The 144,179-nt window shown below is 45.9% G+C and overlaps 1 protein-coding gene across 1 annotated transcript; it reads right to left on the bottom strand.

Moving 5' to 3' along the window:
- Positions 1-18,260: 18,260 nt before the first annotated feature.
- Positions 18,261-96,350, bottom strand: LOC141074882 (uncharacterized). The gene is made up of 8 exons (XM_073562191.1): positions 96,228-96,350; positions 95,815-95,919; positions 78,644-78,733; positions 51,660-51,993; positions 39,353-39,633; positions 26,871-27,037; positions 22,935-23,020; positions 18,261-18,788 (listed from the first exon to the last, which is right to left on the bottom strand). Exons 1-8 carry the CDS (start codon positions 96,280-96,282, stop codon positions 18,599-18,601), a joined length of 1,308 nt encoding a protein of 435 aa, XP_073418292.1. The 5' UTR covers positions 96,283-96,350; the 3' UTR covers positions 18,261-18,598.
- Between the last annotated feature and the right edge of the window lie 47,829 nt (positions 96,351-144,179).

The following is a 144,179-nucleotide window of genomic DNA, read 5'->3' on the forward strand; positions in this document are numbered from 1 at the left end:
GATTATCACAGCTGACACCCGGCACAATGTGTCAGGGGCGGTCACGGACTGCCCTCGACACGTTAACCCCATGCACACCGCGATCAAACATGATCGCGGTGTACCGGGGGTTAAAGGGAAGCATCGGCAGGGAGGGGGCTCCCTCCGTGCTTCCCTGAGCCCCCCACGGCAGCGCAATGTGCAGCGCTGTTGCGGGGGGCTCCTTTCCTGCAGGCCCCCGAATTCAAGATGGCGACGGGGGCCTTCGGGGGCCTGCAGGAAGCTGGCTTCCTCAGTGCCTGCAAAGCGCAGGCATGAGGAAGCCTTCTGCAGTAGGGCCTGTGACAGATAACTGATCTGTCACAGTGATCTGTGATGTGACAGATCAGCGATCTGTCACAGGACAGTGATGTCCCACCTGGGACTATTTAATAAAGTTAAAAAAAAATAAAAAAAATGTTAAAATAATTTAAAAAAAATTGCCAAATAAATTAGAAAAAAAAAATATTCCCCCAAATAAATCCATTTTTTGGAAATAAAAAAAAAAAAAACAATAAAAGTACACATATTAGGTATCGCCGCGTCCGTAACGACCCGCCCTATAAAACTGTCCCATTAGTTAACCCCTTTAGTGAACCCCTTAAAAAATAAAAATAAAAAAAGAAGCAAAAAATAATGATTTATTATCATACCGCCAAACAAAAAGTGCAATAACGCGCAATCAAAAAGACGCATATAAATATCCATGGTACCGCTGAAAACATCATCTTGTCCCGCAAAAAACGAGCTGCCACACAGCATCATCAGCGAAAAAATAAAAAAGTTATAGCTCGCAGAATAAAGCGATGCAAAAATAATTATTTTTTTTTATGAAATAGTTTTCATTGCATAAAACCGACAAAACATAAAAAAACGACCTAAATGAGGTATCGCTGTAACCGTACTGACCCGAAGAATAAAACCGCTTTATCAATTTTATCGCACGCGGAACGGTGTAAACGCACCCCCCAAAAGAAATTCATGAAACGCTGGTTTTCGTTCATTCTGCGTCCCAAAAATCGGAATAAAAAGCGATCAAAAAATGTCACGTGACCGAAAATGGTACCAATAAAAACGTCAACTCGTCCCGCAAAAAATAAGACCTCATATGACTCGGTGGGTCAAAATACGGAAAAATTATAGCTCTCAATATGTGGTGATGCAAAAACTATTTTTACAATAAAAAGCGTCTTTTAGCGTGCGACAGCCGCCAAACATAAAAACCGCCATAAATAGTAAATCAAACCCCCCGTTATCACCCACTTAGTTAGGGAAAAATAATAAAACTAAAAAAAAAGTATTTATCTCCATTTTTCCATTACGGTTAGGGTTAGGGCTAGGGTTAGGGCTAGGGTTAGGGTTAGGGTAGGGTTAGGGCTAGGGTTAGGGTTAGGGCTGAGATTAGGGTTAGGGGTGTGTTGGGGTTTAGGGTTGGAGTTAGAATTGGGGGTTTCCACTGTTTGGGCACATCAGGGGCTCTCCAAATGCAACATGGCGTCTGATCTCAATTCCAGCCAATTCTGAGTTGAAAAAGTCAAATGGTGCTCCTTCCCTTCCAAGCTCTGCCATGCGCCCAAACAGTGTTTTACCCTCACATGTAGGGTATCAGCCTACTCAGGACAAATTGCAAAACAATTTTTGGGTCCAATTTCTCCTGTTACCCTTAGGAAAATAAAAAATTGGGGGCAAAATATCATTTTTGTGGAAAAAAATGATTTTTTTATTTTCACGTCCGAGCGTTATAAACTTCTGTGAAGCACTTGGGGGTTCAAAGTGATCACCACACATCTAGATAAGTTCCGTGGGGGGTCTAGTGTCCAAAATGGGGTCACTTGTGGGGAGTTTCAATAGTTTAGGTACATCAGGGGCTCTCCAAATGCACATGACACCCGCAGACCATTCCATCAAAGTCTGCATTCCAAAACGTCACTGCTTCCGAGCCCCGACGTGTGTCCATACAGTAGTTTCCTCCCACATATGGGGTGTCAGCGTACTCAGGACAAATTGGACAACAACTTTTGGGGTCCAATTTCTCCTGTTACCCTTGGGAAAATGAAAAAATTGGGGACTAATTGATCATGTTTGTGGAAAAAATACGATTTTTTTATTTTCATGCCCGGGCATTATAAACTTCTGTGAAGCCCTTGGGGGTTCAAAGTGCTCAACACACATCTAGATAAGTTCCTTAGGGGGTCTCGTTTCCAAAATGGGGTCATTTGTGGGGGTTTCCACTGTTTAGGTACATTAGGGGCTCTCCAAAGGCAACATGACACCCGCAGACCATTCCATCAAAGTCTGCATTCCAAAACGTCACTACTTCCCTTCCGAGCCCCGACGTGTGTCCATACAGTAGTTTTCTCCCACATATGGGGTGTCAGCGTACTCAGGACAAATTGGACAACAACTTTTGGGGTCCAATTTCTCCTGGTACCCTTGGGAAAATTAAAAAATGGTGACTAAAAGATCATGTTTGTGGAAAAAATACGAATTTTTTATTTTCACGCCCGGGCGTTATAAACTTCTGTGAAGCACTGGGGGGTTCAAAGTGCTCACCACACATCTAGATAAGTTCCTTGAGGGGGTCTAGTTTACAAAATGGTGTCATTTGTGGGGGGTTTCCACTGTTTAGGTACATCAGGGGTTTTCCAATCGCAACATGGTGTCCGATCTCAATTCCAGCCAAAAACGTCAAATGGCGCTGCTTCCCTTCCGAGCTCTGCCATGCGCCCAAATAGTGGTTTACCCCCACATGTGGGGTATCAGCGTACTCAGGACAAATTGCACAATAACTTTTAGGTTCCATTTACCCTTGGAAAAATAAGAATTGAGGGTGAAAAGATCATTTTTGTGGAAAAAATATGATTTTTTTAATTGTACGGCTTTATGTTATAAACTTCTGTGAAGCCCATGGGGGTTCAAAGTTCTCACCACACATCTAGATAAGTTCCTTAGGGGGTCTAGTTTCCAAAATGGTGTCATTTGTGGGGGGTTTCCACTGTTTTGGTACATCAGGAGTATTCCAAACGCGACATGGTGTCCGATCTCAATTCCAGCCAAAAACGTCAAATGGCGCTGCTTCCCTTCCGAGCTCTGCCATGCGCCCAAATAGTGGTTTACCCCCACATGTGGGGTTTTAGCGTACTCAGGACAAATTGCACAATAACTTTTAGGGTCCTGTTACCCTTGGGAAAATAAAAATTGGGGTGAAAAGATCATTTTTGTGGAAAAAATATGATTTTTTAATTGTACCGCTGTACGTTATAAACTTCTGTAAAGCCCTTGTGGGTTAAAAGTTCTCACCACATATCTAGATAAGTTCCTTGGGGGGTCTAGTTTCCAAAATGGGGTCACTTGTAGGGGGTTTCCACTGTTTAGGTACATCAGGGACTCTCCAAACGTGACATGGCGTCCAATCTGAATTCCAGCCAATTTTGCATTGAAAAAGTCAAGCGGCGCTCCTTCCATTCTGAGCTCTGCCATGCGCCGAAACAGTGGTTCCCCCCCACATATCAGGTATCAGCGTACTCAGGACAAATTGCACAATAAATTTTGCAGTCCAATTTCTCCTGTTACCCTTGGTAAAATAAAAAAAATTGAACCTGAATTATTTTTTTTATGAAAAAAAGTTAAATGTTCATTTTTTTTTAAATATTCAAAAAAATTCCTGTGATGCACCTAAAGGGTTAATAAACTTCTTGAATGTGGTTTTGAGCACCTTAAGGGGTGCAGTTTTTAGAATGGTGTCACTTTTGGGTATTTTCTATCATATAGACCCCTCAAAGTGGCTTCAAATGTGATGTGGTCCTAAAAATAAAATGGTGTTGCAAAAATGAGAAATCGCTGGTCAACTTTTAACCCTTATAACTTCCTAACAAAAAAAAATTTTGGTTCCAAAATTGTGCTGATGTAAAGTAAACATGTGGGAAATGTTACTTATCAAGTTTATTGTGTGCCGTATCTCTGTAATTTAAGGGCATAAAAATTCAAATTTGGAAAATTGCGACATTTTCAAAATTTTTGCCAAATTTCCGTTTTTCTCACAAATAAACGCAAGTTATTTGAATGAAATTTTACCACTAACATGAAGTACAATATGTTACGAGAAAACAATGTCAGAATCACCGGGATCCATGGAAATGTTCCAGAGTTATTACCTCATAAAGGGACAGTGGTCAGAATTGTAAAAATTGGCCCGGTCATGAACATGCAAACCACCCTTGGGGGTGAAGGGGTTAATTGCATGACGCTAATTGCCTTGTATGTCTCGGGCTGACGGTGACAGCGCATGCGCCGCTCTGCTTTATACACCGGAATTTGTGCACTATAAATAGACCTTAACTGAGTCATTACCATCCCCCTGACGAAGGAGCTTTTCCGAAACGCGCGTCGGGGCGCGTTCTATTGGCACACCGCTTCTACCACTGTCCTGTCATTTGGCTTTCCAGGTAATATACCACGCTATATTGTGCTGCATGATTTTGGCCAACATCTTGTCGTATAAGTGCTTCATTACCCATTGTTACACATGATACGTCTGTGCTTAATGTGGCCCATGTAATTTACACAGCACTATTCAGTATGCGGGTTGTTTTGTCCTTGGTTTTGGCCCATTTATACTACATAGCGCTCTATATGGTACTTTTTCAGTGGCCTCTCATATAGCCATTATATGGTGCACATTAGTTATTAATTATACAAGTGCATCACTAATTAAGGTACATTTTTTATATAGTGTATCTTTATTGTTAGCTATGTAAATTCCACACAGCGCTATTGTACTTTTTCAGTATTTTCCACGTGAGTTCAGCATTTATTATTATTTTTTGCTCATATTTTTTGCATTCATTTTTTCACTATTTTGAGTGTTTTCACTTCAGTTTTTTAACATATATATATATATTTTCTCACTGCAATTTTTGTATTATTCACCAACATTTGTTTCACACATATACGCACACACATTTTTTATTAGTGATTATCACAATTTTATTGGTTTAGTGATCTGTATTTGATTATTCCTCCATTTTATTTATTATTTTTCATCACTTCACCATTTATTGGACTCACTACTTCACGTTTTTTTGCTGCTTTACATGGGGACTATTATATAGGCCTAATCTGAACAATTTTTGTCTGTACAGTGGTGAAATTATCATAAGTATGGATACTCGATAATTAATAAATTGTGCGTTTTTTTGCCTATTTATATGTTTTTATATATATCTTTTTATTGCTGTTGTTGTTGTCTGGCCAAAATTTACAATAAAGGCTTATTTTATTATACACATTTTTGTTTTTATTTTAGTTTTTTATATACCAATGTCCATTAATCCTGGTTCTTTTCTACATCATGAGTTAGTTTTTCTCCTTATGTATACTGGATGGTCTGCCATCCACTTTTGAAAGAAACACATCGGTCACTTATTATATTATATTTTGTTGTATATTATTGATTCATTGTATATTGCTGTTGTTTCTTTTTTCCTCTTTAATGCTCCTCTGGGAAATCGGTGGCACTAGAGTTCTAGTCCTCTTCCTCTCTGAAGAGACAATCTGCATTTAAGTGGTATAGAATTGTACTCGGATTTCACAAAAATATTTACTCATTTCAGCATTTTGCTGAATTGCAGAAGGCTGACAAAAGGTTAAAAAACCCTTCATATCTCTCCGGCTACTTCCGTTGCTCACTAACCACTGTTCGGACCTCCACACTTCTTCTTTCACTCTGCATCTAAGGTGTTGCTACAATGAGTCACTAGATAGCAGAAAGAAGGAATGAGGGTAACTTTAATTGAAGACCTATGAGTAGTGGTATATAATATTTGGGATGTATGGACACAGTATAAAAACATGGGTGTAACGACAGGGCCCGTGCGGAAGGAGTGCCCTCCAGCTCATAGTTCAACTGTATGTCCAAGCACCGCAGTGCACGCCGCTCGCCAATCAAAGGCTGCCAGCTGACATTGGGGAGTCCATTACAGGCTGCACGTGGCACTGATGTCATGCGCTGCCCGTCGCTTACACGCTGACATCAGCTACAGGCTTCAGAAGAGGACATCATGTGGTTTGACAGTGGAGGAAGGCAAGAATTGTTTCTTTTTTATGCCTTAAACCCTTAACGACCACCGATACACCTTTTAACGGCGGTAATTAAGGATACTAAAACAACAGCGCCGTTAATTAACGGCGCTGTGGAGAAAGTACATAGCGCCCCCCAGTGTCGGATTTTCTCCGGGGTCTCGGCTGCCAGGGGTAGCCGAGACCCCAGAGAACATGAATCGGTCGGTTTTTACCGACCACGCTTTTGCGATCGCCGTTATTAACCCTATAATGGCGACCGCAAAAAAAAAAGCCGCGATTATGCATTAAATTTCTCTTTCCTCTGAGGTGATCGCACATCAGAGGAGAGAGAAATAGGGTCCCCGATCCCCCCCGGTACCTCTCCGTGGTCCTCACTTTCCTCCCGGTGGTCACGCGTCCCGCCAGCGTCCTCCGATGGGTGCTGCCATCTTGAAAATGGTGGGCGCATGCGCAGTGTGCCCTCCAGGAATCTGCCGGCTCCGGCTAGCAGATTCCAGTCATTATTTTGATCACTATGATAAACGATCATAGTGATCAAAATAAAAAAAATAGTACATAACCCCCCCGTTTATCACCCTCTTATATAGGCAAACATAATGAAATAAAGAAAACATTTTTTTTTCAGTTTTCCATTAGGGTTAGGGTTAGGGTTGGGCTAGGGTTAGGGTTGGGCTAGGGTTTGGGTTGGGCTAGGGTTAGGGTTGGGCTAGGGTTAGGGTCAGGGCTAGGGTTAGGGCTCGGGTTAGGGCTAGGGTTAGAATTAGGGTTAGGGCGAACTAGGATTAGGGTTAGAATTAGGATTAGGGTTGGGATTAGGGTTATGGTTGGGATTAGGGTTAGGGGTGTGTTGGGGTTAGGATTGGAGCAAGAATTGAGGGGTTTCCACTATTTATCAACTTTGGGGGTCTAAAAATTGGGGTCGAAAAAATCACTTTTGTGGAAATAAAAAAGACTTTTTATTTTCACAGCTCTGCGTTTATAAACTTCTGTGAAGCCCTCGGGGGTTCAAAGTGGTCACCACACAAACTCTCATCATGTGATGTTTCCTAAGATCCTGCACTGTCTGGTTCTGTGATCATCTCGTCATGTCTGAAACCCTGATCATGTGACTGCGCTCTGTGATCCTGGAGCATCTGAACTAGGAAGTTTGCCCCTGGTCCTGACCGGAAGAGGAGGTGCTAGGCCCTATATTAGACCGCGCCTTCCTGTGCTCAGGGCCTGAGTATTGTGTGGTGTCCCTGCATGGCTGCTTGGTCTGTGGGGAACTCCCTCTATTCTGTGCCCCTGCACTCTGCTCTGTCGTGCATCTCTGCACACGCTCCGTGCTCGTACTCCGTCTCTTGTCCCGTGCCTTGTCTTATGTTTGTCCGTTGTGCCGTGTTCGTCCTTGTCCTGCTTGGACTTGTAGTCCTTCTGTTATTCTCCGCCTTGCCTGTTTTCGCTAAGCCTTGTTCCGTACCTTGCCTTGCTCTGCCTTGTTCCTCCCTATGGTCTCAGTCTTTGCTTGCTCTGCCTCGCTCTCTCCTATGGTGCTCTGTAGTGCTCCCTGGCACACGCACCATTCCTCCTCTCCTTCCGTTTGTGCTCTTTTCCATGTCTAGTCCCAAGGCTCTGCCTTGGCCTGGCTCTGGGCTTCGGCCTATGCTCCGCTGCTAGACTCTTTCCTATTATGCTCTCTTGCACGTTTCTAGGCTAATCCCAAGGTTCTCCCTTGGCCCGGCTCTGGGCTTCGGCCTACGCTCCGCTGCTAGCTCTGTTCTTGCTCTGACCTGATTCCGTGTTTCTGCCTATGCTTCCGTTCCTGGTTCTGTACTCTGTCTAAGCTCTGCCTGGTTTCTTGTCTTGTCTTCCCTTGCTGCTTCGTATGCTCTTTGCATGCGCCGGGCCTTCCTAGCCTCCTGTTTGTGCCTCAGCCGTGCCCGCCTGCTTGTGCATCAGCCGTGCTCGTCGGTCAGTGACAGCTGTGTCGCCTGCCATGCCTCAGTCGGGTTTGCTGGAGTCTTGCCCGTCTGTCAGTGCCGCAGCCCGATCAGCTAGCCAGTGCCCCAGCCGTGCCCTCTGTGCTCCCTTGCACTTCACGCTGTTTCCTCACTTTGCTCTGCGTGCTCTCTAAAGCACGTGCAGGCCCTCGCCTGCCCATGGCATACCTCCCTGTGCTTCGGTAAAAGTACGCGCAGGCTTTGCCATGTCCCCTGTTGTGCCCTTTTGCACGCACAGGCCCTAACCCTGTCCTGGAACCCTGACCCTGATGTGCCTCTCTGCACACGCAGGACTCTGCCTCGCCTGACCCTGGCGTGCCCCTTTGCACGCGCAGGACTCTGTCTAGTATCTTGTGCCTTGGCGTGTCTCTACACACGCACTCTGTCTTACCTTGTGCTTTGGCGTGCCTCCAAGCACGCACCCTGCCTTGAACCCTGGCGTGTCTCCAAGCACACATCCTGCCTTGAACCCTGGCGTGTCTCCAAGCACGCACCCTGCCTTGAACCCTGGCGTGTCTCCAAGCATGCACCCTGCCTTGAACCCTGGCGTGGCTCCATGCACGCACCTTGCCTTGAACCTTGGCTTGCCTGCCGGATTCCCAAAACCTGCCGACCGTTGCCAGAGGTCCGGAACCAGATGACTGCGGACTGATGTCCGGAGCTGATGTCCGCAGCCTGATGCCTGGACCCTGTCGGTCGTTGACAGTAGTCCGGAGTCCGATGCCATCGCACCCCGTCTTGGATCCTGGCATGTCCTAGCACGCATCCCTTCTAGGAACTCTTGTGTGATCCCTATCACGTATCCTGTCCTGGACCCTGGTATGTTTTCGTGCACGTACTGTGCCTGGAACATTTGGCGTGCCCTTGCACGCATCCTGCCGTGTTTCACTGTGTGTGCCCTGCACCTGATTCCCTGTTATGCCTTGCACCTGAATAAAGTGTGAATCCACGTTTGAGGAAGAAACTGTCTGACTTTGCTTTATGTTTGGTATCCTGTCCGTCCTGTTGTCAGACACTTAATAGTGTCCCCTGAGCCGGCCGTCTGGTCCAGCTGCCGTGGTGGCTCACCCCCTTGGTCTTGCCCCTGACACTCCCTATACAGGGGGTGGGTTCTCACTAGGTCAGCTCGCCCTAGGTGGGTGGGTGCCACGGCCCAGAGGGTCCACTCTAAAAAGGAAGATGGGCTCAGCAGAAGTCGAGTCCGTCACAATTCCAAAATGGCACTCCTTCCCTTCCAAGCTCTCCCATGCACCCAAACAGTGGTTCCCCCCCACATATGGGGTATCAGCGTACTCAGGACAAATCGCACAATAACTGTGGGGGTATGATTTCTCCTGTTACCCTTGTAAAAATAAAGATTTGGGGGCGAAAAGATCATTTTTGTGGAAAAAAAATGGATTTCTTATTTTCACGGCTCTACGTTATAAACTTCTGTGAAGCACTTGAAGGTTCTAAGTGCTCACCACACATCTAGATAAGTTCCTTAATGAGTCTAGTTTCCAAAATGGGGTCACTTGTTGGAGGTTTCCACTGTTTAGGCTCATCAGGGGCTCTCTGAACGCAACATGGCATCCGATCTCAATTCCAGCCAATTCTGCGTTGAAAAAGTCAAACGGCGCTCCATCCCTTGTGAGCTCTGCCATGTGCTGAAAAAGTGGTTTACCCCCACATATTGGGTATTGGCGTATTCAGGAGAAATTGTACACCAAATTTTGCGGTTGATTTTCTCTTTTAATACTTGTGAAAATAAAAAAAATTGGTTCTGAAGTAAATTTTTTGCAAAAAAAAGTTAAATGTTAATTTTTTTCCTTCCACATTGCTTTAGTTCCTGTGAAGCACTTAAAGGGTTAATAAACTTCTTGAATGTGGTTTTGAGCACCTTGCGGGGTCTAGTTTTTAGAATGGTGCCACTTTTGGGTATTTTCTGTCATGTACACCCCTCAAAATGACTTTAAATATGATGTGGTCCCTAAAAAAAATGGTTTTGTAAATTTTGCTGTAAAAATGAGAAATCGCTGGTCAACTTTTAACCCTTATAACTTCCTAACGAAAAAAAATTTTGCTTCCAAAATTGTGCTGATGTAAAGTAGACATGTGGGAAATGTTATTTATTAAGAAATTTGTGTGACATATCTCTCTGATTTAAGGGCATAAAAATTTAAAGTTTTAAAATTGCAAAATTTTCAAAATTTTTGCCATATTTCCATTTTTTTCATAAATAAACACAAGACTTATCGAAGAAATTTTATCACTATCATGAAGTACAATATGTCATGAAAAAACATTCTCAGAATCAGCGGGATCCATTAAAGTGTTCCAGAGTTATAACCTCATAAAGGGACAGTGGTCAGAATTGTAAAAATTGGCCCGGTCATGAACATGCAAACCACCCTTGGGGGTGAAGGGGTTAATTGCATGACGCTAATTGCCTTGTATGTCTCGGGCTGACGGTGACAGCGCATGCGCCGCTCTGCTTTATACACCGGAATTTGTGCACTATAAATAGACCTTAACTGAGTCATTACCATCCCCCTGACGAAGGAGCTTTTCCGAAACGCGCGTCGGGGCGCGTTCTATTGGCACACCGCTTCTACCACTGTCCTGTCATTTGGCTTTCCAGGTAATATACCACGCTATATTGTGCTGCATGATTTTGGCCAACATCTTGTCGTATAAGTGCTTCATTACCCATTGTTACACATGATACGTCTGTGCTTAATGTGGCCCATGTAATTTACACAGCACTATTCAGTATGCGGGTTGTTTTGTCCTTGGTTTTGGCCCATTTATACTACATAGCGCTCTATATGGTACTTTTTCAGTGGCCTCTCATATAGCCATTATATGGTGCACATTAGTTATTAATTATACAAGTGCATCACTAATTAAGGTACATTTTTTATATAGTGTATCTTTATTGTTAGCTATGTAAATTCCACACAGCGCTATTGTACTTTTTCAGTATTTTCCACGTGAGTTCAGCATTTATTATTATTTTTTGCTCATATTTTTTGCATTCATTTTTTCACTATTTTGAGTGTTTTCACTTCAGTTTTTTAACATATATATATATTTTCTCACTGCAATTTTTGTATTATTCACCAACATTTGTTTCACACATATACGCACACACATTTTTTATTAGTGATTATCACAATTTTACTGGTTTAGTGATCTGTATTTGATTATTCCTCCATTTTATTTATTATTTTTCGTCACTTCACCATTTATTGGACTCACTACTTCACGTTTTTTTGCTGCTTTACATGGGGACTATTATATAGGCCTAATCTGAACAATTTTTGTCTGTACAGTGGTGAAATTATCATAAGTATGGATACTCGATAATTAATAAATTGTGCGTTTTTTTGCCTATTTATATGTTTTTATATATATCTTTTTATTGCTGTTGTTGTTGTCTGGCCAAAATTTACAATAAAGGCTTATTTTATTATACACATTTTTGTTTTTATTTTAGTTTTTTATATACCAATGTCCATTAATCCTGGTTCTTTTCTACATCATGAGTTAGTTTTTCTCCTTATGTATACTGGATGGTCTGCCATCCACTTTTGAAAGAAACACATCGGTCACTTATTATATTATATTTTGTTGTATATTATTGATTCATTGTATATTGCTGTTGTTTCTTTTTTCCTCTTTAATGCTCCTCTGGGAAATCGGTGGCACTAGAGTTCTAGTCCTCTTCCTCTCTGAAGAGACAATCTGCATTTAAGTGGTATAGAATTGTACTCGGATTTCACAAAAATATTTACTCATTTCAGCATTTTGCTGAATTGCAGAAGGCTGACAAAAGGTTAAAAAACCCTTCATATCTCTCCGGCTACTTCCGTTGCTCACTAACCACTGTTCGGACCTCCACACTTCTTCTTTCACTCTGCATCTCAGGTGTTGCTACAATGAGTCACTAGATAGCAGAAAGAAGGAATGAGGGTAACTTTAATTGAAGACCTATGAGTAGTGGTATATAATATTTGGGATGTATGGACACAGTATAAAAACATGGGTGTAACGACAGGGCCCGTGCGGAAGGAGTGCCCTCCAGCTCATAGTTCAACTGTATGTCCAAGCACCGCAGTGCACGCCGCTCGCCAATCAAAGGCTGCCAGCTGACATTGGGGAGTCCATTACAGGCTGCACGTGACACTGATGTCATGCACTGTCCGTCGCTTACACGCTGACATCAGCTACAGGCTTCAGAAGAGGACATCATGTGGTTCGACAGTGGAGGAAGGCAAGAATTGTTTCTTTTTTATGCCTTAAACCCTTAACGACCACCGATACACCTTTTAACGGCGGTAATTAAGGGTACTAAAACAACAGCGCTGTTAATTAACGGCGCTGTGGAGAAAGTACATAGCGCCCCCCAGTGTCGGATTTTCTCCAGGGTCTCGGCTGCCAGGGGTAGCCAAGACCCCAGAGAACATGAATCGGTTGGTTTTTACCGACCACGCTTTTGCGATCGCCGTTATTAACCCTATAATGGCGACCGCAAAAAAAAAGCCGCGATTATGCATTAAATTTCTCTTTCCTCTGAGGTGATCGCACATCAGAGGAGAGAGAAATAGGGTCCCCGATCCCCCCCGGTACCTCTCCGTGGTCCTCACTTACCTCCCGGTGGTCACGCGTCCCGCCAGCGTCCTCCGATGGGCGCTGCCATCTTGAAAATGGTGGGCGCATGCGCAGTGCGCCCGCCAGGAATCTGCCGGCTCCGGCAGATAAACGATCATAGTGATCAAAATAAAAAAAATAGTACATAACCCCCCCGTTTATCACCCTCTTATATAGGCAAACATAATGAAATAAAGAAAACATTTTTTTTTCAGTTTTCCATTAGGGTTAGGGTTAGGGTTGGGCTAGGGTTAGGGTTGGGCTAGGGTTTGGGTTGGGCTAGGGTTAGGGTTGGGCTAGGGTTAGGGTCAGGGCTAGGGTTAGGGCTCGGGTTAGGGCTAGGGTTAGAATTAGGGTTAGGGCGAACTAGGATTAGGGTTAGAATTAGGATTAGGGTTGGGATTAGGGTTATGGTTGGGATTAGGGTTAGGGGTGTGTTGGGGTTAGGATTGGAGCAAGAATTGAGGGGTTTCCACTATTTATCAACTTTGGTGGTCTAAAAATTGGGGTCTAAAAAATCACTTTTGTGGAAATAAAAAAGACTTTTTATTTTCACGGCTCTACGTTTATAAACTTCTGTGAAGCCCTTGGGGGTTCAAAGTGCTCACCACACATCTAGATAAGTTCCTTAGGGGGTCTAATTTCCAAAATGGTGTCATTTGTGGGGGGTTTCCACTGTTTAGGTACATCAGGGGCTCTGCAAACGCAACATGATGCCCGCAGACCATTCCATCAAAGTCTGCATTCCTGTCATGCTCGCCATGTCTGTTATGTCCGCCATGTCTGTTTTACCTCATGACCCTGGAGCGGTGTGCATGCGCATCTCATGTCTGCTATCCTGCTTGTTCCCTAGAGCAGTGTGCACACTCACCTCATGTCTGCTGAGCTGCAAGATGCCCGTGTTTCTGCTTTGCCTTCTGTGATCTTCGCGTCATGTCTAGAACCCCTGATCATGTGTCTTTCCTAGGATCCTGCACTGTCTGGTTCTGCAATCATCTCGTCATGTCTGAAACCTTGATCATGTGACGTTTCCTAAGATCCTGCACTGTCTGGTTCTGTGATCATCTCGTCATGTCTGAAACCCTGATCATGTGACTGCGCTCTGTGATCCTGGAGCATCTGAACTAGGAAGTTCGCCCCTGGTCCTGACCGGAAGAGGAGGTGCTAGGCCCTATATTAGACCACCCCTTCCTGTGCTCAGGGCCTGAGTATTGTGTGGTGTCCCTGCATGGCTGCTTGGTCTGTGGGGAACTCCCTCTATTTTGTGCCCCTGCACTCTGCTCTGTCGTGCATCTCTGCACACGCTCCGTGCTCGTACTCCGTCTCTTGTCCCGTGCCTTGTCTTATGTTTGTCCGTTGTGCCGTGTTCGTCCTTGTCCTGCTTGGACTTGTAGTCCTTCTGTTATTCTCCGCCTTGCCTGTTTTCGCTATGCCTTGTTCCGTACCTTGCCTTGCTCTGCCTTGTTCCTCCCTATGGTCTCAGTCTTTGCTTGCTCTGCCTCGCTCTCTCCTATGGTGCTCTGTAGTGCTCCCTGGCACACGCACCATTCCTCCTCTCCTTCCGTTTGTGCTCTTTTCCATGTCTAGTCCCAAGGCTCTGCCTTGGACTGGCTCTGGGCTTCGGCCTATGCTCCGCTGCTAGACTCTTTCCTATTATGCTCTCTTGCACGTTTCTAGGCTAGTCCCAAGGTTCTCCCTTGGCCCGGCTCTGGGCTTCGGCCTACGCTCCGCTGCTAGCTCTGTTCTTGCTCTGACCTGATTCCGTGTTTCTGCCTATGCTTCCGTTCCTGGTTCTGTACTCTGTCTAAGCTCTGCCTGGTTTCTTGTCTTGTCTTCCCTTGCTGCTTCGTATGCTCTTTGCATGCGCCGGGCCTTCCTAGCCTCCTGTTTGTGCCTCAGCCGTGCCCGCCTGCTTGTGCATCAGCCGTGCTTGTCGGTCAGTGACAGCTGTGTCGCCTGCCATGCCTCAGACGGGTTTGCTGGAGTCTTGCCCGTCTGTCAGTGCCGCAGCCCGATCAGCTAGCCAGTGCCCCAGCCGTGCCCTCTGTGCTCCCTTGCACTTCACGCTGTTTCCTCACTTTGCTCTGCGTGCTCTCTAAAGCACGTGCAGGCCCTCGCCTGCCCATGGCATACCTCCCTGTGCTTCGGTAAAAGTACGCGCAGGCTTTGCCATGTCCCCTGTTGTGCCCTTTTGCACGCACAGGCCCTAACCCTGTCCTGGAACCCTGACCCTGACGTGCCTCTCTGCACACGCAGGACTCTGCCTCGCCTGACCCTGGCGTGCCCCTTTGCACGCGCAGGACTCTGTCTAGTATCTTGTGCCTTGGTGTGTCTCTACACACGCACTCTGTCTTACCTTGTGCTTTGGCGTGTCTCCAAGCACGCACCCTGCCTTGAACCCTGGCGTGTCTCCAAGCACGCACCCTGCCTTGAACCCTGGCGTGTCTCCAAGCACACATCCTGCCTTGAACCCTGGCGTGTCTCCAAGCACGCACCCTGCCTTGAACCCTGGCGTGTCTCCAAGCATGCACCCTGCCTTGAACCCTGGCGTGGCTCCATGCACGCACCTTGCCTTGAACCTTGGCTTGCCTGCCGGATTCCCGAAACCTGCCGACCGTTGCCAGAGGTCCGGAACCAGATGACTGCGGACTGATGTCCGGAGCTGATGTCCGCAGCCTGATGCCTGGACCCTGTCGGTCGTTGCCAGTAGTCCGGAGTCCGATGCCATCGCACCCCGTCTTGGATCCTGGTGTGTCCTAGCACGCATCCCTTCTAGGAACTCTTGTGTGATCCCTATCACGTATCCTGTCCTGGACCCTGGTATGTTTTCGTGCACGTACTGTGCCTGGAACATTTGGCGTGCCCTTGCACGCATCCTGCCGTGTTTCACTGTGTGTGCCCTGCACCTGATTCCCTGTTATGCCTTGCACCTGAATAAAGTGTGAATCCACGTTTGAGGAAGAAACTGTCTGACTTTGCTTTATGTTTGGTATCCTGTCCGTCCTGTTGTCAGACACTTAATAGTGTCCCCTGAGCCGGCCGTCTGGTCCAGCTGCCGTGGTGGCTCACCCCCTTGGTCTTGCCCCTGACACTCCCTATACAGGGGGTGGGTTCTCACTAGGTCAGCTCGCCCTAGGTGGGTGGGTGCCACGGCCCAGAGGGTCCACTCTAAAAAGGAAGATGGGCTCAGCAGAAGTCGAGTCCGTCACAATTCCAAAATGGCACTCCTTCCCTTCCAAGCTCTCCCATGCACCCAAACAGTGGTTCCCCCCCACATATGGGGTATCAGCGTACTCAGGACAAATCGCACAATAACTGTGGGGGTATGATTTCTCCTGTTACCCTTGTAAAAATAAAGATTTGGGGGCGAAAAGATCATTTTTGTGGAAAAAAAATGGATTTCTTATTTTCACGGCTCTACGTTATAAATTTCTGTGAAGCACTTGAAGGTTCTAAGTGCTCACCACACATCTAGATAAGTTCCTTAATGAGTCTAGTTTCCAAAATGGGGTCACTTGTTGGAGGTTTCCACTGTTTAGGCACATCAGGGGCTCTCCGAACGCAACATGGCATCCGATCTCAATTCCAGCCAATTCTGCGTTGAAAAAGTCAAACGGCGCTCCATCCCTTGTGAGCTCTGCCGTGTGCTGAAAAAGTGGTTTACCCCCACATATTGGGTATCGGCGTATTCAGGAGAAATTGTACACCAAATTTTGTGGTTGATTTTCTCTTTTAATACTTGTGAAAATAAAAAAAATTGGTTCTGAAGTAAATTTTTTGCAAAAAAAAGTTAAATGTTAATTTTTTTCCTTCCACATTGCTTTAGTTCCTGTTAAGCACTTAAAGGGTTAATAAACTTCTTGAATGTGGTTTTGAGCACCTTGCGGGGTCTAGTTTTTAGAATGTTGCCACTTTTGGGTATTTTCTGTCATGTACACCCCTCAAAATGACTTTAAATATGATGTGGTCCCTAAAAAAAATGGTTTTGTAAATTTTGCTGTAAAAATGAGAAATCGCTGGTCAACTTTTAACCCTTATAACTTCCTAACAAAAAAAAATTTTGCTTCCAAAATTGTGCTGATGTAAAGTAGACATGTGGGAAATGTTATTTATTAAGAAATTTGTGTGACATATCTCTCTGATTTAAGGGCATAAAAATTTAAAGTTTTAAAATTGCAAAATTTTCAAAATTTTCGCCATATTTCCATTTTTTTCATAAATAAACACAAGACTTATCGAAGAAATTTTATCACTATCATGAAGTACAATATGTCATGAAAAAACATTCTCAGAATCAGCGGGATCCATTAAAGTGTTCCAGAGTTATAACCTCATAAAGGGACAGTGGTCAGAATTGTAAAAATTGGCCTGGTCATTAAGTTGCAAACTGGCTCTGTCGCTAAGGAGTTAAACAAAAGCAGCAGAATGAAGGACATATATACAAGGTGGGCCCAGGATGGGGAACAGATATACCCAGATTGGCCCAGGAGTGGAACCATGTATACCAGGATGGGTCCTGGAATGGGGTATAGGTATACCAGGATGAGCTTAGGATAGGGGACATACATAAGAGAATGGGGGACATATATACCAAATGGGCACAGGATGGGTGACAGTTGTCATGACGGTCTGGACCAGATGGAAAAGACGTGAAAAGTGAACGATTCCATCAGAAAGAACATCAGCGGTAAGTCATTATCTGTAACTGTGATCTCTTATGTGTTCTGTATGACTGGTATCTACCACTGACCATATGGCGGTAATATCAATGTTGGTCTTTATAAAGATATTAGTCATCTGCTGAGGTTCTCCTACATCCACTATTCGGCCGGGGTCAGACTTGCGAGAAACTCGCACGAATCTCGCATGTCAATACCCGACAGTGCTGTTGGCACTTGGATCGGGCCGTTCAGCTGCATGTATTTCTTTGCAGCTGAACGCTCCAATCCGAGTGCTGGTGGCAGTGTCGGGTATTGCCGTGTGAGATTTGTCCGAGATTCTCACAAGTCTGACCCCGACCTTAGGGTGCGTCACCGAGTTGTAATCAAGGTTACCTGGCGTGGCTAGTTTTGCCCTCCCTGAACAAAAACCCTAGCTACGCCTCTGGTTCCAGTACATTTCACAGTTAATTCTCCAGCATGTCCCCATCAGAACTGAAGGAAGGGGCATTTGCTGGTCCTCAGATGTGGGAGCTTATGAGAGATGATGTGTTTGGAGGAACTCTAATTGATAAGGGATTGAGATCTTGGAAAATCTTCAAGTGGATCTGTGAAAACGTCTTAGGAAGAAAAAATCTCCAGCAAAGGTGCTGAGGAACCGCTAAATGCATCCCAGGGTCCCGGATGTCGCAGGTCTCTGAACATGCACTTTCTGTATTCACATTTACATTTCTTCCCTCACAATCTTGGGGATGTAAGCGATGAACAAGGCGAGCGGTGTCACCAGGACATTACAGAAATGGAGCACCGCTACCAGGAGTGACTCAATGATGGCAGATTGCTGTTGGATGTTATATAGGGACAACCCTGAAAAATCGTATAGACGACAGTCTAATGTCAAGCACTTTAATTTCTGCTCATATTTTGGTTTCTATTTTGCATAAGAAATTATTCTGGGTCAATAAAAGCTGTTCTGAAAGGTGAAGCATATATTCCTGATCTGTAGATTACGGTTTACTTAATGTCGCCAGTATATTTCCTACACCTTATAATAATGATGCTGCTCCATGGAAACTACCGGTATACGTGCTACAGAAAAACTATAGACATTTCTGAAATCAGGACAAAAAGATGATTCAGAAAAGTACAAAGTCGATGATCTGCGATGATTACAGATAATATTTTTGTAGATCTGTGTAATCGATGTGGACCCAACCCAGTATCAGGCGATTACTGCTCCTCATGATTCTCTCCAAAAAGCCTGATCTTCTCGCCCATGCAGCGCAGAACTTCTGTCTTGGAGCTGGACGTCTTGGTCCTCATCTCACAGATCCATGGCAGCGCAGTTCTACAGGACTCCGGTGACAGGAGAGGACCTGCCTTCACACACACCTGAGGACTCCTTACTTGTAAATCTGTTCTGTGTAAAGAAATAAAAAGATAAAGAGAGAAGAAAAACAGTGAAGAGTACAAAATGAGGAGGACCTGGCCTTGGATATTACTCACAGTCATATAAACAGCGGGAGACAGGCGATAAAACTCCCACAGACAGCTGAGGACAGGCATAACCACCCCCACAGACAGCCGAGGACAGGCATAACCACCCCCACAGACAGCCGAGGACAGGCGTAACCACCCCCACAGACAGCCGAGGACAGGTATAACCACCCCCACAGACAGCCGAGGACAGGCATAACCACCCCCACAGACAGCCGAGGACAGGCGTAACCACCCCCACAGACAGCCGAAGACAGGCGTAACCACCCCCACAGACAGCCGAAGACAGGCGTAACCACCGCCACAGACAGCCGAGGACAGGCTTAACCACCCCCACAGACAGCCGAGGACAGGCGTAACCACCCCCACAGACAGCCGAGGACAGGCATAACCACCCCCACAGACAGCCGAGGACAGGCATAACCACCCCCACAGACAGCCGAGGACAGGCGTAACCACCCCCACAGACAGCCGAGGACAGGCGTAACCACCCGGACAGACATCCGAGGACAGGCGTAACCACTCCCACAGACAGCCGAGGACAGGCATAACCACCCCCACAGACAGCCGAGGACAGGCGTAACCACCCCCACAGACAGCCGAGGACAGGCGTAACCACCCCCACAGACAGCCGAGGACAGGCGTAACCACCCTCACAGACAGCCGAGGACAGGCGTAACCATTCCCACAGACAGCCGAGGACAGGCATAACCACCCCCACAGACAGCCGAGGACAGGCGTAACTACCCCCACAGACAGCCGAAGACAGGCGTAACCACCGCCACAGACAGCCGAGGACAGGCGTAACCACCCCCACAGACAGCTGAGGACAGGCATAACCACTCCCACAGACAGCCGAGGACAGGCGTAACCATTCCCACAGACAGCCGAGGACAGGCATAACCACCCCCACAGACAGCCGAGGACCCCAAAGTGCACAACATACGGGTGATGAAACAGCCTCCAGCGCAGTGAGTACTGGAGCGGCGGCAGAAGCTACCCCCCTGGAAGCCATGGTATTACATGAGGAAGGTTCTGCCACTGATCATACAAATCATCAGGATCTGCTGCCGGCAACTCCTGTATAATCCTCCACCAGTAACGTCCCCGATGTGCTCGATGGAGACAAGTCAAGAGATGCTGCCGGCAACTCCTGTATAATCATTCACCAGTAACATCCCCGATGTGCTCGATGGAGACATGGCAAGAGATGCTGCCGGCAACTCCTGTATAATCACCCACCAGTAACGTCCCCGATGTGCTCGATGGAGACAAGTCCAGAGATGCTGCTGGCAGATCCTGTATAATCACCCACCAGTAACGTCCCCGATGTGCTCGATGGAGATAAGTCCAGAGATGCTGCTGGCAGATCCTGTATAATCACCCACCAGTAACGTCCCCGATGTGCTCGATGGAGATAAGTCCAGAGATGCTGCTGGCAGATCCTGTATAATCACCCCCCAGTAACGTCCCCGATGTGCTCGATGGAGATAAGTCCAGAGATGCTGCTGGCAGATCCTGTATAATCACCCCCCAGTAACGTCCCTGATGTGCTCGATGGAGATAAGTACAGAGATGCTGCCGGCATCTCCTGAATAATCACCCACCAGTAACGACCCCAATGTGCTCGATGGAGACAAGTCCGGAGATGCTACAGCGACAGGAGCAGCTTTAGGCCACGCAGATGCTCAATGAAGTATGAGGATAATGCAGCCTGGTGGTGTCATGTGGAAAAATAGCTCTTTGAACACTTTGGAGAAATGGTCACACCATTGGTTCCACCAACAAATCTATGTAACATTGAGCTGGTAGTGATTGGGAATGAAGACTAGAGGGGTCCGGGTTCCAGACATAATGCCTAACTTTGCCAAAATCCTGAGAGTAGGACCAGTGTGATGTTCCCTGGTGGAGGCCTTTACATGGCATTGCCCATATGGTCTCCTTTGCATTGCTGACATGGTCTCCATACCAATCTACATCTATCAATGCACCGAACACAAAAGCCGGATTCATCACCGAAGAACACGAACCTTCTGTACACTATGCCGCCCACACCATAATCCGGGGAACAGGACCGGTGAGATTTTCCCTAATAAAGGTCACCTCAATTTCATCACTCACGTGGTCTCATCAGATTAGAACAATGAGGTGTAGTGATCCATTCTATGCTGCAAGAAAAATTGGACATCACATACCAAGACTAAGGGCTTACTATCTACACAACTATCAGGAGGCATCTGCACGACATTAGGCTACAAGACAAGCAGCTACAGATGTCCACTGACCTCATATTCCCACTCCCAAAAGTTATCATGGTACAGTGCAAGGAACAGTGGAGGCCTGCCTCATCCCCTTACTTGTCTCCATCAAGTACATCAAGGATATAAATAGTCGGTGATTATATAACGGTGGTAGGATCTGATGGATTGCACCCTGACACTCAGAGCTTAAATATATTTGATCACCATGTATGTGATAAAGGTATTACACCCACTGGGGCTTCAGTTAGCTGGGACAAGGTTAACTGTAGTGGCCGGCCCAGTTTGGAAGGGGGAACAGAGTGTTAGCAGCAATTGCAAGGAGTGACAGTCAGAAAGTTTGAGGGCAGCAGTAGAGTAACATAACAGTTCTATGGCTCCTAGGGACAAATTGAGCCTAATATTTGGGGCAGAGGATTGCCACAAATACCCTTCCGTGTTATTCTGTCTATTGGCTTTGGGCAACCTCAAGATGGACTTGGGGTGGCGGAGGCACACTCAGCTTGTGAAGCTACAGGGAAAGATGGACTCAGACTACATGGGGCAGAAGTTATTTCAATTCAGATATACTGCTAGAGGTGAGGAAGATCCCCAGGGGCTAGGAAAGCCAGAGAGGGGTGTATGCCACCTATACCAAGAACCAGGGCTGAAGTTGTATCCTCTACCTGTGGGAAAGATGACAATCGTTTGGGTCTTATCCTTTGCATCTGTTTGTAAAAACTGTACAGACTGTCATTCACAAAATAAAAGTTTGGTTTTTATGAACCAAGTGCCTCCTGGATTAATTGCTGCCCTGGTTCCAGATGAAGGATTCCTGGAGTCAGAAGAGGCCTGCAGGACAGAAGTAAGTGGAAAGCTCCACATACTTAGCAGCACACCAGGGCTGAGACATACCTTGTCGGTAGGATGCTAGAAAAACCCACTGGGGACTGAAGCTCACCCACAACTACCTTGCTTGGGCATCTTACAATTACACAGGAGCTGTTGCCAGCAGTTCCCGATGATTTGTACATTCAGCGGCAGAACCTGCCTTAGATGACCATTAATTATCTCAGTGACAACAACCGAAGGTGGAAGTGCCGGGTTTCTGCACGAGGCTCAGACTCCGGACAGAAGAATCCTGATGATGTGATAATGTTGTTTCTATTTTCCACCAATAACAGACAAGTGAAGTCTCCATCTTGTGATCTCCATCATTCTACCACTTTACATTTTTGGTACTTTAATTTCAGCCTTGAGGAATTCTGGATGGGAGATTTACTGTAGTGTTGAGAGGTGTCTTTTAGTGGCATAGATTTTGGGTCCGGATTTGAGGAACGGCCACAGTGCTGTAAGGGACAAGCCATTCCCATACCTCCTGTTCCAGGCCTTGGAATGGCCTATTTAAGACAGCTCAGCTGCCTCATTCAGGAGCTCTGTCTAGGAGTAGCGGTGGCATTTGGGCCTTTGTGTGGTGGTGAGAAAACCTGTGACTGTTACGTGACCTCTGACAGAGGTTTAGAGCTGGACTTTATTCTTTGTGGGTGAGCCCTGCACCGACTCCTGTGACTACATCATGGACTGTTTATATTCTATTTATCTTTTGTGCCGGAAAGGTTTGAAAGTTTATGTCCTTTGATAAATCTTCCTGTTGCACCACAAGACTTTCACCTGTGTGAACGTTGCCAGCTGCCTGAAAGTGAGCGAATCCCTACAATACACACACACAGTTTCAGATGGGATCTGGATAGTGAGGTAGAGCAATATATGTACAGCATTAGTCTCCAATGTCTCATCCACTACAGTCACGTATGTATCAGGAGATAACTCACTTGATGGTCCCGTCCGGCCATTCCCAGAAGCCGTTATTCTTATATAATCCAATCCAATAATTCCCATCTTTCCTCCTAATTAGCTCCTGAAACAAAGATGTAAGCAAGGGTTAAGGGGAATCACCAGTATCAATGACATTATACTTTGCTTCTATTCAGCATTTTCAGTACCTCTGCTTGCCATTTGTGAATAAGTGCACTCTTCCATTCAGAGGCCAAGAACCTGTTCTTAGCCGAGAAGTAGATCCAATTGTGTCTAGTGTAGACAAGGCTCTGTGAGGTGTCCACAGACTGACTCATGGTAACAAACCTTCAGATGTTTGCAGCAAACAGAGCACAATCTACACTGGATACAGTTGTACCAAACCCTTAGCTGACAGCAGACCTAACAGGCACAGGTTTACTGCTTCAAAATGGTGAGGGACCAGAAATATCAATGTTTCCAGTGGTGATAAGTCCATACTGCCCTGATACTGCAAAATAGTGGCCACTGGGCCTTTCTGGGGTAATTAACCCTTCACAGTGCTCTACAGGGATATTAGGTGCACACAAACAAGAAAAATGAAAATTACATATACAGAATGGGAGGAATTGAACTAAGCAGCATCACATGTGAAAAAAGACTTGTGTATACTCATGCTAATAGATCACAGACTGCACAAGAGTCAACAGTGTGATGCAGCAGCAAAAAAAGGCAAAAAGTTCTAGGAAGTATTAAGAGAAGCATGGAGTCTAGATCATGTGAAGTAATTATCACCCTCTACTCCTCTTTGGTCAGACCTCATCTGGAATACTGTGTCCAGTTCTAGGCACCACATTCTAAAAAATACATCAACAAACTGGAGCAAGTTCAGAGAAGAGCGACCAGGATGGTGAGCAGACTGCAAAGTATGTTCTGTGAGGAACAGTTACAGGATCTGGGATTGTTTAGTTTGCAAAAAAGAAAAAAGGAGACTGAATAGCTGTCTACAAATATCTGAAGGGCTGTCACAGTGTAGAAGGATTATCTTTATTCTCATTTGCACTTGGAAACATGAGAAGCAATGGGATTAAACTGAATGGGAGGAGACACAGATTAGATATTAGAAAAAACTTTTTGACAATGAGGCTGGACAGGCATCTGTCTGAGATGGTTTAGTGACTCCTGCATTGAGCAGGGAGTTGTACACAATGACCCTGGAGGTTCCAATGTACCCAGAAGTCCTTTCCAACTCCATCATTCTAGGATTCAATGATTTTATGGTTCCATTTAAAAAGCAGAATAATGGTTGTGCTCACCAAAGGAGATATACGATTCTCATTCACTGACACTTCCTCTGGCCCTGAAGTGCTTACGGACAAAGAAAAATCTTAAATGTTGATTTAATTCCTGCCCATTAAAAAAAGTCAGATTTATCAAATTGTAAAATTATCTGGCTGGAAACTATTTATCACCAGAAATGGATTACGGCGTGGAACACAACGTAGGACAGGTGAGGGATATTGTTGTTTTTTTATTTTTGTTTTATTACAGGAGAACGAGGGCTTCAGTGGAATGAGGTGTTAGGTGAGTATAACTGTGCTTGTTATTTTTAAATAAAGATGGAAAACTGTGTTTGGTATTATTTCTAATAAAGCTCTTTATACACAATATAACTGTAGGATTACCAATGAATGGGTGTCGTATAGACGCCTCTCCATTACTAAGCCATGGACTTGATGTGACCTGACAATAAAAGGTGGCATCAACCCACAAATACGAACCCCACTTTCCACCGCTACAGGTCAATTGGGAAGAGCCAGGCAAAAATCCAGAATTGGCGTATCTAATAGATTCACCTTTTCAGATCGGCTGCAAGCTTCTATGTTTAGGTTAAGGGAGCCAATATCCATGGCCACTTACCAGCCTGAGAACACCAGCCTCCAGCTGTTTACTTTAGCAAGGCCATTTTTAAAATTATTTAATTAAATAATTTAAAAAATCAGCACAGAGACCCCTCCATTCTTGATAACCAGCCTTGCTGAAGCTGAAAGCTGAGCCCACAGCTGTGAATTTTGCCTAGCGGGTTATTAAAAATTCTGGGGAAGGCATGCCATGTTTTAAATTTATATACTTATACCGCAGGCAGCAGCTGATGAATACTACTGTAATGGTAATGTAAAATATGATGTAAGATTCCCTGGATTATCACATTGCAGAATCTTCTTTTTACACACTGAACTATGCTATGTCAGTGTGAGGGCTTGACCCCCCTCCCTTCCTTAGCATGTCACACATTGCAGCTTGTGCCTGCAGCATCACACATGCTATCTGTAACAGCACCAGCTCTTTCCTGTCTCCCCCCTCCCCTCCTCACTGCAAGGAATGTTAATTAGCTACTAAAAAGACTTTTCTTTGTCTGAGCACATGTGGTCGCATATAAGTGTGGGAAATATTAGAGACCGCATCTCGGACCCCGTCCGTGACAGAAATATGAAACTGACATATCGGAACGTGCTCCGATCCGGCTTCCCTACAGTGGTTCTTTCTAAATCCTGGCATCAACAGAACCAGAGAAACAGAGTTCTCCTGAACCGAGTGGAGCAAATAGCTAGTGTTTGATGTCATTACAAAGCTAATTTCAATATAAGATGAATGATGGTTCTGCTGATATTCTGCTAGGCACTCAAGCCCAGATATGATGGTTATAAGTTTTCAGAACACAAATCTGTACTTTCAGAGAGGGGAGGACCATCTCCAGCCAGCCCCTTTGGTGATGTGAGAAGCCCAGACTTATAAGTCTGCAACTGAGCCCCCTCTGTCAGAGTTGCTGCTTGCGAGCTGTGCCAAAAGACCTCATCCATGAATTATGATGTCTGGCTCCTCTTCCCCGCATGGTTCTGCCTGAAATGATCTAAACAATATGTAAGTTATCTCTGCTTTTAAATCCCTTTTATTTGTAATCGTATTGTACATATTTTAATTGTCTCAGATTGTTTCATCTTTTTTATACCTTGTAAACACTGCCCATCTTTTGGGCATAAACTATAAAATTTATTAGTTCTGCCTCCTTGTTTTTTGGCGAATGTACACATGCCCTAAGTAATTACGCTACTAATTTGGGGTTTGCTACGGACCCTCTTAATTAAATTATTGATTAAGAGAATCGCTAGCTGGTGGCAGCGAAGTGTGGTCCTGTTTGGGTGGGTGAAGCTGGCAGCGACGGAAGGGGTTTTATAAGCTTTTGTGTGGCTGCATCCAGAGCATTGATAATTCCCTCACTGCAGTGCACCTAACAGCCAGTTCACAGTGAGCAGCCCGTCTGGCGAACAATTATCCCAGGTGTAGTTCACTGACTGACCTGAGGGTAAGGGGGTGCCGGAGAGCTGCAAGTTCCAAAGGGGAACTGGAAAGTGGGATATACATAAATCCCGACAGCTTGTAACATATTGTGGCACTGGTGGGATAGCTAAAATAAACCCCCTTGCAGTAAATTGTTAGGGCAAGACTAGCTTGCTGTTTTTTTATCACATGTGCCAGCGGAGGGAAAACTAAGATAAGCCCCCCTGTGCCTGTGATAGCCGTGTGCGGCAAAAGGTCACATCCCCTGGTCCGTGACAATTACCAGGCGGGATCGTGACAATTCCCATCAGCCGCCGCATGTTCTCATGTTCTTTGAAAACCTATTAGAAATAAAAGCTTTTAAGGACAATCTCCATCTCCGGCAGTCTTCATCACCAGCGCAGACTTAGACGCATCAAACCTGGATCCGATTTAGGAAAAATTGAGTTTTTCAGCCCCCAAGGCTCCCGGGCTTGGTGCGATTGTAACCGTTACACCGCTTTGTAGTCATTCCCCTGAATAAGACACGTTCATATCCCTTGTCCTGAATCCCCCCGAAGGAGCTGGTGGCTGCAGAGTCTCAGGGTCACTGGCCCCATTCATGGCGGCAATGAAATCTGGTCACTGTCTCTTACCGTCAGGGTGGAGCGCTCATCTCCTACTTTGGCCAGTGTGGCCGATCTCTTCTCACAGTCATCAAGAGCAGAAATCCTACTTTTCTTCTGCGTGGACAAGTAGTAGCATAGCTCGCCAATCTGATGCCACCCTGGGGGGCAGTATTCAATGGAGTCTGCAGCATTTTCTAGAAGTACAAAAAGTATTTTTTTTTTAAACTGATGGTAGCTTGCATGTATAAAGTGTGCATAATAAATAAGTACACCCCCTTTGATTTTAATCCTACATGTCTATCTACTGTAGTAATCTGATCGCTTTTCTATTGACCTTTCACAGTTGCTATAGATCCCGCTCTAATCTAACAGCTTTTATTACTTATTACCAATTTGATGACACTTTGTTTGAGAATCCTCAGTGCATGCTAGGATACTAAAACAGGACGTCATCAGGGGGCAGAGCAGGTGGTCACCGTCATAGCCTCTGTCCCCACTCTAAATAGAAGCCTCATCACCAGTGATGTCCATTTCAGAGGCTGGGCTAGTCCCGTCTGCTGATAATGTGCTGGTGTCACTTGAGATGTATGAGACATGTAAAGGATCTGTGCTATGGTTGTGGGTCACCTGGTGACGAGGATTCGCTAAGCCAAAGGTCTTGGCAAACAGCAAGGGCTAAAAGTGACAGTGCAGCGAAGCGAGTCTTGACTATTGTAGGAGGGTGGACTGACCTATGGACCTGTCTGAGGCAGAAGGAACATGTAAGATATGTTGTGTACACTGTCTGATGAGAATTCGTATACATGTCTAAGGAAACAGCTAGAATTAGGAAGAGACGGTGTAATACCGGGTTTTGGCCACTAGATGGAGACATAGAGTAGTGAGAAAAGGGCTTAACAGCAGCTAATGCTAAGAAACCGCAGAGTCATGGTGGGTGGAGTTACGGGACTGGGAAGGGGATTTCCAGAATAAAGAGATAAAAGGAAAAATAGTCACAGGGGCAGGGCAGACACCCAGGAGGAGACAGAAGAGAGAAGAGCTCAGGAGAAGACGGAGGGAGGAAGAGCTCAGGAAAGACAGAGGAGAGAGATGGATACTTGGAGAGGGGGGTGGTCCCGACAGGACAGCTGCTGACTAAAGGAGTGCAAGAAAAAAATGTGTTCAGCTCACCCTTTGTACTTCCATGTTGCTTTCAAGCACGGGCCACAGCTCTGTCAGGCAGTAGACAAAATACGGAAAAGGAGTACACTGTACGCGTTTCGAATGAAAATTTCTTAAACTCAGACTGAGTTTAAGAACTTTTCGTTCGAAACGCGTACAGTGTCTCCTCAACCTTCCCTCCGGTTTTCCGGTCGGGTTCATGCATTTTTGTATTCTGCATACCTATTGTATGGATATTTAAATAAAATGTTTGGGATTTTACCCTTTTGAGCTGGACCATCTTTTCCGTATGCTGACTAAAGGAGACCTAGGGTACTGGATGGCTGGACACTGAAGGTGTAGTAAGTGTTGCAGTGGGCAGACTCGGCCGGGGAAAACGCTGTGGCCGTGGGTCTAACGGCAGCCACGGTGAAAAAACCCAGAGGGTCTTCGCCGTCAGGAGCAGGAGGAGGCGACAGGTACCTGGGTCTAGGAGCAGAAGCTGTTGTGTTTGTGTGAATGTCAAGAGGACACCCAATATAGTTGGACCTGATTGAACGTGTTTCTGCGTCTGTTGTCAGTCCGTCTCGTGGCCACAAGGGATCACATACGACAAGTGGCGTAGTCGGCAGGATCCATCACTGCCCACCACACCAACACAGGTGTGAGACCGTGCCGAAGAGGCCGATCCTGCCGGATGGCGGGAAGACGAGCAATAGTTGACACCAGGTGATGGGACCGGAAGCAGCGGAAGAACGGCGGGGCCCTCCCCGCTGGTGACGGCTGGCGACATCGAACCCATCCAGCGGGAGGAGGTCAGCGGCACTGTGGAAACTCCGGTCGCTTGTTGCTCGAGTACCCGGAGGAGCCGCGGAGCAGCAGGAAGGAGGCTGCGGCACAGGGGAAGGTGAACGATTCCCCATCCTGGCCAGTGGCACCACAGGCAGCCCCGCTTCCCTGCCCCATCTGGACACTTGGCCCAAAATCCCTGATAGTGACTTCCAGCCTCCTCGCCCAGTTCTGCCCTGTCATACGTTACTGACCCAAGGGGGTGCGAGGCCTAAGGTCTGCGCTCCTGAGTCTCAGCCTCCCCACCCGACCTCCCCTTCCTCACCGATGTCAGCGCCTGACGAATCTACGGCCCCTGCTGGGCCAGCTGACGTCCGCGTCATCGACCACCGGCCTCCTTGCCCGGCTTCTCCCTGTCCCGCGTCACCGGCGCGGAGCGGGTCTGCGGCCTACACGGGGCCGTCTGTCTGGATCGCCGATATCATCGCCCAGAAAAAGAACAAGGAGCGGTAGATCTGGGCAGCCCTCCATGAGAACGGGAAACCACCATGTCTGTCCCTCGGAGCCACTGGCTACAGGTTTATTAAATAGGCAGAGACTGGCCACAAAGTTTACCTCAACATAGCCTCCATTAAACATGAAAGGGCCCTGCAGATGGGGGACTGGGTGTCCTTCTATAAAGAGTACTGTCCCCGCAGCTACTATGTGGTAGCTGTGATCGTTTACTCCGAAGAATACGGAACCCCGTAAAAGGTAGGTGGACTCCTGGGTCTCGGGCATTAAGGACACTCGTGGCTCAGGGACTGCCAGACATCCCGTGGGCCCTACGGCTGTGGGGTTCTCTTCTGCAGGCAAAGAAGATCGGCCGTCAGAAGCATGCATCCTACCGGTCTGCAACCTGCCCGTGGACGGGGAGGAAGACCCCTTTCTAGACATGCTGGTCCAAGCCAAGGCCAATGGGTCCATTGAGGACATGGAGATGAGTGCCTCACTATCCAAATCCCAGCGGTCGCAGTTGTTGACCACCCTGGAACTGTTCCGGGCCGTGTTCTCCAACCGACCCGGATGGACTGAGCGGTCCACGAGATGAACACCGGGAATCATGTCCCACTACGGCGAAAACCTTATCAGATCTTTGAGGAAGTGCAGCAGGTTATGCACCAAGAGATCGATGAGATATTACAGGTGGGGATGATTCAATGGTCCAAGAGCGCGTGGGCCTCACCTGTAGCTCTCGTACCTAAAAAGGATCGGACCACCCAGTTCTGCGTGGACTACGGGGGGCTAAACGCCATTACAACCTCTGATGCACACCCGATGCCACGCATCGAGGATCAGCTTGAGCGATTGGCAAACACAAAATACATATCCATCGTGGATTTGAGTTACGGATACTGGCAGATTCCCCTGAGCCCTGTGGCGCAGGAGACATCCACCTTAATCACCCCCTTTGGACTGTACGAGTCCACAGTCATGCCCTTCGGCATGAAAAATGCCCCTGCCACTTACCAGCGGATGTTCAACCACCTGCTTCAGGGACTGGAGAAGTACGCCATGGCGTACCTGGACGACATTGCCGCCTTCATTTCCACCTGGGAGGAACACCTTCAGCATCTCCAGGAGGTGCTCAAGCGTATTCACCAGGCAGGTCTGACCATAAAGCCGGGAAAGTGCCAAATGGGCATGAGCAAGGTCCACTACCTGGGGCACCGGGTAGCTGAGGGTTCCATCAGTCCAGAACCAGAGAAAGTGGACGCAATCGTGTCCTGGCCCACCCCCCGGACCAAGAAACAGGTGATGTCCTTCTTGGGCACTGCAGGGTACTATAGGCGGTTCGTACAGGACTATAGCGCCCTTGCAAAACGCTTGACGGACCTGACCAAGCGGAGTCTACCCCAAACAGTCAACTGGACAGCTTTGAAAACAGCCCTGTGCAACTTTCCAGTGTTGAAAGACGTCAACAGCAGTCGCCCTGTCAGTATTCCGGGTTTTTTCTAAATCATCTTGTGAATGACTTTACCCTTTGTCAAGATGGAGGTTGCTGTTTCTCTGTGCCCTACTTCCTGTTCATTTGTATAAAACCTGCTTCCCGTCAGCTGTGCTGTTTGTTTCCTCAGGGTGCTTCTCTGTTCTCTGCTTAGGAAAGCTGCACTCATCATGCTATCAACAGTCTGTGGACTTTAGAACTTAACCCTTGGTAAGAACTGTGTTTCTGAATTGTGTCTCACTTCAATCCTTCACTCTCCCTGGTGAGAGCTGTGGGAACTAACACCGACCTTATAATTTGATGTGAACCTGTTTTTGGACTCATTTGTGTTCACATCGCTTCTGGGACCAACTTGTGAATCAGCTTCTGGACTTTCTTGTGTTTTTGCTGCATCTGGGATCAACCTGTGATCTTGTTCTGGACTTCCCTGTGCCTTCTACATATCTGGATTTGACTCTCTCTGCACCACTAGTGTGAACTGCGCCACGTCATCAGAATGTCACACTCACCTTCTGATCACATTTTTGTGAGGACTCTGTTTTCAGAAACTCTGCCGACTTGCTATATGGATTGAGGACTGATCTCATTGCAGGTTATCAGTATACCGTATGGGGTATTATCACTGTGTAAAAATACACTGTTTGCACATAAAGAAACCTGTCTCTGTCTGTTCATTTCCCCACGCTATCAGAATCCTCGAGTTCCTACAATACTATTACAAAATACTCCAGCCTAAAAGAGGATTCTGCTGGGGCAATGTCGGAGTCACGAGCAGACAAAATGTTTTCTATGATTAACTCCTTGCAGCAGGAGGTGGGGGCTATTCAAAATAAACTTAGAGACTTGGAGTCCCGGGTTGACCACAATGCACAGGTGTTTGGTCAGGCTCTCCAAGATCTACGTACCAGGACGGAAGTCCAGGAGGCCTTACCCACTGAGCATACACCGTTCCCCAGTATGCCCAAATTGCCTCCATTTCGGTTTAATGGTGACCGAAGTCAATTTCATAGGTTTGTCAATCAATGCATATTATTTTTTGATGTACATGCCTCTTACTACCGGTCTGATAGATCTAAAGCTCTATGTATTATTAAGTTGTTGACGTCACGGGCTCTGGCGTGGGCAAATCCTAAGGTTGAAAGTCATGATACCCGTCTAAATAATTTGGATGATTTTCTGACAGTTATGGCGCAAATGTTCGACCACCCCAACCGCCGTGCCACCGCTGAATCTGCCTTGCTTTCCTTACGCCAGGGGAAGCGTGCAGTCATAGAATATGTTACCGAATTCAAGAGGTTAGTGGTGGATACCAACTGGGACAACAATGCTTTATTGCCAATTTTTAGGAAAGGTTTATTCAGTGCAATCAAGGATGAGCTAGCTCGTTCAGAGTCTCCACAGGAGTTTGAGCTGTTTTTACAACACTGTGTGCGTATTGATATTCGCCTAACTGAACGCAGACAAGAGAAATGGGCAGCTTTAAATCGCATCACTAATTTTGCTCTTCCATCTAGGGAAACTACAGGCAAAAACCCGCGGGAGGCCGAGGAGGTGCCTATGCAAGTGGATTCGCTAAATAGACATGAGAATAATGAACGCCGGGAATACCGTTTCCGTGAACGCTTATGTTTTTATTGTGGTCAATCAGACCATTTCCTCATTAATTGTCCTAAATGTCCCAGGTAACCTAACAAGGTGCTGGTGGCAGTAAAGGATTATGACAATACTGACGCTGAGTCAGAGGTTTCGGAGGCCAGCTTACAGTACATCTAGACGCTGTGTTCCCCCAACATTGATGTCGACCTCCCCTAAATATCAAGGGGAGGAATAATCACATTGTTCTCTTCCTATTCAGATCCTGTGGGAAGGTCAGTGGATATCAAGTTCAGCCATGATAGTCTCTGGTGCAGGTGGGAATTTCATGGATTCTTCTTTTGCCAGGGAACATGGCATAAGGACCCAATTAAGAGCTTCACCAGTCACCATGGAAACGGTGGATGGTTCCCCATTAGCTTCCGGACCAGTAGACCGGGAGACGGTGCTTCTGGAATGTAAAATGAAACTAGATTATCAGGAGACCCTTTCATTTATGTTAATATCTTCTCACTTTCCTATAATTTTAGGAATTCCCTGGTTACAGTCACAAAATCCACACATCAATTGGGAAACCAAGGAAATATCCTTCCTCCCGAAGTGTAGTCCTACCATCAGTCCAACGGTAATGGTTCCAGTTTCCCGGAATGTGGAAGAGCCAATACAGGTACCTACTCTCTCTCTGGTTTATCAGGAATTCGTGGACGTTTGTGACAAGAGGAGGGCAGACCAGCTCCCACCACATAGACCATATGACTGCCCCATAGAATTGCTTCCTGGGGCAGTGATTCCTTTCAGCCATGTTTACCCGCTGGCAGCTCCAGAACTAAAGACATTATGAGAGTATATAGATGAAAATCTAGCCAAGGGGTTTATACGACCATGTTCTTCACCAGCGGGAGCTCCCATATTCTTTGTAAAGAAGAAAGATGGAAACCTGAGATCTTGCATTGACTATCGGGAGCTAAATAAGGTAACCATTCGTAATAGATACCCGTTGCCGCTAATCCCTGAAATGTTGGAGAGAGTTCGTCAAGCCAAAATATTTACCAAATTGGATCTCCATGGGGCATATAATTTACTCCGTATACGTCCCGGAGACGAATGGAAGACAGCTTTTAGATGCCGGTATGGACATTATGAATATTTAGCGATGCCATTCGGACTCTGTAACACTCCTGCTGCTTTTCAACACTTAGCCAATGACATCTTCAGGGATTTATTGGACCATTATGTGGTAATTTACCTGGATGACATCTTAATTTTCTCTGATTCTCTACAGGAACATCAGGAATATGTCAAGACCGTGCTCAGACGCTTAAGAGATAATCATTTATACATAAAACTCAAAAAATGTGCGTTTCTTTGCTCTGAAATTCAATTTCTAGGCTATATTATTTCTCCCGAGGGATTGAATATGGAATCTAGCAAGATTCAGGCAATCATAGACTGGCCGGTACCAGGAAACATTAAACAGGTACAACGATTCATTGGTTTCGCTAATTTTTATAGACGTTTTATCCAGAATTTTTTGGAAATTGTTCATCGCATCACTCTCCTCGCTAAGAAGGGGAAAAAGTTTGTATGGTCTTCTCAAGCCCAGGGAGCCTTTGACCGCCTCAAGGTTTGTTTTACCACGGCTCCGATATTAATGCATCCGGATCCTGCACTGCCCTTTATCGTGGAGGTGGAGGCTTCTGACTGTGCACTGGGAGCTATCCTCTCACAACGAACTGGAGACAAAGATTTGCTGCACCCGTGTGCCTTCTTTTCGCGCAGGTTATCTTCCGCTGAAGTGAATTATGATATTGCAGATAAGGAACTTTTGACAATCATTTCCTCCTTTAAGGAATGGAGACACCATTTGCAGGGAGCAACTCAACAGGTAGTAGTGCTCACAGATCATCATAATTTGGAATTCCTTAAATCAGCCAGGTGTCTTTTTTCTCAACAAGCTAGGTGGAGTTTGTTTCTGAACCAGTTTGATTTTATTATCTTGTACCGCCCAGGTTCACGTAATGGGAAGGCCAATGCGTTATCCCGAATCCACACGGTGGACTCCTTGCCTGTGACACCATCTAAGACCATCTTGGCCGATGCCAATTTCATAGGAGTGCTCCAGGACCGGGACTTGTGGGAGGAGATCAAGCTGGCCTACGACGGTGATGTATTTCTTGTTACTCCACCTGACAACGTGAATCTTGTCTTTCAGAATGGGGTCTGGCTTAGAGATTGACGTATTTATGTCCCAGAGGCTGTGAGACTTCGAACTCTCAAATTAGTCCACGACTCCGTATTGGCTGGTCATAGGGGGGGTACATAAGACGCAGGAATTTTTAAGTCATTTTTTCTGGTGGCCTACCTGCTTGAAGAATGTGAATGACTATGTCTGCTCTTGTGAGGTTTGTGCCCGGTACAAAGTTCCTCGTGTCTCACCTACTGGTCTTCTTAAACCGCTACCCGTACCATCTCGCCCTTGGGGGTCTATTTCGATGGACTTTATTGTGGAGTTACCCACCTCTGGCGGTAAAAATACTATTTTGGTGATAGTAGACCACTTGACGAAGGCAGCTCATTTCATTTCTTGCACCGGTCTCCCCTCAGCTACAGAGACAGTGGATCTGGTTATCCAGAATGTTTTTCGGCTGCATGGGGTACGAGATGAGATCATTTCTGACCGGGGAATACAGTTTACCTCTAGGTTTTGGAAAGAATTTTGTTCTGCGCTCCACATTAATGTTTGCTTGTCTTCTGCATATCACCCTCAGACCAACAGGCAGAACGAACAGACCAATCAAACCTTGGAGCAATATCTACACTGCTACGTCAGTCATTTGCAGGATGACTGGCTGAAGCTACTTCCTTTAGCGGAATTTTCGTACAACAAGTCACAGAGCAGTTCCACGAAGGTAACGCCTTTTTTTGCCAATCTGGGGTATCATCCAAATATTCTTCCTAGGTCTCTGGTCGTTTCTTCGGTACCGGCGGTTCAAGACAGAGTGGCGCTGTTGCAACATAATCTTGAAGTTTTGAAGGACTCTCTGACTGTAACACAGGAGCGTTACAAGAGGTCGGCAGATAGATTCCGGAAACCAGCACCTATGTATAAGGTAGGAGACTCGGTTTGGTTGTCTACCAAGACTCTAAGATTGAGTGTTCCTTCGCAGAAATTGGGGCATAAGTTCATCGGCCCATTCAAGATTACCGGGATCGTGAGCTCCGTTGCTTGTCGACTGAAGCTACCACGAACGCTAAAGGTTCACCCAGTATTTCATGTTTCTTTATTAAAACCGGTTTCTCCTAACGTGTTTCAGGGATGTATCGTACCTACTCCTCCACCAGTGTTAGTTGATGGTGAAGAACAATTTGTGGTTCAGGACATTATTGATTCAAGACATAATAGAAACCAGCTTCAGTATCTAATTAGATGGCAGGGTTACTCTCCTGAAAATGATTCGTGGGAACCAGTAAGTAACATCAATGGTTGCGCAGTTCCATCGGAGATACCCAGTCAAACCTGGTCAGGGATCGTCCTGTGGCCGTTTCTAGGGGGGGAGTAATGTCAGTATTCCGGGTTTTTTCTAAATCATCTTGTGAATGACTTTTCCCTTTGTCAAGATGGAGGTTGCTGTTTCTCTGTGCCCTACTTCCTGTTCATTTGTATAAAACCCGGTCCAGGTGCTGCCTTCCTTGCTGGAGTATTTTGCTTCTGCTTGCCGTCAGCTGTGCTGTTTGTTTCCTCAGGGTGCTTCTACTGTGGCTCGGGACATTCTCTGTTCTCTGCTTAGGAAAGCTGCACTCATCGTGCTATCATTATTCTGTGGACTTTGGAACTTAACCTTCGGTAAGAACTGTGTTTCTGAATTGTGTGTCAACTCAATCCTTCACTCTCCCCGGTGAGAGCTGTGGGAACTATCACTGACCTTATAATTTGATGTGAAAATGTTTCTGGACTCACTTGTGTTCACGTCGCTTCTGGGACCAACTTGTGAATCAGCTTCTGGACTTTCTTGTGTTTTTGCTGTGTCTAGGATCAACCTGTGAACTTGTTCTGGACTTCCCTGTGCCTTCTACATATCTGGGTTTGACTCTCTCTGCACCCCTAGTGTGAACTGCGCCACGTCATCAGAGTGTCACACTCACCTTCTGATCACATTTTTGTGAGGCCTCTATTTTTGGGAACTCTGCAGACTTGCTATATGGGTTGAGGACTGGTCTCATTGCAGGTTATCAGTATACCATGTGGGGTATTATCACTGTGTAAAAATACACTGTTTGCACATAAAGAAACCTGTCTCTGTCTGTTCACTGCCCCACGCTATAAGAATCCTCGAACTCCTACAATAGTATTGCACGCCCATTCTTGGTACAGACCAACGCCAGCAAGTTTGGCCTCGGTGCTGTGCACAGCCAGGTCGACTCGGGGGACCAAGAGCACCCCGTGTTGTACCTGAGCCAGAAACTTCTGCCGAGGAAAGTGGCATACTCCACCATCGAGAAGGAGTGCCTGGCCATGGTCTGAGCGCAGCAACGGTTGCAGCCCTACCTGTACGGGCATACTTACATGGTGGTAACCGACCACAACCCTCTGAGCTGGCTGCATACAGTGTCCGCAACCAACGGAAGGTTGCTACGCTGGAGCCTTGCCCTCCAGCAGTATGACTTTACCATACAAAACAAAAAGGGCAGTGAGCATGGAAATGCCGATGGGTTGTCCCGCCAGGGCGAACCTGCGGAGGTGCGCATGGATGAGTACCGACGAGTCCTACCTCCTTAACGCACTCTAAAAGGGGGAGGTATAATGGTAATGTAAAATATGATGTACGAATCCCCGGATATCACATTGCAGAATCTTCTATTTACACACTGAACTATGCTATGTCAGGGTGGGGGCTTGACCCCCCTTCCTTTCCTTAGCTTGTCACACATTGCAGCCTCTGCCTGCGTCTGCATTCACAGCACATTCACAGCTTGTAACACTACCCAACTCTTGTCTACCCCCTCCTCACTGCTAGGAATGTTATTTAGCCAGGAGAGTTTTCCTTTGTCCTCAACATGTGCATAGATATAAGTGTGGGAAATATTAAAGAGGCCATACCTCGGACCCCGTCCGTGACAGAAATATGAAAATTACATATTGTGACATGCGCCGATCGGGCTTCACTACAGTGGTTCTTGTGAAATTCTAGCATCAACAGAACCAGAGAAACGGGGTTCTCCTGAACAGAGCGGAATAAACAGCTAGTGTTTGATGTCATTACAAAGCTAATTTCAATATAAGATGAATGATGGTTCTGCTGATATTCTGCTAGGTTCTCAAGCCCATATATGATGGCTATTAGTTTTCAGAACCCAAATCTGTACTTTGAGAAAGAGGAGGACCACCACCAGACAGCCCCTTTGGTGATGTCACAAGCCCAGAATTATAAGTCTGCAACTGAGCCCCCCTAGTGAATTGCTGCTTGCGAGCTGTGCCACAAGACTTCATCCATGAACTATGATGTCTGGCTCCACCCCCAGCATGTTTCTGCCTGAAATGATCTAAGCAATATGGTAAGTGTATCCCTTTTATTTTAATCGTATTGTGCATATTTTATTGTCTCATATCGTAAAAACATTTCTATCTTCTGTAACCACTGCCCATCTTTTGGGAATAAACTATAAAATTTATTAGTTCAGTCTTTGCTCTGTGACGAATTCAGGTGCCTGTAAGTTAATTATGCTACTGATTTGGATTTGCTTCAGACCCTCTTAATTTTAAAGATTAATACGCGGAATCTGATGCTGGTGGCAGTGAAGTGTGTTCTAGCTAGGTGGGTAGTGCTGGTAGTGACTGAGCGGGTTTTATAAGCTGATTGTGTGGCTGCGGCCAAAGCATTTATAACTCCCTCACTGCAAGCGGGCCTAATAGCCATTGCACAACAAGTAGCTCGTCCGGCGACCAATTATCCTAGGTGTAGTACCCCGACTGACCTGATGGTAAGGGGGGCGCCGGAGAACTGCAAGTTCCAAAGTGGAACTGTAAAGTGGGATATAAATCCCGACAGCTTGTAACATACTGTATTGTGGAAGTGGTGGGATAACTAAAATAAACCCCCTGCGGTAAATTGTTAGGGCAAGAACTAGCTTGCTATTTTTATCACATGGTGCCAGTGGTGGGATAACTAAGATAAGCCCCCTGTGCCTGTGATAGCTGTGTGTGGCCAAAGGTCACGTACCCCCATTCGTGACATACTGGTGTCAGTGGTGGGATCGTGACACAGAGTCTCACCAAATACCACAGGACACACTTTGCAGAAACCAGCTCCTAGTTCTGACATTAAAAACAATATCGAGTCAGAAGCCAACCCAACAGTAGTTAGCCCAGAGGATGTTATAGAACAAGGAATACGGAACTAGCAAAATTTTATAATTTTTAGTCCAGACAAGATATGCAGTGTTTACAAAGATATAAAAAGATATTACAAATGAGACAATTACAATATATACAGGCAATTACAAAATAGCGTGAATTAAAAGTAGGAACTTACATATCTCAGTCAATGTCACACCATGTGGAAGAGGGGGAGGGAAACCTTCCCAGAGCGACAGGTCAAAATGCACAGCTTTTCATAGATGGTTCCCTGGGAAAAAAAACCCTCCTTTGTCTGGGCCTCTGAACGTTATGCCCTCTGTCCCATGACCTCACTGGGTGGGCGGAGCTATGGAATTCACTCCCCTTTTCTGAAGTAACTAAAACCTTATGAGAAGCATAACTCTGGTTGCGAGGCTCGTAGGGTGCTGGCAGGACTATCATTTTTCTTATTACGAAATGAGCTTTCTATTGACACCAAACATGAACTAGTGGACAGCAGGAACCCTTTACTCGAATCCAAATAGTACCCCCTGATACTGACACTATACACTACATACACATATACTCCAGATACTGACACTGTACACTGCTTACACATGTACCCCTGACACTGCCACTGTACATACACATTTTTTTTTTACTTACTTCCTTTGCTACTTAAACAATTTCCAGCATCTCTTAGTCTCTCATCCAGGTCAGTCAGTTTTTTCTCCTGTTCATCAGAATCTCTCTTCTTCTCCTCCAGGTTTTTCTGGGCCTCCCAAAGAGATTTTTTTACACTAGAAAGTTCTCTATCTTTTATGACTAAGTCATTTTCTTTTCCTTTTAGTTTCGCCTGTGTCATCGAGAGCGAGTTTCTTGTGTGAGTCAGCGTCGTCTCCGAGGTCTTCTTCTGTGTGTTCACCAATCTGAGGTTATTTTCACATCTGGAGTAGAAAGCGTGAAGCAGAAGTGAGACCGGCTGTAGATGGACCATGGTGGAAGGGTTTATGAAGGTTAGCCTCCTTACACGGCCATTTGTCTGTGCCCTAAGATAAGTTTAATCCTGTTTCAGGTTTCTTGTGTCCAGCTTTGTAGCTTAGTTATGTTGCTTTGCTGGTGGCTGTAAATAAATGGTGGACCACTCCATGTGACAGTGCCATTGTACACAGAGACTTCCGCTGTACACATACATGGGACTGGGATGTAGATAAGATCACAGCTTCTAAGATTGTAGTCACCACTGTGACTGCTAAATTCTGATAAATGCCAGATCATGGCGTCATTACAACTATAAAGTCCCTTGTGAATTACTGGTCAAGTTATTAATCCTCAAATTTACTGGGTCATTGGGGGATACAATAATTTGCATCAATATCTATCAGAGGGGTAGAAAATGTAACTCACTGCTATATAATATCAACCACTTCCACTGTAAATCAGGCTGGATACGTCCTGTCTGATCTGTATATTTATATTTATCAGGATCTAGTGGATCACAGCGGTGACTGCAATCTTAGAAGCTGTGATCTTATCTACATCCCAATCGGATCTATGTGTATTTTACAATTTCTATATTAATGATCATGAAATAAAAGTTAATTTGTATTCCCACCTTTCCTTCTGTCCTCTCCCCACTATTGTATTATCTTCTGGTGGTGCACACCTGTGTGAATAACGTCCAATGAGGTACGACAATCTCAGAATACTACATTTGAGTCTCAGTTAGTGTTGAGCGATACCATCCGATATTCAGAAATATCGGATCGGATTGGATCGGCCCGATACCCAAAAAGTATCGGGTATCGCCGATTCCGATACCAGAAGTCCTATTAAAGTCAATGGGACAGAAATATCGGAATTAAAAAATACCCCTTTCTTTCCTTGTACATCCTGTCCGGGAGGGGGGAAGAGTGTGGGCGGTGCGTGGGCGGACACTGTGCGTGTCTGTGTGTGCGGGCGGGGTCTGTGCCGACTGCGGGGGGGTCTGTACGGGCCTGTCAGTGGTCTGTGCCAGCTGTCGGTGGTCTGTACGGGCCTGCCGGGGGACTGTGCCGGCTGTCGGTGGTTTGTACGGGCCTGCCGGGGGTGTGTGCCGGCGGCCGGTGGTCTGTACGGGCCTGCCGGGGGTCTGTGCCAGCTGTCGGTGGTCTGTACGGGCCTACCGGGGGCCTGTGCCGGCTGCCGGTGGTCTGTGCGGGCCTGCCGGGGGTCTTGTGTGTGTGCAGGCATCGACCGATGGGACTACAAGTCCCATTGGGTGATGCCTGCTGCAATGACAGCGATTGACACATTAGCCAATGATGGGACAGTAGTAGTTCCATCATCTGGCTAATGTGTTGAATGTAAAAAAAAACATACATACTACATATATACTACATTCATACAACATACATACATACTACATTCATACATACTACATACATACTACATATATACTACATACATACATAGTACATACATACTACATATATACTACATTCATACAACATACATACATACTACATTCATACATACATACTACATATATACTGCATTCATACAACATACATACATACTGCATACTTACTACATACATACAACATACGTACAACATGCTACAGACATACAACATACATACAACATACATACTACATACAACATACATACTACATACAATACATTCATACAATACATACATACTACATATATACTACATTCATACAACATACATACATAGTACATACTACATACATACTACATATATACTGCATACATACATACATACTACATACTTACTACATACATACAACATACATACTACATACATACTACATACAACATACAATTCATTCATACATTCATACAATACATATATATAGACATACAGTACATATAACATAGAGTACATACTCACCATCACTTGTCACTTTGTTCTCCGAAGCCAGTGTCATCTGTGGAAAAAAGTAGAAAACAACAAACAAGCGATATACTCCCTGAACCGCAGAAATCCACAAGGGTCCCACGCCGATTTCCCGTGGAGAACAGCAGCATCAGCTGATGCGACCGCTCTCTAGGGGCCCCAGGAATCCAATGATGGGAGGTAGGTATCCTTCCGCACTGTATTCCTCCGCCACTGTAAAAAAATAGTCCCTAGTCTCACTTTTGGCATTGCTGTGTGAGAAAGTTCCCACGCAGCTTTTGCCATAAAGTGAGACAAGGGACTATTTTTTTACAGTGGCGGAGGAATACAGTGCGGAAGGATACCTACCTCCCGTCATTGGATTCCTGGGGCCCCTAGAGAGCGGTCGCATCAGCTGATGCTGCTGTTCTCCACGGGAAATCGGCGTGGGACACTCGTGGATTTCTGCGGATCAGGGAGTATATTGCTTGTTTGTTATTTTCATATTTTTCCACAGATGACACTGGCTTCGGGGATCAAAGTGACAAGTAATGGTGAGTATGTACTCTATGTTATATGTACTGTATGTCTATATGTATGTATTGTATGAATGTATGAATGTATTGTATGCAGTATGTATGTAGTATGTATGTAGTATGTACTATGTATGTATGTTGTATGAATGTAGTATATATGTAGTACATATGTATGTTGTATGAATGTAGTATATATGTAGTATGTATGTAGTATGTATGTATGTTGTATGAATGTAGTATATATGTAGTATGTATGTAGTATGCATGAATGTAGTATGTATGTAGTATATATGTATGTTGTATGAATGTAGTATATATGTAGTATGTATGTAGTATGTATGAATGTAGTATATATGTAGTATGTATGTAGTATGTATGAATGTAGTATATATGTATGTTGTATGTATGTTGTATGTATGTTGTATGTTTTTTTTTTTCTTGTTATTTTTTTTACATTCAACACATTAGCCGGATGATGGGACTACTACTGTCCCATCATTGGCTAATGTGTCAATCACAGTCATTGACACAGTCACACAAGACCCCCGGCAGGCCCGCACAGACCACCGGCAGCCGGCACAGGCCCCCGGCAGGCCCGTACAGACCACCGACAGCCGGCACAGACCCCCGGCAGGCCCGTACAGACCACCGACAGCCGGCACAGGCCCCCGGCAGGCCCATACAGACCACCGACAGCCGGCACAGGCCCCCGGCAGGCCCGTACAGACCACCAATTGCCGGCACAGGTCCCCGGCAGACCCGTACAGACCCCCCCGCAGTCGGCACAGACTGCGCATCATGATGCGCACAGACCGCGCATCATGATGACATCATTTCAGCAGACAATCACAGCCACAACAGTGGCTCATAGCATTATGGGAACTTCCGATTCCGGTATCCGATATTGAAAAAATATCGGTACTCGGTATCGGAATTCCGATACAGCGAATATCGTCCGATACCCGATATTTGCAGTATCGGAATGCTCAACACTAGTCCCAGTACGAGCTGCGGAAAAATCCCTGCACTGTTCAGTGATGCCCCCATATCCCGTCTGTAGGCTGGAGAGACCGATCAACAGAAGGTGGGGATCAGCAGCTTCAAGGTCAAGGAGGAGTCCGGGTGAAGGAAACCTGTGCAGTCTGTACAGGTGCTAAAGGTGGAGTTGGATTAGGGACCAATCATTTCTGAAGGCTATCACTAGTGTTGAGCATTCCGTTACCGCAAATATCGGGTATCGGCCGATATTCACGGTATCGGAATTCCGATACTGAGTTCCGATACTTTTAGCATATCGAATACCGGAATCAGAAGTTCCCATAAAGAGCCAGTTTGATTTGATTCAGCCAATGAGGAATCCTCAGAAGTGTGGGCACATCCTGTTAGGCATGTAGGCATGTTAACTAATGGCATGGCTGTGATTGGTTGCTGAAATGATGTCATGATGCAGTATAAAAGCCGCCGCCATTTCGGGTTCACTCTGCTGTGAATTCAGTTAGGGACAGTGTGCTGTTCAAGACTCTGAGGGACAGTTAGAGAGCGATTTTCCAAATAATAGTGTGCTTTACCCAGGCTACATTCTCAATCACTGTAGCTTTCTTTTGCCTTGCAGCAGCGCTGTTCACAGCTGTTTGCAAGGTCTGTGTGAGTGCAGCTCATGCTGTAGTGTGTCCTGCAGACACCTCTGGTTGTAGGCCGCTCAGCGTGCATCACTGCCTCATACATATTTTTCTTTTATTGCAGCTCATTTTTCATTAATTCTCCTATTAGTGTGCATCCAGCCGTATCCATATACATTGGTTGGTTGCAAACACTATATAGGAGTAGATAGATTTTTCTGGCTTGTGCCCTTGAGCTGCAGCCAGATTAGTATTACCCTATTTTTTGGAGCCTCATCTTTTGCATTGTAGGTTACCTTCCTGCACTGTAATAGCTCCAAAAAGTTTGTGATACTATCGCTTTCACATCTTTGGTCACATCCTTTGTTTTTTTGAAAAAAAAAACACATAAATAAAGTTCACCAAACACTCCACTTGACAGTTGTGTAGGCCACATTAGCTCATATTAAAGTGTAGTCCACACACTTTATAAAAGTAGTGTTTCTTATACCTGTTACCAGCTGTTCAGGAATAAGCACACTAAGCCCCCCTGTGTACTTTTCTGCCTATCTTTATCAGTCTACCAAGATGAAGAAGGCAGGGAGTAAGGCACGTGGGCGTGGGCGTTGGGATTCTGCAGGGAGAGAACGTGGGGATTCTGCAGGGAGAGGACGTGGGGATTCTGTGCCTGCTGCGGGCACCAGTGAGTCAGCATCCCCCAGTTTTACCAGGCAACAGTCCTTTATGCTCAGCTTTGTAGGACCTCGCCGTACCCCACTGCTGCGTGACGAACAAATTGAAGCCGTTGTCGGATGGATGGCAGCTAACGCATCGACTTCAATGACTTCCACATCCTCTCAGGGCCTGAGCCCTGAAGAGCAACCATCTGTCTCTTGACCACCTGCCAAAGTGCCCAGGCAGTCAGAGAGCCCTGGACAGAAGCCATCACAGTCTCTACTTCTGTTCTCTGAATCTGTTGGCTTGGAAAGAGGGGGCCAGCCAAGCAGCATTCAAGAATGTGAAGAGGGAGTATGCAGTGATGCGCAACTTCTTTGTCCCTCTGAATCTGAAGAGACGGGTGGGCCAGTGCCTATGGTCAGCACACCTCAATACGCATCAGTTGATGACGAGACTCAGGTGCCATTTTCTGGTGCATACGGTGCTGGCGAGACAACCCAGGAGAAGTAGGTGTTTGAAGAGGGGAGTGTAGATGATGAGGTACTTGACCCATCATGGCGTGAGGAACAGGAAGGTGGTGAGAGCAGCTCTGAGGAAGAGATTCCACGAATGGCCAAAACAGGAGGGAGAGGGAGGGGGCAGACTTGGTTGCCTGTAGCCTCCACTTCGGCACCCGTTAGGAACATTCCTCTTCCAAAAGCCAAAACGGGCGCTCCCAAGACTTGCAATGCGTGGTCCTTTTTTGACACAGTTGCAGATGACTTTTGCTTTGACAAATGCAAACTGTGTCATCAGAAAGTCAAAAGAGGGAAAAATGTCAGCAACCTCAATACCACAAATATGTGGAAACATGTGCGGACCAAGCACGAGGTGGAGTTACACAGACACACTGAAGATGTAGGCCAACGTACAGCACCACCTGCCACCTCTTCAGCTCGTGTTGGGGCCTCTTCCTCCAGCTCACACACAGCTGGTTCGGCTTCCTCACAGGATCGCCAAGGAAGAACCTCTGGCACTGTTGTCCGGAGACCCAGTGACATTCCACCCACAGCACCACGTTCCCAGTCATCCTCACACTCCCAGGCCACTCTACAGCCATCGGTAGCACAGGCATGGGATAAAAGGTGGCCATACTCAGCAAACCATCCCCGAGCACAGGCTCTAAATGCTGGCATTGCCAAACTACTGGCCCTAGAAATGCTCTCATTCAGGCTCGTGGGGACTGACACCTTCCGGAACTTCATGGCATTGGCAGTTCTACAATACACCGTGCCCAGCCGCTTTTATTTCAGCAGGCAAGCCGTCCCTGCCCTGCAAAAGCATGTGGAGGGAAAAATAAAACATGCGCTACTAAACGCCGTCAGTAGCAAGGTCCACCTGACCACCGATGCGTGGACCAGTAACCATGGACAGGGACGATACCTTTCCCCCACTGCCCATTGGGTCAATGTTGTGGAGCCGGATACAGATCTGGAGAGTGGCGCTGTACGTGTTATGCCAACTCCACGGATTGCAGGAATCCAGTCTCTGCACATTGACTCCTCCTCCTCCTACTCAAGTTCCTCAGAAACAGCGCTGCAGGAGCCTGTTACGACCGATATGAGCACAGCTGTGGCCAAACGTCAACAGGCCGAACTCAAATTAATTTCTTTGGGGAATTGAAGCCATACAGCGCAGGAGCTCTGGAATTCCATCAAGCAGGAGAGCGACGTGTGGTTTGTGCCAGCGAATCTCGAGCCAGGCTTGGTAGTGTGTGACAATGGCCGAAATCTGGTGGCAGCTCTGGGCCTAGGCAACCTCACTCACATCCCTTGTCTGTCACATGTGCCTAACTTGGTTGTGCAGAGCTTTCTGAGGGACTATCCGGATCTTGATAGAGTGTGCTCACTTGCGGTGTTCCAGAACGGCAAGATCGCGCCTTGCTGCTCTGCAGCACCGATTACGCCTTCCGGAACATCGCATCATATGTGACCTACCCACCAGATGGAATTCAACGTTACATATGTTGGAGCGGTTATGTGAGCAGCAGGCAGCAGTCATGGAGTACCAGCTGCATCAGGCGCAAACAAGTCGCACTGTGCGCCGGTCACACTTCAGCACCACTGAGTGGGCCTCTATGAAGGACATCTGCCTCGTTTTGCGTGCCTTCGATGATTCCACGTGAATGGCGAGTGCAGATGATGCACTAGTCAGCATGACTGTCCCCCTTATCTGCCTGCTTCAAAAAACACTGCAAGCACTAAGGGAGGAGGCTTTGAAAGAGGTAGAGGATGAGGAGTCACAAATGCCATCCGCTTCTGGACAGTCTGCGCTGCGTGGTTCCTCACAAAGGCCTAGGCAGGGGACACTTTGTGAGGAGGATGAGGAAGAGTCAATGGAGGAGGAAGACATCTCTCCAGAGGAGGGAGGTACACAATGCTCTAGTCAGTATGTACAGCGAGGGTGGGGTGATGCAGAGCAGGCAGAGATGACGACTCAAGCAGGGGACAGCGCTTCTTTGGCAGTTGGGAGTCTGCAGGACATTGTTGATTTCATGCTGCAGGGCCTGAGAAACGACCGCTGCATAGCCCACATTCTCAACACGGCTGATTATTGGATGTACAACCTCCTAGATCCTCGCTACCAGGACAACTTACAAAGCCTCATACCACCGTTGAACCGGGAGCGTAAAAAGCAGGAGTACCAAGACACACTGGTGCAGTCCATCATGTTCTCCATTCCACCCGACAGCAGTGCTGCTAGTGCTTTACAAAGCAGCTCTGTGCGTTGAGGCAGTGGAGGAAGCTCTACACAAAGAGGCAGCAGAGGCAGCGCCTCAGCACAAGGCAAGACCACTATGGCCCAAATGTGGCAAAGTTTTGTGTGTCCGCCACAATTGTCTACTCCATCACAGATGGCTCCAGTCAGCAGGAGGCAACGTTTCCGTCAGATGGTGACAGACTACATGTCTTGCCCTGTCAGTGTACTCCCAGATGGCTCTTCCCCCTTCAAGTTTTGGGTCTCTAAGCTGGATACATGGCCAGAGCTTAGCCAGTATGCATTGGAGGTGCTGGCTTGCCCTGCTGCCAGTGTATTATCGGAACGCGTCTTTAGTGCCGCAGGTGGTGTACTAACAGACCGTCGCATGCGACTATCCTCCGATAACGTTGACCGGCTTACTTTTGTGAAAATCAACAAGGCTTGGATCTCGCCAGAATTTGCCAGCCCTCTTCCAGAATAAATAATAGGTTGGCAACAGTATCTAGGTCTCGTGTTGTGTTCATGTTTCTACCACCTGAACTGTAATCCCAGGGCTTCAACACAGCCAGTTGTCGCTCAGAAGTGCCGTCTGCACAGAGAAAAACACTAGCTCCTGTGTTAGTGGGGTTCAGTAACGCCAGCTGCTCGCTTGCCGTGTGGACGGCAAAGTCTCCAGCTCCCTCCACAATCGAACTACTACTGAATTTTAACCGTGCTCCACTTAGGCCTCTGGCTCCACTGTCTCTAGTATTTCCCCAGGCCTCCAACCCCGCCAGTTGCTGCTCTGAAGTGGCGTCTGCACAATCCACACTTGTTCCTGTGTTACTGGGGCTCTGTCACATCAGTTGATCCCCTGATGTGTGTCCGGCAATGTCTCCTGCTCTGTCCACATTCCCATTACAAGTAGTGGGAATGTGGACAGAGCAGGAGACCTTGCCGGACACACATCAGGGGATCAACTGACGTGACTGAGCCCCAGTAACACAGGAACAAGTGTGGATTGTGCAGACGCCACTTCAGAGCAGTAACTGGTGAGGTTGGAGGCCAGGGGAAATAATAGAGACACTGGAGCCACAGGCCATAGTGGAGCACGGTTACAATCAGTAGTAGTCTACAACCTATATAAAACTTGCTGCAAGTTGGCCTCCGCCTGCTGCATGATTGATCCTGGGCTTCAAAACAGCCAGTTGTTGCTCGGAAGTGCCGTCTGCACAGAGAAAAACACATGCTCCAGTGTTAGTGGGGTTCAGTAACGCCAGCTGCTCCCCTGCTGTGTGGACGACAAAGTCTCCTGCTGCCTCCAAAATCACATTACATCTTATTTTCTACTTGCTTCAAGTAGGCCTCAGCCTGCTCCATGATTGTTCCTGGGCTTCAACACAGCCAGTTGTTGCTCGGAAGTGCCGTCTGCACAGAGAAAAACACATGCTCCAGTGTTAGTGGGGTTCAGTAACGCCAGCTGCTCCCCTGCTGTGTGGACGACAAAGTCTCCTGCTGCCTCCAAAATCACACTACATCTTATTTTCTACTTGCTTCAAGTAGGCCTCAGCCTGCTCCATGATTGTTCCTGGGCTTCTACACAGCCAGTTGTTGCTTGGAAGTGCCGTCCGCACAGAGAGAAACACTAGCTCCTGTATCAGTGGGGTTCAGTAACGCCAGCTGCTCCCCTGCTGTGTGGACGACAAAGTCTCCTGCTGCCTCCAAAATCACACTACTACAGATTTTTAACCGTGCTCCACTTAGGTCTCTGGCTCCACTGTCTCTAGTATTTCTCCTGGCCTCCAACCCCACCAGTTGCTGCTCAGAAGTGGCGTCTGCACAATTCACACTTGTTCCTGTGTTACAGGGGCCCATTCACGTCAGTTGATCCCCTGATGTTTGTCCGGCAATGTCTCCTGCTCTGTCCACATTCCCACTACTATTAGTAGAGCAGGAGACATTGCCGGACACACATCAGGGGATCAATTGATGTGACAGAGCCCCAGTAACACAGGAACAAGTGTGGATTGTGCAGACGCCACTTCTGAGCAGCAACTGGTGGGGTTGGAGGCCAGGGGAAATACTAGAGACAGTGGAGCCAGAGGCCTAAGTGGAGCACGGTTACAATCAGTAGTAGCGTACAACCGATATAAAACTTGCTTCAAGTAGGCCTCAGCCTGTTCCATGATTGATCCTGGGCTTCAACACAGCCAGTTGTTACTCGGAAGTGCCGTCTGCACAGAGAAAAACACATGCTCCAGTGTTAGTGGGGTTCAGTAACGCCAGCTGCTCCCCTGCTGTGTGGACGACAAAGTCTCCTGCTGCCTCCAAAATCACACATCTTATTTACTACTTTCTCCAAGTAGGCCTCAGCCTGCTGCATGATTGAGCCTGGGCTCCAACATCGCCAGTTGCTGCTCAGAAGTGTCTTTGGCACGGGTACTCCCTCCTGCCCAGCCTGGTTCCAGCACGCCTGCTGTTTCCGGGGAGTGTCAACGTCACTTTGCCACCAATACATTGTCCTGTCGTGTTGCGGTCGGGTTAGCCGAGTCTATGGTGCCTGCAGTTTAGGTGCTTCCTATGTGGGCTGTGGGTTCTGGTAATAAAGACTGGTTCCGTAGTGCCAATAGGACAAGCACCCCCTGTAGGACTGTTGGTTTCGGTAACTGCGGCTTGCTCGCGGCCTTGCAACTTTGTTTATCATGGGTACCTTCTGCTACCCATCCAGGTTCCAGTACCGTCAGCTGGTTCTCGGCAGTGCCTTTGGCCTAGGTGCCTCCTTCTCGGTATCCGAGTTCCAGCAACGTCTGCTGGTCCTTGGTAGTGCATTGTAGCACAGGTACCTCCTGCTTAGTAACCGTGTTCCAGCACCGTCAGCTGGTCCACGGTTGTGCCATTGGCTCTTGCAGCTTCTGCTACCCATCCGGGTTCCAGCACCGTCAGGTGGTTCTCGGTAGTGCCTTTGGCCTAGGTGCCTGCTTCTCGGTATCAGAGTTCCAGCAACGTCTGCTGCTCCTTGGTAGTGCTTTGTAGCACAGGTACCTCCTGCTTAGTAACGGTGTTCCAGCACCGTCAGCTGGTCCACGGTTGTGCCATTGGCTCTTGTTCCTTATGCTGCCCCTCCGGGTTCCAGTACCGTCAGCTGGTCCTCACTAGTTCCATTTGCTCTTGTCCCTTCTGCTAGCCATCCGGGTTCCAGTACCGCCAGCTGGTTCTCAGCAGTTCCTCAGCCTTCTTGTACCTTCTGCTACTTTTCCAAGTTTGAGCTTGTGGAAATGGTTTTTGGTTCTCACTCTGGATCTCCCTGACGACGACCCTGAAGACGACGACCCTGAAGACCACACCGAAGAAGACTATAAAGATGACCCTGAAGAAGATGACCAAGAGGACAAAGAACATGAAGACAACCACCAAGAAGCAGAACAACAAGAGACAGAAGACCAAGAAGCAGAAAAACCAAAAGCAGAAGAACATTAAGCATAAGACTAAAAATCAGAGCAAATTATAAGCAGAAGAAGACTAAGCAGTGTATGGGGATGAGTCCGTTCCTCCTCGTGGTGCCCCTGGAAAATGCCTGCTGCTGCAGGCCAAACTGAACGCGGACAAATCCTGTTGTAAATCTTTTGTGACAGGCAGAACGGAAGGTGTAATCTTCAAACTTTTATAGATAACAACTACATGAATGCCTGTCACAGATAAGAATATGATGAAGAATAGGAAGAAGATGAAGAAATAGAATATGAAGAAGAATAATAGTTGAATAAGAAGAATATGAAGAATGTAAAAAAAAAGAATAATAGGAAGAAGGTGAAGAAGATGAAGATGAATAAGGTGAAGAAGAAGTTGATGAAAAAGATGCTGCTGCTGAGGATGATGAAGGAGAAAGTGGAGGTGAAGAGCATGGAAGTAGTGAAACATACATATCTGACAAAATATAAAAGAGGTTAACATAGTCAATATCTTTGTAACTCCGAACGAAAAAAAAATTTAATTCCTGCTATTCCATTTGATTTGGCTAAACCTCTATGGCTTTAATGTCTTCTACACCTCCCACAATACATTCTACATTATTCTTAGTTGTTTTTCTTCACGTAGAATTAACCTACAAGGAAAGAAAGGGTTTTTTTTAATTCTGATATTTCTGTTCCATTGACTTGAATGGGACTTCCAGGATCGGAATCGGCGATACCCGATACTTTTTGGAGATCGGCCGATCCAATCCGATCCGATATTTTTCAATATCGGGTGGTATCGCTCAACACTAGTGATGACATATATTTGGCCCTATGTGATGACATTAGTTGGACAATGCATGGGAATAGGATTTGCCATGTGTGATGATGTTATTTGGCCATGTGTGATGACATCATTTGGTCACTGTGTGATTATATGTTCGGGCCTATATGGAGACATCAGGACTTCAGTGATGAGAATGATCTCATGGAAATTCTCACAACCTTACGCTGAGCTGCTATTCTGGGCAGATTTTTGCCTCTTGCTGCTTACAAAATGGTTTTGCCGTGGATTATGTCACAAGGTGATGATGAGTTCTAGGCACTTACCGGGACAGCTCCTCCTGCTTGCCTTCCAGTTGGGTCTTGGTGCTCTGGAGGTTGTCTTGCAGTCTTCTCAGGGTGGTCTCTGTATTCTCCTTTTCTCTTACGATTCTCTCCATCTCCTGGGTGGTGAGCTTCCATTTATTCTGCACCTGATACAAGGAGGATGAGGTCTTCTCCAGTTCTCGTTGGCAATGCTTCTGGTTTTCGTTAAGCATTGCAATCATGGAGTCTTTTCTTGAGTTATCCTGGGTAAACCTGGAGCCGAGCTCTTCATGTACCCCTTGTAGTTGTTGTAATTCGGCCTCTGTGTGGTGCTGTAGATCCGACACCTGAGATACTGAGACATTACACAATACCATACAGTATATTCATCAGTCACATTAATAAAATGTGCAAGGTGGAACAGATGAAGGTGGTCTCTCTGTCTACATAAGGATGTCTCTAAAAGGATACAGCAGAAATATGTCAGAAAATAACTCCCTGCTGTAGATGCTTCAATATTGTTATTACTATGCTTCATTATTGCTATCAATCTGACAATCGATCTGCTTCATCCTCAGGTATGTCCACTGGCTGCAATCCCATCACCATCACCCATCTTTCCTGATCCCACTCACCCTGTATCTGTCTGCTATTCCTGGTAATTTTTTTTCTCTGCATCTTTTCTCACCTTAATTCCTTGATGCTAACACAGTTGGCTTTATCTTTCCATGGGGATCTGACTATTTCCTTTTGCATTTTCCCTTCTAATTAATCCCCTCCTGTGTCTGTGATCAGTCTTCCTGCTGACCCTCCCTCCCTGATCACACCTGGCCTATTTCATGTCCACCTAGCTTGTTATAAATTCAGACTGTCAGTTCTGTCTTGACCGTGGTCTGTCTCTATAAGGATGTCTCTAAAAGGATACAGCAAAAATATGCCAGAAATTAGCCAGAAGTTAACAGAAGGTATGACTGACCATGGTTATTAAATATACATTTTTCTCTTTCGTACACACATACTCTTACCATGCTGACATACGCTCTAACAGTTTTGGCTCCATTACTCCTTACTCTTCTTCGCTATCCACAAACCCCAGCACCCTCTAACCAAGTAATAATCTCTCCTTCCCTCTTGCCTCCCCACCTGACCTTCTCTGCTGACCTGCTCCTCAACCTCAGATCTCTCCTAATATAACACAAAACAAGCTGCCCACTCTCCTTCTCCCACCTACTCTGTCACTCTCTGATTCTCCTCACTGTTGGTGACATATCTCCCAATCCTGGACCCCCACATCTCATACCTCCCATTATTACCCTCTTCTATCGCTCCCAACCTAATATAAACACCCAAAATCTTGGCCACCTCAAATCTTTGCCCGTGAAGCCCACCAGCCTGCTTCTTCTCTCTGGATCACTTTGGAATGCCCGCTCCATCTGCAGTAAACTTCATGTGATTCATGACCTCTTTACCTATAATAATCTTTCCTTCCTGGGCCTCACCAAAACATGGCTGACACCCTCTGACACAGCCTCCCCTGCTGCGTTATGTTACGGCGGCCACCACTTCACTCACACTCTTCGCCCTGGCAACAGACATGGTGTAGGAGTGGGCCTTCCCCTTTCTTCCAACTGTACCTTTAACCCAATCCCACCTCTTTCCTCTCTTATCCTCCCCTCTTTTGAAGTCCACTCTGTCCGCATCTACTCACCCTCCAACTTCCAAATGGCCGTCATATACCAACCTCTAGGTCCGACCACTGCCTTAATTGACCAATTCTCCACCTGGCTTCTTCACTTTCTCTCTGCTGACATTCCCACCATCATCATGGCTGTCCCTTACTTAATCTTTTGGACTTACTCAGTGGTCCTCCTCAGCCACCCACACAGAGCGACATACATTAGACCTGGTCTTCACCCGTCTCTCCTTTCTATCTAACTTCACAACCTCCCCTCTCCCTTTATTTGACCACAATCTAGTCGCTTTCTCATCACTGTCCTCCACACCTGTCACCCATGTCCAGCAACATGCGCACCCCTGCAGAAACCTTGCACACCTAGACACCCACACGCTCTCTGACTCTATTCTACCACTGTCCTCCATATCCTCCCTCCATGACACAGACACTGCCACTAGTTTCTACAATGCCACTCTTGCATCAGCCATCAACTCGGTCGCCCCTGTCATGTATAGCAGAGTGCGATGAATCAATAGACAACCCTGGCTCAATAACATCATTAAAAAGCTTCGGCAAGTATCCAGAATTGCAGAACGGCGCAGGAAGAAAACGCATTCCCAAGACGACTTCACTGCACTCAAACAAGCAACACTCACATTCTAATCGTCTCTCACCTCTGCTAAACAGGCCTACTTTACATCCCTTGTATCTTCCTTATCCCACAACCCCAAAAAGTTGTTCAACACTTTTAACTCCCTCCTCCGCCCACCACTGCCCCCTCCGACTTCCCTAATCTCTGCCGAGGACTTTGCCACGCACTTCAAAAATAAGATAGACCATACAAGGCAAGTCTTTGTTGTCCGACCACCACTACCCCTTTGTATGCCAGATCAATGCCCTAACCCCATAACTTCCCTCTCCAAAATTACTGAATAAAGTTTGCTCATCGTCTCTGCAAATCACACCTCATCACTTGTGCACTAGACTCCATCCCACCCCACCTCCTCCCCAACGTCATCACTACACTAATCCCATCCCTAACCCATCTCTTCAATCTATCACTAACTTTTGGTACCATCCCCTCTGCCTTCAAACATGCCACAAACACAACTATCCTCAAAAAGCCAACCCTCGACCCAACTGCTATGTCCAGCTATTGCCCAATATCACTGCTCCCATTTGCTTCCAAACTCCTTGAGCAGCATGTCCACGCTAAGCTTTCCTCTCACCTTGCATCTAATTCGCTCTTCAACAATCTACAATCTGGCTTCCAACCCCACCATTCCACTGAGACTGCCCTGACCAAAATTACTAACGGTCTACTTACAACCAAAGCTAACAGACAATTCTCTATACTCCTCCTTCTGGACCTGTCCTCTGCCTTCAACACAGTTGATAACTGCCTGATACTACAGATCCTCTCTTCCTTTGGTGTCAAAGACCTTGCCCTATCCTGGATCTTCTCATACCTTACCAACCACACATTTAGTGTTTCCTACTCCCAAACTACCTCTTCATATTGCCCTCTCTTTGTTGGTGTCCCTCAAGGCTCTGTCCTAGGACCCCTTCTCTTCTCAATCTATACCCTTGGCCTGGGGCAACTCATAGAGTCCTATGGCTTCTAGTACCATCTACATGCTGATGACACCCAGATCTACCTCTCTGGCCCAGATGTCCCCTCTCTGCTCTCCAGAATGCCAGAGTGTCTATAAGCCATATCCTCCTTCTTCTCCTCTCGCTTCCTCAAACTCACAAATCTGAACTAATTATCTTTCCTCCATCTCGCATACTTTCCCTACCTGATCTATCTATCACAATAAATGATTCCACACTTTCCCCTGTCCCGGAAATCCGCTGCCTTGGAGTAACCCTTGACTCTGCCCTGTCCTTCAAACCACACATTCAAGCTCTCGCCACCTCCTGTCTCCTCCAGCTAAAAAATATTTCCAGAATCTGTCCTTTCCTCAACCCTCACTCTACCAAAATGCTTGTGCATGCCCTAATCATCTCCCGCCTTGACTAATGCAACATCTTCCTCTGTGGCCTACCTTCTAACACTCTCACACCTCTCCAGCCTATCCTTAACTATGCTGCCCAACTAAATAATCTCTCTCCTCGCTACACTCCTGCTTTCCCTCTTTGCAAATCCCTTCACTGACTCCCAATTTCCTGGCGTATCCAGTTTAGACTACTAACTCTGACCTACAAAGCCATCCATAACCTTTCTCCTCCATGTATTTCCAAACTAATCTTTCAATATCTTCCCTCACCTAATCTCCGGTCTTCCCAAGACCTCCTTCTCTCCTCCACGCTTATTTGGTACTCACCCAATTGCCTCCAAGATTTCTCCCCAATATTCCCATCCTCTGGAATTCTGTGCTCCAACACATCTGGTTATCCACCACTTTTGGATCCTTCAAACGGAACCTGAAAACCCATCTCTTAAAAAAAGCTTAGAACCTGTAATGACCACGCGGCCACCTCAACACTTTCGGAGCTACTGCAACCCCCGACCTACTGTCTCCTACCCCATAATCCTGTAGAATGTAAGCCCGCAAGGGCAGGGTCCTCTCCCCTCTGTACCAGTCTGTCATTGTTAGATTTGTTTACTGTAAGTAATATTTGTATTTTGATGTCACCCCGTCTAATGTACAGCACCATGGAATGAATGGTGCAATATAAATGCATAATAATAATAATAATAATAGGTGTAATCAGAGAAAGGAGATGAGAACACTTGTGTAGGTTTAGATATTGAGAATCAGTCACATCAGGGCCGATTCTGGCTTTTCTGCTTCCTGCGTCGAACATTGAAATGGAGCCTCCTCCCAAAGTACAATATAAACCTACAGTGAATAAACACAATTCTGTCAGTTTTTTGGGCTCTGGTTTTAGGGTATTCATGTTAATATCCCCTGTGAACATAATTCTACAGGTCAGTGCGATTACAGCGAGACCTAACTTTCATGGGTTTTTTTCTTTAAAAAAAAAGTTTTGTTTGTGATGCAGTTTTTTAAAACCTCTTACGTTTTAATTGTTGCATCCATACAGCTTCATGAGAGCTTGTTGTTTCTAATGATAACCTGAAGTTTTTATTGATACTAATGGTAGGCGAACCCATGAATTTTCTGGTCCGGTGGGTTGATCTGAACATTTTAAAAAAGTTTGGGTACCAGAACAGTACCCAAACTCAAACCGGACCCTATTCAAAAGAATGGGGGGCCGAACACCCCCTGTTTCCCATGCTGTCATCTGTGTGACAGAGAAAAAAACACCAGTTCTGATTGGCAGCAAATTCGATACTGTCGATCTGAGAAATGTGGTTCCCACGCTGTCATACAGATGACAGCGTGAGCCAGCAGCTGTGACTTGCAGTAAGACCGGTCTCATTGACAGCAGCAAGAGCAGGTGCACAATAATGAGAGTATTCATCAGCCGGCACCTGTGCAATAAATAAAATTATGAGATGGCATGGGGTCCCTTCTAATTTTGCTAACTATCTCAGGCAAAACCAACAGCTGCGGGCTGCAACTCTCAGCTGTCAGTTTTATTACAGCTGGTTATCAAAAATAGTGGGGTCCCGCCGCTGTTTTTTTAATTATTTAAATAAATAAAAATGACTCGGGGTCGCCTCATTTTTGAAAACCAGCCAAGCTAAAGCAGAGCAGCTGGGTGCTGGAATTTTCAGGCTGGAAAGGGGCCATGGATATTTCCCCCCCAGGTTTAAAATAGCAGCCCGTAGCCACCCCAGAAAAGGCACATCAATAAGATGCACCAATAATGCTGCTTTATCCAGCTCTTCCTACCCTGGTGTGGTGGCAAGTGGGGTAATATTTGTGGGGTTGATGTCAGCTTTGTAATGTCAGCAGACATCGAGCCCACGGCTTAGTAATGGAGATCCGTCTATAAAACTCCCTCTTTACTAAACCCATAGTCAAATGTAATAAAAACAGAGACACAGAGAAAAGACCTTTATTTGATTTAAACACTCCCCACCTTCTTTCACCTATTTATTATAAAAATAAAAATAATAAAACACCATATTCCTCACCTGTCCAACGATAATCCACTTGTCCCACCAAAAGCCCCAACTTTGCTTCATCTGGATTGCATGGCTGAGCGGTGGCATGATGAGACCGCTCAACCGAGAATCTAGGAGATACTGAGCTGAGACTAAGAGCGCAGCTTAATGACGTCATTGAGGTTACCGCAGGTCACAGGCAGAGGTTTTTGGGATCAGCTCAGTGTCTCCTGCATCATGCCACCACTCAGCCATGCAATCCAGATGAAGCAGAGTTGGACTCTTCATGGGACAAATGGATTATCGGTGAGGAATATTATTGTTCTTTATTATTTTTAATTTTACAGTAATAATTGGGTAAAAGAGGGTACGGAGTGTTTATTTCAAATAAAGGACTTTCTGTGTGTGTCTTTACTTAATTTTCACTGTGGTTAGTAATTGGGGCATGTTATAGATGTCTCTCCATTACTAACCCCTGGGCTTTATGTCAGCTGACATTGCAAAGCTGACATCAACCCTATAAATATTACCCCACTTGCAACCGCATCAGGACAAGTGTAAAGAGCGAGGCTAAGCACCACATTTTTGCACATCTTATCATTGCGACATTTCTGGGAGGTACAGAGATGATATTCTTAATTTGGGAGGGGGCCAAGTACCATGGCCCCCTTCCTAGACTTTTCATATCAGTCCGCAACTGTATGTTTAGCATTTGCTGGTTATTAAATATAGGGGGATCTCACATTTTTTTTGCGGTGGTCTCCAATAATAATAACCAGTAAAGGCTAAGCAAACAGCCGTGAGCTGATATTAATAGCTTGGTGTGAAGAAACCAGAGTATATCTTAATTGCCCGGACGGCTATGTTTTAACAGGCCTGGAGGAATTGACTTTTTGTCTGTATATTTGGCTTGTGGATTTAAGTGTGGATTCTGGTGGGTCTAGAAGATGGACTTGCACAATGATACACCTGATGTTTGTTTATATTCTGGAATCAGTTTGTTGACTTGAATGTAGATAAGGAACGGCGTGAGGGTGTACTGAAGGGCACTGGGTAATTCTAAAAATAGCTTACCTGCCTTGGGTATAAAAGACCCTGAGACAGAGAGACAGGGTCTCATCTCATCACATAGAGCTACTAGCCGGACCTCCTGCTAAACACTTAACGGACAAGAAACTGTTCAGGATCCCAGCGGAGGGTATGTCAGACCCGGCTGAAAGAACACAGGACTGCTCTCGGTTATCTCCCTATGCTTGTCGTTACCTCCTCTCTGCGTGTTATCACAGGTGGAATACCGACCCTGGGAGCTCTGACATAACATCCACTAGCATCCCTATGAGCCAGCGGAGGGGAGAGACCTTGTAATATGCACCATCTTGGGGAAATTGCTGGAATTGTTCTGTTTGCTACTGGGTGTTGTGGTTCAATAAAGCTTGGCCACACTGTTTTACTCTAACCCTGTGTTGTCTGTGTAGTGTTCTGCCCACAAGGAGATAGAGCGGGCATTCAGGGGTATAAGCCCTGGTCCATGCAGTCTTGCTAAAGACAGCTTTGCCAGCGGACGAGAGCACCCACTAACCCCGTTTCTCCACACTTGGTGGCAGCAGTGGGATACTACTCAGCCCGGTGGAACCGGGGGAGCTGCAGTGGACTGGTGTTCGTAGACACCGTCCAGGGCTTCACAACTAGGGAGGCATATAGACAGACCCAGCAGACCATTGATGAGGCATACACAGTAGGTTTCAGACTGCACCATGTCCAACCCCACCATCTCGGCCTTGGGAAGAGGACCGGAGTGGATGTATAGCCGTAGCAAGAAACGACAACTACAGGAGCTGTGCCAGCTATGACGTGTTGAATACCGGACCACGGACACTCATTCGGATTTGATCAAGGAATTAGTTCGTTAGGATACCCAGAACATTGTGGAGGATGATGAAAACGCTGCTGAGATGGACCCAGAGGAATTGCCAGAACCAGGACCCTGTGCTGGTCTGGAATCTACCCAGTCACCTGCAGCCCGAATCCAGAAGTTGTTGGTTGAATTGGGACCTGGAGCCTCAATCGGTGAAAGAGCTTGTGTTATGGAATCAGTCTTGGGAGTTCCAGTACCCCTACAGCCAGCTTCAAACCCTACCCCCATGGTACTTCCCCAAAAAGGAATGCAGCTCCGCTACAGAGACGTGCCAGTGTTTAATGAGTCAAACACCGAAGTCGATGAACAAGATTTTGAGACTCTAATGCTGATGCACCAGGTGCCCATAGCTGATTGGGCTAAATACCTGTGGACTAGTTTGACTGGTCGGGCACGGGATGCTGCCCGGTCACTTGGGCCTCAATACTGCCAGGATTATGAAACTATTAAGGACACCCTGCTGGCACTTTTTACCATTACACTCGAGAGATAACGCACAAAGTTCCAGACATTGTCTCGCCAGGAGGTCTCCTATGTAGAATTTGGCAGTCAACTCCGGAGACACTGCAACCGCTGGCTTGACGGTAGGGCTGCCCACTCTGCTGCTGCCCTTCGGGATGTGATCATGCTTGAGCAACTTATGGAGAAGAGGGCCCCAGAAATTCGAGAGTGGGTAGCCGACCGGAAGCCCGACACCCCAGAGCAAGCAGCCCGATGGGCTGACGAGTTTACAGCCAACCGACCCCACTGATGAAACGATATGCCCATCGATCTAAGAAGACCCTTCTACCAAGGATTTGACCGACCACCAGGCCAAAGGGTAACCAGCAGCACCCGTGAGTTGCCCAACCCACGGCGCTGCTATACATGCGGGCACCTTGGACACATTGCCAAAGATTGCTTCCAGGGTCAGGGCCCCATGCCTGGAGCCCCTCTGCTGGCAAATCCAGTCAGTGTCTGCCAAGACAAGCCACCATGGTCTGAGGGTTACTACCCCCGGGAAACACCATTAAAGGATGAAGCGATATACCCTGGTCACACTATATGGCAGGTTGACCACTCTACACCAGCCAACCTCCATAGCCACTGTCAGCCAGTCAAGGTCAGTGATATCGAGGTCCAGGGACCTCGGAACACTGGGTCTTCCATCGCCCTAACCAGCCCAGATATTGTACCACCAGAACTCCATTTGCCAGACTACCAAGGGGCCTTCGACAGGACTGGGGGTCAGCGATTGCGAAATCTGCATATTTTTGTGGGCAATTTACCGGCCAATGTACAAGAAAAGGAGCTGGATGAGTTGTTCCATCAGTATGGGAGGATCCATTCCATCGAGCTGAAGAATCATGGGGGAGGCAGGGCCCCATCATTCGCCTTCATCACCTTCCAGGATCCACAGGAGGTGGAAAATGCCATGAGTGGAAGCAATGGATACAAGTTTTGTTCTCAGGGCGGCACGGTGGCTCAGTGGTTAGCCACCGTGCTAACCAGTTGTTGTCCTTGGTTCAAATCCCACCAAGGACAACATCTGCAAGGAGTTTGTATGTTCTCCCCGTGTTTGCGTGGGTTTCCTCCGGGTACTCCGGTTTCCTCCCACATTCCAAAGACATACTGATAGGGAATTTAGATTGTGAGCCCCATTGGGGACAGTGATGATAATGTGTGAAAACTGTAAAGCGCTGCGGAATTTGTTAGCGCTATATAAAAATAAAGATTATTATTATTTATTATTCTCATTGTTTACGTGTGGAGTTTGCCAGATCACGCAGGAGACCAGGGAGAGGTTATGGAGGACGCCGCTGGAGGAACAGGTTACTTTCTCAGCAAACTGAATACAGATGTCTGCTATGCTGATGTGCACAAGGATGGCACAGGGATTGTGGAGTTTGTTCGCAAGGACGACATGGAATATGCTTTGCGAAAACTGGATGATACAAAGTTTTGTTCTCATAAAGGTGAGACCTCTTACATTCGTGTCTCTGTTTAAAGACATGCTAACGGACTGTCCTGACAAGGAGAGAAGGATGATCGGAAGCCTATTACATCTGGTTTTTTAAGATGGGGGAGCAATGTGAAGAAACCAGAGTATATCTTAATTGCCCAGAAGGCTATGTTTTAACAGGCCTGGAGCAATTGACTTTTTGTCTGTATATTTGGCTTGTGGATTTAAGTGTGGATTCTGGTGGGTCTAGAAGACGGACTTGCACAATGATATACCATGTAACATAGTGTGTGCTTATCTGATGCTGGTTTATATTCTGGAATCAGTTTGTTGACTTGAATGTAGATAGGGAACGGCTGTGAGGGTGTACATGTTAGGGCAAGTTAGGATAGGATATGGGTTGAACTAGATGGACTTAAAGTCTTCCTTCAACCTTATGATAACTATGTTACTATGTCACTGAAGGACACTGGGTAATTCTAAAAATAGCTTACTTGCCTTGGGTATAAAAGACCCTGAGACAGAGAGACGGTGTCTCATCTCATCACATAGAGCTACTAGCCGGACATTCTGCTAAACACTTAACGGACAAGAAACTGTTCAGGATCCCAGCGGAGGGTATGTCAGAGCCGGCTGAAAGATCACAGGACTGCTCTCGGTCATCTCCCTACGCTTGTCGTGACCTCCTCTCTGCGTGTTATCACAGGTGGAATAGCGACCCTGGGAGCGATGACATAACATCCACTAGCATCTCTATGAGCCAGCGGAGGGATGAGACCTTGTAATATGCACCATCTTGGGGAAATTGCTGGAATTGTTCTGTTTGTTACTGGGTGTTGTGGTTCAATAAAGCTTGGCCACACTGTTGTACCCTAACCCTGCGTTGTCTGTGTAGTGTTCTGCCCACAAGGAGATAGAGCGGGCGTTCAGTGGTATGAGCCCTGGTCCATGCAGTCTTGCTAAAGACAGCCGGGCCAGTGGACGAGAGCACCCACTGACCCCGTTTCTCCACACTTGGGAACCTTTATGGCTATTGGCTCCTTCCCAGGATATTAACATCAGCCCTTTGCCATCAGATTTTCCTCAGCTGTTTATGAAAATTACGAGGCACCCCACACCTTGTTTTCATTTTTTTATTTGTTAAGTACAGTAAAATGCACACCCAAGGTAACCTTAGTTCACAGCCTCCAGATATTCTAGCAGCTGGAAACTCCAATCAGGAATGATCTACAGCATAAAGGATGCAGACAATATGACAGCTTTTAAAAAAAGGCTGGATGCTTTCCACAATACACATAACATTGTGCGCGTTTATAGTTAAATTAGTGACAAAATGTACCATCTGTGGAGAAAGATTGAACTTGACGGACCTAGGTCTTTTTTATAATAATCTTTATTATAATAACTAGCTGAAGAGCCCGGCGCTGCCCAGGCATAGTAACTAACTGTGGTTAGTTATAGCAAATTATAATTATCCTCCATCCCATAGTCCCGTGCCCATACACCCATTACACATATCCACAATCCCATAGGCCCGTGCCCATATACCCATCTTACATATCCTCCATCCCATAGTCGAGTGCCCATATACCCATCTTACATATCCACGATCCCATAGGCCTGTGCCCATATACCCATCTTACATATCCTCCATCCCATAGTCGAGTGCCCATATACCCATCATACATATTCTCCATCCCATAGTCCCGTGCCCATATACCCATCATACATATCCACGATCCCATAGGCCCGTGCCCATATACCCATCATACATATCCTCCATCCCATAGTCCAGTGCCCATATACCCATCATACATATCCACGATCCCATAGGCCCGTGCCCATATACCCATCTTACATATCCTCCATCCCATAGTCGAGTGCCCATATACCCATCATACATATCCTCCATCCCATAGTCCAGTGCCCATATACCCATCATACATATCCACGATCCCATAGGCCCGTGCCCATACACCCATCTTACATATCCTCCATCCCATAGTCCCGTGCCCATATACCCATCATACATATCCACGATCCCATAGGCCCGTGCCCATATACCCATCATACATATCCTCCATCCCATAGTCCAGTGCCCATATACCCATTACACATATCCACAGTCCCATAGGCCCGTGCCCATATACCCATCTTACATATCCTCCATCCCATAGTCGAGTGCCCATATACCCATCTTACATATCCACGATCCCATAGGCCTGTGCCCATATACCCATCTTACATATCCTCCATCCCATAGTCGAGTGCCCATATACCCATCATACATATTCTCCATCCCATAGTCCAGTGCCCATATACCCATCATACATATCCACGATCCCATAGGCCCGTGCCCATATACCCATCTTACATATCCTCCATCCCATAGTCGAGTGCCCATATACCCATCATACATATCCTCCATCCCATAGTCCCGTGCCCATATACCCGTCATACATATCCTCCATCCCATAGTCGAGTGCCCATATACCCATCACACATCCTCCATCTCATAGTCCCGTGCCCATATACCCATCATGCATATTCGCCATCCCATAGTCGAGTGCCCATATACCCGTCACACATCCTTCATCTCATAGTCCCGTGCCCATATACCCATCATACATATCCACCATCCCATAGTCCATGCCCATATACCCATCACACATCCTCCATCCCATAGTCCTGTGCCCATATACCCATTACACATCCTCCATCCCATAGTCAACCATTATGACATCATAATGAGCGGCGGGGCTTGATGACATCAGCGTCGCCATGGCAACCATTGTGACATCATAATGAGGGGTGGGGCTTGATACGCACACACTGTTTCCCCATTATGTAGATAGGGGCATTATGACATCATAATGAGGGGCGGGGCTTGACGCGCACACACTTTTTCCCCAGTATGCAGATAGGGGCAAAATTGTTTGGTGAATTGGAACGCACGGGGTTAAAATTTCACCTCACAGCATAGCTTAGGACGCTCTTGGCGTCCAGATGTGTGACTGTGCCAAATTTTGTGACTGTAGCTGTGACGGGGCGGATGCCTATCCCGGACATACACACACACACACATACATACACACATACATACATACAATTGCCAGACCTGAATTAACAAGCATTTCTCACCTACTGTGTCCCCCCATTTCCTTGTAGATTGTAAGCTTGCGAGCAGGGACCTCACTCCTAATGTCACTGTTTGAATTGTCTTAACTTGTATTGAATTTATTGTCTGTACATGTCCCCGCTTAATTGTAAAGTGCTGCGGAATATGTTGGCGCTATATAAATAAAAATTATAATTATTATTATTATTATACACACACTTGAGCTTTATATATTAGATAATCTTTATTTTTATATTAAAGATTATTATAAAAAAAGACCTAGGTCTTTTTTTCAACCAACGTAAACTTAAATGTCCCACAAAGTTTCCTATGAGATTTCCGGGCCTCGCAGCTGCCGAGACACTTGGTGGCTGTGAAATCTGGTAACCTTTAAGGTTAACAGAATTCACAGCCACATGTCTCATAGTAGATGGAGTGTAGGATTGATGAATGCCGCAGTTCTGAATGCCGGACTTGGTGTCATTAATCAGTTTGGCACTGGCACTTGCAAAGCAAGAGAAACATATTCTATGAACTAAGGTGACCTTACTGTACTTGTTAATAAATTAAAAAAATTAAAAAAAAGGCATAGAATCCCCTGTAATTTTCATAACCAGCTGAGTGAGAGCCGACAGCTGGGGGCTACTGTTACTATTCTGGGAACGGGCCAATATCTGTAAAGGATCCCAGGCATAAAAATCAGTTCACAGCTCATAGTCAATGAACTCCGTTGACCTCATGAGAAAGTGTTTTTTTATTTTCAATTTTACAGTAGTAAATAGATGAAAGAGGGTGGGTAGTGTTTATTTCAAAAAAGGAGTCTGTGTTTTTATTTCAAATAAAGGACTTTTATCTGTGTCTGTGCTTTTATTGCATTTGACTATGGGGTTAGTAATGGAGAAGACTCTCCTTTACTAATCTGTGGGATTTATGTCAGCTGACAGTACAAAGCTAACATTAACCCCACAGATATTACCTCCCTTGCCACCACATCAGGGCACGTGGGAAGCTTGGAAAAGCATCAGAATTGGCGCATCTAATAGATGCGCTTTTTCTGGGGTAGCTGCAGGCACTTTTTAGGCTGGGGAGGGACAATATCTATGGCCCCTTTTCAGTCTGAGAATAACAGCCCCTAGCTGTCTGCTTTAGCTTGGCTGGTTGTCAATAATGGATTGGGACTGAAAGCAGCTTTTTTAAATAATTTATTTGAATAATTTTAAAAAACAGTGTAGGGGTCTCCTTTATTTTTGATAACCAGCCTGAAGCTGTTGGTTTTGTCTGCTCTGGTTAGTAAATATAGAGGGGACTCCATGCTCTTTTTAAATTTTAATTTAATTAATTATTTATTTATTGCAAAGATGTCAGCTGATGAATACTCTTATCATCATATGCCTGCTCTCGCTGCTATCAGCGTACGATGATGATAATAGTACACTCATCAGCCAACGTCTGTGACTGATGACAGCCTTTTCACCGCCGGTCACAGCTGTTGGCTCTCACATTGTCATCTGTATAAGGAACTTACCACCGATCAGATCTGTTGTTTTTCACACTGTTACACAAATGACAGCGTGGGGAAACACCGGATGTTTAGGCTGCCGGACCCAAACAGTAACACAGACTTCAGGGAGAAGTTCATTTTCAGTGTCCGTGCACGGACAGTAGGTGTTCGGTACGGACCCAGAATTTTACTGTTCAGGTTTTCCTATCCCTAATTGGTACAAATTTTGGGCACATACAAAATTTTGATTGCTTTTTAATACATTTTTCACAGAGCTATGGTGACAAAAAAAAATGCCTGGCATTTAGATTTTAATTTTCTTGTATTGGTTGATTTGTTTTATATTTTGATAACTTTGATAGATGTAACTTTTATAGATGTGACCATACCAAATATTTTTAATATCTTAACTTTTAATGGAGGGAATACCAAACCAGAATTATTATCAGTATATAAATACATCACCAGAACCACCATGAATAAAAAAAATACATTACCAGAATCCCCATTAGTAAATGAATACATCCCAAAAAACACCATCAGTACAAGAATACAACACAAGAACCATCATCAGAACATGAATACATCATGAGAACCAACATCAGTACATGAATACAGCACTAGATCCATCACCAATACATAAATGCATCATCAGAACCACCATCACTACATCACAAGACCCACCATCAGTACAAGAATACAACACAAGAACCATCATCAGAACATGAATACATCATGAGAACCAGCATCAGTACATGAATACAGCACTAGATCCATCACCAATACACAAATGCATCATCAGAACCACCATCATTACATCACAAGACCCACCATCAGGACATCATAAAATACATAACTGTCTCTATTATTAGTACATGAAAATATCACCAGAAACACCATGAGTACAGAAATACACCACCAGAACCAGAACTATCAACTTATTATTTTATTTATTTAGTATGCTTTGCTTATATAGCTGTATCATATTCCACAGCACTTTACACACACTATCATCACTGTCCCCGATGGGGCTCACAATCTAAATTACAAATCAGTATGTCTTCGGAGTGTGGGAGGAAACCAGAGTGCCAAGAGGACACCCACACATACACAGGGAGAGCATACAATATCCACCATCACTCCTTGCAGATATTGGCCTTGGTGGGGTTTGAACTCAGGACCCCAGCGCTGCAAGACTGAAGTGATAACCACCATGCTGCCCATTCATTATATTCATACATCACCACAACCCTCATCAGTATATGGCTTCTCCACCATCAGTATGTGAGAACAGCACCAAAACCACCATCGGTATGTGAGAACAGCACCAAAACCACCATCGGTATGTGAGAACAGCACCAAAACCACCATCGGTATGTGAGAACAGCACCAAAACCACCATCCGTATGTGAGAACAGCACCAAAACCACCATCGGTATGTGAGAACAGCACCAAAACCACCATCAGTATGTGAGAACAGCACCAAAACCACTATCTGCACCATAATATAACACCACAACCACCATCAGCACCTAATTACAGCATCATATCTATGATCAGTACTGTCAAGGAAATTATTCAATTGGCTGACAAATGATTGACGAGGCCGCGGATGCTTCTACTACTAAGCCAGCTATTGGGAAACTCACAGTGAGCGCATGGTATATGAACCTCCAATTCCAACGCATGAAATATATGTATATAAGACCATACAGTCACTGCCAGCTCTGCAATAACAAAAAAAAGGAACCACTTCTAGCTGCCACTACCAATTGTTTACACAGGCAGATTGGAAATCCATTACAGGTAGCGTATGGCTTCAGGGTGCGGTTTACAGTGCAAGAGGAAAAGAACTTTTACATTTATATATTTAATCCAGAAAGAGGAGCAGTGATTAAAATGGAATAATGAAATAAAATTACTAAACCTGGTCACAGAAATGGCTCACAGCTTAGTGAAGGAAGGAACTCTAAGAAAACGGTCAGACCCTGAGGAAAGCTGTTCCTTCCTGGTACTGACCATTGCCCCAGACACGACTTTCTATTAGCTCAAAATTACGCCGACACACCTCCCTTTGAAGAGCTCATGTGTGGGGTGGATAGTGGGATGTGCTGGGTTTGTTAGAATTTTATGAAATCCCCAACTTACAGGAGAGTTTGACCCCTGAAGGTCCGAGAGTTAGATGTTGATGTTATGATTTTTATCATAATTTTAACGTTACATAGAGATCAAACATGGCCTGGTTCGCATCATCTAGGATCGTTATTAAGTTGGAGGTGTTCTATTGGCCTCACGGAGAAGTGAATGAGCGCGTCACATCCGTCCCTTCGCTACGACGCCAACAATCTATATCCTATAATTATGTGATTAATGCAAACTCTAATATTCATATCTGAACACTGTCAATAGCTGGTCTGCAGCAGATTCTTTCATCAAAGAAAGCTCCTCCCTGGGGAGCACAATTCACCTTCTTGGAACAAAGAAGATGCCTATGTGTAAACAAATCTTGGGCTTATGGTCTTTGTCCCAGAGAATCGCCTGTTTAATTACCTGAACACTGCAGAAGGTCTCTACTTCAAAGGTTGTTTTAATTAGTTTCTCTCTCCCTAGCTCTAATTATTACCACTTTAACCCCTTACCTACAATGGACGTAATATTCTGTCCATGTGACCCTGGACCTAACTTCCATGGACGGAATATTATGTCCCAGCGATCAGCGGTGCCCACGTGGTGAGCGCCGCTGATCGCGGCCGGGTGTCAGCTGATTATCACAGCTGACACCCGGCACAATGTGTCAGGGGTGGTCACGGACCGCCCCCGACACGTTAACCCCTTGTACACCGCGATCAAACGCGATTGCGGTGTACCGGGGGTTAAAGGGAAGCATCGGCAGGGAGGGGGCTCCCTCCGTACTTCCCTGAGCCCCCCACGGCAGCGCAATGTGCAGCGCTGTTGCGGGGGGCTCTTTCAATACAGGCCCCCGGATCCAAGATGGCGACGGGGGCCTGCAGGGAGCTGACTTCCTCACTGCCTGCAAAGCGCAGGCATGAGGAAGTCTGCAGCAGTGCCTGTGACAGATCTGTCACAGGACAGTGATGTCCCACCTGGGACAAGGTAATAAAGTAAAAAAAAAAAAAAAAAAGTGTTAAAAATAAATGTAAAAAAATCGCTAAATAAATTAGTAAAAAAAAAAAAAAATATTCCCAAATAAATCCATTTTTTCAAAATAAAAAAAAAAAACAATAAAAGTACACATATTAGGTATCGCCGCGTCCGTAGCGACCCGCCCTATAAAAATGTCCCATTAGTTAACCCCTTTAGCGAACCCCTTAAAAAATAAAAATAAAAAACGAAGCAAAAAATAATGATTTATTATCATACCACCGAACAAAAAGTGCAATAACGCGCGATCAAAAAGACGCATATAAATATCCATGGTACCGCTGAAAACATCATCTTGTCCCGCAAAAAATGAGTTGCCACACAGCATCATCCGCAAAAAAATAAAAAAGTTGTAGCTCGCAGAAAAAAGCGATACAAAAATAATTATTTTTTATATAAAATTGTTTTCATTGCAAAAAACTGACAAAACATAAAAAAACGACCTAAATGAGGTATCGCTGTAACCGTACTGACCGGAAGAATAAAACTGCTTTACCAATTTTACCGCACGCGGAACGGTGTAAATGCACCCCCCCAAAAGAAATTCATGAAACGCTGGTTTTTGTTCATTCTGAGTCCCAAAAATCGGAATAAAAAGCGATCAAAACATGTCACATGCCCGAAAATGGTGCCAATGATAACGTCAACTCGTCCCGCAAAAAATAAGACCTCACATGACTCAGTGGGTCAAAATACGGAAAAATTATAGCTCTCAATATGTGGTGATGCAAAAACTATTTTTACAATAAAAAGCGTCTTTTAGCGTCTGACAGCTGCCAAATATAAAAACCGCCATAAATAGTAAATCAAACCCCCCGTTATCGCCCCCTTAGTTAGGGAAAAATAATAAAACTAAAAGAAAATGTATTTATTTCCATTTTCCCGCTAGGGTTAGGGTTAGGGCTAGGGTTAGGGTTAGGGTTAGGTTTAGGGTTAGGGCTAGGGTTAGGGCTAGGGTTAGGGTTAGGGTAGGGTTAGGGCTGAGATTAGGGTTAGGGGTGTGTTGGGGTTTAGGGTTGGAGTTATAATTGGGGGGTTTCCACTATTTGGGCACATCAGGGGCTCTCCAAAGGCAACATGGCGTCTGATCTCAATTCCAGCCAATTCTGCGTTGAAAAAGTCAAATGGTGCTCCTTCCCTTCCAAGCTCTGCCATGCGCCCAAACAGTGTTTTACCCCCACATGCAGGGTATCAGCCTACTCAGGACAAATTGCAAAACAACTTTTGGGGTCCAATTTCTCCTGTTACCCTTAGGAAAATAAAAAATTGGGGGCAAAAATATAATTTTGCGGAAAAAAAATGTTTTTTTTATTTTCACGCCCAGGCGTTATAAACTTCTGTGAAGCACTTGGGGGTTCAAAGTGCTCTCCACACATCTAGATAAGTTCCGTGGGGGGTCTAGTTTCCAAAATGGGGTCACTTGTGGGGAGTTTCAATAGTTTAGGTACATCAGGGGCTCTCCAAAGGCAACATGACACCCGCAGACCATTCCATCAAAGTCTGCATTCCAAAACGTCACTACTTCCCTTCCGAGCCCCGACGTGTGCCCATACAGTAGTTTTCTCCCACATATGAGGTATCAGCGTACTCAGGACAAATTGGACAACAACTTTTGGGGTCCAATTTCTCCTGTTACCCTTGGGAAAATAAAAAAATGGGGACTAAAAGATGATGTTTGTTGAAAAAATACGATATTTTTATTTTCACGCCCGGTCGTTATAAACTTCTGTGAAGCACTGGGGGGTTCAAAGTGCTCACCACACATCTAGATAAGTTCCTTAGGGGGTCTAGTTTCCAAAATGGGGTCATTTGTGGGGGGTTTCCACTGTTTAGGTACATTAGGGGCTCTCCAAAGGCAACATGACACCCGCAGACCATTCCATCAAAGTCTGCATTCCAAAACGTCACTACTTCCCTTCCGAGCCCCGACGTGTGCCCATACAGTAGTTTTCTCCCACATATGAGGTATCAGCGTACTCAGGACAAATTGGACAACAACTTTTGGTGTCCAATTTCTCCTGTTACCCTTGGGAAAATAAAAAAATGGGGACTAATTGATCATGTTTGTGGAAAAAATACGATTTTTTTATTTTCATGCCTGGGCATTATAAACTTCTGTGAAGCCCTTGGAGGTTCAAAGTGCTCACCACACATCTAGATAAGTTCCTCAGGGGGTCTAGTTTCCAAAATGGGGTCATTTGTGGGGGTTTCCACTGTTTAGGTACATTAGGGGCTCTCCAAAAGCAACATGACACCCGCAGACCATTCCATCAATGTCTGCATTCCAAAACGTCACTACTTCCCTTCCGAGCCCCGACGTGTCCCCATACAGTAGTTTTCTCCCACATATGGGGTGTCATCGTACTCAGGACAAATTGGACAACAACTTTTGGGGTCCAATTTCTCCTGTTACCCTTGGGAAAATAAAAAAAATGGGGACTAAAAGATGATGTTTGTGGAAAAAATACGATTTTTTTATTTTCACACCCGGACGTAATAAACTTCAGTGAAGCACTGGGGAGTTCAAAGTGCTCACCTCACATCTAGATAAGTTCATTAGGGGGTCTAGTTTCCAAAATGGTGTCATTTGTGGGGGGTTTCTACTGTTTTGGTACATCAGGGGTTTTCCAATCGCGACATGGTGTCCGATCTCAATTCCAGCCAAAAACGTCAAATGGCGCTGCTTCCCTTCCGAGCTCTGCCATGTGCCCAAATAGTGGTTTACCCCCACATGTGGGGTATCAGTGTACTCAGGACAAATTGCACAATATCTTTTACGGTCCTGTTACTTTTGGAAAAATAAGAATTGAGGGTGAAAAGATCATTTTTGTGGAAAAAATATGATTTTTTAATTGTACCGCTGTACGTTATAAACTTCTGTGAAGCCCTTGGGGGTTCAAAGTTCTCACCACACATCTAGATAAGTTCCTTGGGGGGTCTAGATTCCAAAATGGTGTCATTTGTGGGGGGTTTCCACTGTTTTGGTACATCAGGGGTTTTCCAATCGCGACATGGTGTCCGATCTCAATTCTAGCCAAAAACGTCAAATGGCGCTGCTTCCCTTCCGAGCTCTGCTATGCGCCCAAATAGTCATTTACACCCACATGTGGGGTATCAGCATACTCAGGACAAATTGCACAATAACTTTTAGGGTCCTTTTACCCTTGGAAAAATAAAAATTGGGGGTGAAAAGATCATTTTTGTGGAAAAAATATGATTTTTTAATTGTACCACTGTACGTTATAAACTTCTGTGAAGCCCTTGTGGGTTCAAAGTTCTCACCACATATCTAGATAAGTTCCATGGGGGGTCTAGTTTCCAAAATGGGGTCACTTGGGGGGGGTTTCCACTGTTTAGGTACATCAGGGGCTCTCCAAACGCGACATGGCGTCCGATCTGAATTCCAGCCAATTTTGCATTGAAAAAGTCAAGCGGCGCTCCTTCCCTACTGACATCTGCCATGCGCCGAAACAGTGGTTCCCCCCCACATATCAGGTATCAGTGTACTCAGGACAAATTGCACAATAACTTTTGCAGTCCAATTTCTCCTGTTACCCTTGGTAAAATAAAGAAAATTGAACCTGAAGTATTTTTTTTGTGAAAAAAAGTTAAATGTTCATTTTTTTTTTTAATATTCAAAAAATTCCTGTGACGCACCTGAAGGGTTAATAAACTTCTTGAATGTGGTTTTGAGCACCTTAAGGGGTGCAGTTTTTAGAATGGTGTAACTTTTGGGTATTTTCTATCATATAGACCCCTCAAAGTGGCTTCAAATGTGATGTGGTCCCTAAAAATAAAATGGTGTTGCAAAAATGAGAAATCGCTGGTCAACTTTTAACCCTTATAACTTCCTAACAAAAAAAAATTTTGGTTCCAAAATTGTGCTGATGTAGAGTAAACATGTGGGAAATGTTATGTATTAAGTTTTTTGTGTGCTGTATCGCTGTGATTTAAGGGCATAAAAATTCAAAGTTGGAAAATTGCGAAATTTTCAAAATTTTTGCCAAATTTCCATTTTTTTCACAAATAAATGCAAGTTATTTGAATGCAATTTTACCACTAACATGAAGTACAATATGTCACGAGAAAACAATGTCAGAATCACCGGGATCCTTGGAAGCGTTTCAGAGTTATTACCTCATAAAGGGACAGTGGTCAGAATTGTAAAAATTGGCCCGGTCATGAACGTGCAAACCACCCTTGGTAGTGAAGGGGTTAAAAAGGAGATTTTCTCCAGTTAAACATAGTTTTCTCTCTTGCCATTTATTCAATGTGAGGGGGTGGATGACATTTCCCCTCTGGGTTTTGATCTTCCTCTATGACAAGCACATTACAACATCATGAGTTCCTACTGCTGCTCTGGTGTCTAGCACTGATGTCATGTCAAAAGCCAATCAGTAAGCCCTTTCAGCACAGATAGAACATCCTGCCCAGAGCTTCTGAGCTCAGTGATTGGTTGCCGCACTGTCAACGAGACGTCAACACTGCAGCTTATTCCAGGCATTGGCGCTGTAGATTCAGTAAACTGCACTTGGGGACCAGAATTTTCTGAAAGGGCACAACCTTTTTAATACAGCAATCAATTCAAATAACAAATCAGTCCCCACCAAATATATTTCTATTGCCTAACCCTACAATTCCCATACCGTTAACATTCGTAAGGAGATGCTGGGAGTTGTCGTTAGCAGCCATCACCAGACTGAAGACTGTTATAAATATAATTGTAAGAATCAATCAATTTCTCATAGTGAATACTGAAGCAAGACTAGTACTGTATTAAACTCTATAAGACCTCCAGATGACCCCAGTGGAAGGGGACCCTCCTGATGTGAACAGGTAATTTAAGTGGTTTATCTAGTGGATAGCAGATGCAACTTCCTTCTCCAGCTTGATTACGATTGCAGAAGGAGACATACTTATGGGCCTTGCCTGTATGTCACAGAACTAGCAGGAAAGCGACATTCAACTGCTTTGTTCCCAATCCAAATTATGAATACTGTTTTTTTATGAACAGCATAGACATGACAGTTATGAAAGTCATATTTTCAGAGTTGTGACAAAGTGGCGCACGTAATGCGTTGTCTTAGGCCTCTTTCACACATCCGGCTTTTGTAATCCGGCACGAAGCGGCAAAATTTTTAATAACTGGATCCAGCACCGGATCCGGTTTTGTCCCATAAACTTTCATGGTCGCTGCATCGTGCCGGATGGTTATGCGTCGTGTCCAGTTGTTGCCGGACACGGCAAAAATTAGCCGTCCGGCATCTGCAAAAAATGTTCTCTGCAACGTTTTTTTGTCAGCGCCGGACCGGCTTTTTCCACAGCGCATGCCCAGACTCTGTGAATGTTAACCCCACAAGTGCCCGGCGAGAGAGAGAGCGATCTCTCTCTCTCGCCGGACACTTGTGAGAGATCTCTCTCGCCTGGCACTTGTGGGGTTAACACTCACAGTGTCTGGGTGAGAGAGAGAGATCTCTCTGTGGGGTTAACCCCACAAGTGCCTGGCAAGAGACAGATTCTCTCGCCTGGACACTGAGTGTTAACCCCACATGTCTCTCTCTCCACCCCCCTCTCCCCTCCCCTCCCTTCCCTTTCAGCAGCTGTCTCTCTCAGCGGCTGCCTCTCTCGTCCACTGGTGTATATGTTCCTCCTGCGGCTCCTTTAAATCATGTCCGAGCCGTATCAGACGCCGCATACACATCCGGTGTCACCGCTGCAGGCCGGATCCGGCGGCCCGGCTTTTCGCCGCACGCCGCCGGACCCCACACACCGGATGTGTGATAGTAGCCTTATGCTACTGAGAGGTTGAGGCAGCGCCAAGTTAATAACGTTAGATGGATGATGATATCCTTGCCATCTTTCTAATGTATAAAAGGGTAAAATCATGATAGGAAACAGCATAGTAATATCTCCCACCTGTGACCTCCAGGGAAGAAGATATCGTACCCAGTGTAAAAGTTATTGTTAAAGGGTTTTTTTGTTATACACTCGGTTCCTTAAAAATACTTCGACCCTACGCTACCTTTTTTGTTTTGGAAGAAGATATCGTATAATTTGGGAATCTCATAATTTTCTAAAGACTGAGCCACATCCTATAATTTTTCAACAACCGGCCCTGTTATGAGTCAGCAGAGGGGTTGTAAGGGGGCGTAACTTGTGTTAATAAAAGCAAAGGCCAAATTATAATCTTTTTTCAGTCCTGGAGATACAGTTCACTGTAGTTTTGTCCATTGCCATCATTAATGAAGAGGTCCCCTTCACAAAAGCTAGAGCCAGCTCTACAACATGAGGTTTAGTCGATGTTTATCCATTTATTTTATGTAATTGCATATATTGTATTGTTTTTTCCATTTTGTAACATCTTTTGTATAATTGTATAAGCACTGCCTATTTGCTGATTAAAATATATAAACTGTAATAGCTCTGTTCCTCTTGCTCTATACACTTCTGGCAGTATAACTCTGCAGCATCCTGACCCTGGTTCAATGCCAATAGGGTTCTCTCAGCTTGATCAATAGCATTAGGTTCATTATACAACAACCCCAGGGCTTGAAAAAACGCGTCCATATTAGTCAGAATAGGATCTCCAGGTGTCTGAGAAAAAGCCCAATCCTGGGGATCGCCGCGCAGCAAGAAGATGACAGTTTTAGCCTGCTGCGCAGAGCTCCCTGATGAGTTAGGCTTCAAAGCAAAAAATAATTTACAATTATTCTTAAAATTCAAAAATTTAGACCGATCCCCAGAAAACACATCAGGAGTAGGGATTTTTGGTTCAACAGCAGATGATTGAGCGAGATAGGCAGAAATTCCCCGCACTTCAGCAGCAAGCTGCTCCACACGATCAGACGATTGCTTAATCTCCATTAAAGAAGAAAATCCTTCTCTTTTTTCAGAGAAAAAGAGGAAAAAATATATAAAAAAATTCTGACACTTTTTTTTTTCTTTCTTTCCTTCTTTAGAGTACCCTAGAGTCTGCGGTTAGGCTGGTGATTCTGTTATGAATGGGTCACTGAGGAGGAGAGCAGGCCAAGCTAAGCCACAGAAAACCAGAGCGGTTGGTAACTAAGCGGATTGCAGACCCCTGATCCTATCCACACAATTAGCAATAGCCGTGGAGCGTACCTACGATGATCCTAGATGCCTCGGCACAGCCAGAGAGCTAACGAAGCCTAAAGCAAGAAAAGGGAAATCTAAACTGCCCCAGAGCAGACCCCAAAGCAATAGACAGCCCCCAAACATAGATTGTCGGTGAGACAAGATGAAAACACAAACACAGGCAGAAAAATAGACTGAGCAAACGATGGGGCCCAAGCTGTCTAGACAGGACAGGACAGAAAAGACGCTGTCTGCAATCATGCACAAAACCCTAAGAAAATCCAACACATCTGACATACAAAAAACCTAAGCTCACACGACCTCACCCCCGCTAGATCAGCACTCTGGTATGAACTGGAGGCAAAGCAAAGATACTAACATAACAGGGGACTGAACAAACTGCTACAGGCTGTAACATATGAGCAGCTGCCCCCAGCAGGGAGTACGCTGAACCCTAGCAACAAAGCAGAAAGCAAAAAAAAGGCACAACCAAATTAGATGCAAAGGATTAGCAAAAGAATCACTTAACTGAACCATGCAGATCAGGCAGGAGACAGAAGAACTCCAAATGCACAAGGAGAAAATCACCAGCAAGCACCAAGGGCAGCCAGCTCAATTACATGCTCCCAGCCAGTAATCCCAGGTTCCCAATTATCGTCGTCAGGTGGGGAACTTCCATCAACCTGGCCAGCTCCACTACTCCCAGTAACCACCAGAGGGAGCAGGGGGAGCTTCACCTCAGAAGTCTGAGCCAGGGAATTCACAACACATTTTTGTTTTAGTTACATGCGCTGAGTTTAGGCCGCTAAATGAGTGTGATCGACAATATTGAAATTGTTCAACACTTGATTCCCGGCCTCTTTCCACCATCTGAGAAAGAATGATGGGGACAGAACAATCACTAATGGATCACTAAGAGATCACCATACAGTATCATGTTATCAGCAGCACATCTACAGTTTACACCGGCGATGTGCTGCTGAGAACAAAGATTTTTGTTCCGGCATAAATAATCCAAACCACTTGATGAATATGCAGCATTTTGCTTGTTTAGTATAATACCTCCCATAGTCATCCATATATTATAATGTGCACCACAGTCCACCATATTGTAAAGTGCACACCCCATAGTCCTCCATATAATATAATATGCCCTTCTGTCCTCCATATAGTATAATACACTTCCCATAGTCCTCCATATAGTATAATACACTCCTCATAGTCCTCCATATATTAAAATATACTCTTCAGTCCTCCATATAGTATAATACACTCCTCATAGCCCTCCATATATTAAAATACACTCAGTCCTCCATATAGTCTAATACAATACTCAGTCCTCCATATAGTATAATACACTCCTCATAGTGCTCCATATAGTATAATGCACTGCCATAGTCATCCATGTAGTACAATTCACTTCCCATAGTATAATGTACCCCATAGTTCTTCATATAGTATAATGTATTCCTCATAGTCCTCGATACAGTATAATGCAGCCCACATATAGTCTAATGCAGCCACCCCATAGAGCATAATGCAGCCACCCCACAGAGTATAATGCAACCACCCCACAGAGTATAATGCAGCCACTCCACAGAATATAATGTAACCCCCCACAGAATATAATGCAGCCTCCCTCATATAGTAGAATGCAGCCCCCCATAGAATATAATGCAGCCCCCTTATATAGTGTAATGTAGCCCCTCCATAGAATACAATGTAGCCCTCCTCATATAGCATAATGCAGCCCCCTTTGAATATAATGTGGTCCCCTCATAAAGTATAATGAAGCCCCATATAATATAATCTAGCCCCCTTAGAATATAATGCAGCCCCCCATAGAATACAATGTTGCCTCCTTATATAGCATAATGTAGCCCCCTCATAGAGTATGATGCAAAAAAAACCTCACAATCCTCACCTTTCCTCGTGCCCCGCACTGCTCCCGTCTGGCTCCTGTCTTAGCGACTGCACTGCCTGGCACACAGTGAGTGCACGATGATGTCATCGCACACCCGCAGTGTCAGAGGCAGAGGGGAATGATGGGAGAGGGAGTGTCAGCTGACGCTCTCTCCTCCATCATTGCTTTGAACTGCATCGGCAGAGGCGGCGGCGGCAGGGGGAGGCGGCGCTGGTGGCAGGCAGGCCCCCCTGCCTCACGGGCCCCATAGTGGCTGCGTGATGTGCAGTTAGCTGGGGGGCCCTGGGGGAGCAGGGGCCCTAGGCAGCTGCCTGGTCTGCCTGCCCCTACCGCCGGCCCTGACTCTATTGAATGGAAATACTAGAGTCACAGTCGGCTCCGAGAATTGGTAGATATTCAGACAGTCACATGAGGCGAGAAGCTCATCTCACCTCATGGCAAAAGCCCCCCTAAATCACATCAAGGAGACATGGAGCCAAGATACTAGTGTAGAGGAGTGAATCTATTCTTGTGACTGAGATCTGCCAACACATAACATGAATCCTGATATTAAAGGTAGATTAGGGCAACGGGTGATGGTGTGAGGTCAGAATTTACTCTGAGGTTGGAGACACATTTTATGTTAACGGTAATAAACTCTGCTAATACTCACATCGTAAAGAAAGTCCAATGACAACGGCCGTGAGAGCGCAGGAAAGGAGGATGAGAGTGATTGTCAGATAATGAGGGAGAGCCTGGAGATCTGGAAACAAAGCGTCAGATGAGATTATTCCATTTCCTAAAACCACCAGAGTGCAAATTATACATATTATATACAGACTGCAGCAGAATGTACAGGTATATAAAGTCATGGCCAAAAGTGTTGGCACCCTTGAAATTGTTCCAGAAAATTAAAAATTTCCCCCAGAACATTATTACAATTCCCCATGTTTACTTCCTCTCAGTGATTCATTGCTAAGCTGGTCTGTTATGATTGAGTCACCGTAGGAGGCAAAAATAGAAATGCTAGCTAAGTCCAGAAAACCAGAGAAGTTGGCAGCTATCGGATTGCAGACCCCTGAACCTATCAATACAACTAGCAGTAGCCATGGGGGGCTCCTACGATGCCCTAGGCCCCTCGATCACAGCCGGAGGACTACATAGCCTAAAGACAGAAAGGGAAATCTAAACTGCCTCAGAGCAGACCCCTAAGTAAAAGGCAGCCCCCCACATATAATGACGGTGAAGCAAGAAGAAAGAACAAAACACAGACAGAAAGATAGACTGAGCAAAGATGGGGCCCACGCTAGCTTAGATAGGAAAGGACAGGAAGGCTGCTGTCTGCAATCCGTGAAAAACCCTATGAAAATATGAGCCAACAAACTGACAGTAAAAAAGGCCCTGAAGACGCTAGGCTTCAAAAAAGCTATGTCAGTACTCAGGAATATTCTGAAGACAGAGTAACAGGCAAAAGGAGATTTAGCTCACCCCAGCATGGAATGGCAGAATCCAGAAAAGCAAGGAAAACAAAACACTAATGCAAAAAGGCAAAGCAGAAATCTTAGCTTTAGATGAGCAGGAATCAGACTGGTTTCCTAGAAGTCCACAGAGAAATCACCCGCAGGCCAGAAGGGCGTCGGCAGCCTTATATCCAGTCATTAACTCCACTCAGCCAGTCACTATCATCAGCCCCAGGTGTTTGACAATCAGGCTCACTACCTTTCTTCACCAGAAGAGGGAGTTCCTCGGGCCTCAGTAGTGAAGGGGAAAATGAACTCACAACAGTACCTCCCCCTTGAGGAGGGGTCACCGAACCCTCAACCACGCCACCAGGGCGATCAGGGTGAGCCCGATGAAAGGCACGCACCAATCTTTCAATCTTTTGGCATGAATATCAGAGGCAGAGACCCAGGAATTATCCTCCTGACCATAACCCTTTCACTTAACCAAATACTGGAGTCTCCGTCTAGCCAGACGGGAATCCAGTACTTTCTCTACCTCATATTCCATGTTACCTTCAACCAATACAGGGTCTGGAGGTGCAACCCCCGGAACAACAGGTTCAACAAACCTCTTCAACAAAGCTTTATGGAACACATTATGGATTTTAAATGTGACAGGAAGAGCCAAACGAAAAGAGACCGGATTAATAATCTCCAAAATCTTGTAAGGTCCAATAAATCTAGGCTTAAACTTAGGAGAAGCCACCTTCATTGCAATATTTTTTGATGATAACCACACCATATCACCAACCTTAAATTGGGGACCAATGGTCCTATGTCGGTTGGAAAACCGCTGGGCCTTTTCCTGGGAGAGAGATAACTTATCCACCACTTGGTCCCAGATCTGGTGCATTCTCTCCACCACAGTGTCAACCCCTGGGCAGGCAGAGGGCTCCACCTGCCCTGAAGAAAATCGAGGATGAAACCCAAAGTTACAAAAAAAAGGAGACATCAAAGTGGCAGAACTAGCTCTATTATTTAAAGCAAATTCGGCCAAAGGCAAAAATGAAACCCAATCATCCTGATCAGCAGAAATAAAACATCTCAAATATGACTCCAAGGTCTGGTTTGTTCTCTCTGTCTGCCCATTGGTCTGAGGGTGAAAAGCAGAGGAGAAGGACAACTGAATTCCCAGCTTGGAACAGAAAGTTCTCCAAAATCTAGACACAAACTGGACTCCTCTGTCAGATACAATGTTCTCAGGAATCCCGTGCAAGCGAACCACCTGTTGTAAAAACAGGGGCACCAATTCAGAGGAAGACGGCAACTTAGGGAGTGGTACAAGATGAACCATCTTAGAGAACCTATCACAAATCACCCCCTAATAACAGTCATCCTTTGAGAGACAGGCATATCAGAGATGAAATCCATTGAAATATGGGTCCATGGCCTCTTGGGGACAGGCAAAGGCATCAACAACCCACTAGAGCGAGAACACGATTTAGACCGGGAGCACGTCCCACAGGACTGCACAAAATTCCTGACATCACGAGACAAGGCGGGCCACCAAAAAGACCGACTCACCAGATCTCTAGTACCAAAAATACCTGGATGACCAGCCAAAGCAGAGCAATGAACTTCAGACATCACTCTCTTCTTCCACTGGTCAGGAACATACAACTTTCCACTGGGACAACGCTCAGGTTTGTCCTCCTGGAACTCTTCCAGAGCACGTCTCAAATCGGGCGAGATGGCAGAAAGAACTACCCCTTCGCCTAAGATGGTAGCAGGCTTGGTCACCACAGGAGAATCAGCAAAGAAGCTCCTAGAGAGGGCGTCAGCCTTGACATTCTTAGTTCCAGGAAGAAAAGAAACCACAAAATCAAAACGTGTAAAAAACAAGGCCCACCTAGCCTGTCTAGGGTTCAAGCGCTTAGCCGACTCTAGGTAAATCAAATTCTTGTGGTCAGTGAGGACCACGACTTGATGCTTAGCTCCCTCCAACCAATGTCTCCACTCCTCAAATGCCCATTTCATGGCTAACAGTTCCCGATTCCCCACATCACAGTTACGTTCAGATGGAGAGAACTTTCGGGAAAAGAAAGCACAGGGATTCATTTTAGATGTTACAGGATCCTTTTGGGACAAAACAGCTCCTGCACCAATCTCAGAAGCATCCACCTCTACCTGGAACGGAAGTGAGACATCAGGTTGCCGCAAAACCGGGGCGGAGGTGAATCTTCGCTTCAGCTCCTGAAAGGAAGAAACAGCCTCCGGAGACCAATTTAACACATCAGCACCCTTCTTAGTCAAATCAGTCAATGGCTTGGCAATACTAGAAAATTTTGCTATAAATTTCCGATAAAAATTAGCAAAACCCAAAAACTTCTGGAGGGCCTTCAAAGAAGTGGGCCGAACCCAATCGTAAATGGCCTGTACCTTGGCCGGGTCCATTTCAATAGTTGACGGGGACAAAATAAATCCCAAAAAAGAAATCCTCTGTACTCCAAAAAGGCATTTAGATCCTTTGACATACAGGGAATTCTCCCTCAAGATCCGGAACACAGTCCGAATATGTTCCACATGAGAATCCCAATCCTTGGAGAAGATCAAAATATCATCCAGATAGATAATCAAAAATGTATCGACAAAATCTCGGAAAATATCGTTCATGAAGCACTGGAAGACAGAAGGGGCATTAGTGAGCCCAAAAGGCATCACCAGGTACTCAAAATGTCCCTCCGGAGTATTAAACGCCGTCTTCCATTCATCCCCATGCTTAATGCGAATAAGATTATACGCCCCCCTGAGGTCAAGCTTGGTAAACCAGCAAGCACCTTTAACTCTGGAGAATAGATCAGAAATCAGGGGTAACGGATACTGATATGTAACAGTAATTTTGTTGAGGGCACGATAATCAATACAAGGTCTTATTGATCCATCCTTTTTGGCTACAAAAAAAAACCCAGCACCTAAGGGTGACGAGGATGGTCTAATATGACCCTTCTCCAACGCCTCCTTAATATAGGATCGCATAGCCTCGTGCTCGGGTACAGATAAATTGAAGAGCCGACCCTTGGGAAATTTACACCCCGGGCTCAGTTCAATAGCACAGTCATAACTCCTATGAGGAGGCAGAGACGCAGACTCATTCTCAATAAATACATCATAAAAGTCCGCCAAATAATCAGGAACATCATGCGACTGAGGAGAGGTGGAAAACACCGGAGCCTCACTAAAGGCACACCGACAACCCCAACTCACCACAGACACAGATTTCCAATCCAAAACTGGATTATGAATTTGTAACCAGGGAAACCCCAGAACAATAGTATCATGCAGATTATGTAACACCAAAAACCTGCAATTTTCTTGATGGTCTGGGGCGACCCGCATCACCACCTGGGTCCAAAACTGAGGTTTATTTTTAGCCAAAGGAGTAGCATCAATCCCCCTCAAAGGGATAGGCATCTGCAGAGGTGTCATCGGAAATCCACAACGTTTAGCAAAATCCAAGTCCATTAGGTTTAGAGCTGCTCCCGAATCCACAAAAGCCTTGGCAGAAAATGTGGACAGGGAGCAGATCAGAGTAATAGCCAGAAGAAACTTAGGTTGAACACCACCAACAGAAAATGTGTGTGCAAAGCGTTTCTCGCGTTTAGGACAGACAGAAATAATATGCGAGGCATCTCCACAGAAAAAACACAACTTATTACGCCTTCTGAACGCCTGACGCTGCTCTCTGGAAAAAACTCTATCACATTGCATAGGTTCAGACATCTGTTCAACAGATGGCAACACCTCCCGTGCAGCTCTGCGTTCGCGTAAACGCCGATCAACCTGAATGGCTAAAGACATAGAATCGTCCAGACCAGAGGGAACAGGAAATCCCACCATACTATCTTTTACAGCTTCTGACAACCCCTTCCGAAAGAGAGCAGCCAAGGCATTATCATTCCAGGTAGTAAGTACTGCCCACTTTCGGAATTTTTGACAGTACAATTCTGCAGAATCACGACCCTGGTTCAATGCCAGCAGGGTCTTTTCAGCCTGATCAATGGCATTAGGTTCGTCATACAACAACCCCAAGGCCTGAAAAAATGTGTTCACATTAGTCAGAATAGGATCATCTGGTTTCAAAGAAAACGCCCAATCCTGGGGATCGCCACGCAGCAAAGAGATGACAATTTTAACCTGCTGCGCGGAGCTCCCTGACGAGTTAGGCTTCAAGGCAAAAAATAATTTACAATTATTTTTGAAATTCAAAAATTTATACCGATCCCCAAAAAATACATCAGGTGTAGGAATCTTTGGTTCAGCAGCATGTGAATGAGCAAGGTAGGCGGAAATTCCCCGCACTTCCGCAGCGAGCTGCTCCACACGATCAGACAATTGCTTTATCTCCATTGAGAGAAAAAAAAAAAAAATTCCCCCTACGGCCTCAGAGATATAGAGGAAAAAAATATACACACCATTTTTTTTTTTTTATACAATTCTTTCCTGCAATTGAGTACCCTAGAATCTGTGGTATGGCGGGTGATTCTGCTATGATTGAGTCACCATAGGAGGCAAAAATAGAAATGCTAGCTAAGTCCAGAAAACCAGAGAAGTTGGCAGCTATCGGATTGCAGACCCCTGAACCTATCAACACAACTAGCAGTAGCCGTGGGGGGCTCCTACGATGCCCTAGGCCCCTCGATCACAGCCGGAGGACTACATAGCCTAAAGACAGAAAGGGAAATCTAAACTGCCCCAGAGCAGACCCCAAAGTAAAAGGCAGCCCCCCACATATAATGACGGTGAAGCAAGAAGAAAGAACAAAACACAGACAGAAAGATAGACTGAGCAAAGATGGGGCCCACGCTAGCTTAGATAGGAAAGGACAGGAAGGCTGCTGTCTGCAATCCGTGAAAAACCCTATGAAAATATGAGCCAACAAACTGACAGTAAAAAAGGCCCTGAAGACGCTAGGCTTCAAAAAAGCTATGTCAGTACTCAGGAATATTCTGAAGACAGAGCAACAGGCAAAAGGAGATTCAGCTAACCCCAGCAGGGAATGGCAGAATCCAGAAAAGCAAGGAAAACAAAACACTAATGCAAAAAGGCAAAGCAGAAATCTTAGCTTTAGATGAGCAGGAATCAGACTGGTTTCCTAGAAGTCCACAGAGAAATCACCCGCAGGCCAGAAGGGCTTCGGCAGCCTTATATCCAGTCATTAACTCCACTCAGCCAGTCATCATCATCAGCCCCAGGTGTTTGACAATCAGGCTCACTACCTTTCTTCACCAGAAGAGGGAGTTCCTCGGGCCTCAGTAGTGAAGGGGAAAATGAACTCACAACAGTACCTCCCCCTTGAGGAGGGGTCACCGAACCCTCAACCACGCCACCAGGGCGATCACAACACTGGTCTATGCCAACTATGTTGCTGAGTTGTCTCTGCCTTGATTGACAGCTTGGATGTCCAACCCAGTGATGGTCTTGCTGAGCTGTCGGTGTCTTGATTAACAGTTCAGCTGTCCAGTCTGTGACTGTGAGATGTGGGACTTTCCCCATGTGTTCGATGATCTGGTGATTGCCCAGCTACTTAACTGAGCTGTCTGCTCCTGATCCCTGCCAGACGTAGTTTGTGCTTCTTGGTGAGTGTTAGCCTGATTTTGGTGCTCTGAGCTCTGCTCTTCTGCTGCCTGACCCTTTGGACTGTGCTCAGACTATCCCTTTGTCTTGTCCTTTGGCTTTGATCTGTTATCTCTTGCTATTGACTCTGGACTGTGACCTGACTTACACCTTCATCTTTTCCCTTGGTTACCTATGTACTCTCTTGATATTGACCCCGGAATGCCTGACTCTTCTGCCTCACGGTCTTTCTGTGAGTAGTGACTAGCGTCGCATTACTTCTGGCCATATACTTTTTTGCTCAATGAACAATGCATCCAGTTTGTGCACTCTGTGATAAGGTGACAAATCTGACCCAGATGCTTCAGGATCTGGCCAGGGATCACCAGAGGCTAGAATCATCATTGTCCCAGTTGTAGGCTCAGTTTAGTACTCTGGGTGGTTCCCAAAGTTCTCTGCTATAGACAGTAGTTATGTCTCCTGGACCCAATGACGTACAGTTGATCACCCCCAAACCCGTTGTGGCACTTCCTGACAGATATTTGGGGAGAGGGATCAATTTAGGGTATTTAGGGAGAGCTGTAAATTATTTTTTACTTTACAACCCCGGTCTTCTGGGGATGAGTCCCAGCAGGTATGTATAACTATGTCCCTATTACGTGGGGGTCCTCAGACTTGGGCATTCTCTTTTTCCAAACTAGCCCCAGAACACTCTTCTGTTGATGCTTTTTTTGATGCTTTAGGGATGATTTATGATGATCCTGACAGGGCCCAGGTCGTAGAGGCTAAGATCATGAACCTGACGCAGGGGGCCGCACCGCTCTCAGGTGTCAGTTGCGCTGCGCCATTACGAGACATAGCACCGGCAGCAATGGACCACTCCTGCACGTGTTACTGCAGCAGCATAGGCCGTATTGAATGGAGATGGCAACATACGGAAGAGAAGTCCTGGCCTGGAAGACCCATTTTAATCAAGAGACAGGGGTGCCCCTTTGCATCTCCCAGACAGGCCGTCTGGATCACGGGGGTAATCGAGAACAAAAAGCAGTGGGAGAAGGAAGTATGGGCAGAGCTGTGCCGAACAGGAGGGGGTGTCATGGCCGATGGCATACCAGCAGGCAGCTGGAGTATACGGACACAGACAATGGATATGGTTTCATCCATGAGGTTGGCAACAACACGAAGATATATGTGAATGCCACTTCAATTAAGGACGGGCGGTCCCTGAGGGAAGGAGACTGTGTAAACTTCTTCAAGGAGGATGGCCCTGACGGGTATTTTGCCGTGGCCGTTAGCTTGCGGCAGGAAGACGATCTGGAACTCTGTGTGGGCCCGGGACAGGTACAGTTGGCAACCTGTTCTCTGGACACTGTACGCGCCCAGTTCTGCCCCTTCTCTGTCATTGCAGTGCACAACACCTGCGGCTGCAGAGTTGTCATGAGTTGAAGCGCGGACACAGAGCCCGATGTAGAGTGGTGCGGCACTGGACACATGCCGCTGACAAGTGGATGCCGTTTACGAAATAATACTCCTTTGCAAAAGTTGTGCCTGTTGCACCGGATCAATAAGAAACTGGGACTGTTCCGCATCCCTGTGGGCAAAAGAGCCCTGAAGCGCCAAAGTCAGGTGCAGTGTGACCGGTACTGTTCACGGTTGAAACATTGACTCATTCCAGTTCTTTTGCACTTGTTGCACTTACCCTGATGGATGGCAGGACTTTGACCCTACAGAGTTACGGGCCCTTGGACTGATAAGCGGATCATGTGCAGCTGCTGTAATAGACTCTGTTTTGAGCTTGCCCTGTAGTTATTTCTAGGAACAGGCAGCATGCATACGGTAGAAAGGGCAGTACTCAATGCAAAGGAGGGAGGGGGGAAGCCCCCAAGGACTAAAGACATGATGAGTAGGTAAAGATGATCCAAAATGGACTGGGTGGAAATGAAACATGGAGTGTATGTGTGCTCAAGTCCTGTAAGCAGATGGGACCGGGCCTCATTGGACTTGAGGTGTCAACTAGAGGACTATAGTCAGGCACCTGTTGTAGAGTTGCCATGGGAAAAGTTGACATGTGAGCCAAAAGACTGCGGCTGCGGTGGGTGATATCCGGTACCCACTGCTGAGCTGGAAGACTTTGTTTAATCATTTGCCTTCCTGCGTGGAGCATTTTATTGTTAATATTAAAGATGTATACTACCAACACTATATGGTCAGGGATGACCATGTTTAAAGGAGGGAGGGATGTAAGGGGTGCTCAAGAACTAGCTGTGCCTACTCCCCCTTGCCTGTGATCCTACATCCCTAAGGAGCTGGTATATTTATTCTGTTATATGTTTTATAATGCTGCTTTATGTGCATGTTGATATGTTATTCTGTTGTATAGGGCAGTGTATACATGAATATATATATATTGTATTTTGCAGATAGGGAACACGTAGTGGTAGGATTAGCCCACTAGAGGGGGGCATTGTAGGACAACAATAGGAATAGGAACTTAGAATTGAATAGGAAATAGTTAAAATAGGAGGGGTCAACTGGGGTAAGCTGTATGGTATTCCTGATTTTAGTGAGTAGAGTCTGAGAGCCCGGACAGGGCAGTTGTGCTCTGCAGCATTTAAGAAAAGGAGCCCAGCTCGTCCAGGGCCTAGGAGCAACGGTCACCGGTAAGGTGAAGGAATACAGGGCAGCTTCAATATGGTGGCAGTCAGCTACATAGGAAGACACCTAAATGTCCAGGGCAAAACGGACAGGGAAATCCTAAAGATAGTCACACTGGTCAGACAGAACACTTCAGTACCAGAGGCAATGGTACGACCCTGCGATATTCCTAAAGAAGTGAGGGACAGCACAGGGAAAGAAAATGCTATGCTTTGTGAAGAATCTTGTGCTGTACCTAAGTGTGGACCGGACGAGCTGAGAAAAGAACTTAGTAAAAATTTTTGTCTTAAATTGGGACTTGACTCTGTCTGCCTTTATATGGGACTTCAAGAACGAAATCCCCAGAAAACCAGAGAGGACCCTAATGGACAAGAAAGTGGACAAAAAGGTACGCTGCTTAAGGGACATTGTGTGTATGTGGCGGGAGACCAGGGTGTGATAGAGCAATCACCGTCAGCCATGACTACAGCCCTGGTACCTGTTACAACTGGAGCGGGTAAAGACTCCAAGGTTCTGTGGTCGAAGACTACTTCTCAATAGTTGGCACAGTAACAGAAAAGAAGGAAGAAGCAGCAGATGTCATAGATGGGGCAGCTGATGATTCACATTTTAGCGCAGTGGGATTTCCAGAGTAACGCATGTTGATTGCGCATGTGAAGGTTCATACATGTAGTAGTCAAATTATTGCACTTTTTACCTCTACTCAGTTTTTTTTTGCAAGGTTGGCAGACTGCATGAGTTAGCTCATCCTTTGTGTCAAAGATTGATTTGTCTATCCCACTCTCAGTTCCGGTTTGGAACTTGCAGCTCTCTAGCGCCCACCTTACCTCAGGTCAGTCAGGGAACTACACCTAGGAAAAGTAGTCTCCCAAATCCCCCAAAATACTTTCCTACCACTAGATCCTATTTGATACTAAAGCTTATATTGGGTCAGGAGCCCACACGTTAGCGTAGTTTAGCATGGAGGACGTGGCGGTTCATTCATAGAGCAAGGAAAACAAAACTTGTACATTTTATAGATTTGTAAAGTATTACTCTAGAAAATATAGGCCATGTTTACAAAAATACAAAAGATATTACAGAGAAGACAGAATACAGTAGATACAACAGTTACAAATAAAAGAGGATTAAGATAAGAACTTACTACATCTCAGTCAGTGGCATGATGTGTGGATGAGGGGAGGAGACTCTTCCCAAGGACTAATGGTCCATAAGCACAGCCTCCTGCTAGCTGCTTCTCCGGGCAAATGAGCTTTATACTTTGCCCAATACCAAGGGTCTCCCCCCTTGCTGACCTCACAGGGTAAGCTGGATACGCACCCTTTAGAAAGTTATTAAAAAACTTCTGCGGGCCATATCTCAGGCTGGGAAGCTCACAGAGAGACAACAGGGGTATCATATGTTTGCTTACGAATTTCTCTTTCATTCAAGACCGAACACCATATATCTATGTATGACTGGGAGGCAAATACCCTTTTCTCGGCTTCTGGTGGACACACAAGTCACAAAACGCTGCTGTGAATAACTTCAATTATGCCAATTTCAGAAATATATTTGTCCAGTCCCTATGATTATTCTGTGCTATTAATTCGAGTTTGAATGAACAAAGAAACGTGCTTTAAACAAAGCCGGAATTAACCGGTCAGGAGCTCACATTACACAAGGCTTGTTTACCTGCAGGGAGGAGCGAGTGGACATTCCAACAAGAAAGAGTGGGCTGGTGCAGCTGCGAGTGGGATGTTTGTGAGCTGGTGCCTGCACATGGGGCTTCCTGTGTTCACTGCGCCAACCTAATGGGGGATGGAGCAGCACGAGTACTGGAAGTGTACATAGAATTTTAGGGATTATTCATTTTTTTCTGATACTTTGCAGTGTCAAAAAAGGCCCAGGCTTGTCAACCCTTGCCACCCTTGCAAGCTGCTGACCTGGGGACGCTGCTGACTACAGCCACAGTTGTGGCTGATGATGCATTGCCCACTACGTGTCTGTGACATACGGTGCAGCATAACCTCCTCGCATTTCTCCTCAGATGACTTACTCAGCTGTGTGCCTCTATGTCCATGTCAACTGGGATCTATCACCTCTCATCATCCTCTGTGTTATCACATTCCTTGCCGTTGGAGTCACCCTCCTCTTCTTCCTGCCCTGACAGCACAGTACAGTCCGCGTGAGCCTCAGATATTTGAGTCTCATCAGGATCACCTTTCCCCCTGTAATAAATGTCTGATGACGAGGGTCAGGATGCTGCCTTTTTTCCAAGCTAAAATAATTTTGGGCGTCGATGCAGATTTCCTACTCCAGACTCTGAAGCTTTTGAGTACACTTTTGATGTCCATGGCATAGAATATGTAAACAGCTCTTCAGACACCCATCTGTGGTTCTGTACAGTCAGTTGTATGGTTGGAGAATTGGGATACGGGGGGAAGCAAGGGTTATTTGGTTTCCACCTCTGTGGACTGTACTGGGTGTGATGTTGATATGGAGGAAGAGGAGAGGCCACTTGAAGCTGAGCTTGCCATCTGCTCGAGCACATGCTCTTTCTGGGCCTCATCAACAAGGCTTACTGCTGTATGTCTGCCAAAGAATGGCAGTGGAGTAGCCTGTCCAGTAGCAGAAGTTGTAAGTTGTCTTTGCATAGGATGTGACGTTGCTTCGCTAGTGCTTTCACAAACATTACCACCTGCCCCATGTACACCTTGATCACCAATCCTAATTCCCCCTCCACCATGACTATGCTTTTTCCCAGTCATGTAGCTCAGATAGTGTGGTAGGAGCACAGTATTAGCAACCAAAATATAGATTTTAAACTCTGCACCAGCTCTGCAAACAGCTGAATTTCAGAAACAGTAAATTCCAAAGTGAAATATGGCGTGCTGCATCGTGTTAGTGACAGAAAAAAAGAATTGTTTGAGTGTGGATGAGGCCTGTATGACAAAGAAGATATGTACAAACAACTTGAAAGTCAGGTCCCCTACTGTAAGACACTAGGAACAGAAGATTTTTTTGTGGCCTATGGATCAGGTCTCTATAACACACTAGATGCTACAAACTATATTAAAGTCAGGTCCCTTACTTTATAACGTTTAGCAACATAAAAATGTTATTGTTATGTGCGTGAGATCTGCACATAGCAATGATATGTGGTGGTGATATGAGATCACCACCACAAAATGACAACGTGGGATACGGCGAGCTGTATAACATTTTGCAGCAGAAAAATTATATATTTTTTTAATGTTTGTTAGATATGAAGAAAAAAAAAAGATTTAGAATGCTAGACTCGTGCATGGAGCACAATAGAAGCAGTGCACAACACACTTGTAGGACATGTGCCCTGCCGGCTTTACCTGTGGACCTCAGTAACGGCCAAAAAAAAAAGCTGGAATGTAAATTTTACAGCCACACTGGACACTATCAACCTACACTATCTGACTGATATACAACGGCCTAGATAACAAGTGGAGCGCCCTCACTCGCCAGTGGGGTACTCGGTACCGGGCCGGTTGATCTTCTCAACAGTTGTCACGGCAGCAGTGACCCGGTCTGTGGCTCCATTGCAAAAGGGGTTGTTTCAGTGTGCTTATGGTGGTGAAAGTTTATAAGTGATTCGTGACGCCACCTGTGGTGTTCTGCAAATGTTAAGCCGACGCTGCAGACAGATCCTCTGGGACAGATGGTGTAGTAGTGCAGCAATGATGTTATAGGCCTCCACAGGCAGGGCAGTAGTCCCAGGGCGGTGTAGGTGAAGTGACACTTAGATGGTGTAGTGTCAGGCGCAAGGGATGTAGCGGTGTCGGGCTGGCTGGCGCAGGAATAAGCGGAGGACACCAGGGCATGTAGTTCCAAAGCTTTACTCACAGTCTGTTGTAGTACAGCTGCCCGCATCCGTGCCGTGTCCTCCGGGTCAGGAGCTCAGCCAACTTCCAGGCAAGATGAAGTACTCCTTTCCAACACTCCGCCAACATATGTGCCTTTCTGAACGTCTCCCTCTTAGCGCCTTTTAGTGAAGTACTCACAGTACTGAGTTACACTGGAGTTCCTCCTGTCAGATGTTCCTAAGAATTCTACTTGTACGGCAGACAGCTGTAGCCTGCTTCGGGGACTCCTTCTACCTAGTCCCGGCTCACACACGTTGCTGTTGTGCCCTCAAGTCTGGTGTGGGAATAAAGTGGTCACTACTTCTATTCCTCCAGTGTCTGCTACAGGACCATTAGTATCCATACAACCTCGGGGACCGGACCCCGGCCTTGAGCTTAGAACTTGGGAAGGGTTCTCCTCTAACCCTAGTCCTTGTTCTCTTATTCTCCTCATGTTCCGTATCAATCCTTTCCTTCTTATGGAGAGTCAAGCTTTCCATCAATGTCTCTTTCCTGTGCCAGCGGACCCAGGTCACTCAGGTCGGCTGCAGCACTTCCATCCATCCCACTCAGGGGATCTCCTTTCACAGACTGACCTCGTCAGACTCCTGTGACTGACTAAATCCTATACTCTTCCCGCTCTTTTTATGTAAACTCAGCTCCACCCACCTCCCAGTACGCTTCGTGTCCCAAGCAGGGAGCCACCAAAGGGTGCTTTGCTACACTACTATGTTGTGTGGGATGCAGGTGTTGGAGCGTGGTTAGGTGTCTCCACCTTACCTGGATAGTGGGGTACCACACCTCAGGAGGAGGTGCAGTACCTCTGTGGCGACTGGACCCTCAGGGGCGCCACACAAGCTAAAATCTTGGTGCTAACAGTGCCATCGTCAGGAGCAGCCTCTCTGTGCTGTATCAGTGCCAAAGTGGCACTAAAACAAGATGTCCGCTCTTTACATGGAGAGGGACATGTGATTTCAGCAGCCAATGACACAAGCCGTTGTGTCAGGACATTGTGGGTGTTTTCTGCGCCCTGATTGGATAGATGCAATGTGCATACATACAAGAACGCGGCACCTCTGAGCTCTGCAAACCCCTCCCCTCATCAAACACGTGTCCCACACTCAGGATACACCGGTGTAACACCACCATTATCAAGTGCTGAAAATACTTTAGTGGCAATGCAAATATTTTCCAGCATTTTTTAACCAACGTTACCGTTTTTTTCCGATTTTATAAAATTTTGCTCTTGTTTCCGATCACAAATCCGAAGTGTGCTTTATTCATGCCGGATTTATGTTTTCCTAAGTAGCGATGATCGAATAGTGAAATATTCGGATTCAGGAAAATCGGCACAAATAAGTTCTAATATCTGTGTTTTCGTAATGATTGACGATTCCAATGCAAGTCAGTGGGAAAGCCGAATATTTGTCTGCTGGACCCAACAAACCGGTCTGGGGGCTGAGAAAAAAGCTGAAATGGATGGGAAAGAGCTGAGACTAAATGGGAGCAGCACGGAGAACATGCCGCAAGCCTTTCTGACTCACATAGAGTATCTGGGAGCAATGTTGTCAGACTGCTGTGCTGGATTTATAAGAAGACTTGCCAAACCAAACCTAAATTGTTTTTTTTACAGGGAAAAATGCTAAGAAACATCTTTTCCTTCATAATTACATGTATATAACACAAATTAAAAATAATAAAAAATGATACCTCCCCTTTAGCCTATGATCACACTCAACGTTTTGGCTTCAGTTTTTCCTTTAACATTTGGGAGGTCTCTCCCTTATGCCAAATAGTTAGGCAGATAGTGGAATCCATATTCCCCATCCTTTTACAATGCCAGATAAAACATGCCCATTTGAATCTTTGGTTTCGGCCGCCACCACGACACGTCCACCACCCTGAGGCTGGACTGTGTGATATCAGCCACGGTAAATTCTCGCCCCATAGCCACCTGCCTGGCAAGCAAAGCTTCTTCTTTGAGATTCTGCAGCGAACGTTTCAATAGGCAGAGCAGCGGGATGGTTAGGATCATAATAGCGTCGTCAGCGCTCACCATCTAGGTCAGCGATCCACGCCCACTCGGCAGCTGTTATGTGTGGGGGCTGAGTGTTAGGGCTCATTTCCTCTCGCAATTAATTCGGACGAATGCAGTCTGATAAAAAATTGGATTGAATTCGGGCCGATGTTATTCTATGATTGTGAGGTTCATCTGCGGGTTTTTTTCCAGCTCGGATCAGATCACGACCGGACTGGAAAAAACTTGCAGCATGTTTTGATTGTAATCAGAAATCAGATTTCATCCCGCAATAGAAGTCAATGGGTGGAAGAAAAACATCACACAGCACTCGGACCATGCGAGCGCTGTCCGATTTTTACACACCGATCTCCTTGGAAAAGCCAACAATTCGTGTACCGTGTACTGTGACTGACAGGTTAGAACAGAACAGATAGTATAGAAATATACACATGAAATACATATTGAGGTGTACCAACTAATGGTTTATGGAGAGGCGGGTGTGAATCGCACAGACAGAGGTTGCTGGGTCTTGTAGTCCCACAAACCTGTGTTTTAGCAAAGGGCTGGATCTGATGAAATGCTACTATTACAGCAGACCAAATGAGAGAGGATATATGAAGCGCATGGATGGATATAAGACCTGCCTGCCCAATGACTGAAAAACAACTAGTCACCCAGCGTTTCATTATCATTAAGAGAAAGCTATTATCACAACTTGCATCTTAGAGATGCGCCTTTTCTGGGGATGCTGAGAGTTAATGTTTTAAGCATGGGGGCAGTATCTATGGCCCCTTCCTAGGATATTAACATCAGCCCGCAGCTGTCTGCATAGCCTTTGCTGGTTATTAATTATAGGGGGACCCCACGTCTTTTTTTTTAGGTCTCACATTTTAATAGCCAGTAAAGGCTAATTATACAGCTGTGAGCTGAAATTAATAGCCTGGGAAGCTCCATAGGTATTAGGCTATGTGCCCATGTAGTTTTTAGGTGCTGCAGATTTGTCCCCGCGGATTTGTAAAAAACACAGGTAAATCCGCAGGTCAAACGTCCTGCGGTTTACCTGCGGTTTAGCCGTGCGGTTTCACACCTCATAATGGATAAGGTGTGAAACCGCAGCGAATTCCACACAAAGAATTTACATGCTGCGGATTGTAACCAGCATGTGCACTGCGTTTTCCAGTTTACCATTGAAAACAATGGTACTGTACAACGCAGCTAAATCTGCTGCGGACCCGCAGAGCCAAAACCGCTGCAGATCTGCAGCAGAATCCGCACCGTGTGCACATAGCCTTACCCCATTCCCAGGCTATAAACATCTGCCCCCAGCCATCGGCTTTCCCTCTGCTGGTTAAGAAAATTACACTGGAGCCCACACCATTTATTTCAGAAAAATAATATTTTATTAACTAGATACATGTGCAGTAAGCTGCACACACACTGTACTGTACTGTACTAAATGTATGTGTCAAAGACATCTATATATCTACCTATTCTGTATGTATTTACTGAGTGTAATCCATGTATTCTATCCTGTCGGCTCCTACAGTGATTTTACACTACGCAGCTGCTAAATTGCTGGTTTTTATTCTATATATTTATATATATACTAACTATGAACCCGTTCTATGCCCAGGTGGCAGGCATTTTTATTGGTATATGGTCTCCCATCCTGGTATGTGCTGCACCCATCATCTCTATCCTGGCATGTTTGGTACCCCCATATCCATATACTGGTATTCATGGTTCCCTCACCCCCCAATCCTGGTATGCATGGCACCCCCTCATCCCTATCGTGGTTTGCATGGTCCCCCTCACCCCCTATCCTGGTATGCATGGTCCCTTCACCCCCCTATCCTGGTATGCATGGTCCCTTCACCCCCTTTTCGTGGTATGCATGGTCCCCTCACCCCCCTATCCTGTATGCATGGTCCCTTCACCCCCCTTTCGTGGTATAGGATATATACAGGGCCGGTGTATATTATATACAGATACAGTACAGTGTGCAGGGCCGGTGTATATTATATATAGTGTACAGGGCCGGTGTATATTATATACAGATTACTGGGCCGGGGTATATTATATGCAGAGTACAGTGTGCAGGTGCGTTATATATTATATACAGAGTACAGTACATTGTGCAGGGCTGGTGTATATTATATGCAGATTACAGGTCCGGTATATATTATATACAGATTACAGTAAATTATGTAGTTTATTATGCTTTATTCTCTTGTTACACGTTTCTGGCTTCGCTTACCTCTGGGACACGTCCTCAGTGATTGGGTTTGATCCCTCGCTTTCGGGATGGTCACGTTTTCATATGTTATGGCGCAGTTCTCATCCTCCTGTTCCTTGGTGACGCCTGTGAATGTGAGACCCAAGATGGTGCCATGTGTCATAATCCAATGTTCTAGGTGATGTTAGAGAACGAAACCCTTTACTGTAGTGACGGGGAAATCCCTGACCCCTGTTATTATCTGGAGATGATGTGTGGTCAGGAGCACGGTTATTACTGAATATAATGACCCATCTATATCCTAATAATCTGACTCCTCAGAGCACAGGTCTCTACGGACCCCTCTGACACCCACTAGAAACCACCCAATTCTGTACGTTACAGCGGATTCCTGGACCAGTCACTCAGCAAAGGAAATTGTGGATCCTACTGACCTGGGTCCTGCCTGAGGGCTCTGGTAAATCTCAGGTCGGCATAGACAACAGCCATGAATGCTCAGATCTTCAACAGAAATGAAAAGTAAAAGCTGAAGACAAGAAAGAAACCTAAGACGAAACACATGAGCGGCCAAGGATGAGACACATAACGAAACTCGTCAGTATCACAGGAAGAACAACAGAACTAAGAAAAGCTACAAGGAAACTAGTAACCACAGTGCCCTCCATAATAACAGTGATGTTCATAGTGCCCCCTGTCAAGAGCCTGGGTCTCAACCAGCAATTTTAGCATCTGTTTGAGGGTACCGTTGAAGCGCTCACATAAACTATTGGTTTGGAGGAGATATGCGCTCGATACTAGACGCTTCACCTGCATTTTCTTACAGAGAGCTTCCATTAGGGACATGAATTCAGTCAGCACGGTGGCTCAGTGGATAGCATAGCATTGCAGCCTTGCAGTGCTGGAGTTCTCGGTTCAAATCCCACCAAGGACAACATCTGCAAGAAGTTTGTACGTTCTCCCTGTGTTTGTGTGGGTTTCCTCCGGTTTCCGCCCACATTCCAAAAACATACTGATAGAGAATTTAGATTGTGAGCCCCATTGGGGACAGTAATGATAATGTGTGCAGACTGTAAAGCGCTGTGGAATATGTTACCGCTATTTAAAAACAAAGATTATTATTATTGAGTCCCCTGGTCAGTAAGCATTTCCCAGGGAAATCCTACTCGTGAAAAGATGGCCAACAAGGTATCCGCCATAGTTGAGGACAGAGCTACTGCCTCCGGTGTTATGAATGGGTCACCGAGGAGGACAGCAGGATCAGGCTAAGCCACCAGAAAACCAGAGAGGTTGGTAACTAAGCGGAATGCAGACCCCTGATCCTATCCACACAACTAGCAGTAGCCGTGGAGCGTACCTACGATGCCCTAGATGCCTCGGCACAGCCGGAGAGCTAACTAAGCCTAAAGCAAGAAAAGGGGAAATCTAAACTGCCCCGGAGCAGACCCCAAAGGAATAGATAGCCCCCAAACATATTTTGTCGGTGAGACAAGATGAAAACACAAATGCAGGCAGAGAAATAGACTGAGCAAATGATGGGGCCCACACTGACTAGACAGGACAGGAAAGGAAAGATACCGTCTGCAATCACACAAAAAACCCTGAAAAAAGTCCAACACGTCTGATGCACAAAAAACACTGAAGTCACATGACTTCGCCCCCACTATATCTGCACTCCGGTATATACTGGAAGCACAGCAAAAAGAGTCCAATATAACAGGGGACAGAACAAACTGACACAAGCAGTAACATATGGGTGGTGAACCAACACAGCCCCAGCAGGAGCAAGATGACCCGCACAAAACAGAGATAGACAAAACCAGATCAAATGCAAAAAATTAGCAAATGAACCATGCAGGAACAGAGCAGGAGACATCAGACCTCAGAAGGCACAGGAAGGAAGTCTGCTGTCTTAAATACTACAATCTGTAACCCCAGATCTCCAATCATCATCATCATTATCAGGTGGCAGGCCTCTGTCAATATGACCAGCTCCACTACCTCCAGTAACCACCAGAGGGAGCCCAGAAAGAAAATTCACAACACTCTGGGTAGCATAGACTACCACAGTAAGGATGTACTGCTTTCCAGAACTACTGGGTATGGCCAGTGATCCCATAATGTCCACAGAGATCCTCTGGAAAGGCTCCTCTATAATAGGCAAAGAGGTCAGGGGAACCTTAAGAGCAGGCCCTGCCTTCCTCACTCTTTGACAGATGATACAGGAGCGGCAGTAGTTTGTTATATCTGTCTCCAATTTGGGCCAATAGAAGTCTTAAGAGAGCAGGGCCTTAGTTTTGCTGATCCCCAAGTCTCCAGCGAGTGGAATCTCATAGGCAATCTGTAACAACTCACCCCTAAATTGGTAGGGGACGACCAGCTGTCTTTTCCTCAACCATTCATTTTGGAATTTACCAGGAACTGTCTCCTGGTACAACCTCCCTCGTTCCCGCAGCAAATTTTAGGCCATGCCCCAACCACACCCATTTCACAACTAGTTACACTCATGTTCACGCCCAACCGCACCCATTTAGCACTGCCGATCACACTGACTGGTACTGAGGGCACAGTGGCTGGCATTATGGGCACAGTGGCTGGTACTGTGGGTACACTGACAGGTACTGAGGAAAAGAAAGAAAACAGAGAGAGAGAAAAAGAACAGAGAGCGAAAGAAAGAACAGAGAGAGAAAGAGGGGAAAGAAAGAACAGATAGAGAGAACAGAGAAAGAGAAAGGAAGATTAGAGAGCGAGAAAGAAAGAGGGGAAAGAAAAAAGAAAAGAGGGAGAGCAAAAGAAAGAAAGAGAACAGAGAGAGAGAAAGAAAGAGGGGAAAGAGAGAGAGAAAGAAGTAAAGAAAAAAGAAAGCGAGAGAACAGAAAGAGAGAGGGGAAAGAAAGAACAGAGAGCGAATGAAAATGTTACACCGCTCCGTCATACTCACCAGGCCTCCGCTCCCACGCCGCAGCCGGCCTCCGCTCCCACGTCGCAGCCGGCCTCCGCTCCCACGCCGCAGCCTCTCTCCACCCAATGGCGACGGCGGTCATCTCTGACGGGCTCGCGGCCGACGCCATCCCTGCATGCAATGCGCCATAGGCTGCGGCCGCGCCTCCCTGCTGCTTCTTGTGCTCCGGCTGTGCCCTGATCCAGAAGCACCTTCGGACCAATGGCAGACCAGATGGGGCTATATCAGGCCGCTTCCCGCTGAGGGAGGTGCCTGATCGTTGTGTTACCTTGCACACTGGGCCCTGATTCTTCCTGTGCTCTCTACAGTCTCTCTGTGCCGTCCTCAGTGTTTCCTGCAGCAGTCTCGCAGCCTGTCTTCCGTGTTTGCTAACAGTTATTCTCAGTCCAGCTCCACTGTTCCTGTTTTCTCCGTCTCCTGCCTCCGGTGTTCCTGCTCCATCCTGCTCCAGTTCTGCTGTCCTACTCCAGTCCTGCCTCCAGTGTTCCTGTTCCATCCTGTTCCAGCCCTGCCGTCCTACTCCAGTCCTGCCTCCGGTGTTCATGTTCCATCCTGTTCCAGTCCTGCCATCCTACTCCAGTCATGCCTCCGGTGTTCCTGTTCCATCATGTTCCAGTCCTGCCGTCCTACTCCAGTCCTGCCTCCGGTTTTCTTGTTCCAGTCCTGCCGTCCTACTCCAGTCCTGCCTCCGGTGTTCCAGTTCCATCCTGCTCCAGTCCTTCCGTCCTCCTTTATTCCTGTCTCCTGTGTTCCAACTCTGTCCTGTCATCTACACTTGAGTTTCTCCACGTTCCAGTCTATAGTCTTACTCCATTCCTGTCTTCTGTGTGCCAGCCCTGTTCTGTCATCTACACTTCAGTCCCACTGTCCTACTCCAGTCTATCCTGAGCAGCCCCTCTCGGTACCGGCTACCGTGGTACTCGAACCCCTGGGCCTGCTCCTAACGGTCCCTATATAAGGGTCGCTTCCACCTGGCAGCTCACCCGGGGCCCCTCGGTGCCATGGTCCAGAGGGTCCACTCCTGGAGATTCCGGCTCCTGACCACCCACACTAACTGAAAAAAAAGAAAGATTAGAGAGAAAGAGGGGACAGAAAGAACAGAGACAAAGAGAAAGAAAGAACAGAGAAAGAAAGAGGGGACAGGAAAGAAAGAAAGAAAGAAAGAAAGAAAGGGGAAAGAATAAGAAAGAAAGAGGGGAAAGAAGAACAGAGAGAGGAAGAAAAAAGAGATTATAGAGAGAAGGAAAGAACAGAGAGAGAGAAAGAAACAGAGAGAGAAATAAAGAAAGTAAGATTCTATAAAGATACTATAGCAGCCCGGCTCCCATTGTAATGCCCACCTGAGCCTCCTGATGCAGGACATATCATGATCCGCTCACATGGCCGGCATCCCCGATTCCAAGGCGATCCCGCTGTCCATGCTGTCGGAGGAGGACATGGTGATGGAACTGAAGCATTCCCTGAAGTGCCTCCATGGTTCCGTCACAATCTCCTCATAAAATTACCTAATTTCCGGTCAGCTTTCAGCACATCACTTCCGGTGAAACGTCAAGTGCGAATTTTAAAGTGCTCCTCAGGGCTCCACCGTGTACTCCTGTGTCCGTGGGAAAAGCCCGCTTTGTATGCCTCGTACACACTTGGCTCCACTCCGTACATCCCGTACGCACATGGCTCCACTCCGCACACACATGGCTCCGGTCCACACACCCCATACACACAGCTCCACTCTGTACACCAAGTACACGCATGGCTCCACTCCATACAGCTCGTACACCTCGTACACGCGCGGCTCTGCTCCGTACACCTCATACACATGTGGCTCTGCTCCGTACACCTCATACACACATGGCTCCGCTCCATACACCTCGTACACACAAGGCTCCACTCCATACAGCTCGTACACACATGGCTCCGTACACCTCATACACATGTGGCTCTGCTCCGTACACCTCATACACACGTGGCTCCGCTCCATACACCTCGTACACACAAGGCTCCACTCCATACAGCTCGTACACACATGGCTCCGTACACCTCGTACACACACAGCTCCACTCCGTACACCTCGTACACAAACAGCTCTGCTACATCCACACTGTAAACCCCCTCCTGACCCCACACAGAAATTTCACCTCATCCAGCACCATGACAACCAGCACAGCAGAGTCCTGCAGAGTGCAGACGTGACCTCATCACAGGTCCTGTGCGGACAGCCACAGAACAACCTAGGACATCATTGCAAGCTGCAATGGGACTCTCTTGGAGGGAGAAGATGGGGTCGGTGCATGGGGGGGCGTGGCAGCTCAGTGCAGTGTGGGAAAAATAGAGTCCCGGGCAGGATGCGGGTGGGGGGGGGTCAGAAATGGGACTGTCGCACGAGAATCGGGACTTTTGGGAGCTATGCAATGAGGTGTCTCCAGGCTAGCATCTGAGTGCAGAGCAGCCTGGAACTCCTGTCCGGAGGCAGCCAGAAGTGACATCAAAGTCCCTTCTTCACGGGAACCATCTGGGACCTGCTCTGGGTCCGTTTCTAGTTCAGTCATCCCTCTGACTGAGGAGGGTCCAGAAGGCAGGACATTATCTACATTCTGGGCACTCTGACTGGGGATGACAGCGACTACATAGGCTGTCTCCCCAGGGATTACCACAGTCCCATCAGCCTGCTCGACTATGGGTAGTACCTCCCCATCCACCCCCAATACCTCAGGAGCAGTGCTATATATGGGGCAGTTACCTTACTCTGTGGCACTGGTCAGTTGCTCGGCATCACCTTCCTCATGGTTCTCGTACCTCTCCCCATTTCCCTTAGCACTGTCGCTTGCTCCTGTTAGGGGTTCCTCAGCCATCTTACCCCACAGCATGACGTGGCTGAGGATTCCTGTACCTTCAGATACATAATCATTATCAGATAATTTATCAGGTAAAGCATGCAAATTCACATCATTAGCTTAGTACTACCCTGAGCATCAGATTGGGGAGGGGTGTCAGGGCCATAATACGCGAACATCCTCCCCAAATCAGTCATCGACAAAACATCGGTGGGCAAGTTTTTGGACAACACCACTTCCTTCACCCCACTCCCGGCACCCCAATCTGTAAAAACACAGGCCATGGGCAAGGGAAAGCAGATGCCTCCAAACCTGGTGAGAGTCAGGGTTTTTCCCCAGAATAATCTCTTCAGGGCCCGCCAGTTTGGGTCAGATGAGGGCTCGTTCGGCCCCGGTGTCCTCGAGGTCTATAGCAATAGTGCTCCCCACGGTGACATGCTGTAAATTTTCACAGGCCCTCCCAACCGCCCCATCCAACAAATGAACTGCTGCATTAGGCCCTGAGGCTTTGGCTGGGAAGTGTTCTTCTGCTTCTCTGTACAAGTGGCACTGAGATGTCCAGTCCGATTGCAGAAATAACAATTGCGGGGGAGCAGATGTAGGCCTGGTGTTGGCAAAGGGGACAGGGCCTCCAGTGAGTCGGCTGGTAGTGGTACTGGGGTTGGTTGATGGCTTACCCCCTTTCCAGCTGGCGGTGACTGGCTTCCGCACTTTCGGTTTACAGTTGGTGTCGGCGATCTGCGCTGCTTTATCCGGGCTTTTTTGGCTCCCGGTCCATCATGAACTGTCACACCTCAGCTGGGCAAAGATGTAGGAACTGGTCTTGCATCATCAGGTCCGGCAGCATCTCAAAGGTGACCACTGACAGTCCTTGGATCCACTGGTCAAAGTGGGTTCTGAGTCTATTCACCACATCACTGTAGCTGTCATGTAGGCTATGCTGGAGGTTCCGGACCTTTTTATGGTAAACCTCAGGAGTCAGTGGGTACTTCTCTATCAGGGCCTGCTTGATGGCCTCATAGTCTCCATCTTGGTCTTGAGGGAGGGCAGAAAATGCCTCCAGAGCTTTTCCTTTGAGCCCTGGGGTTAAATATCTGGCCCATTGGATCACAGGCAGCTGGTACTGTCTGCAGGTTTTCTTAAATCCCCATAAACCCCAAAAAGGGAAGTAAAAAGAGAACAGTTATGTGTAATAAAAAGCAAATTTTATTTAGACAGATAATGAGCATAAAAATAAGGAGAAGAATCAAAAAGTGTCACATGGCCAGGAGCACAGAAAAATCTTTATATTACATAACATGTAAACAGACCACAATAATCAGGGAAACAAGTTCAATAGTACAAAATACTGTAAATCGTGGAGTAAATATACCCTAGAACAGATGAACTAGTGTAGCAGACATATAATGGTGAAATACCATAGTCTACATGCTCTCACAGTCTTTGGGGACATTCTAAATACAGTAATTAGCCCTGTGGCCATACACTCCAACAGTTCATTGCATCCAATACTATCAGTGAAGTCCTAAGTTAGTAAAGAATAAACCCGTCATGTGTATTCAGACGGATCCCTCAAGATATAAAGAAAGTACACATGAATGTAATATAGACAAATAAAAGCAAAGTGCTAAGTGCTCATATCTGGCAATGAGATGCGGCAACCCCGACGTGCGTTTCATGAACCCTGAGGAAGCTGACGTGAAACGCGCGTCAGGTTTGCCACATCTCATTGCCAGATATATGCACTTTGCTTATATTTGTCTATTTACATTCATGTGCAATTTCTTTATATCTTGAGAGATCAGTCTGAATACACATGACGGGTTTATTCTTTACTAACTTAGGGCTTCACTGATAGTATTGGATGCAATAAACTATTGGAGAATATGGCCACAGGGCTATTACTTTATTTAAAATGTCTCCCCAGATTGTTAGAGCATTTAGACTATGGTATTTCACTATTAAACGTCTGCTACACTAGCTCACCTGTTCTAGAGTTTATTTGTTCCGCTTTTTTTGTACTATTAATAAACTTTTTTCCCTGATTATTGTGGTCTGTTCACATGTTATGTAATATAAGTATTTTTCTGTGCTCCTGGCCATGTGACACTCTTTTGATTCTTCTTTTTTTATTTTAAGGTAATTATCTGTCTAAATAAAATTTTGCTATTTATTGCACATAACTGTTTGATTTTTACTTCCCTTTTTTGGGTTTATGGTTTAGGTAGGAAGTGCGATTTAATTGTGACCACTAGTGTTGAGTAGTGTTGAGCATTCCGATACTGCAAATATTGGATATCGGCCGATATTCACTGTATCGGAATTCCGATACCGAGTACCGATATTTTTTCAATCTTGGATACCGGAATTGGAAGTCCCCATAATGCAATGAGCCACTGCTGAGGCTGTGATTGGCTGCTGAAATGATGTCATCATGATGCGCGGTCTGTGCGCATCATGATGCGCGGTCTGTGCCGGCTGCCGGGGGTTTGTACGGGCCTGCCGGGGGCTTGTGCCGGCTGCCGGGGGTCTGTACAGGCCTGCCGGGGGCTTGTGCCGGCTGCTGGGGGTCTGTACGGGCCTGCCAGGGGCTTGTGCCGGCTGGGCCTGCCGGGGGCTTGTGCCGGCTGCCGGGGGTCTCTACGGGCCTGCTGGGGCTTGTGCTGGCTGCCGGGGGTCTGTACGGGCCTGCCGGGGGCTTGTGTCGGCTGCCGGGGGTCTGTGCGGGCCTGCTTGGGGTCTTGTGTTAGTGCAGGCATCGTCCGATGGGACTACAAGTCCCATCGGGCGATGTCTGCTACAATGACAGTGATTGACACATTAGCCAATGATGGGACAGTAGTAGTCCCATCATCCGGCTAATGTGTTGAATGTAAAAAATAAAAAATATATATATATATACATACATCCTACATATATACAACATTCATACATACTACATACATATTACATATATACTACAGTCATACAACATACATACTACATACATACTACATACATACATACTACATATATACTACATTCATACATACTACATACATACTACATATATACAGCATTCAAACAACATACATACATACTACATATATACTACATTCATACATACTACATACATACTACAGTCATACAACATACATACTACATACATACTACATACATACATAATACATATATACAACATTCATACATACTACATACATACTACATACAACATACATACATAGTACATACATACTACATACATATTACATATATACTACAGTCATACAACATACATACTACATACATACTACATTCATACATACTACATATATACAACATTCATACATACTACATACATACTACATATATACAGCATTCAAACAACATACATACATACTACATATATACTACATTCATACATACTACATACATACTACAGTCATACAACATACATACTACATACATACTACATACATACATAATACATATATACAACATTCATACATACTACATATATACTACATACATACTACATACATACTACAGTCATACAACATACATACTACATACATACATACTACATATATACAACATTCATACAACATACATACTACATATATACAACATTCATACTACATACATACTGCATACATACTACATATATACTACATTCATACTACATACATACTACATATATACAACATTCATACATACTACATACATACTACATATATACAACATTCATACTACATACATACTACATATATACAACATTCATACACACTACATACGTACTACATTCATAAAACATACATACATACTACATTATTACATATATACTACATATTACATACATACTACATTCATACAACATACATACATACATACTACATACATACTACATATATACTACATACATACTACATACATACATATTAAATGCAAAAACCTCAGTGACATAATTGCTATGTGAAAAGGAAAGGTGAGGCTAAAAATAGCCCCCCTAAGCGAAAAAGCACCTAAAGCACCCACGCCAATAGATTTGCATGCAAGGAGAAAACGAGAGTAACTGGGTGAATATAGTAAAAATACATCTTTATTAATTTACATATATATAAGTTACATCACATTGTGCAAGCAAGAACAAAGTAAGACAACACCACAGAGAGGAAAACAGAATAACCCGGGAAAAACACCCAGCCACATGGCATCACATGAGAAAGGAATACATATGGTATAAAAGCAAGTGTAATCGTAACCAAGTAAATAGCCAGTCTAGGCTATTTCACCATCCTCCAGTTAGAGTGCTCCTACACCAGCATGTGAAGCCATTATAGCGACCAGTGCACAAATATAGATCTGATGTAGTCAGGTATGGGAGCAATATCTTACCAAATGTAAGGATGGAGGCTGAGTGGACCCGGGATCAGGTGAGGAGAATGCGCGCGACGCGCGTTTCGCGTGACTGGAAGCACGCTTTCTCAAGGGGAAGTATGTCGGGAGGTAAGCACAGGACCTTCTTAAACCCCATGTAGCTGGTCACATGGCTCCCATACTACATACTACATACATACTACATACATACAACATGCTGCAGACATACAACATACATACTACATACATACAATATATTCATACATTCATACAATACATACATATAGACATACAGTACATATAACATAGAGTACATACTCACCATCACGTGTCACTTTGATCCCCGAAGCCAGTGTCATCTGTGGAAAAATATGAAAATAACAAACAAGCGATATACTCCCTGATCCGCAGAAATCCATGATTGTCCCACGACGATCTCCCGTGGAGAACAGCAGCATCAGCTGATGCGACCGCTCTCTACGGGGCTCCAGGAATACAATGACGGGATGTAGGTATCCTTCCGCACTGTATTCCTCAGCCACTGTAAAAAAAATAGTCCCTGGTCTCACTTTATGGCAAAAGCTGCGTGGGAAATTTCTCACACAGCAATGCCAAAAGTGAGACTAGGGACTATTTTTTTACAGTGGCAGAGTAATACAGTGCGGAAGGATACCTACCTCCCATCATTGTATTCCTGGAGCCCCGTAGAGATCGGTCGCATCAGCTGATGCTGCTGTTCTCCACGGGAGATCGGCATGGGACACTCGTGGATTTCTGCGGATCAGGGAGTATATAGGTTGTTTGTTATTTTCATATTTTTCCACAGATGACACTGGCTTTGGGGATCAAAGTGACAAGTAATGGTGAGTATGTACTCTATGTTATATGTACTGTTTGTGTATATGTATGTATTGTATGAATGTATGAATGTATTGTATGTAGTATGTATGTTGTATGTCTGTTGTATGTCTGTAGCATGTTCTATGTATGTATGTGGTATGAATGTAGTATATATGTATGTAGTATGTATGTATGTATGTTGAATGAATGTAGTATATATGTAGTATGCATGTATGTATATTGTATGAATGTAGTATATATGTAGTATGTATGTATGTTGTATGAATTTTGTATATATGTAGTATGTATGTAGTATGTATGTATGTATGCTGTATGAATGTAGTATATATGTAGTATGTATGTTGTATGAATGTAGTATATAAGAAGTATGTATGTAGTATGTATGTAGTATATATGTTGTATGAATGTAGTATATATGTAGTATGTATGTAGTATGTATGCTGCATGAATGTAGTATATATGTATGTATGTTGTATGAATGTAGTATATATGAAGTATGTATGTAGTATGTAGTATGTATGTATGTTGCATGAATTTTGTATATATGTAGTATGTACGTAATGTATGTATGCTGTATGAATGTAGTATATATGTAGTATGTATGTATGTTGTATGAATGTAGTATATATGTAGTATGTATGTAGTATGTATGTATGTTGTATGAATGTTGTATATATGTAGTATGTATGTATTTAGTATGTATGTTTCAATCACTGTCATTGTAGCAGGCATCGCCCAATGGGACTCCTAGTCCCATCGGACGATGCCTGCATACACAAGACCCCCAGCAAGCCTGCACAGACCCCCGGCAGCCGGCACAAGCCCCCGGCAGGCCCGTACAGACCCCCGGCAGCCGGCACAAGCCCCCGGCAGGCCCGTACAGACCCCCGGCAGCCGGCACAGGCCCCCGGCAGGTCCATACAGAACCCTGGCTGTCGGCACAGACCGCGCATCATGATGCGCACAGACCGCGCATCATGATGACATCATTTCAGCAGTCAATCACAGCCACAACAGTGGCTCATTGCATTATGGGGACTTCCGATTCCGGTATCCGATATTGAAAAAATATCGGTACTCGGTAGAGTTGAGCGACTTTTGGTTTTTTAGGGCCGCGTTTAGTTTCGTGAAACCCGACTTTTCCAAAAGTCGGGTCGAGCAAGATCGTCCGATTATAGGGAAAAGTCAGGGTCATCCCGAAACACGAAACCCAATGTAAGTCAATGGGGAATAAAAGTCGGCAGTGAGAGGAGGACAGGAAACACACCTACAGTGCCCATTTGAATGCCAAAAGCATCAATTCTTCTTACTTAAGCTTGTCAACCTTAATTAACTTCATAATACAAGTTACGCACTGAAAAATGGGGGTTATTTGGCTAAATTTGTGGGGGGGGAGGGCTGGCTGCAGGTTTTCATGTGCCCTGGGCGAAAGAGCGCCCCTTTAACACATACCACAACTCATCATGCTCCGATACGGCAGAGAAATAGCGGTATAGTACAATGAAAAATACCTCACTTTTTACATCTCATGACGAGGCCCATCTATTTCTCCATACAGAATCATTGGTCCCATATAATGTTTGAAACAGTATATGATGAGCTCCACATAATGCTACAGTATATGTTGGTCCCCATGGATGAAGCTCCACTGTCTTATGGGCCCAAATAATGCTCCAAACATAATGGGCCCCATTTCTAATGCTCTAGTGTATAATGGGCCCTGTAAATGCTGCTCCAGTGTCTGATGTCCACCTTTGGAATGTTCCAGTGTATGGTGGGCCCCATCTATCATTCTCCAGAGTATAGTGCTCCCCAAAAATTGCTGTCCCAACATTGAAAACAATCAAATAAGTCTCCTCGCTAGGGAATCCCTGTACTTGTCTGGACTCCACGTCGTCCCCATCTTCCATCTCACTGCACAGTATTTCAACTTTGCAAGTGCTGTGATCCTGGGCAAGCAGGGGGGGCCCACTCGTTGGCGACGGCACTGGCACAGGGCCCCTGATAGTACGGTGGTGTGTCTGATGGCGGGTGGGCCGAACCTGCACTTTCATCTGCAGCTTCCTCTTTGTCACCGTGTAAGATGGAACTGTATATGGGAAGGGTAACCTGAGTTTCATCAGGGTCAGATTCAGGCCGTGTAGCGTGCGAGGGGAATGTAGTGGTCTGGGTCAATGTACCAGCAGATTCATCGAGCAGTGGCTGGGCATCAGTGCACTTGTGTCGCCCCCAGGAGTACGGTCGCCACAGTGGCATTACCTTCTTCCTAGGTAGTGTGATGTCATGCTTGGGAGCAACGAAGGATCTCTCTAGCAGGTTAACTGATTGGGCGGCGTTATTCCCACGAGTCATGACCCTCCAAACAGCGTTCATGAAGGCAAAGTGTTTGTTTTACGTGGGCAGTATGGTTGCAAAGCTGAACCTTAAAGGAATGTCCAGAAGGGCACCACCAGGAGTGGAGCCTACGGTTAAATTCGACTCCACCTGGGAAACCTCAACCATGCCAGCTACAGAACAGATGCACACATTGCAAGCTTAATTCCGTTAACGAACGAGACTCCGTCATGCCCCGCGGTCCGAGTCCGGCTTACTAGAGGGACACGTGAGGCTCTGGCACATGAGATTGGCCAATAACTGGTGTGTCATGCCCTTATATGTCCGTGGCTGCATGTGCGCTACACTGAAAAGGCCAGCGTTTGTCGCTTACAGGTGCAGATAACCCGCTGAACAACGTTAGTGATGGGGATCACTGATTACAATTATTACCCGCGAACAATGATTTCCCAGTAAGTGCAGGTCAACCGCAGTTCCAGAATTAGGCCTAACCGTCATTCCTGAAAAAATGAAAAACTTATGTGTGCAAACCACAGGTGCTGTAGCTTGCTTAACAGCTCGCCAGCCGTTCTCACGCCCAGTATGGATTACACGTGATTGCACAAAGGTGAGAAAGGGTACCGTATCCCCGGATAACATGTATGGATAGCGTACACATTCAAAATATATGTCTATACATCAGGAGGCAGGCTCAGACGGTGTTAGGCCCAGTATGGATTGCACGTGATTGCACAAAGGTTAGAAAGGGTACTGTATCCCCAGATAACATGTATGGATAGCGTACACATTCAAAATATATGTCTATACATCAGGAGGCAGGCTCAGACGGTGTTAGGCCCAGTATGGATTGCACGTGATTGCACAAAGGTTAGAAAGGGTACCGTATCCCCAGATAACATGTATGGATAGTGTACACATTCAAAATATATGTCTATACATCAGGAGGCAGGTTCAAATGGTGTCAGGCACAGTATGGATTTGACGGCCCAGACTACACAGCGGAGGAGCAGGGAGAGGTAAAGATTGCAAATGCTGGGGCCCTGCCCAAGCAAGGGGGGCCCACTCGTGGGCGTCGGTACTGGCACTGGGCCCCTCATAGTACGGCGGTGTGTCTGACGGCGGGTGTGCACCACCACCGTCAGAGACACTTGATTGCACTATGAGGGACCCTGTGCCAGTGCCCGCGCCCAAGAGTCGGCCTACCCACCTGTCCAGGGCAACGGCACTCGCACGGTGTCATGCGCTAGGTGGTGACCCCGGCCATGGGGGGGGAGGCAGCACAGTTAGGGAGTTTTAGAAAGTGGCATATGTTGATGTTGGACATTCAGCTGATGTAAAAGGCGAAATAGGTCAAGTCCCAGGAAGAGGTGGACCAAAGCAAGCCATTTTTCTGTCACCCTATGTGTCATCAGGGGAAGGTGGGACAAAATCCTTGGAACCCCATGCATGGTTCATTTTAATGAAGGTTAGATCATCCACATTTTGGGTTGACAGACGGGTCCTTTTTTTCTGTCAGGATTGATCCAGCTGCACTGAAGACTCTTTCCGATAGCACGCTTGCAGCTGGGCAAGCGAGCTCCTGTAAGGCATATTGTGCCAATTCAGGCCAGGTGTCCAGTTTAGCGGCCCAATAGTCAAAGGGGAATGACCTGTGTGGGAGAACATCGATATGGGAGGAAAAGTAGTTTGCAACCATAGTTGACAACTGCTGTCTCCTGTCACTTTCCATCGATGCAGTATTACCAGTTGTGTGAGCGGTACTTGAAAAATCAGTCCACAACATTGTCATGAAACCCCTGTCTCCAACGCCACTTCTGGTGTGTGCACCACGAACACCTCTGCCAAGCTGCCCCCGGCCCGTACGGCTCGTGTGAGAACCATCACCGCTGCTGTGTGCTGGGAATGCCTCAAGCAACCGATTTACCAGAGTTGCTTGTTTATTAGCCAATATTAGGTCAAGGTTCTCCTGTGGCATGATGTTATGTAATTTGCCTTTATAGCGTGGATCCAGGATGCTGGCCAACCAGTAGTCGTCATCGTTCATCATTTTGGCAATGCGGGGGTCCCTTTTTAGGATCTGCAAGGCATAATCTGACATGTGGGCCAATGTTCCCGGTGTCAATGATGCACTGCGAGTGCTGGGTGGAGGAGCACTTTCTGGCAAATCCACATCCCTCCAGTCACGCACAAACCCTGTACCAGACCTTGCCACGCCAACATTTTCACTTGCCCCACGAGATGCATCCTCCTCCCTTAAGTAATCATCCCCATCATCCTCCTCCTCCTCCTCCTCTTCTTCCTCCACCTCGTCCAAGAGAGGTCCCTGAGCAGACAATGGCTGAATGTCATCAAGGATTCCCTCCTCCTCTTCCTCCTCATCAACATTGGCTGCAGAAGCCTGCTCCTTAAGATGCGTCAAAGTTTGCATGAGCAGACGCATAAGTGGGATGCTCATGCTTAGGATGGCGTCGTCTGCGCTTACCAGCCGTGTGCATTCCTCAAAACACTGAAGGACTTTACAGAGGTCTTTCAGCTTCGACCACTGCACACCTGTCAACTCCATGTCTGCTCTCAAAGTGCCTGGCCGTGTATCCTCCCAAAAATGCATTATGGCCTGCCTCTGCTCGCACAGCCGCTCCACCATGTGCAGGGTGGAGTTCCACCTTGTTGCAATGTCGATAATGAGGCGGTGGTTGGGAAGGTGGAGCAATCGCTGCAGCTTCTGCATACGAACGGAGTGTACAGGCGACCGGGGATGTGCGCGCACAGTCTTCGCACCTTCTGGAGCAGGGCTGTTAACTCCGGATAATTTTTGAGGAAGCACTGCACCACCAGGTTCAAGGTGTGAGCCAAGCAAGGTATGTGGCTGAGTTTTGAAAGGGCTATGGCTGCCACAAAATTACGGCCGTTATCACTAACTACCTTGCCTGCCTCAAGATGTACACTGCCCAGCCATGACTCAGTTTGTCGCTTCAAGTACTCGGCCAGCACCTCGGCGATGTGTCTGTCGCCCAAACACATCATCTGCAACACAGCCTGCTGACGCTTTCCACTAGCTGCTCGATAGGTGGACACCTCGTGTGCAACAGTGGCAGCTGCAGATGGAGTGCTCGTACGACTGCACTCTGTGGACGAGCTTTCGCTTCTGGAGGAGGAGGAGGAGGAGGAGGAGGGTCGAACGCCTACAGCCAACTGTTTCCTATACCGTGGGCTAGGCAGCACTGTCCCACCACCGCTGTCCCCTGTGGACCCTGCATCCACCACATTAACCCAGTGCGCAGTGATGGACACGTAACGGCCCTGGCCATGCCCACTGGACCATGCATCAGTTGTGAGGTGCACCTTTCCGCTCACTGACTGCTTGAGTGCATGGAAAATGCGTTCTTTCACGTGATGGTGGAGGGTTGGGATGGCTTTGCGAGAGAAGAAGTGGCAACTGGGTAGGTCATAGCGTGATACTGCATAGGCCATGAGTTCCCGGAAAGCTGCGCTTTCCACCAACCGAAAGGGCATCATCTCAAACGAGATTAGTTTGGCAATGTGGGCGTTCAAACCCAGTGTACGCGGATGAGAGACTGAGTACTTTCTTGACCTACTCATAGTGTCTGGGAGGGTGAGCTGGACTTGAGAGCTGCATATGGTGGAAGTAGCGGTGGACAGGGCGGACTGAGAGAGGGTTGATGATGGTGATGGAGTTGGTGTTCTTTCTGATGGCCTAGAATCAGTCTTTTGTTGATATAACAGTGGGATTCCCTGACTGCTGTGGCCTTGCAACGACACCTCAACATTTGCTGCTGTGCTAACTGGTGGGCTTACAGTGGGGGAAACAATGTAGCGTTGCTGACTACCTTCGTTGTGATCAGTTGCACATGTGGCACTTGAGGTTTGGTGTTGTGTTCACGCTTGCAAGTGCATGGTGGTTAAATGTCTAAGCATGCAACTGGTATTCAAATTTTTCAGATTTTTCCCTCGGCTAAAGGTCTTTGCGCACTTCTTACAGATAACCTTGGCCTGATCATGAGGATTTTGTTCAGAAAAGTGCCACACTGCACTCTTCCTACTTTGGCAGACATTTTGCGGCCTAGCACGCTGTGATCTTTTGACCCTCTGGACAAGCTGTCCAGCAACTCTTTTGATTTTTGGAACCTGTCTTTGGAGTGCTCCGGGCCTGCCAGATAACAGCTGTTGCGATGTCGATGTCTGCTGTGGATGCTCCTCATCTGAGCTATTGGAAGCAGCACCCTCTTCCCCCAATGGATGCCAATCTGGGTCAACAACTGGGTCATCCATCACCTCCTCTTCAATGTCATGTGCACCTTCCTCTGTGTCACCGTGTATGGTGGTATAGTGTGCGGGAAGGGGCACCTGAGTCTCATCAGGGTCAGAATCTGGCTCTGTATACTGCGAGGACAATGTAGTGCTCTGAGTGAATGTACCAGCAGAATCATCCATCAGCGGCTGTGCATCAGTGCACTCCATGTCAGATTCATCTTGGCCTGGGTAATTCACCATTTGACTTGATAATCCAGGCATGGTATGTGAAAACAGCTCCATGGAGTAATCAGTAGTATGGCCCGCGTCATCCTTCAATCTTGGTTGGGGTGAAGGACACAAGGAAAGGTGTGGTTCATGAACATGAGCCTCCAATGACGACTCAGTGCTTTTACTTTTTACAACTGAAGAAGAGGAGGCGATAGAGCTGGAGGCTGAGTCAGCAATGTAAGACAAAACTTTTTCCTGATGTTCTCGTTTTAAAAGCGGTTTGCCAACTCCTAGAAAACTAAGCCTTCGAAGCCTTATGGAGGCAGACGATGACGCAGGCTCAACACCTGTCTCACTTTATGGCAAAAGCTGCGTGGGAAATTTCTCACACAGCAATGCCAAAAGTGAGACTAGGGACTATTTTTTTACAGTGGCAGAGTAATACAGTGCGGAAGGATACCTACCTCCCATCATTGTATTCCTGGAGCCCCGTAGAGATCGGTCGCATCAGCTGATGCTGCTGTTCTCCACGGGAGATCGGCATGGGACACTCGTGGATTTCTGCGGATCAGGGAGTATATAGGTTGTTTGTTATTTTCATATTTTTCCACAGATGACACTGGCTTTGGGGATCAAAGTGACAAGTAATGGTGAGTATGTACTCTATGTTATATGTACTGTATGTGTATATGTATGTATTCTATGAATGTATGAATGTATTGTATGTAGTATGTATGTTGTATGTCTGTTGTATGTCTGTAGCATGTTGTATGTATGTATGTGGTATGAATGTAGTATATATGTATGTAGTATGTATGTATGTATGTTGAATGAATGTAGTATATATGTAGTATGCATGTATGTATATTGTATGAATGTAGTATATATGAAGTATGTATGTATGTAGTATGTAGTATGTATGTATGTTGTATGAATTTTGTATATATGTAGTATGTATGTAGTATGTATGTATGTTGTATGAATTTTGTATATGTAGTATGTATGTATGTATGTATGCTGTATGAATGTAGTATGTATGTAGTATGTATGCTGCATGAATGTAGTATATATGTATGTATGTTGTATGAATGTAGTATATATGAAGTATGTATGTAGTATGTAGTATGTATGTATGTTGCATGAATTTTGTATATATGTAGTATGTACGTAATGTATGTATGCTGTATGAATGTAGTATATATGTAGTATGTATGTATGTTGTATGAATGTAGTATATATGTAGTATGTATGTAGTATGTATGTATGTTGTATGAATGTAGTATATATGAAGTATGTATGTAGTATGTATGTATGTTGTATGAATGTTGTATATATGTAGTATGTATGTATGTATGTTTCAATCACTGTCATTGTAGCAGGCATCGCCCAATGGGACTTCTAGTCCCATCGGACGATGCCTGCATACACAAGATCCCCAGCAGGCCCGCACAGACCCCCGGCAGCCGGCACAAGCCCCCGGCAGGCCCGTACAGACCCCCGGCAGCCGGCACAAGCCCCCGGCAGGCCCATACAGACCCCCCGGCAGCTGGCACAAGCCCCCGGCAGGCCCGTACAGACCCCCGGCAGCCTGCACAAGCCCCCAGCAGGCCCGTACAGACCCCCGGCAGCCGGCACAAGCCCCCGGCAGGCCCGTACAGACCCCCGGCAGCCGGCACAGGCCCCCGGCAGGTCCATACAGAACCCTGGCTGTCGGCACAGACCGCGCATCATGATGCGCACAGACCGCGCATCATGATGACATCATTTCAGCAGTCAATCACAGCCACAACAGTGGCTCATTGCATTATGGGGACTTCCGATTCCGGTATCCGATATTGAAAAAATATCGGTACTCGGTAGAGTTGAGCGACTTTTGGTTTTTTAGGGCCGCGTTTAGTTTCGTGAAACCCGACTTTTCCAAAAGTCGGGTCGAGCAAGATCGTCCGATTATAGGGAAAAGTCAGGGTCATCCCGAAACACGAAACCCAATGTAAGTCAATGGGGAATAAAAGTCGGCAGTGAGAGGAGGACAGGAAACACACCTACAGTGCCCATTTGAATGCCAAAAGCATCAATTCTTCTTACTTAAGCTTGTCAACCTTAATTAACTTCATAATACAAGTTACGCACTGAAAAATGGGGGTTATTTGGCTACAGTTGTGGGGGGGAGGGCAGGCTCCAGGTTTTCATGTGCCCTGGGCGAAAGAGCGCCCCTTTAACACATACCACAACTCATCATGCTCCGATACGGCAGAGAAATAGCGGTATAGTACAATGAAAAATACTTCACTTTTTACATCTCATGACGAGGCCCATCTATTTCTCCATACAGAATCATTGGTCCCATATAATGTTTGAAACAGTATATGATGAGCTCCACATAATGCTACAGTATATGTTGGTCCCCATGGATGAAGCTCCACTGTTTTATGGGCCCAAATAATGCTCCAAACATAATGGGCCCCATTTCTAATGCTCTAGTGTATAATGGGCCCTGTAAATGCTGCTCCAGTGTCTGATGTCCACCTTTGGAATGTTCCAGTGTATGGTGGGCCCCATCTATCATTCTCCAAAGTATAGTGCTCCCCAAAAATTGCTGTCCCAACATTGAAAACAATCAAATAAGTCTCCTCGCTAGGGAATCCCTGTACTTGTCTGGACTCCACGTCGTCCCCATCTTCCATCTCACTGCACAGTATTTCAACTTTGCAAGTGCTGTGATCCTGGGCAAGCAGGGGGGGCCCACTCGTTGGTGTCGGCACTGGCACAGGGCCCCTGATAGTACGGTGGTGTGTCTGATGGCGGGTGGGCCGAACCTGCACTTTCATCTGCAGCTTCCTCTTTGTCACCGTGTAAGATGGAACTGTATATGGGAAGGGTAACCTGAGTTTCATCAGGGTCAGATTCAGGCCGTGTAGCGTGCGAGGGGAATGTAGTGGTCTGGGTCAATGTACCAGCAGATTCATCGAGCAGTGGCTGGGCATCAGTGCACTTGTGTCGCCCCCAGGAGTACGGTCGCCACAGTGGCATTACCTTCTTCCTAGGTAGTGTGATGTCATGCTTGGGAGCAACGAAGGATCTCTCTAGCAGGTTAACTGATTGGGCGGCGTTATTCCCACGAGTCATGACCCTCCAAACAGCGTTCATGAAGGCAAAGTGTTTGTTTTACGTGGGCAGTATGGTTGCAAAGCTGAACCTTAAAGGAATGTCCAGAAGGGCACCACCAGGAGTGGAGCCTACGGTTAAATTCGACTCCACCTGGGAAACCTCAACCATGCCAGCTACAGAACAGATGCACACATTGCAAGCTTAATTCCGTTAACGAACGAGACTCCGTCATGCCCCGTGGTCCGAGTCCGGCTTACTAGAGGGACACGTGAGGCTCTGGCACATGAGATTGGCCAATAACTGGTGTGTCATGCCCTTACATGTCCGTGGCTGCATGTGCGCTACACTGAAAAGGCCAGCGTTTGTCGCTTACAGGTGCAGATAACCCGCTGAACAACGTTAGTGATGGGGATCACTGATTACAATTATTACCCGCGAACAATGATTTCCCAGTAAGTGCAGGTCAACCGCAGTTCCAGAATTAGGCCTAACCGTCATTCCTGAAAAAATGAAAAACTTACGTGTGCAAACCACAGGTGCTGTAGCTTGCTTAACAGCTCGCCAGCCGTTCTCACGCCCAGTATGGATTACACGTGATTGCACAAAGGTGAGAAAGGGTACCGTATCCCCGGATAACATGTATGGATAGCGTACACATTCAAAATATATGTCTATACATCAGGAGGCAGGCTCAGACGGTGTTAGGCCCAGTATGGATTGCACGTGATTGCACAAAGGTTAGAAAGGGTACCGTATCCCCAGATAACATGTATGGATAGTGTACACATTCAAAATATATGTCTATACATCAGGAGGCAGGTTCAAATGGTGTCAGGCACAGTATGGATTTGACGGCCCAGACTACACAGCGGAGGAGCAGGGAGAGGTAAAGATTGCAAATGCTGGGGCCCTGCCCAAGCAAGGGGGGCCCACTCGTGGGCGTCGGTACTGGCACTGGGCCCCTCATAGTACGGCGGTGTGTCTGACGGCGGGTGTGCACCACCACCGTCAGAGACACTTGATTGCACTATGAGGGACCCTGTGCCAGTGCCCGCGCCCAAGAGTCGGCCTACCCACCTGTCCAGGGCAACGGCACTCGCACGGTGTCGTGCGCTAGGTGGTGACCCCGGCCATGGGGGGGGAGGCAGCACAGTTAGGGAGTTTTAGAAAGTGGCATATGTTGATGTTGGACATTCAGCTGATGCAAAAGGCGAAATAGGTCAAGTCCCAGGAAGAGGTGGACCAAAGCAAGCCATTTTTCTGTCACCCTATGTGTCATCAGGGGAAGGTGGGACAAAATCCTTGGAAACCCATGCATGGTTCATTTTAATGAAGGTTAGATCATCCACATTTTGGGTTGACAGACGGGTCCTTTTTTCTGTCAGGATTGATCCAGCTGCACTGAAGACTCTTTCCGATAGCACACTTGCAGCTGGGCAAGCGAGCTCCTGTAAGGCATATTGTGCCAATTCAGGCCAGGTGTCCAGTTTAGCGGCCCAATAGTCAAAGGGGAATGACCTGTGTGGGAGAACATCGATATGGGAGGAAAAGTAGTTTGTAACCATAGTTGACAACTGCTGTCTCCTGTCACTTTCCATCGATGCAGTATTACCAGTTGTGTGAGCGGTACTTGAAAAATCAGTCCACAACATTGTCATGAAACCCCTGTCTCCAACGCCACTTCTTGTGTGTGCACCACGAACACCTCTGCCAAGCTGCCCCCGGCCCGTACGGCTCGTGTGAGAACCATCACCGCTGCTGTGTGCTGGGAATGCCTCAAGCAACCGATTTACCAGAGTTGCTTGTTTATTAGCCAATATTAGGTCAAGGTTCTCCTGTGGCATGATGTTATGTAATTTGCCTTTATAGCGTGGATCCAGGATGCTGGCCAACCAGTAGTCGTCATCGTTCATCATTTTGGCAATGCGGGGGTCCCTTTTTAGGATCTGCAAGGCATAATCTGACATGTGGGCCAATGTTCCCGGTGTCAATGATGCACTGCGAGTGCTGGGTGGAGGAGCACTTTCTGGCAAATCCACATCCCTCCAGTCACGCACAAACCCTGTACCAGACCTTGCCACGCCAACATTTTCACTTGCCCCACGAGATGCATCCTCCTCCCCTAAGTAATCATCCCCATCATCCTCCTCCTCCTCCTCCTCCTCTTCTTCCTCCACCTCGTCCAGGAGAGGTCCCTGAGCAGACAATGGCTGAATGTCATCAAGGATTCCCTCCTCCTCTTCCTCCTCATCAACATTGGCTGCAGAAGCCTGCTCCTTAAGATGCGTCAAAGTTTGCATGAGCAGACGCATAAGTGGGATGCTCATGCTTAGGATGGCGTCGTCTGCGCTTACCAGCCGTGTGCATTCCTCAAAACACTGAAGGACTTTACAGAGGTCTTTCAGCTTCGACCACTGCACACCTGTCAACTCCATGTCTGCTCTCAAAGTGCCTGGCCGTGTATCCTCCCAAAAATGCATTATGGCCTGCCTCTGCTCGCACAGCCGCTCCACCATGTGCAGGGTGGAGTTCCACCTTGTTGCAATGTCGATAATGAGGCGGTGGTTGGGAAGGTGGAGCAATCGCTGCAGCTTCTGCATACGAACGGAGTGTACAGGCGACCGGGGATGTGCGCGCACAGTCTTCGCACCTTCTGGAGCAGGGCTGTTAACTCCGGATAATTTTTGAGGAAGCACTGCACCACCAGGTTCAAGGTGTGAGCCAAGCAAGGTATGTGGCTGAGTTTTGAAAGGGCTATGGCTGCCACAAAATTACGGCCGTTATCACTAACTACCTTGCCTGCCTCAAGATGTACACTGCCCAGCCATGACTCAGTTTGTCGCTTCAAGTACTCGGCCAGCACCTCGGCGATGTGTCTGTCGCCCAAACACATCATCTGCAACACAGCCTGCTGACGCTTTCCACTAGCTGCTCGATAGGGGGACACCTCGTGTGCAACAGTGGCAGCTGCAGATGGAGTGCTCGTACGACTGCGCTCTGTGGACGAGCTTTCGCTTCTGGAGGAGGAGGAGGAGGGTCGAATGCCTACAGCCAACTGTTTCCTATACCGTGGGCTAGGCAGCACTGTCCCACCACCGCTGTCCCCTGTGGACCCTGCATCCACCACATTAACCCAGTGCGCAGTGATGGACACGTAACGGCCCTGGCCATGCCCACTGGACCATGCATCAGTTGTGAGGTGCACCTTTCCGCTCACTGACTGCTTGAGTGCATGGACAATGCGGTCTTTCACGTGATGGTGGAGGGTTGGGATGGCTTTGCGAGAGAAGAAGTGGCAACTGGGTAGGTCATAGCGTGATACTGCATAGGCCATGAGTTCCCGGAAAGCTGCGCTTTCCACCAACCGAAAGGGCATCATCTCAAACGAGATTAGTTTGGCAATGTGGGCGTTCAAACCCAGTGTACGCGGATGAGAGACTGAGTACTTTCTTGACCTACTCATAGTGTCTGGGAGGGTGAGCTGGACTTGAGAGCTGCATATGGTGGAAGTAGCGGTGGACAGGGCGGACTGAGAGAGGGTTGATGATGGTGATGGAGTTGGTGTTCTTTCTGATGGCCTAGATTCAGTCTTTTGTTGATATAACAGTGGGATTCCCTGACTGCTGTGGCCTTGCAACGACACCTCAACATTTGCTGCTGTGCTAACTGGTGGGCTTACAGTGGGGGAAACAATGTAGCGTTGCTGACTACCTTCGTTGTGATCAGTTGCACATGTGGCACTTGAGGTTTGGTGTTGTGTCCACGCTTGCAAGTGCATGGTGGTTAAATGTCTAAGCATGCAACTGGTATTCAAATTTTTCAGATTTTTCCCTCGGCTAAAGGTCTTTGCGCACTTCTTACAGATAACCTTGGCCTGATCATGAGGATTTTGTTCAGAAAAGTGCCACACTGCACTCTTCCTACTTTGGCAGACATTTTGCGGCCTAGCACGCTGTGATCTTTTGACCCTCTGGACAAGCTGTCCAGCAACTCTTTTGATTTTTGGAACCTGTCTTTGGAGTGCTCCGGGCCTGCCAGATAACAGCTGTTGCGATGTCGATGTCTGCTGTGGATGCTCCTCATCTGAGCTATTGGAAGCAGCACCCTCTTCCCCCAATGGATGCCAATCTGGGTCAACAACTGGGTCATCCATCACCTCCTCTTCTATGTCATGTGCAACTTCCTCTGTGTCACCGTGTATGGTGGTATAGTGTGCGGGAAGGGGCACCTGAGTCTCATCAGGGTCAGAATCTGGCTCTGTACACTGCGAGGACAATGTAGTGCTCTGAGTGAATGTACCAGCAGAATCATCCATCAGCGGCTGTGCATCAGTGCACTCCATGTCAGATTCATCTTGGCCTGGGTAATTCACCATTTGACTTGATAATCCAGGCATGGTATGTGAAAACAGCTCCATGGAGTAATCAGTTGTATGGCCTGCGTCATCCTTCAATCTTGGTTGGGGTGAAGGACACAAGGAAAGGTGTGGTTCATGAACATGAGCCTCCAATGACGACTCAGTGCTTTTACTTTTTACAACTGAAGAAGAGGAGGCGATAGAGCTGGAGGCTGAGTCAGCAATGTAAGACAAAACTTTTTCCTGATGCTCTGGCTTTAAAAGCGGTTTGCCAACTCCTAGAAAACTAAGCCTTCGAAGCCTTATGGAGCCAGACGATGACGCAGGCTCAACACCTCCTGCATTCGGTCCTATTTTGCTCTTGCCACTACCATCAGATCCACCACCAACACCATCATTACCAGCTGCCAACCCCCGCCCAATTCCACGGCCTCTTCCACCAGCCTTCCTCATTTTTGGTAGAAATGTAGACAAAATCCAACAAACTATATAGTAATGTAAAACAAGGTACAAGGTGTCTATAGGACAGGGGAGATTTTGAATTTCTGTTCACACTAGTGGACACTGGACACTTTTGGATTGTGTGAGGCCCACTGAATATCTGAGAGCTATGTCACAGGCTCAATGGCACAGCTGTGACCAAAGTGACTAGAGGATAAGTGAGATTTTGAATTTCTGCAGACACTTGTGGACACTGGACACTTTTGGATTGTGTGAGGCCCACTGAATATCTGAGCGCTATGTCACAGGCTCGATGGCACAGCTGTGACCAAAGTGACTAGAGGATAAGTGAGATTTTGAATTTCTGCAGACACTTGTGGACACTGGACACTTTTGGATTGTGTGAGGCCCACTGAATATCACAGCGCTATGTCACAGGCAGAAATTGGCTAGTGTATCACAAACTACAAGGTGTATGTAGAATTGGGCAGAGTAGGAATCTCCCTAGAGTGCAGGTCTGTAAGAACGGAACATGTCCTCGACTTATTCTCACAGAGTGACACAGATAGCTTCGCTGTGGCTGTGTTAACAGCCGTTACACGGTACTGTGTGAGGAGCATACACCGCTGTATGGTGTGAAAAAATGCACGCTCAGTACCTCAGCAGGACAAAAAAAAAAATTGGGATTGCTTTTAAAAAAGCAGTTTGCAGCTCAGTACCTCAGCAGGACAAAAAAAAAAATTGGGATTGCTTTTAAAAAAGCAGTTTGCAGAGCAGTGGGTAAACAGCAATGCAGCTGTCAGGAAGCCTTAGAAGGCAGCCCAACAACCAACACCACTGATACACCACAATATAGCCTCCCCTTGCACTGCACACACAGTGACTGGTGTGTTGTACAGGCACAATCGCTAGCAGCAGAAGCAGTTTTTTTTTCTTCTTCTCTGCCTAACGCTCTCCCTACAGAATCAGCAGCAACCTCTCCCTATGCTAAGCAGAAGTAAGATGGCGGTCGGCGTGCACGCCCTTTTATACCCCCTGTGACACCCACCAAAGCAAGCCAATCACTTGCATGCCCTTCTGAAAGATGGTGGTGACCTGTGCCTATGTCATCACGTTGCCCACAGTGTCCGTGGATCCTGATTGGCTGAAAAAGAGCGCAAAACAAACTTTTGAAACGCGACTTTGGCGCGTAAGTCGCCGACCTCGTGGCCGACCTCATCCTAGGGTCGGGTTTCGTTTCATGAAACCCGACTTTGCCAAAAGTCGGCGACTTTTGAAATTGACCGACCCGTTTCGCTCAACTCTAGTACTCGGTATCGGAATTCCGATACAGTGAATATCGGCCGATACCCGATATTTGCAGTATCGGACTGCTCAACACTAGTGACCACTTTTGTCTTTGGTTGCATTTCTCAAATCCCTGCAGAAAAATGTCCAAGTCCCCGTCCTTTTCCATCATTGGAAAGTGCTGTGGCCGGGGTTTAGGAGTTTTTGCATTATTTGACTCGGCGCTCCGTGGGGTAGATGGTGTTACCCCGAGTCTGGCCAACTGCAGTTCATGGTCTTTCTGAGCTTGGGCCTCCCATTCAGCTCTCTTGGCCTCTCACTGGGTTTGGGCCTGCTGCTTGGCTCTCTCCTGGTATTGCTGGATCAGCTGCAGACATCCATCATGATCATCTGCATGGAGTTGTTCCAAAGCCATCCGCAGGTGAGGGTCCACGCTGCCCTGGTTGCAAGTAGGGCTTGGAGGTTGGACCTTCGCAGCAGCACCACCTGCGCTTGGGCTGGCTCCTGCATCCCCTGGGCTCTTGGGACAGACTGGCTCTGCTTCAAGTCGCACCAGTTCCGTGACCATTTGGTTTTTGTTTTTGCTGTGGGGGTCAATGCCTCTGATCGTACATATTCCAGAAAGAGTGTCCCTTTTCTGCTGCTTATACCACACCTCTCCCAGCATAGCCATAATTGCCAAATAAAAGATAGGACAGAAAAACCAAGAGAAGGGGAGGGGGTAATCGCTGTAGACACTGTATTGTCTCAGCACTAATAAACGCTGAGTTTGTGCTCCAAAACTTTTTGTGCATGGTCCTCGCAAGAACCGTGCAGTTTTTTTTTTAGTGAGCGGAATGATTGCTCAAACCAGGTCACTAATGCTCTATTATCCCACCGCTCTGCCACCAATATGTCATGAACTAGGGATGTGAGGTTGCCCCCACTTGTCAGGGATTTATTGATTCCCACCAATTGTCACAAATTTACTATTTATTAGTGTTCGTGGGTCATATAACCACCCTCAACTTATGTTTCCACCTTCAGTTCCGGTTTTGGAACTTGCAAGTCAGGAAGCTACACCTAGGATAAGTAGTCACCAGAAAGGCTGCCTTGCCATGTATTGTCTATTGGGCACTCTGCAGGGAGGGCAGTATATATGTCCCCAGGCCCAGGGCGGGTAATACACACACAAAACCTCTGTTCCGTCACTACCGGAGTCTCCCAAATCCCCAGAACACTGTGCTGCTACCAGTTCCTCATTCTACATTAAAATCCATATAGGGTCAGGAGCCAACCCACACGGTTGTGTAATTAGCATGGAGATCGTGGCGGTTCGTTATAGAGCAAGAAGAAACGAAATTACTAAATCCATAGATTTACTCCAGAAAGGAAAGGCAGTGTTTACAAAAACATAAAATATGTTACAAAAGAGAAAACATACAGTATATACAGATAGTTACAAAATAAAAAGTATTAAAATATGAAACTTACACATTTCAGTCACTGTCACGCCATGTGGAGGAGGAGGGAGGGGCGTCTTCCCCAAGGGAAAATAGCACAGCTTCCTAGCTGGCACCACGGGCAAATGATGCCTTCCTGATCGAGCATCCTAGTCTTATGCCTTTTCCTGGCCGACCTCACTGAGTAGGCGCAGCTAGGGAATGTACTCCCCTTTTGAAAGTTACTAAAAAACTTAGAAGTGCCATAAATCTGGCTGCGATGCTCCCAGAGTGATGATTGAGTATTACGTTTTCTTACCAAATTATCTTTTATTTAAGACCAAACATCATAAATCTGTGTTACTGGGAAACATATACCCTTTTCTAGGTTTCTGGTGGGCTCAGATGCCCAAAAACATCGCTGTGAATAGCGTTAATGATGTAGATTCCAAAAATGAGCTTTCTGCCTCTATGGTTATTCTGTGTTATTCGAGTTGGAATGAACAAAGGAGACATGTGCTTCAAACAGAGCCTGATTTAGCTGGTCATTAGCCACCTTCCTGAGGAAGGGGAAAAGAGTGGGATGGAATTACCTACATGCAGAGAGACTGCAGCTATGTGCCATTCCAACCAGGAGAAAGAGTGAAGGGGGAAGAGGGGGCTGCAGCTGGAGAGACTCAGTGTCAGAATACATGAACGAACTTGAGTTAGTAGCAATAGGGGAACTGTATGTGTAACTAGAACATTAGGAAATGTTTCATATTTCCTTACACCCCCATGATAACAGTGACATCCACAGTGACCCCATAGTAACAGTGATATCCACAGTACCCCCATAGTGACAGTGATATCCACAGTGCTCTCCGTAATAACAGTGATATCCACAGTGCTCCCCTAATAACAGTGATATCCACAGTGCCCCATAATAACAGTGATATCCACAGTGTCCCCATAATAACAGTGATATCCACAGTGCTCCCATAATAACAGTGATATCCACAGTGCTCCCATAATAACATCGATATCCACAGTGCCCCATAATAACAGCGATATCCACAGTGTCCCCATAATACCAGTGATATCCACAGTGCTCCCATAATAACAGCGATATTCACAGTGCTCCCCATAATAACAGTGATATCCACAGTGCCCCATAATAACAGTGATATCCACAGTGTCCCCATAATAACAGTGATATCCACAGTGCTCCATAATAACAGTGATATCCACAGTGCTCCATAATAACAGCGATATCCACAGTGCTCCATAATAACAGCGATATCCACAGTGCTCCCCATAATAACAGTGATATCCACAGTGCCCCCATAATAACAGTGATATCCACAGTGCTCCCCATAATAACAGCAATATCCACAGTGTCCCCATAATAACAGTGATATTGTGGAGATACGAGGGTCAGTGGGTACTCTCGTCCACTTGCCCAGCTATCTTTAGCAAGACTACATGGTCAGGGATCATACCACTGAACACCCACTCTCTCTCCCCATGAGCAGAATACTACTCAGATAACACAGGGTGAGGGTTAAACAGTGTGGTAATAATTTATGGAACCATCCACACATAATAGCATACAGAACAGTCCCAGAAAATACACAAGATGGTGCAAATTACAGAGTCTCACCCTTCCACTGACTTCCTGGGATTAGAGCTGTTTCCCGGGCCGAGTACTCCCACCAGTGGCTCATGGCTTTTGGCGGGCCCCCAGAGTGAGTAGGTAATGTCAATCTCAAGAAGCGGACAGTCCATTGATGTACGAGGCCAGGTGACCTGATTGTTCCATCTTGGATTCTCAAACATCTTTGAGGGTTCAGTGCTGGTCAATGAAGCAGATCTGTATTTCTTCAGTTGGAGCCATGATGCAATGGCTACTACAATGTAGATTCATTATAACACAGGGACATCCTTATTTTTATAGGTCACAAGTTCTCATTCAGCCATTCCACCACATGCATGGGGGAAGGTGGTAGGAGGCCATTCCTCACTGCTGGAGTGGTCAAATAACATGGATAGATTGTCCTTCATATTGCAGAGCACCAATGGGTGATCAACATATTAACAAACTTTCACACATTGTGCCTTTTGCTTCCCAAAGATAATAGAACAATGCAAGGACAGGACAGATACAATAGCTAATCAGCAGCCAGTCCACAAATGGCAGCCATTGTACACTAAATCAATGACAATAAGGGTCAACAGTCATTCTCACATAAACTCTAGCTAATGTCCCTGGGCCTACTGAAATAATTACGTCTGGATAATCCATATTAAATGTGATGTCGCCAAAGATATTCACAGTGCTTCATAATAACATCCTGTTTCGGGCTGTGTCCTCCTCAGCTTCCTCAGTGCTGAGCCTATGGTGTCTTTCTTAGTCCTGTGATATAGAGTAGGAAGCGAGAACTCTACACTGAAGTGAATGTGGTGTTGTATGGTAAGTGGTCTGGACGGTCACTAACGTATTCTCTGTGGTGACATTTCTTGATAAGGTGTCAATTATATGGTGGAATTTGTCAGATCTGATGACGTGTTGTCATCTGCATAAAACTGAAGGAGATGTCTATGGTCCATGTTAGACAATTCCAGGCTGTGGCTCGTGGTGGACAGTTCCAGGCTGCAGATCGTGGTGGATAGTTCCAGGATGCGGCTTGTGGTGGACAGTTCCAGGCTGCAGATCGAGGTGGACAGTTCAAGGCTGCAGCTCGTGGTGGACAGTTCCAGGCTACGGGTCTCGTAGTCAGCCTTATAAGCTCTACATATAAGCTGTGTCCTGCGTTGATGCAGGTTCTCACATGGGAAGAGCTTGTGGGACCAGTCTGATGGGCCATGATCACAGGATTAATAGGGTGGAAAGTCTCACACTAGTCAACAGCCCTGATTTTGCTGAGACATTCGCACCACCTTAGCACAGGGGAGGGGAGAATTAATGGAAACATGCAAACAGGGAGAGGGGAAAAAGGAAAAATACAGCTCACCAATTTCAGCAGGAATCCAACCTCATAACACGCACAGGGCGTCTGTCCCAGAGAAATATATAAGTAATGCATGCACGGAGGTGCCTTTATCAGAGGCGTTGTCCACAAGGAGAAATGGGAAGAGGAAGAATGGTCTCCAGCGTGTAGACTTGGATAAAAGTTCAAATTGATTCAAAAAATATATTAAACATAGACATCCATAGTGATACAGCAAATGGCCCTGGTACAATCAACGTGTTTCCACCCGTTGGGGTCTTAATCATGGTATAAACTGTGGTTAGACCAGTGAGACAAGCAAGTTTGCCTCTATTTTCAATCATACTGGTAGTGATACTACCACAAATGGTGGGATTACCCACATGGTACTATTGGAAGATCTGTTTAGAAAGCTTGAAAATCGTAAGGGCAAGGAAACGAGATTATGGTGGGACATGACGTCCTTAAAATCTTATTTATCTAAGAATCTCTTTCCTTAGAGTTAATAAAAGACCCACATTTAACTATTCCGACAATTTCATACAAGAATGGGATCAGATTTTGTCAAACTGTTCAAAACGATTGATGGAACTTATGATTAAATACGAGGAATAAGAAATTGTTCATATTAAAGAAAACATCACAGAAATTCAAACCGCTCTGGACGAGCACAATGCACCGGAGGATTGTAATTCACTCAATCAAAAAATGGAGTCGAATCTATTAAAATTAGAAGAAAATATAGTAAACATCAAATGCATTAAACTGTAAAGAGATAAAGATTTTGAACTTAACCAGATTTACCCCTTTAAAAAATTATGGCTCCTGGAACAAAGATGACAGACAGGTACACTCTCACCACTCCGCGTATAAACATAAAGGGCGGAGAGTCCATTTTTCTACAGCTCAAGAGTCTGTAGGTTCTTCCAACTCTAATCTGAATTTTTCTGGAGATTTCTCTGATACATCCTTTGGTGCTAGTTCACACAGGGGATCTCACTGGGACAGATTGAATAATGATCCCCCATATTTATCAAAAAACGACACAGGAAAGTGGGGAGGAAGCACAAGTGTAAAGCCCTATCATCTCAGGAGCATAAGACGTTACCAACATGTCCCGTATGGGACCTCTCCAGCTACATCTCGTAGGATGCACAAATCCTCACCAAGGGTCTAGGCTTCTGTGCAGTTAAGAGATTTGACATATTTAAGACTTTGCTGGAGGTAAATTAAATTTGCCAGAAACTTAACCCTTAAATGTCACTTTAACCAGTCCCAGGATCTACTGGAAACTACAGGTAACAGTGTGTTACATTGCTCTGGAGAGAAGGTTTCACCTTTTGGACATTTTTCTTTTCAGGATCTTTTGAATTATAATCTGCTCAGAGATCTTCAATCACAATCGCTCATCAAGGAGTGTTCCTATGTCTAACCCCTTTTTTATCCCTTACAGTCTAGACCTTCAGCTTTAGACACCTTCCAGGAATTGATAGAAAAGGAACTGATAGAATTGGATAGAAATGTGTTGAATGTATCTGATGATCTCAATGTACAGGAAAGAGAAGCTTTGAGCAGCTTAAAAACTAAGTCAGATCTCATAGTGAAACTATCAGACGATGGGGACGGGTGGTTGTTAAATGCAGGATTGTATTACTCTGAAAATTGAAACATTTTGAACGATTCTTCCACCTATATAAAGATTTATGTGTCACGTGGAGGACCTGGTGCGCACACCGCGCATGCGCCGCTACAAACCGCTCTCATTGGCTCCTTATCCCCACGTGACACAACACATGGGCTACTTTAAGGTCCTATTCCTAACCATTTACTATCCCCTTGAGAAAGCGGCATCAGTGCCTGCGAAACGCGCGTCGGGGGGGTGGACGTCTGGCCGCGAGGCACCTTCTCTGGCATTAATTTTATCCCAGTAAGCTGAGTTGATAATTTTTGGCATACATCCTTTGCTAGATAGCCTTTCATGCTTTATCCTCTTTGGTCATTTTACTGGAGCGCTTACTAATTTAGGGTTATGTTGTCAGAGGGGTGACCCTTTCTGTTTGCCTGCATGTTCCTTGGTGCACTATAGTTACTTTACTTTGTGATACTTTCTGTGCATTTTGTATGTACAATAAACATTTATATTTATTAATTTCATCTCTTTTCACCGCGTACTCCTTTTTCTCTGGTGCTGTCATAATCTACTGGAGTTGGTGAAGTTTTTTTGCTGGGAGGCTCGCCAGGTGGCGATGCTCTCCCGTGCATCATTATGCAACTGGTTCTATTTTTAATCCTATATAAAGATTTCCAGTAACCCTACTGAAGCCTTTAATTTCGAATTAAAAAGATTATTAGAGGATGGGCCCGTTCGGGTGCAATCACGCAAAAGATCGCTGACTGTATTTTAGTTAATTCTCCAGTCATCCCTATATATCATGCATTACCTAAGTTACACAGATACCCCCCTTCAGAGCTATCATTTCTGGTAGAGGGTCCCTCACAGAACATCAGGGTGAATGGGTTGACTACTGTTTGCAGCCCTTGGTGGTCAACCTTCCAGGTTACATTAGGGACACCAGGGCTGTTATTTTTTCTTTGGATGGTCACCATTGGCGCTCTTCTAATTTTTGGGTTACCTGCGATATTGTAGGTCTTTAGCTTTCTGTCCCTCATGTTTTCATTTCCAGTCTCTTATTTTTTAAATACAGTAACTATAAGGAAGACAATCAATCATTTATCATTGATGCTGGAACTTTTCTGTTAACACATAATTATTTTTCATTTGACAATATTTTTTTTCTACAGAAACCAGGAGTTAGTCTGGGAGGTAACTGCCCCCTCACTGGCCAACATTGCGGTATGGGAGGAGAAGTAGATTTTTAATGAACGTAACCCTTTTGTTCAGAATATTAATTTTTTGGGTCGTTATAAAGACGATTTATTAATAATTTGGATCGGTACCACATCAGAAATTTTGGACTTCATTGGTTATAGTAATAATTGTGAATTTAATTTCTCCTTTACTTATAATACTTCTGACGCATCTATTAATTATCTGGATGTTATTTTCTCAGTTGATTTTTTCATTTCTCCATACAGAAAGCCCACAGATACCAGTTCTATTTTAGAAGCTCACTCCTCACATCCTCAGCTCGTCATTAGCAATATACATAGGTGAACTTATTCATAAAAAGAGGAATTGTGCTTCTTTGGTGACATCTGAAAAGGAAGCTGATGCACTGTGTTGCATTTTTGTGCGCTCGGCGCTGCGCCGAAAGGGTGCAAGCGCCGGCAAAAGTGTGTCAGCGCACAACCAGCATACCCAACACTAAATATAGGGTACGCTGGTCGCATGCAGCGTCAAGCTATCAGAGGAGGAGTTGACTGGAGGGGGCGCGTCCAGGGCGGGGCTTAGCGGCGGCCGTGCGCTGCACCCTGTAACACTAGCGTGAAACTAGCCTAAAATGTGCAACTATGTACAAAAAAGTAGTAAATTCACTTCAATTGTGACTGGCATATCATACTCAATCTATACTTGCATGATCTGCAATACAGAAGGTCTGATTTATTGAATGCGCGGCCTGTAGACTACATTATGTTGGGCGCACTATTGGACCTTTTACGAAAAGGATCAAAAAACACTTGTCTGACACCTCTGGTTCTAACACCCATAATATATCTGTGGTTTCCAACCACTGCAGATTATTTCATGCTGGAAATACTAACACCCTTCAAGCTATCGGTATTGAAAAGCTTCTCAAAACTTTCGGAGGTGGGGACTTTTGACGTAAGGTTTTAAATCGGGAGTCTTTTTGGATTTTCAGACTCCAGACCAGACGACCACTGGGGATAAATAAGCGACAAGATGTAATTCTACAATAGGACTGAACGGTTTTTTTCTCTGCTATTGTGCTTGTTCTCATGTAATTTATGTGTTATTTCGTTAGTTCTAATTAATTCTTGCTCTCTAACAGTGTCATCCTTAATTAGATATGATTCTTTTTTGTGGAGATTTGTTATTATGTTTTTTCCCTTTTTTTTGTCTAACAGACCCTGGTTTGTATCTAATTATGTCTCGCTGTGAGACTTTAAAATTATTGCACCTGTTACTTGTGTTTGTTATAAATGTCTCACTGGTCCAACCACAGTTTATACCATGATTAAGACCCCAACGGGTCGAAACGCGTTGGTTGTACCAGGGACTCTGCCCATTTGCTGTATCACTTGCCTATTTTTAATATTTTTTTTGAATAAATTTAAACTTTTATAAAAGTCTTCACGCTGGAGATTATTCTTCCTCTTCCCATTTCTCCTTGTTAATGGAAATCTCTCCCAAAAATTATTATTATTATTATTATTTATTGTTATAGCCCCATTTATTCCATGACGCTTTACATGTAGGGAGGGGTATACATAAAAACAAGTACAATAGTCTTAAACAATACAAGTCATAACTGGTACAGGAGGAGAGAGGACCCTGCCCGCGAGGGCTCACAATCTACAAGGGATGGGTGATAATACAGTAGGCGAGGGTAGAGCTGGTCGTGCAGCGGTTTGGTCGATCGGTGGTTACTGCAGGTTATAGGCTTGTTGGAAGAGGTGGGTCTTCAGGCTCTTTTTGAAGGTTTCGATGGTAGGTGAGAGTCTGATATGTTGTGGTAGAGAGTTCCAGAGTAGGGGTGATGTGCAAGAGAAATCTTGTATACGATTGTGGGAAGAGGAGATAAGAGGGGAGTAGAGAAGGAGATCTTGTGAGGATCGGAGGTTGCGTGCAGGAAAGTACCGGGAGACAAGGTCACAGATGTATGGAGGAGACAGGTTGTGCATGGCTTTGTATGTCATGGTTAGGGTTTTGTACTGGAGTCTCTGGGCAGTGGGGAGCCAGTGAAGGGATTGACAGAGGGGAGAAGCTGGGGAATAGCGGGGGGACAGGTGTATTAGTCGGGCAGCGGAGTTTAGAATAGATTGGAGGGGTTTCGAGAGTGTTCGAGGGGAGGCCACTGAGCAGGAGGTTGCAGTAGTCAAGGTGAGAGATAATGAGGGCATGGACTAGGGTTTTTGCAGATTCTTGGTTGAGGAATGAACGGATTCGTGAAATATTTTTGAGTTGAAGTCGGCAGGAAGTGGAAAGGGCTTGGATATGTGGTTTGAAGGAGAGATCAGCATCAAGGATTACCCCGAGGCAGCGAGCAAATGTGAGCAAACCAAAAACGGTTGTTATTAGTTTAGGGGCATTCTTTGGTGGTCCCAAGATGGGATGTAACAGTTCTGATTTGCATAGATGTTGTGATAGTGGGTGACACTGATGTCTGAGATTGATTTATAAGCCATACATGATGATTTGGTTGTGACGGAGAATAAAGGATGTCTATAAGTTCTTGTGTTCCCAACCATCTAACTCTACAAGATGGCGATCTATGAGCACCATGTAAAATAGATCTCTATGGAGAAGCCTGGCTGCTCTTAGGGTGCATTCTCAACGTCAGTAAATGCTGCGGGTTGGACACTGCATACCTTCAACCTGCAGCGTCCAGATCTTAGAGCATAGTGGATGGATTTCGAGAAATCCAATGACCACTATACACTCACTGGCCACTTTATTAGGTACACCATGCTAGTAACGGGTTGGACCCCCTTTTGCCTTCAGAACTGCCTCAATTCTTCGTGGCAGAGATTCAACAAGGTGCTGGAAGCATTCCTCAGAGATTTTGGACCATATTGACATGATGGCATCACACAGTTGGCGCAGATTTGTCGGCTGCACATCCCTGATGCGAATCTCCCGTTCCACCACATCCCAAAGATGCTCTATTGGATTGAGATCTGGTGACTGAGGAGGCCATTTGAGTACAGTGAACTCATTGTCATGTTCAAGAAACCAATCTGAGATGATTCGAGCTTTATGACATGGCGCATTATCCTGCTGAAAGTAGCCATCAGATGCCTGTTCTTAGCTGAGAGGAGTGGTACCCAGTGTGGTCTTCTGCTGCTGTAGCCCATCTGCCTCAAAGTTCGACGCACTGTGCGTTCAGAGATGCTCTTCTGCCTACCTTGGTTAAACGGGTGGCAATTTGAGTCACTGTTGCCTTTCTATAGCTCGAACCAGTCTGCCCATTCTCCTCTGACCTCTGGCATCAACAAGGCATTTCCGGCCACAGAACTGCCGCTCACTGGATTTTTTTTCTTTTTCGGACCATTCTCTGTAAACCCTAGAGATGGTTGTGCGTGAAAATCCCAGTAGATCAGCAGTTTCTGAAATACTCAGACCAGCCCTTCTGGCACCAACAATCATGCCACGTTCAAAGGCACTCAAATCACCTTTCTTCCCCATACTGATGCTCGGTTTGAACTGCAGGAGATTGTCTTGACCATGTCTACATGCCTAAATGCACTGAGTTGCCGCCATGTGATTGGCTGATTAGAAATTAAGTCTTAACACACAGTTGGACAGGTGTACCTAATAAAGTGGCCAGTGAGTGTATGTCCACAGACACCCGCGGCTCACTGGCAGAGATGAACATGTGACGCGTCTTTCCAGAGCGCAGCATGTCTATTTATCTTGTGGAGATACGAGTCTCTGCAAGATAAATGTCACCCGTACAATGTATTGGACGCCGTGAATCTGCATGTGGAAACACCTGAGTTCCAGAACAGGCAGCGCTTTGGACACAGTGGACATGTGCTGTGTCCAAAACGCTGCCAATTTCTGAGCATGTGCACCCGGCCTTAGAGCTTCCATGGAAAGACTTCATAGCATGAACTCTGCTAAGCAGGTCCCAGAGTAACCTTTATGCTTTAAGTCCTGTACTGGAATCTGAACTTACAAAAGGTTCCCCAGGGTTAGCTCCGTGGAGTGGCTGCTGGCTGGGGAAGCGAGTGGGCAATGGAAGCTTGCCCAGGCAGGTCAGAAATAGAGAGGGCAGATGCAGGTCAAATTGTGAAGTCAGGAGACAGCCAAGGTCAGAGACAGGAAAATGTTGTCAGAATAAAATAAACAGGCAGATGGAGGGTTAACTTAGTCTTAAAGGGAATCTGTCACCCTTTTTTTGGACTATGAGCTGCCGGCACCGCCATCAGGGGCTTCTCTACAGCATTCTGTAATGCATTCCGTAATGCTGTAGATAAGCCCCCGATGTAACCTGAAAGATAAGAAAAACGAGTTATATTATACTTACCAAGGGGGGCGGTCTGGGTCCGGAGGGAGTCGCGGTCCGGTCTGGCGACTCCCATCTTCATACAATGCCGTCCTCTTCTTCCCTTCCTGTCGTGGCTCTGGCGCAGGCGCACTGCTCTGTCCTGTTGAGGGCAGAGCAGAGTCCTGCAGTGCGCAGGCCTCGGGAGAGGTCCGGCGCCTGCGAAATGCAGTATTCTGCTCTGCTCTCAACAGGACAGAGCAGTGCGCCTACGCTAGAGCCACGACAGGAAGGGAAGAAGAGGACGGCATTGTATGATGATGGGAGGCATCGGATCGGACCGCCCCCCCAGTGAGTATAATATAACGTGTTTTTCTTATCATTCAGGTTACATCGGGGGCTTATCTACAGCATTACAGAATGCATTACAGAATGCTGTAGATAAGCCCCTGATGGCGGTGCCGGCAGCTGATAGTCCAAAAAAAGTGTGACAGATTCCCTTTAAGTCAGTAATGGGTATTAATAGGTAAGTCAGGATCCTCCAGAAAGCAGACAAGGTCAGAATAAGCTGATGACTGGCAACTCCAAACAACCTTCTGGGAGTTTAAATAAGGTGCGGCTGTCACATTACCCAAAGCACAGAGCAAATTACATCTGCTGATTTGTCTCTCTGTAAAAACTCACCTTCTCCCTGGATGGGCACAACCACAAGTCCCAACCCTTGATTGCATTGTAACAATGGCGGTTGTCGGCTGATCGGGTGAGGTGTATTCTCTAAGACATACAGTAGGTCATGATGGGCAACACGAGACAAAGGCACAGTAGAAAGGATGTGCCGTCTAGGACATAGGCAAATTACTAGCGTCTGACAGGTGTTTGCGGATTCTAGTTTTAAGGGGGTTCATCGTGCAACCTACATATTGCATACGGCATATATTGCAATTAATTAGATACACTACATTCTCCGTATTGCAGTTTATAAAAGAACAAACATTAAACTGTTTTTTATTGGAGATAGATGTAAATATTTTAGATTTATTAGCAAAACCGCAGCACTTACAGATATTGGCACCGCATTTAAAAAATCCTGTTGTTTTTAACCAATTGCTAGGGGAAATTTTATCCGGATCTTTGAACATGCTGGGTGATAATAGTGTAGCTAAAGTCGGGGCTCTTCTTGCCACAAAAGCAATATCATTATTTTCCACAATATTTTTCAAAACATCGTTCTGAGACAACAAAGGAAGATATTTTTTGATGATTTTAACAATAGAATTAAACTGAGGACTATAATTGGTACTGAAAACCACCCTAGATTTTTTAGAGTCAAACTGTCTTTTTTTCTCAGTAGATTCCAACAGCTTAACCCCTTTGCACCCGAGCCTGTTTTTGCCTTCGTGACCGGGCCAATTTTTTCAATTCTGACCAGTGTCACTTTATGAGGTCATAACTCTAGAACGCTTCAACGGATCCTACTGATTCTGACATTGTTTTCTCATGACATATTGTACTTCATGATGGTGGTAAAAATTTTTAGATATGATCTGCACTTAATTGTTAAAAAAATCAAAATTTGGCAAAAATTTAGAAAATTTTGCAATTTTCAAACTTTTAATTTTTATGCCCTTAAATCAGAGAGTGATATCGCACAAAATAGTTAATAAATAACATTTCCCACATGTCTACTTTACATCTGCACAATTTTGGAAACATAAACCCTCCACAAGTGACCCCATTTTGGAAACTAGACCCCCCAAGGAACTTATATAGATGTGTGGTGAGCACTTTGAACTCCCAAGTGTTTCAGTAAAGTTTATAATGTAGAGGCGTGAAAATAAAAAAATCATTTTTTTTCCACAAAAATGATCTTTTAGCCCCCAATTTTTATTTTCACAAGGGTAACGGGAGAAATTGGACCCCAAAAGTTGTTGTCCAATTTGTCCTGAGTACGCTGGTACGCCATATGTTGGAGAAAACTACTGTTTGGGCACATGTCGGGGCTCGGAAGGGAAGTAGTGACGTTCTGGAATGCAGACTTTGATGGAATGGTCTGCGGGCGTCATATTGCATTTACAGAGCCCCTGATGTACCTAAACAGTGGAAACCCCCAATTCTAATTCCAACCCTAACCCCAACACACCCCTAACCCTAATCTCAGCCCTAACCATAACCCTAACCACAAACCTAACACCAACACACCCATAACCTTAATCCCAGCCCTAGCCCTAACCCTAGCCCTAGCCCTAACCCTAACCCTAACCCTAACCCTAGCCCTAACCCTAACCCTAGCCCTAGCATTTTTTTTTTTTTTACTTTTTTTTTTATTTTTGTCACAAGATCGCTGCCCTGCGATCTGACTCATAGTAACGCCACTTCACCTCTGATCATCTGTCAGTGTGAGATCAGAGGAGATGCAGCGTTACTATGTGACAAGATCGCTGCCTGGCACATAATAACGCGACTTCTCCTCTGATCTCACACTGACAGATGATCAGAGGTGAAGCAGCGTTACTGTGTGACAAGATCGCTGCCTGGCACGCTGCTTCACCTCTGATCAGCTGTCAGTGTTAGATCAGAGGGAAAAGCCGCGTTACAATGAGGGAGATCGCCGGGAAACAAGCAGCTTTCCCAGCGATCGCTCCCATTGGCTGCTGTGACGCTGACGTCATCGGGACCTGAACCAATCAGGTCTCGATGACGTCGGGGGTCCCAGCATGCATTGCGCACCGGGATCCCCACATTGTAAGGTATGTGGGGGTCCCGGGGGGCCAAAAACCGCCGTCAGTAGATAAACGTCGGCGCTGCACAAAGCCCAGCAAGCGCCAACGTTTATCTACTGTGGGCGGTCGTGAAGAGGTTAACCCTATCCATGCCTGCTACCATTTTCTTGGCTCTTTCCAAGGACCAATTAGGATACCCCCTTTTTTTTAAATTGTTACAGGTCATTTCAATTCCTTCCTCCAATTTATCACTAGATGTAGTATTCCTTTTTAATCTAATGAGCTCCCCCACAGGAATATTCTGGATGACATGTTTGGGGTGATAAGAGGAAGCCATTAAAATACTATTGCATGCAATGGATTTTTTATAGGGAGATATCAGAACCCCATCATTGTCCAGATCTGCGGTCAGTTTCAAATCCAAGAAGTTAATTGATACAGTACCTCATGACCACTACTAGTAAATTTTAAGTTGAAATCATTCAAATCCAAATAGGAGAAAAAACTTTTTGCAGACGAGAGACTACCCCTCCAGACGAATATCAGATCATCAATAAATCTCCCCAGCCAAACAATATTATCCTTGTATGGGTTATCAATATTAAAGATATAATTTTCTTCCCACACAGACATAACCAGGTTAGCTAGGGAAGGTGAGAACTTGGCGCCCATGCTCACACCCTGTGTCTGGAGGAAATATCTCTCATCAAACACAAAATAGTTGTGGCTTAAAAGAAATTGAATTGAGGAGACAATAAACCTCTGAATGGAATCCTCATAATTACTGTATCTGGACAAGTAATATGTGATGCATCGTAACGCGACGTGATGGGGGATAGAAGGATATAACCCCACCACATCGCAAGATAACCACACATCATCAGATTGCCAATGAAATTTTTCCATAATCTGTATTATACTTTTGGAATCTTTAAGATGACTTGGTGTTAATGGCACTAAAGGTTGAAGATAAAAATCCACCCACTCCCCTAGTTTCTCACTAAATGATCTGATCCCAGACACGATAGGTCTGAGAGGGGGAGGAAAAACCTCTTTATGAACTTTAGGGAGTGAGTGGTATATTGGAACAATCGGTGTTTCACAAAAAATAAACTTATTTATTCTGTCTGAAATAGCACCCATACTAATTCCCACCTGTAATAGATGTAATAATTCAGAATTAAAAGAATTAGTCGGATTAGATGGCAATTCAATATAGGTGCTACTATTTTCTAAATCCAGCAAGTTCATTTTCTTATATAAACCAGCATTGAGAGCCACAATAGCGCCCCCCTTGTCTGCCTGGACAACAAGGAGATCGCCATTAGCCCTCAATTCATCAATTGCCCTATGTTCAGAAATACTCAGATTAAATTTAACCTCTTGATGTTCTACTTGATTATAAAGAGACACAAGCTCACTTTCAATTGTTTCCTGAAAAAAATCAAGGAAAGGAGGTCTCGATTTTACTGGGTAGAACATGGGATTACGAGTCTGAAACCTGTCATTTAGATTAACCCTATCCTCCAACTCTGTCTCCCCCTCTAGTTGTCTTAGATTAGAGACAGCTACCTGTTCACTAAAATGAATACAGTTATTATCAGATGGTATACTGACAGATGATAAATCATTATACACATGAGTATTGTCCTCATTATAATGAACTTTAAGGGTCAAATTACGTGCAAATCTATTAATGTCAACAATAGTGTCAAATAAACTGAATTTTTTAACTGGAGAAAAACCTAGTCCTTTAGACAAGAGTCCAATCTGTGAGTCTGTCAAAATGTAACTGGAAAGATTGAATACAGGAATCTCCATTAACGACGCTTGCGAAACGTCATATGGAAACCTTTTGGACTTGTGTTTCCTTCCTCCCCTCTTGCATATTCGCCTTCTTGTTGAAAGTTCCTTTTTTGATGTTTTTTACCACCAGTCTGAATACTGGCTACTAAAGCAACTGAGGAGTCCGTTAATTCATCCGATGTTTCCCCAAAGGAGGTATCATAATTGGCCGTAGAATTAAAAGATACTTTAGGTTTCTTATACCAGGACTTATGTTTTCTCAGAATAGAGGGAGGATTACTAGCCCAATTATATATTTTGTCATTCTTATAATCATCAAGATCTCTCTGAAATTTTCTTTTCTTTATAGCTATAATAGAATGCTCCCTTCTTTTTAAATTATTATACATGCGGTCCTGGAATTTAGTGATGGTATCTGAAGTCTCTAGATTTTTAACAGAATTTTTGATAAGCTCAATTTCGTTATTAATTTTAACAAGTTCCTTATCCTCTATAATCAATTTATTAAATTCTGATTAAATTTGCTGATGACACAAAGCTAGGAGGGATAGCTAATACTAGAGAAGAGAGAGAAAGGATTCAAAAAGATTTAAATAAACTGGAGAAGTGGGCAGTAACTAACAGAATGGTTTTTAACAGGGAGAAATGCAAAGTACTACATCTGGGCAAAAAAAATGAAAAAAGCATATACAGAATGGGAGTAATAGGGCTAAGCAACAGCACATGTGAAAAAGACTTGGGTATACTAATAGATCACAGACTGAATATGAGTCAACAGTGTGATGCAGCAGCAAAAAAGGCAAATGCAATTCTAGGATGTATTAACAGAAGCATACAGTCTAGATCACGTGAAGTCATTATTTCCCTCTACTCCTCTTTGGTCAGACGTCATCTTGAATATTGTGTCCAGTTTTGGGCACCACATTTTAAAAAAGACATCAACAAACTGGAGCAAGTTCAGAAAAGAGCGACCAGAATGGTGACCGGTCTGCAAACCCTGTCTTATGAGGAAAGGTTGCAGGAATTGGGAATGTTTAGTTTGCAAAAGAGAAGACTGAGAGGAGACTTAATAGCTGTCTACAAATATCTAAAGGGCTGTCACATTGTAGAAGGATCAACTTTATTCTCATTTGCACAAGGAAAGACTAGAAGCAATGGGATGAAACTGAATGGGAGGAGACACAGATTAGATATTAGAAAAAACTTTTTGACAGTTAGAGTGATCAATGAGTGGAACAGGCTGCCACGAGAAGTGGTGAGTTCTCCTTCAATGGAAGTCTTCAAACAGAGGCTGGACAGACATCTGACTGGGATGATTTAGCGAATCCTGCTCTGAGCAGGGGGTTGGGCCAGATGGCCCAGGAGGTCCCTTCCAACTCTACGATTCTATGATTATATGATTCTAATCAGTTTAAGTGAACACTCACTCAGAATAATGTCCCAGTTTTTTGAAAGTCCGCTCCATAAGCAGTAGTAGATTGTTTTTTCTATCTGAGACCACGCGGTATCATTTTCCTCTCCAAATAACCATTAAGGGAGTTGTGGTCCCACCAGAGCTTTTGCTCCTTACGTAAGTATTGCTCCAATTTATTTAATATGGAGTTAGTACTTTCAACAACAGGACAATTTTCATTTAAATCTTCCTGAAATATGCTAGTAAGCTTATTGAGACGTACCGTATGGTCCTGTGTATCTCTCGTGGAATCCTTAGAAGGTAGCATGTTGTATTCAAATGACCAATAGAAATAAATCCTGCTGCAGTGAAAGGCTGTTCCTTATGGGGAGAAGCACGGTCAAAGCTCCCAATAGCCTATAGATCCAACAATGTAGACCAGCTCACTCCTGTGAACCACCTGGGACCTCAGCTGACCTGGTTAACTCCGTTGTGCCCGGAGTCTCTCACATATGTTTATAATTACCCTAATGGGAGTGGGATGTATATAAGGTTCCATGTTTGGAAAGCAGATCAGATTCTGGACCGTGAAGAAGGCGGGTTCTACCGCTGAAACGCGTAGTCCTATCTGCACTACTTTCCAAAATTGTGAAAATATAAAAAAAATCAAATTATACTGTACCCGTAAGAATTTTTATGAAAAAAAAGATATAAACAATAAAAGTTTACATATTTGGTATTGCCGAGTACAGAACGACCCAACCTATAAAACTGTCCCACTAATTAACCCCTTTAGGGAACATGATAAAAAATGAATAAAAACAAGTAAAAAAACAATGCTTTATCATCACACCTCTGATCAAAAAGAGGAATAACACGTGATCCCGCAAAAAACGAGCCGCCATACAGCGTCATCACCGGAAAAGAAAAAGTGATAGCTCTCGGAATAAAGCGATGCAAAAATAATTATTTCTTCTATAAAATAGGTTTTACTGTGAAAAAGCGCCAAAACATAAAAATATATAAATGAGGTATCGCTGTAATCGTACTGACCCGAAGAAAAAAAAATAACTGAATTGCTGGTTTTTGTTTATTTTGTCTCCCAAAAATCATAATAGAAAGCGATCAAAAAATGTCATGTGCCCAAAAATGGAACCAATAAAAATGTCAACGTGTCCCGCAAAAAACAAGACCTCACATGACCCTGTGGGCCAAAATGTGGAACAATTATAGCTCTCAAAATATGGTGATGAAAAAAGTATTTTTTGCAGTAAAAAGCGTCTTTTAGTGTGTGACAGCTGCCAAACATAAAAACCTGATATATCTGGTATCGCTGTAATCGCACCGACCCAAAGAATAGTGTCACCTAATCGCTTATACCGCATGAGGAACGGCATAAAAAAACTATTATTCACCTGCTGTGTCACGAATCCTCTGCTCAGTGAGTGGTTGCTATGCTGGTCTATGGAAACTGTCTTGCCGAGTTGTCTGTGCCTTGATTGACAGCTCAGCAACCCCTTCACAGGATTGGACAGTCTGTGACTAGAAGGTGCGGGACTCTCTCCAGGAGTTCCGGTGATTGCCCAGCTACTTAACTGAGCTGTCTGCCCTGATCCTTGCCACACGTAGTTTGTGCTTACTGGTGAGTGTTAGCCTGATTCTGCTGCTCGGAGTTCTGATCTTCTGCTGCCTGACCCTTTGTTCTGATTAGCCCTTTGTCTTGTCCTTCGGCTTTTCTTTCTTTCCAGCTAACGGTACTGGAACCCGGATGGGTAGCAGAAAGTACCCATGAAAAACAAAGTTGCAAGGCCGCGAGCCGGACGCAGTTACCGAAACCCACAGTCCTACAGGGGGTGCTTGTTCTATTGGCACTACAGAACCAGCCTTTGTTGCCAGATCCTACAGCCCACATAGGAAGCCCATAAACTGCAGGCACCATAGACTCGACTAACCTGACCGCAACACGACAGGACAACGTATTGGTGGCAAAGTGATGTTGACACTTCCCGGAAACAGCAGGCGTGCTGGAACCAGGATGGGCAGGAAGGAGTACCCGTGCCAAAGACACTGCTGAGAACCAGCTGACGGTGCTGGAACCCGGTTACTAAGCAGGAGGTACCTGTGCTAGAAAGCACTACCAAGGACCAGCAGATGTTGCTGGAACTCGGATACCGAGAAGGAGGCACCTAAGCCAAAGGCACTGCCGAGAGCCAGCTGATGGTGCTGGAACCCGGATGGGTAGCAGAAGGTACCCATGAAAAACAAAGTTGCAAGGCCACGAGCCGGCCGCAGTTACCGAAACCCACAGTCCTACAAGGGGTGCTTGTCCTATTGGCACTACGGAACCAGCCTTTGTTGCCAGATCCCGCAGCCCACATAGGAAGCCCATAAACTGCAGGCACCATAGACTCAGCTAACCCGACCGCAACACGACAGGACAACGTATTGGTGGCAAAGTGACATTGACACTACCCGGAAACAGCAGGCGTGCTGAAACCAGGCTGGGCAGGAGGGAGTACCTGTGCCAAAGACAATGCCAGAAAACAGCCTGCGGTGCTGGAACCCAGGGAAAATACTACAAACAGAGTGGAGACAGAGGCCTAATTAGAGCAAGTTTAAAATCTGTAGTTGTGTGAGTGTGGACAGAGCAGGAGAAATTGCCGAACACACAGCTGGGGATCAGATGACATTTCTGAACCCCAATAACACTGGAGCATACGTTGACTGTGCAGACGGCACTTCTGAGCAGCAACTTGCGATGTTGGAGCCCAGGGTGAATCAGGGTGTAGGCTGAGGCCTAATTTCATCAAGTTTAATATCTGTTGTAGACTACTACTGATTTTAAATGTGCTCCAATTAGGCCTCTGGCTCCACCCTTCCTCTAGTATTTACCCTGGCCTCCAACACCGCCAGTTGCTGCTCAGAAGTGCCGTCTGCACACTTGTTCCTGTGTTACCGGGGTTCAGTAACGTCAGCTGATCCCCTGATGTGTGTCCGGCAATGTCTCCTGCTCTGTCCATATTCCCACTACTAGTTTCTACAGAGTGGAGCCAGAGGCCTAATTGGAGCATGTTTTATATCTGATGTAGTTTGAATGTAGAGGCAGTAGGAGACTTTGCCGGACACACAGCAGGGGAGCAGCTGGTTTTATTGAACCCCACTAACACTGGAGCATGTGTTTTTCTCGGTGCAGACGGCAATTCTGAGCAACAACTGGCGGTATTGGAGCCCAGGGTCAATCAAGGAGTAGGCTGAGGCCTACTTAGAGAAAATTTAATATCTGATGTAGTTTGAATGTGGAGGGAGCAGGAGATATTGCCGGACACACAGCAGGGGAGCAGCTGGCGTTACTGAACCCCACTAACACAGGAGCTAGTTTTTTTTCTCTGTGCAGACGGCACTTCCGAGCAGCAACTGGTGGTGTTGGAGCCCAGGGTCAATCATGGAGCAGGCTGAGGCGTACTTGGAGCACGTATAATATCTGATGTAGTTTGAATGTGGAGGGAGCAGGAGATATTGCCGGACACACAGCAGGGGAACAGCTGGCGTTACTGAACCCCACTAACACAGGAGCTAGTTTTTTTTCTCTGTGCAGACGGCACTTCCGAGCAGCAACTGGTGGTGTTGGAGCCCAGGGTCAATCATGGAGCAGGCTGAGGCGTACTTGGAGCACGTATAATATCTGATGTAGTTTGAATGTGGAGGGAGCAGGAGATATTGCCGGACACACAGCAGGGGAGCAGCTGGCGTTACTGAACCCCACTAACACAGGAGCTAGTATTTTTTTCTGTGCAGACGGCACTTCTGAGCGACAACTGGTGGTGTTGGAGCCCAGGGTCGATCAAGGAGTAGGCTGAGGCCTAATTGGAGCAAGTTTTATATCTGATGTAGTTTGAATGTGGAGGCAACAGGAGAATTTGCCGGACACACAGCA

This window comes from Dendrobates tinctorius, unplaced genomic scaffold (genome assembly GCF_039654945.1).
Source record: "Dendrobates tinctorius isolate UK_male_01 unplaced genomic scaffold, ASM3965494v1 ptg000342l, whole genome shotgun sequence".
NCBI classification, from domain to species: Eukaryota; Metazoa; Chordata; class Amphibia; order Anura; family Dendrobatidae; genus Dendrobates; species Dendrobates tinctorius.

Excerpts from the sequence above, each read along its gene's own strand:
- LOC141074882 (XM_073562191.1), bottom strand. The coding sequence starts at position 96,282 with ATGGCTGTTGTCTATGCCGACCTGAGATTTACCAGAGCCCTCAGGCAG. Across the intron at positions 78,734-95,814 it reads ACTGAGGACGTGTCCCAGAG|ATCTCCAGGCTCTCCCTCAT; the intron begins GTAAGCGAAGCC and ends CTTTGTTTCCAG. Across the intron at positions 18,789-22,934 it reads TGGCCGGACGGGACCATCAA|AACAGATTTACAAGTAAGGA; the intron begins GTGAGTTATCTC and ends TTCTTTACACAG.